Here is a 144179-nt window from a genome sequence, read left to right as displayed (position 1 = left end):
TTGAAACTTTATCTGACCATACCTGTTTTTTACTGCTTTTGAGTCTGGTGGGTGGGGGTTTAACATAACAGTAAGTTTGTTTTCCTGAATAGTCCTAGGACTTTAGTAGTACTACCGTCAATCAAATCTCTCGTCTCTCCTAATACTCCATTATACTACCTCCAACCAAACGCCTATCTTACCTGTAATTTCTGTTTGCAAGTAGGGCTAGGCCCAGGGCTGGCTCCACGGGAAACAGCAAATAAGGTTGGCAATCCTGGGCGGATAAAATTTCCTCATAGCGGTGGTACTAGTGGTGTGACACAGTGGCAGTTGCTTGCCTATGAAAAAAAGAAAATGAAATCTGGTTTGTGCTCCTGAGCAATACAAAGGTACAATACAGAATATAGCAGGTGACAGAAGTACACTAGAACAGTGCCACGTTGTAGCCTAACAAATGTTAAAGTATAACTAATTCGGTTGAAGTTCTTTGACATTAGCCATGGGTCTTTGTCAAGCAGAGTAAGAATATATCATCGGATTTCTTCACCAGCCTGTTGCTATCACCTTATCCTCCCCAGCAAGTGTGTGGATTTATTGCTGTAATTTAGTCACACATCAATCAAAACCACACAGCCCGGGGGAAGAGGGTTAGGGTTTGAAAAATGGATGGGTACGGGGGTTTTTGGGAAAGGTTTTGGGAGACAAGAAAAAGTAGCACAGCATGGACGAACAATTGTGAACATAAACAAATCTTTGGGTACAAACCTATCCATCAATCTTTGAAAGTGCATACACTACTGTAACTGCATGCATGTCAGTTAAAAGTAATTAGTACTTTCGACAACTGTGGAAGAAAGAATGCGACAGTACAGGGCGTGGGTGGAAATATTGATAACTATATTCAACATAAGGTCTCTGTAGCCAGATACCTGAGAGCCTTGCTGGTCACTATAAATCCATTCACAACAACACTCAATGGGGTTGGTCTGGAAGGTGTCAGGTTTACTCCCCGTGATCCAGTCGATGCAAATATGGTTCCACTTCCAAATGTCACCAACACCCAGAAGTGTAAACACAGGGTGTTCGAGGCATTAGGCGGGGGAGAAAAATAACAAACTAAAATAAAAAATGTGGGATGGGTAAAGGTAGGGTCAGCAGGGAAAGGATACCTGTAACAGAAGACAAGACAGGCATCAGTGAAGTGCTGTCCTAACATACAAGGGTACTCTCATATAGTCTCACTAAATAGTCTGCAAGTCTCCCGCCTACTCATGGGAAATGTAGTTTCATAGTACGGTAGGCGCTTAGGGGCTGCGTAACCTGACAGAAGGTATAGTAGATAGAAAAGGAGAAATTGCTTTTTTTCTAGGTGTCCCCTCACTCACCAGGGTTGCCCCTTGGTGACATGCTTCATCATTGGGGCCATCCCAGTCCTCTACGGCCTGGGGCGTGCTGCGACTTGCGAATTACGTAGGAGCACTTACAAATGACTATGTGTGGTGCAGATGTGATAGTGGAGTGGACTAAGTGATGTGTTAAGGGATCAATGTAGAAGCAGAGAGAGAGCCAAGAAATGCAGTCACAGTCAGAGAAAAAGGCAAGGGATACTGTATCTATGTGGTTGTAGTGGTCCTGTTGGAAGTGGTAAGTAAGTTGCCCGCAGAAAAAAAATCCTCCTATTAGCGGCACTCCTCCATTGCAGCCGACGCTTCGTCCATCGATGTTGGTCACCAGAAGACACCCTGTCCACTGCCTGCCTGATGCTGAATTGTGGCTCGCTACTGTGAAGCCTGACTCCATCCTTTTTTCCCCATTGCAGAGACTGAAACCCGGCCTGTAATTATTCAACGAAAAACAGGAAGTGATATAATATTACAACACCACTGATAAATAAATATAAGGCATGTAGGCTGTGGAGTGCAAAAAGTCACAATTTGTTTTTCCTAGTAGACAGTACAATGTTTTTGAAAGTGCGTACTCTGAGTCACCTTTTGAAGGATGTATGGGCAAATTAATGTATCGGATCTTGCCCCTCAAGCTAGGTGTACTGTAAACTGTGTTTTAGAACAAAATTAGATCTTCCTAGCAGTGCTCCCACCCAGACCCTTACTAAAGCCAGTCGCAAAAATGTAGAAGACCCCCAATCAAATCTCAAAAAACGAGGCCTAGCAGAAAACTGGTGACAAAACTTACTTTGAAAGTAAAAGTAGGCCGAAGTACCCTAATTACCCATTACCCACCGTGGATTGCATTCAAACCACTTGCAAGCAACCAAGCAAAAGTAGCCATAGCCAGCATCGCTCCAAGACTCGAAATCCCCCCCACTCAAACACATGCAATAGAAATACTGCTAACCCTAACGAACCCTAAGTTAAGAATAGTGGCAAAGGCTTTCTTTAACTATGCCAAATCCCCCCTTTCCCACCATGGATTTTCTTCAAATGACTTGCAACCAAAATTACACATTCTCACGAGTGCTCTAAGACCCCAGAACTCAGTTTGAAAAATCTAGAACACCCCGAAACACATGCAATCCTGCTGCTAGGGCTAACCCTAACGAACCCTAAGTTACAAAAAGTGCCAAAACTAAAGGCTTTTCCGCGCGGATTTTGTCCCAACCACTTCTACCCGGTATTAGACCTTCCCAGGAATGCCCCAAGACCCGGCAACCCACCCGCCAAGAAGCGTAACACCCCCAAACAGGCCAAAAGCAAAATCTCATACTTGCAATATTTCTGGGCCTTCGGTCCAAACGCGCTGCGTAGCTAGGCCATAAGTCGGGGTTGGCACAACGGATTTCCTGAAAAGCAAATGCAATCAAGATTAGAGTGTCCCAGCAGTGCTCCCAGACCACGAAACTCACCCGCAAACAGACGGAACCCCCCCTAAGAGCACCTCAAAGGCAAGCAAGTCATCAAAAACACAAAAAAAATTCCGCCTGGGATTTGGTCCAAAACACTTTTATCCGGTATTAGAGCTTCCCAGCAATGGCCCCAGAGCCGTCAACCCAGGAGAAAACGAGTAGAAGACCCCCAAACAGCCAAAGAGCAAAAGTACAAAAATGGGGACTTAGTCACTTTTTCACAAATTTCCCAAATCACTCCGCGCGCGCTCTGCAGCTAGGCCCTAAGTCCCCTCAGCCACCATGGATTTGCTTCAAACCTCTTGCAAAGTAAAGTATATATAGCCAGCAGTGCTCCCACACCACGAAACTCACCCGCAAACACCAGGAAGCCCCCCAAACAGGCCCCCGAAAACGCTACATAGAGCAAAATGTCAGAAATAGCCCAAAAAAAAATCGGCCTGGATTTAGTCCCAACCACTTCTACCCGGTATTAGACCTTCCCAGGAATGCCCCAAGACCCGGCAACCCACCCGCCAAGAAGCATAACACCCCCAAACAGGCCAAAAGCAAAATCTCATACTTGCAATATTTCTGGGCCTTCGGTCCAAACGCGCTGCGTAGCTAGGCCATAAGTCGGGGTTGGCACGACGGATTTCCTGAAAAGCAAATGCAATCAAGATTAGAGTGTCCCAGCAGTGCTCCCAGACCACGAAACTCACCCGCAAACACCAGGAAGCCCCCCAAACAGGCCCCCGAAAACGCTACATACAGCAAAATGTCTGAAATAGCCCAAAAAAAATCGGCCTGGATTTTGTCCCAACCACTTCTACCCGGTATTAGACCTTCCCAGGAATGCCCCAAGACCCGGCAACCCACCCGCCAAGAAGCATAACACCCCCAAACAGGCCAAAAGCAAAATCTCATACTTGCAATATTTCTGGGCCTTCGGTCCAAACGCGCTGCGTAGCTAGGCCATAAGTCGGGGTTGGCACGACGGATTTCCTGAAAAGCAAATGCAATCAAGATTAGAGTGTCCCAGCAGTGCTCCCAGACCACGAAACTCACCCGCAAACACCAGGAAGCCCCCCAAACAGGCCCCCGAAAACGCTACATAGAGCAAAATGTCAGAAATAGCCCAAAAAAAAATCGGCCTGGATTTAGTCCCAACCACTTCTACCCGGTATTAGACCTTCCCAGGAATGCCCCAAGACCCGGCAACCCACCCGCCAAGAAGCATAACACCCCCAAACAGGCCAAAAGCAAAATCTCATACTTGCAATATTTCTGGGCCTTCGGTCCAAACGCGCTGCGTAGCTAGGCCATAAGTCGGGGTTGGCACGACGGATTTCCTGAAAAGCAAATGCAATCAAGATTAGAGTGTCCCAGCAGTGCTCCCAGACCACGAAACTCACCCAGAAACACCAGGAAGCCCCCCAAACAGGCCCCCGAAAACGCTACATAGAGCAAAATGTCAGAAATAGCCCAAAAAAAAATCGGCCTGGATTTTGTCCCAACCACTTCTACCCGGTATTAGACCTTCCCAGGAATGCCCCAAGACCCGGCAACCCACCCGCCAAGAAGTATAACACCCCCAAACAGGCCAAAAGCAAACTCTCATACTTGCAATATTTCTGGGCCTTCGGTCCAAACGCGCTGCGTAGCTGGGCCATAAGTCGGGGTTGGCACGACGGATTTCCTGAAAAGCAAATGCAATCAAGATTAGAGTGTCCCAGCAGTGCTCCCAGACCACGAAACTCACCCGCAAACACCAGGAAGCCCCCCAAACAGGCCCCCGAAAACGCTACATAGAGCAAAATGTCAGAAATAGCCCAAAAAAAAATCGGCCTGGATTTAGTCCCAACCACTTCTACCCGGTATTAGACCTTCCCAGGAATGCCCCAAGACCCGGCAACCCACCCGCCAAGAAGCATAACACCCCCAAACAGGCCAAAAGCAAAATCTCATACTTGCAATATTTCTGGGCCTTCGGTCCAAACGCGCTGCGTAGCTAGGCCATAAGTCGGGGTTGGCACGACGGATTTCCTGAAAAGCAAATGCAATCAAGATTAGAGTGTCCCAGCAGTGCTCCCAGACCACGAAACTCACCCAGAAACACCAGGAAGCCCCCCAAACAGGCCCCCGAAAACGCTACATAGAGCAAAATGTCAGAAATAGCCCAAAAAAAAATCGGCCTGGATTTTGTCCCAACCACTTCTACCCGGTATTAGACCTTCCCAGGAATGCCCCAAGACCCGGCAACCCACCCGCCAAGAAGTATAACACCCCCAAACAGGCCAAAAGCAAACTCTCATACTTGCAATATTTCTGGGCCTTCGGTCCAAACGCGCTGCGTAGCTGGGCCATAAGTCGGGGTTGGCACGACGGATTTCCTGAAAAGCAAATGCAATCAAGATTAGAGTGTCCCAGCAGTGCTCCCAGACCACGAAACTCACCCGCAAACACCAGGAAGCCCCCCAAACAGGCCCCCGAAAACGCTACATAGAGCAAAATGTCAGAAATAGCCCAAAAAAAAATCGGCCTGGATTTAGTCCCAACCACTTCTACCCGGTATTAGACCTTCCCAGGAATGCCCCAAGACCCGGCAACCCACCCGCCAAGAAGTATAACACCCCCAAACAGGCCAAAAGCAAACTCTCATACTTGCAATATTTCTGGGCCTTCGGTCCAAACGCGCTGCGTAGCTGGGCCATAAGTCGGGGTTGGCACGACGGATTTCCTGAAAAGCAAATGCAATCAAGATTAGAGTGTCCCAGCAATGCTCTCAGACCATGAAACTCACCCACAAACAGACGGAACCCCCCCTAAGAGCACCTCAAAGGCAAGCAAGTCATCAAAAACACAAAAAAATTTCCGCCTCGGATTTGGCACAAACCACTTTTAGTGCTTCCCAGCAATGGCCCCAGACCCGTCAACTCACCTGCAAAGAGGTAGAACAACACCCCCACAAGTGCTGAGTCTTTCTTCATTGGGCGTAAACCAGCCCTCTGCTTTGATGGAAATAGGAGTCTGGAGGAGGAGGATAGAGGAGCATGTTCTTCTGAACTTGTGAACCTGAGGAATGCAGACTGCGGCACCTTCAAATAAATTAGCAAACAAGTGAAGACAGTTCTGCTGATGGGCTTGTCTTTGTGATTATCTGATTAAAGTTTGAATTATATTAACTGTGCACAACAAAGAAAGACAGACACACAGGAATAAAAGTGAATAAGGATGAAAAAGAAAGTTATTGATTCGTTGTCTCATTTTCAGGGCTCGAAGTCGGAATCACGGTCCAGGAATAAGAATAAGGCTTCGTCATCATACTCTGCGAATTCAGCCCGGGTGAGGTCACTGCCACCTGACAGAGTAGAAATTCCCTCATCTATGGTGCTGGCCACCTCCTCTTCATCCGGCACGCTCTCTCGTACTCTTATATCTGGTGGTATGAGGTGCTGATTCATCTTGATCATTGTTAACCTCTCCACATTTTTGGGCGAGAGGCGGCTCCGTTTGGGAGTTACAATCCCACCAGCCGCACTGAAAACCCGTTCAGAAGACACACTTGCGAGTGGGCAAGACAAGTAGTTTAAAGCCAGGTTGGTGAGCTGTGGCCACAATTCTTTTTTCCCATGCCAATACGCCAATGGGTCAGAATTAACATAGACCTCTGTGGAGTCATTCAGATAGTCCTTCACCATCGACTCAAGGTCCTCCTCCAAGGTTCCTCCACTTTGCGTAGCTCTTGCTGTGCCTCTGGCCTTTTGAGAACCAAACCCACGCAGAGCTAGCCAATCCTCTTCAGCCTCCAATGTTTCTGCTGCCTTTCGTGCAGATGATGCGGTTGCCGGTGTCTTTAACGGCTGAGAGGTCACTTGTGCCACAGCCACAGGTGCAGAAGTGGATTGTTTTGACTGGGGATGGCCTGCTGATGTACTGCCATTTCCTTCAATTTCCAGCCGTTCTGTTTCAAACTTCTTGGCTGACAAGGCTAGCCAACGTTTGTACTTTGTAACATCTTCATCAGCAAAAGGAAAGAATGCTCTGCCTGCCAGCGCCTTTTTGTAGCGTGGATCCAGAATAGTAGCACAAATGTAATGCTGTTCTGAGTGGATCTTTTGAAGACGTTCATCACCTTGTAGGAGCTCTAATAATGTCTCAGCCAGAAGCAAAGAGTCTTTCTTTTTGTCATCTTTTCGAAACACAGAACACACCTCCTTCAGTTGGTCCTCCAGCATGTACAACAATGGGATAGCTTTTCCCAAATTAGAGTCCTCCTTGCTGACTGCACGTGTGAAGACCTCAAAAGGACGAAGCATGCGTGTTAGGCTTTCAACTATGTTCCATTGCGGCCCACCCATCCTCAGCTCCTCTATACCCTCTTTCAAGAAAAATTGATCGAGTTGCGTATACTGCTCATACAGACGCTCAAGCATGTAGAAGGTTGAGTTCCAACGTGTTACCACCTCCTGGATGAGTGCTTTCACTGGCATTTGACTTTGATATAGCATGCTCCTCAGCTGCTTGCGGGCCTTAAAAGAATGCCTGAAATGCTTGCAAATTTTTCGGCAGTTCTCCAATACACTGTACGCTGCACTGCGTTTATTACCCAAGAATTTTTGGACAACCAGGTTTATACAGTGCGCCAAACACGGCACTCTGAAATAGTAACCGTCCCTCATGGCCTTAACTATATTGGAGCCATTGTCTGTGGAAACATAACCAACCTTGCGTTTTAGTGGGGACAGACAGTTAAGGACCTTTGTGTTAAAGACATCCAAAATGTTTTCTGCTGTGTGACGTTTCTCCAAACCAAACATGGCTAGTGTTGCATGTTTCCGAGCACCTTTAAAAACAATGTTAGTGTCAACACCTGAGTTTAGCTTTGCTTTAGCCCCTGAAAAAGAGACCCAGTGTGCAGTGATGCACATGTAATCAGCGCCTGCGCCACTGGTCCACATGTCTGTTGTCAGATGTATAGTGTGAACAGCACTCTTCTGCAAAGCTGCCCCAATCACCTTCAGAACATCTTCATGTAGTGCTGGAACCGCAACTCGGGCAAAATAGAACCGGCTAGGAACCTTCCATTTAGGGCAGAGCACTGTCACTAATTCTAGAAAACCAACCCCTTCTACAAAAGAAAAAGGGAGAAGGTCCAGAGCTAGCATTTTAGCCAGCTTAGTGTTATACAGACGGGTCATTGGGTGGTTGCGTTCATATTGCGCTTCTGTAAACAACATCTTTTTAATGTTGCCCTGGACCAATGATTTACGGGATGATGATGATCTCTTCGACCCAGTTACGCTCGCTGATGAACTTTTCCGCATTGATGTCTCACTCTCTCCCACACTCTTAGTGTGGCTCCCATGGGGTGTGCTGCTGACATGGGAACTGGGTGTAAGTGAAGTGTTTGAATCGTCTTCTACCTCCTCGTCATCAGCAGATGACAAATCAACGTTTTCATTACGTGCAATTCCGGCTTTCTTGACCGCCTCTAGGTGCGGAAACCATTCGACAGGGTGCCTTCTCTCAAGATGACCTCTCTGGCCTCCGGTACCATAGTTAGAACCAAGCTTACCACGACTAAATCGAAGCTTACAAAGGCTACAAATGGCTACGTTTTCCTTTTTTGGGCAAACACTAAAGAAGTCCCAAACTGGAGACTTGAAATGTCTTCGGGGGCCGGAGGAGGCGGCGATACTGGTGGTGGTGGTCCTGCTGCTAATGACAGATGAAGTGGAGGATGTGGATTGCCGAACTTCAGTACGTTTTGCACTTTCACCACCACGAATTGAGGTCGAGGACGAGGTGGGTACCTTCTTGCGAGGAAGAAATATGGAAGCGGTAGGTTTTGGTGTACTACTTAACTCCAAATCTAATGATTCCATTTCCATTGCCTCCTCGCCGACATCATCATCACGCTCAGCAGCTTCTCGGGATAGGGTCAAAATGTCTCTTTGCTGCATGCCCGGTGGGGCTGCAGTGACCTTTGTGATGACTGCCTCGTCGTCATCGTGAGAGGCTTCATCACCAGCAGTATCTGTCACTTCTTGTTGAGCCTCATCACACTCCATAGGTTTGAGTTTTTGGACGACCTTCCTTTTACGCTTAGGTACCGGTGGCAGATCATGGTGTGCCTCTGCCTCACTGTCAGACCGCAGTTGTCGTGGTTCCCAAGACAGATCACTTGCACCAGAACGAGGTGGGCTTGAAGAAGATGTAGACACCCCCCTTGATCTTTTCCTTGCTAGGGATGTGGAAGACAATGAATGATCATCAGGAGGAGTGGCTTCCAATGATACCTCAGCTTCATTGTCGATTTCCAAATGTGCCCCTACTTCGGGAGGAACAACTATTGTGGGCACTTGTGAACGTCCATGCACCTTTGCTTGCGCATCTCCTTTTGCTGCCTCTCCTTCCACATGTACTTGGGCGTGTACTTGCACATGGTGTTGTTGTTGCGGCTGTGGTTGTTCAACACTTGTCAGATGAGTTACAACAACCTGTGTTGATTCAGGGACATTGCTGCTACTTTCTTGCGATGAGCCAACATCACTGGTCGATGGTGATTGGAGAAGTACACTGACTGCCTCTGAAGCACTCAAGGGCTTTGACTTAAGTTGGCGTGGTGGTGGAGGCACTGAACCCAATGGAGCAGGGGTGCTGCTCTCAGGTTGGTCCCCAGCAGATCCTGCTGCTGCAGGCGTACTTTTTTTTTTGCTCCCAAAAAAAGTGGCGGGTGGCACACCAGCCTCCTTGGTAACTTGCTTCTTCTGCTCCTTACTAGCAACTTTCTTGCTAGAGGAGCTACGGAGAACTTTCTTTGGGGCCATCTTCTTCAGAGCAGGTCAGACAGCAGGCCGCAGTTGCACGAATTGTAGAGTTGTCTGAGGCCAGACGTGACGTCGCGTGACGTTATGCTGCACACACACACCGCTGCAGGACTTCTTCCTGGCACTGGTGGTTCTCTTGAGTCTTGTGCACCTAAAAAAAATGGAAGACAGAGGAACATCAGTTCAGTTATAGAGCACAAAAAAATCGAAAAACACTGCAAAATCAGCACAATCCCAATCCATCCATGCCCTCCATAATGTTTAAATTCAAGACAACCCACAGAAAGACTAGGCCCATGCAAGACTCACTACCCCTGGGCATAAATAAAGGTTGAAAAGTAGGCAAAATGGTTGGAGGCCTAACAACAAAGCCTGCATTCAAAATGGCCACTTGCCTGCCAAGCACATGGCCAGTGCCTGTAGCTGCACTCAAAATGGCCACCAGCCACATGGCATGTCCCTCCCCATGAACACCCCCAAAAATCGAAAAACACTGCAAAATCAGCACAATCCCATTCCATCCATGATGTTTAAATTCAAGACAGCCCACAGAAAGACTAGGCCCCATGCACCACTCACTACCCCTGGTCAAGGCCCCAACAACAGGTCAAAAATCGAAAAACACAAAATTTTACAAAAAAAAAAAATCGAAAAACACAGAAAAATCAGCACAATCCCAATTCATCTATGGCCTCCATGATGTTTAAATTCAAGACAACCCACAGAAATACTAGGCCCATGCAAGACTCACTACCCCTGGCATAAATAAAGGTTGAAAAGTAGGCAAAATGGTTGGAGGCCTAACAACAAAGCCTGCATTCAAAATGGCCACTTGCCTGCCAGCACATGGCCAGTGCCTGTAGCTGCACTCAAAATGGCCACCAGCCACATGGCATGTCCCTCCCCATGAACACCCCCAAAAATCGAAAAACACTGCAAAATCAGCACAATCCCATTCCATCCATGATGTTTAAATTCAAGACAGCCCACAGAAAGACTAGGCCCCATGCACCACTCACTACCCCTGGTCAAGGCCCCAACAACAGGTCAAAAATCGAAAAACACAAAATTTTACAAAAAAAAAAAATCGAAAAACACAGAAAAATCAGCACAATCCCAATTCATCTATGGCCTCCATGATGTTTAAATTCAAGACAACCCACAGAAATACTAGGCCCATGCAAGACTCACTACCCCTGGCATAAATAAAGGTTGAAAAGTAGGCAAAATGGTTGGAGGCCTAACAACAAAGCCTGCATTCAAAATGGCCACTTGCCTGCCAGCACATGGCAAGTGCCTGTAGCTGCACTCAAAATGGCCACCAGCCACATGGCATGTCCCTCCCCATGAACACCCCCAAAAATCGAAAAACACTGCAAAATCAGCACAATCCCATTCCATCCATGATGTTTAAATTCAAGACAGCCCACAGAAAGACTAGGCCCCATGCACCACTCACTACCCCTGGTCAAGGCCCCAACAACAGGTCAAAAATCGAAAAACACAAAATTTTACAAAAAAAAAAAATCGAAAAACACAGAAAAATCAGCACAATCCCAATTCATCTATGGCCTCCATGATGTTTAAATTCAAGACAACCCACAGAAATACTAGGCCCATGCAAGACTCACTACCCCTGGCATAAATAAAGGTTGAAAAGTAGGCAAAATGGTTGGAGGCCTAACAACAAAGCCTGCATTCAAAATGGCCACTTGCCTGCCAGCACATGGCAAGTGCCTGTAGCTGCACTCAAAATGGCCACCAGCCACATGGCATGTCCCTCCCCATGAACACCCCCAAAAATCGAAAAACACTGCAAAATCAGCACAATCCCATTCCATCCATGGCCTCCATGATGTTTAAATTCAAGACAACCCACAGAAATACTAGGCCCATGCAAGACTCACTACCCCTGGCATAAATAAAGGTTGAAAAGTAGGCAAAATGGTTGGAGGCCTAACAACAAAGCCTGCATTCAAAATGGCCACTTGCCTGCCAGCACATGGCCAGTGCCTGTAGCTGCACTCAAAATGGCCACCAGCCACATGGCATGTCCCTCCCCATGAACACCCCCAAAAATCGAAAAACACTGCAAAATCAGCACAATCCCATTCCATCCATGATGTTTAAATTCAAGACAGCCCACAGAAAGACTAGGCCCCATGCACCACTCACTACCCCTGGTCAAGGCCCCAACAACAGGTCAAAAATCGAAAAACACAAAATTTTACAAAAAAAAATAATCGAAAAACACAGAAAAATCAGCACAATCCCAATTCATCTATGGCCTCCATGATGTTTAAATTCAAGACAACCCACAGAAAGAATCAGTCCACCCACCACTGAGTACCCCTGGGAAAAGGCCCCAAAACAGCCCAAAAATCGAAAATCCCAAAATTTTAGTTGCAGCAACTGTAATGCCCCAAACAAACTTACTTGTAAAATTTCTAATCCAACAGTGATCCAAAGAAAGTCAAAAAGGCCTCAAATCCAAAGATCCAGCAGCATCCACAAAAGGTAATCCTTCCAGGTCCACATCCGAATGAAAAGTGACCAGGAGATGGACAAAGCACTGGGAGGAGCCTGCTGAACAGGAACAGGAAGTTGAAGACTATGGGGCACTTCCTTCCTCCCACCCCCCTGCCCCCTCCCCAAAATGGACTCCTCGCTAAAAAAGTGCAGGCAAATGTCAAACTAAGGAGTTATTCACATAAAAATCATCATTTCTAGAAGGTTTATGCTGCTTGCTGGTGGATTTCTTGTGCAGAATTGCAAATTTATATTTTCGCTCGCCGCATCTCAAATCTCGCAAATTGCGAAGTACCGCGAGACGTGATCTCGCCGTACTCGCGTTGACAAACTATCGCTGGCAAGCCGCGATGACGTAATCGCGCTCGCCAATTCCCGCGGGATCACACAGCAAGATCCAAAATGGCGCAGCACTCGCAAACTATCGAAAAAAACAACTCGGCAAACGATGATAAACGCCGCGCGCCGCAAAAATTGTATCACCAACGCCGCGCGCCGCCAAAAAAATCCGCTGCGTGCGAATTTGCGGATTTTGCGGGAAATCCGCAAATCTCGCGGATTGCGGATTTCCCGAAAATCCGCAAAATCCGCGAGCGGAACGGATTTTCCGCCCACGCTTAGCTACGACGTGTATAAGATGGCCACCTGTTACCAAGGAAGCATTGATGGATAGGATAATGTTGCAGCAACATCTGGATGGCCTGATGAATATCGAGATCGATTCCGATTATGACTAGTGCTTGCCTACATGAGGGCAAAAGGAGCGTCTGAGGTTCCGTGACAATTGTAAGTGGTGTTTTGGACTCGCCCGAATATGATCGAGTCTGGTATCTATGAACCGCAAATGACGAGTTTAGTGGGTGTATGCGTTTTCGCTGTGCTAACCTAAACCGTTCGTCTGTTTCGTGGGTTTCCTCATCTGAACCCACGGGTTCCATTTTAGATACGGCATCCATTTTGTCTCTTGCCCTCAAGTAGCCAGCGAACGGACACTGTTCGCTTCGTGACCCTGGGATTCCCAAACTCTTGCGGAAGACACGTGTTCCTTTGAGGACGTCTTTATGACGAGGGGGATGACACTGTAAGGCAGATGGCCCCGCTCGAGGCTCATCTTGCCGTGCTGGTCTATTGTTTCAGTTGTGCATTCATTAGGCACGTCTCCTTTGATCCCTGCAATCGTGTTTCTGATAGCACCCCTTACACTCTTTTCAATCTGTTCGCTATCCTTGTCTTCCTCTGCACCTGTTTCTGACTCTTCCTTGATTCGTTTACAGCCGAACGGAATGCACTAATGGTGGGAAGATGTACTTTTACAGTTGGGAACCGGTAATGCTACTGTAATTATGTTCCGGGCCCTGAATACATGAAAGCGACCCCCTATGAAATTTACTGTGGGAACCGGGTTGTAACCTTTTGTTTGCCATGTTGTCCTATGACGAAAAACTGTATAAAAGGAGCGATCCACAGATACAATTTGAAGCAGTCTCCTTGAACATACATGTTATGTACTTCTCGTGACTTCTGTGTTCCCTGCAGTAAATAAACTTCGAATCTTTGACGCCGAAGGAAGTGTCCCGTGTCTCTGTCATTTGTACGCCGGAACAGGTAACCCACGAAGGTTTCAGGTGTTGTCCCCTGGCACCGCTGGGTCTTAGAAAAACCCAGTCCTTCAAGGCGGTAGGCAGGCCGCGAAGGCGCGAGCCGCGTTGAGTTTCAAGGCTGGAGCTGGGGGCCCCACTGGCGCGGCAACAGGGGGGATCGGTAGGGGCAGTGGGGGTCCTCCCACTCTGAAATAGGCAGCAGCAATGCCACCCCTCGATTAATAGATAGCAGTGAGGAGGAGGACCCGGCAGGGGGGGAGAGGGGAAGGTGGCTTAGGGGACGGCCAAGGACGCTCAAGTTCTTAAGCTGTTGAGCGTTTTTGTGCTACAATGTTTGGAACATGATATTCTGTTTCAAGCCGGCCTGTGCCAGGAGTGGACAAGGACATTGTGGATGCTTAGTCTCGTTCACAGTGGCATAGGTTCCTTGGGCTGGCCGCGGAGGAGGACGGGGTCAGGACGCCGGTTCCAGCGAGGATGTGGTTGTAGGAGTCAGAAAGTCGTTCAGTTGGTAAGAGGGTCGTTGGCCCCATACACTTGGAGAGCATACAAACAAGCGGGAGGGAATTCCTCGACAGAGGCACGTCCTGGCGGGGCAGCACTTGGTGCTGGAGGAGCAGGCAGTCCAATTCATTTTGTCCATGATCGACAAGGATCTGTCCAGAGTGACCAGAGCGGGCAAATTGTTGGCTGTAGCATTCATGGGGAAGCTGTGGTGGGGTTATGCGCCTTCGGCGGGGGAGTTGGGTACTCGACTATTGGAAGGTTGGGGGAGGGAAAGAGTTAGCGGGGCGCAACAGAAGAGCCCCCTATCAGTCAGGATCCTGGCTGGATTGATTTGGTTTTTGCCCATGGTATGCCTTAATAAGGAAGAGTTGGTGGTGTTTTCCACGTTAATGTCATGGATGTACTTTGGGGCCTTTCGGGTCTCTGAGCTGTTGGGTGTGAGGAGGGCGAGAGGAGTGTGGTGGGGGAGGTTGACTTGCAGGAGGAGGAGGTAGTGGTACAGCTAAAGCGCTGTAAGACGGACCAGCGGGGTTTGGGGACATGGGTGGTCATGGGTCCGGTGGTGGACAAGGCAGTGTGCCCCACGGCATGGGGGGTAGATTAGCTCAGGGGTTGGAGTGGGACGAAGGTGGTATTTTAATGCAAAGGTGGTGGCAGGGTGTCGACGTCTCAGCTGCTTTGGGGTTTGAGGCTCACCCTCCGGGAATTGGGGACGGATCCTGGACAGTATGGGACCCATTCATTCCGCATCGGTGTGGCTACGGATGCAGCCAAGAAAGGATGGGGGAGGAAGGAACCTATGTGCTTGGGGAGGTGGAAATCAGATTACTTTAAAACATACATCTGATTGGGGGGTGCTGGGGTGCGGGATGCATGATGTTCATTTCCTTCCATATATATCTGTCTTCGCAGGTGCGGTGACGGGGCCTGCTGTGGCAGAATTGTCCATCTTCAACGTAGGACACTCATTTGTTAAAAGGGCTGAACATTATGAATATGGGAAAGGAAATAGTTTGAATCTGGGCTTGGATTTACAGTTGTTTCTGTGTCATTGGTGGGGAAAAGGGGGTATGAGATGGCATGAGTTGTTCCCTGTTTTGAATGGGGTGGTTAGAGGGGGGATTTGCCCAGATGTTTTGCTTATCCACTTGGGGGAGAATGACCTGGTGTAGTGTAAAGGTGTTGAAACAGATGAAGAAGGACCGCCTAGGGATCAAACAGCAGTGGTCAGGTTGTTACATGGTTTGGTCGGAGACAGTGGAGTGGAGTGGCTAGCCGTGATAGATAAAGCGAGGAGGAATATCAACCGGGACATGCGTTTATTTCGTGTTAGGGAAGGTATTGGGAGACTGGAGCTGCAATATGCGGAAGTTTACTTTTTTAGAGAGGATGGAGTGCATTTGTCCAGTGCAGAATGGAGTTGTATATTATTCAGATCAAAGAGGTTTTGGATAGGGCATTGGACTTAAGCAAATATCCGAGGCGTCAGGGTCCCTAGTTGGGGGGCGGGGGCAGAAAAGTCCGGGAGCCGGATTTTCTGGGTGGCGTTTTTAACTGGGTAATAGTTAATAGGTCTGTTTACAGTTACAGTTTATTGGTTGGGGTAGGTCACTCTGGGAGCATGCAGGAAGGGGAAGTAGCATAGCAAGGTTACATAGATAACCAGGTTAGAAAAGGTTATGAAGTAACAAGTTTTTGGGGTTTTGTAAATGGTTGCAAAGGGGAAACTTTAAGGGAGGGAGTGTAGGGTAAGATAGGCGGAAAATATTTAGTGAGGTTTAGTTTTGTACGGCACAGGCCAAGGAATTCTGTTTTGTAAGGTGTACCTGTCTTCAATAAAGCGGCCTTTTTCACACCAACAAGCTGAACTGTGGTCTGTGCTTCACCCCCCTGTTGGCCCAAAGGAGTTGTCTGGAAGAAAAGTTTCTTCACCCTTCATGATGATTCTTAATCGCACGCATCTACAGAATACTTCGGTCGGCTGATAGCATACTTACTAGGTGCACTTTTGATGAAGTCATTAAGTACGGCCCACCTGAAATGTCTTGGTGGGAACTGGGAAGGTGAGCTGCTTGGTGTCTTATTTTTTTTCCCAAATGCCGGTGTTTGTGTTGTTTTGGCAATGTGTCCATGGAGTGCACCGCATGTTCTCCCATCGCTCTTTTGCCCTGTCAGGAATCACCATGCTGATCATCAGAGGGTAACGGCCAGGGAAAAAAATTAAGGAAATAACGTAAAACCTATTTTAAATAGTTGGCTTCTCTGACTCCATTCTCAGCACAGTAGCCCATCAGTCTTTATTTTCCTCCCAACGGAACGGGCTAGGGCTCCGCAATAGGGGCAAAAAGTTTTTTCCCTCCATTACATAATGGGGGACGCATGAGGTGGGCACAGCAGGTACCCACTGATACTTGGCGGAAAAGAAACAGGTCTGGTCAAAAGTCAGAATTTCAATAGCTAATGGTAGAAAATAAATATGCTTATAGCCGCTGAGTCTAAGCAAAGCCTGAGCGCTCTTTTCAGAACGGCTTCCTGAAAGGTCCTACTGGGATACAAAAAAGGTCTGGGCACCAAAATAACCATAAGTAAATTAGGAGTCAATAGATCAATCTTGCCTTCTGGAACTATTGGCTTTTCCAATGGTGTTTATTGATGCTATGCAGGGCTAAAGAAGAAACCAAAAATAAAGGTGCTTGCATGGGCCGTGACATTTTGTAGGCGTGTGCACCACATACACATGCATCTGAAACATACATGGGGTGGGTGTTTTATTTACTGGTCCAAGTTGTATTGGTAAATTAAAAAACAAAAGGTAGTGCCAAAGTGTTTTTTTTTAAAGTTGGGTGTAAGGAAGCAACACGGAGGACACTGGTGGGAGGAGGTATCATGGAGGAATGGGTTGGAAGCAACATGGAGGTCAGTGGTAAAAGTACACAACACGGGCAAGAGAGAAGAACATGGGGCAGAGGGGAACGGAAACACACAGGCAAGAGAGTGCAATGTGGAACAGAGAATGACTGAATGAATAAATGACTTTTAAAGCGCCCACTTAGTCCATGGGCATCAAGTAAGCATGGGCAGATTTTGCGGATCCACGATCCGCGGATTTTGCGGGTTTGCGCATCCGCAAATTTGGGGCGGGGGCGGGGCTTCCATGCGAGTGCACATGCCTCTTGTGAGGCCTCTATCCAGCATCACAGCTTATTTTCCACGGTAGAGTTGTGAAGAAGGCACACCTGTCCAGCCTCGCCGACGCTCACGATTGTTTTTGGGCTAATGAATGAGTCACTGAATTTGAGCATCAACTAGTTCGAGCGACCATGTGTGTGTTACTATGCAATCGCCCCGACGGGCGCAGGGGTCCCTTGAGTGAGCTCTCCATCATAGTGGGTGAATGGCGGGCAGACGGTGCAAACCGCGAGTGTGTGGGCGGGGCCAAACGGGCAGGGCTACCATGCGCGGTCAACATGCTTCTTGTGTGTATAAAAGGTCAGAGAATGATCAGTTCAGCAGATGAAGAGAAAGAAACCCCTGGTCACAAGAACAGCACGGGTATTGTGCTCGTGAAAGTCAAGGATGCAAAAGCCTCTATCCAGCATCACAGCTGATTTTCCACGGTTGATTTGTGAAGAAGGCACACCTGCCTCGACGAAGCTACAGGAAGGGCATGTTGTAACTATTTTAGGATGGCGTCGGTAAGCTGCCAGCGCCATCCTAAAATACTTACTAAATTAGCTTCAACAGGAAGCTCTAATAGATAAAATCGATCACCTGCTCGATTTTATCTATTAGAGCTTCCTGTTGAAGCTAACTTAGTAACTATTTTAGGATGGCGCTGGCAGCTTGCCGGCGCCATTCTAAAATAGTTACAACAGGTTCAACTTTTGCCCCCGGAATAATCCGGCGCTCGCGGATTTGCGAATTCTCGGTAAATTCGCGGGAGTTTGCGGATCGCGAATTTACCGAAAATTCGCAAAATCCGCGAGCGGAACGGATTTTCCGCTCATACTTAGCATCAAGGCGCTAGCTGCAGAAACATATGCAGGCAGACAAGATCACACTCAATCTAGCCTCTCAGAGAACAACCAGGTCTTTAGAATCTTTTGAAAGATTGTGTGAGATCGTTGTCCCGAAAGATCATCAGGGAGAGAGTTCCACAAATTAGCAGCAGCAATTGAAAAAGCTCTCTCGCCCCTTCTCATCCTTCTGAACCTAGGAACCGTGAGGAGATTTTTGCTTGCTGACCTGAGATTCTTTGACGGAGCATAATGTTGGACTAGGGCCTTAATGCCCTTTGCGCCCAGGCCATGGTGTGCGTTGAGAGAGGCAGAGAGTTTGAAATAAAATTCTGCGATCCACAGGGAGCCAGTGTAACGAAAGAAAGGAAGACGAGACTGAGTGACGTTTGGGTAGGTCCATCACCAACCTTGCAGCGGCATTCTGCACCAGCTGCAAGCAACGCAGCTGTCCTTTGTTAATGCCTAGATAAAGGGCATTGCAATAGTCCAATCTGGACAATATTAGGGCAAGAGCCACTTTTTTGAGTGCAGCAAATGAGAGGAACTGTGAAATTTTCTTTATGGGCCTAATAAGCCCAAAGCAGTTAGCCACTGTCCTGGAGACCTGCAAATTCAAAGATAGGGAGTTGTCAACCACAACTCCCAAGTTTTTACCATGGGAAATGGGGGTTGGGCAGGAGTCCAAGGAATCGGGCCACCACTCCCCTGACAAGACATCTAGCTTGTCCTCAAAGATCAGGACCTCTTTCTTCATGCCATTCAGTTTTAGATAGTTTGTTACCATCCATGAAGAAACTGCTTGCATCCAGTTTTTAAAATTACGAGTGGAGTCACTGACATTATGAATGATGGACACCATTATTTGAGTGTCGTCCGCATTTGACAACGCCTCCAGCCCAAACGATTTCACCACCCTTGCAAGCGGGGCCACATAGATAATAATCAAGGTAGGGCTCAGAGAAGAGCCCTGGGGCACTCCGCAAACAAGGGAGGCAGGATCCAAGTAGAAGCTTCCCAATTTCACAGTTTGAGACCGCTCACTAAGAAAGAAGGCAAGAAGATCCAAGGCTGAGCCCCAAAACCTATATCCCCAAGAAGCTCCACAAGTCTCTGGGGAGACAGGGCATCAAACGCTGCGGTAAGATCAAGTAAAATCACTAGGGTGGTATGCCCTGCATACACCTGTGCCCGTATATTGTCAAATACCGCAGTGAGAGCAGTTTCCGTACTATGACACCTTCTGAACCTATGTTGAAAGCAATCCAGAATTTGGTGATCCCTCAAATAGGCACTTCGATGAGAGTTCAGATGAGATTCTAAGATCTTAGCTGGAACCGGCAGAAGGGAGATAAGACAAACATTTTTAAGATTCGTCTGGTCTAGTGAGGGCTTTTTTAAAAGTGGCCTGACCACTGCCGTCTTCCAGGCCAAAGGATATTGACCCTCCGAAATAGCTAGATTTAGGACTGTGGTGAGGTGCGGAATAAGCGCAGATTTTGCCATTTTAAGAACCTTCAAAGGACAGGGATCCATAGGCGATCCCGACTTAACTCCTTCTAGTAAGTGCTCTACAGTTTCTGGTGGCAAATTAGGAAAAGCAAGAAAACTGGGAGACGCCATATTACTGAAGCTGTCCATTGGATGAGTTTCAGGCCGGGCGTCAAGTGTCTCATTCTGATTTAAAAAAAATTTCAACTGAACATAAATGTCAGATATCATAGAGCAATAGAAGGTAGAGAGTCTATCGCAGAGCTCCTGTGACTGCTCCACCGGGTCAATAGCCATAGGTGAGACAAGACAGGAGAATTAACAATGTTAAAAAGATCCTTGGGCGTCTTGAGGGACTCTGAGATTTTTTACCTTCCTTTTCCCCCCATGATAGCTGTTTTATATGCTTTCAGACAATGTTTATGCAACTCTCTACCCGGGAGAGCGAGGTCCCTGCACCTGAGACTCTCCTTCCTTCTGCACTCCTTTTTCAACTTCTGCAATCTATCAGAGAACCATGGTGCGGAAGGCTTTTTTCTAGCCGAATAATAACATTTTATGGGAGCTATAGTGTCCATAACTGCTAATAACTTATTGGAAAGCTTGTCTGCAGCTAAATTAGCAGTTAAATGTTCAGGCAGCTGAAAATCTATAAGAACATTCGTGACAGCCTCATTGGTAATCAAATTAAAATTTCGTTTGTTAGCCACTTTCAAATTTTTAGATTGAGTGTTCTCAGATGCTAGTACCCTTACTTTAAAGGAAATCGTGAAGTGGTCTGACCAGGCTAACGGAAGGGGTTCTCCCACCCTGATCCGATGATCATTGTTAAAGATCCCGTCCAGGATGTGGCCTGCTACGTGTGAGGGAGATTTGACTAGTTGTGAGAACCCACTATTCATACATTCCAAAAGGGTCTAAGTGTTGTGGCTTGGGTTGTTCTCTAACTGAAAATTAAAATCCCCAAGAAGAGTGAAATGTGTTCTTTATAAGTAGGGCTCCAGCAGATTACCACGTCCTGGCTAAAAGAGGCCCTGGGGTCCGGTTGCCTATAATAGAGAACCCCAGAAAACCTTCATGTTAGGGTCATGTTTATGGAGAAATATAATGCCTGGTATTGGTCGGGCGGTGAGGTGAGTGGTTCAGAGCGGCAGGTGAAAATATCCCTGAACAGAATGCCTGGCCCTCCCCCCTCTGCAACCAGCCCTGTCCAATCTGGTGAGGCAGTATACCAAAGGGATAGACTCTATGAGATCATTACAGGAGAGGTCATTGGCCCAGGTTTCAGTTAGAAACGCCCAATCTGGTGTATGTTGTTAGACAAAATCTTTTAAAGCAACATTATTTTTAATCAGAGACCTGGTATTGATGAACAAACCCTGAAGAGACTTTTCAGTTCCCAAAGGGGTAACTCTAGATTTAGTAATGGAGAAACTCTTCACCCCACCCCCTATAATACAAAAAACACACGACATGCAGGAGGAGGACCCCTTTCTAGAGAGGGTTTCAGAGTTTAAGATACAATTGCAGTGCGACGTTTATCCATGCCCAATCATAAAAGTTTCTCCTCTGAGTACCTTATCTTGAGCTTGGAATCTTGCAGAGGAGTAGCAGCATCCCTGGCGCGAACTTGCCGTGGATGGGCGCAGACGGGCTTGCCTTTGGCGTGCCTTCGGAGAAGCTCGAAAGCGAAAAAGAATGCAGGAGTGAAGCACAGAAGTACAAGCGTAACACGGAGTGGGAAGGGCAATTAGTACATGGGTGAGATCAGTATGGAGGGCAGTGGAGGGGCGAATATAGGTACACAAGGGAGACTGTTGAAAAACTCATGCACCCTCATGGAATCCTTACTTAAAAAGAAAAATAGTGGTGTCTTAAAAGTAAGCAGTGGAAGGACACACACAAAAGGCAGAGGACAAACACAAGAAGAGAATGAAAACCCCGACATCCGGTCTTGAAAGCATGGTTGAATGTGTTTGTAGGTGGCTTTATTAAGAACATGCCATGTAATGTAGTGAACACTACATATTCTTAAAGCCATGATACAGCAATTCAAATTTACAAGGCAATCAAATATGAGGTTTGCCAATTTTAATCTGCCCAGGCAACACTCAACCTAGGGTTTACAGTAACATTCTACCAATAAGTTCCTTCTCAAAATTCACATATTAAGTTCCAAAGATAAGGCTAGCAGGTCGATAGATAGACAGCATGTAATGTGTCTTAGTCTTTGATAGGACTTAGCATTTCTGGACACTGGGAGGCATATTTTTAGATGAGAACAAGTTACTCAAGAGTAAACAAAATCAAACATAAGCCACGACTTTCCATGACAACAACAATCATGTAATGAATTGAAAATGGTTGTTAAAAATTACCAGCTCCTAGAGAAACCGAGAGCCATGTTTAAAGAAAGGCTGGTGGTGGTAGTTTGGGTAGGGAGGTTAGGTTGGTGGTGTTGGTGGGTGGTAGTAAGGCAGGTGAGTGTGGTGATGGTGATGGTGGTGGTAGTTTGGTGGTGGTGAGGATGGTGGGGTGGCGAATGCAATGAGGGTAATAATGGTGAGGGTGGTGGTGGTAGTTAGGTTAGGGTGGTGGTGAGGGAGCTGGTAGAAGTGGTGTTTATGTCAGGTTGGTCATTAGGGTAGGGTGGTGGCGGCAGGGCTTTAAGTGGGCCACGTCTCACCGTATCTGAGCGCCAGCAGTTTTTTAAAGGAGGCCTAGAAACAGGTCTCTGTTTTTTGCCCTCGCACAAGGGGTCCATTTTTTTCCAGACTGCAGTGACAGCACTCACGTCGATGTGCGAGTGCTCACACTGCTCACTTCTCACTAGTGGAGAAGTTATGACATGAAGTCATGCCAGGTGAGCATTGTAGGGGAAAGGAAATCCTTTAAAGAGAGTAATTTTCTCTCTGGATTTCCCTTCTCTTTTTGAAAATAAGGAGCAGCAACATTGTCCTGGTGTCACCAGGGCCTTAAGTGGAAGCTTTTTCAATATTATAAACAAGCCATAGTTGCTGCTTATTTATCTTATGCAACTAACAATCACTGACAAGGTCAATAGTCCTGACTTGTTGTAGGTAAGATGTTACTTGTTGTATCATATATCTGGATGCAATGACAGAAAAAGCAAAGTACAAGTTGGGCGGCACACTATGTTAAGCACAGATTTTTAGCGTACATGTTTTTAAGCCACACCCTTAATTACATTGACCACGGCCCTTTGAGAGACCCCCAGTTTTTTCATCCCACTTAAAGCCTTGGGTGGCGGTTAGGCTAGGGTAGTGGTGGTTAATGGTGGATAGATTAGGGTGGTGGTACGATAGGCTATTTGGGTGGTAATACGGGGTGGTGGTTTCAGTCTTGGTGGGTGTAGGGTTGTGGTGGCAGGTGTAGGGTTATGGTGGTAAGGTGGTGATAGGCTGATGTAAGTTAGTTAGTTATAAGATTTTTAAAGCGCATAGCTGCCCAGGGGCTTCCCAGCACTGAGAGTGAGATATGGTTTTTTAGTGGCGCTGATGAACGATCCATGTCCTCAGCTTTTTTCAGAAACTTGATTCCATTTCCAGGAATCTTAGTTCTCGAGGTACTGTGTTCCACAACTTGGGTGCCAGATGTGAGAAATATTTGCCTCCCCATCTAGTTCTTTTGATTCTACTTGTTCTTAATAGGCTTTCAGAGTAAGATCTTAGGTATCTGTTAAGGACATATGACACCACCAAGTCTCTGATTAGGGTGGTGGTAGGTAGAGTGGTGAAAATTAGGATGGTGGTCAGGGTGATGGTGGATAGTATGGTTGTGGTGGTGGTTGTGGTGAGAGTGGTTGTGTTTAGCAAGGTGGTCAGCGTGGTTGTGGATTGGTTTGCTTGGTGGTGATGTGGTGGTGGTTAGGGTGGTGGTGAAGTTTGTGATGGTTAGGGTCATGTGTTGTTGGTGGTTAGGGTGGCTATAGTTAGGGTGGTAGCTAGGGTGGGGGGTTGTGGTTACTAGGGTTGTAGTAGTTAGGGTAGTGGTAGATTATTAGTGGTAATGAGGGAGGTGAGGATGGTGAGGGGTGGTGGTGGCAAGAGGTGGTGATGGTGGTGGTCAGGGTGGTAATGCCGGTGGTGAGGACGGGTGAAGGAGGTGGTCAGGGTGGTGGTGCTTGGGGCAGGTTGGTGGTTAGGTTAGGGAGGTGATGGTTAGGGGTAGTTAGAGTGGTGGCAAGGTGGTGGTAGGCTTTTTAGGTGGTGATATAGTGTCTGCATTTAGGGTGGTAGTTAAAGTGTTTGTGGTGATTATTTTTTGTATTTAGGGTGGTGGTGTTTAGTATGGTTATGGTGATTGTGGTTACTTTGGGTGGTGGTGGTTAGGGCAGTGATGTTAGTAGTGGTTAGGGTGCTGGTGGTAGTAGGGTAGTGGTAGTGAAGGTGCTGGTGCTTAAGGTGGTGTGTTGGTGAAGCTATTATGGTGATGATTAGGGAGGTGGCTTCGTCGAGGGGGTTTGTAGGGTGAGTCAGGGTTCTCGTATATGATGATAGGTGGTTCTAGTCTGGGTGGTGGTGTTAGGGTGGTGGTGTTGGTGGTTAAGGTGGTGGTGATGGTCAGTGTGGTGTTTGGAGTGGTGGTAGGGTTTAGGGTGATGGTTTTGGTTTTGGTGGTAGGGTGGTTATGATTTGGGTTGGGTGGGAATGTTTAGTGTATGGTGGTGGTGTTTAGGGTAGGAAGGTGGTGTTTAGGGTAGGGTATGTCAAGGCTCCACTTACCTGAAAACTGGTATCTGCAGGAGTGAAATAAGTCCTCCGCTGCCCTCTGCAAACAACACTAAACACACAAATTGCACTGGTGTTGGTGACTGTCTCTAAGGGAAAAGATGGTAGGGGGTGAGAGAGGGAAGGATAGAAAAAGATTCTCTGGCTTCCAATGGTTGTGCTCTGGTCCAGGTTCTCTGATTCTTTCAGGATTGGTTATTCACAGGATTCACTATGGGAACACAGACATATGAATTGTTAATGCAAGTATGACACTGTTACCACATTAGTTTTGTAAGCATTTGTTAAACACAAAAGCAGCAACATTTATAACCCTTTCATCGTATTCACCACTGTATCAAATACCACTAGCTCTAGATTAGTTTAAAGTCCACAAATGTGTTGACTACTGAGTTAACATACACTTGGAGATGTTGGAGCAAAGAGAAACTAGTCTATTCTCTAAATCAGTGTTTCCCAAACTGGGGTAGAGACCCCAGGGGTCCGTGACACATTCCCAGGGGGTCCTCAGGCAGCAGTTTTAAAAGCACTCCAAAATTCCTTGTAGAATCAGCAGTTTTCGAGCAACAATAAAAGTGTCAAGATAACACCAGTGATTAGTGTACCTGCTGGTGAGAGATGAGCGTTGTGTCCAGTGGCAAGTTTCACTTATCTAATGTAGCTCAGAGGGTTAATATGCCTGCTGCAAAGAACGCATACCATGCATTTAAAAAAAACTGTATTTTATCTGTGTAGGTCAGTGCATTACTTCTTTTGTCACAGAGATTCTTTTGTTACTTTTCAGCTCATAAGAGGCAATCATCATCTAGCACAGTGACCTATACACTGTCATCAAAGAGCTGCTTACACACTGCATGGTACAAGTTAGTAACTCATGCTTTTTCCCAGTCCTTCATTATCCTGATGCTGCTAAAGGGGTTTATTTGGATGGAAACACATTTTTATTGTTAAAGTCAATGCTAACCACTGTGTTAGGTTCTGAATCCCGAGTTTGTGCTTTCCAGACCAAGCACTCTTTAAAAATATCTACCAGTATGAATTACATGTGAATCCTACACCTTGTATTCCCCTTTGCCTTATGTAACATTTTCTGTACACTGATTTCAAGTATGATTCATTGTCTCTATATGTGTGTGATGTAAATTGCTCTGATATCCTACAATGGTATGAGAGATGCTATAAAACAAAAGAAATACATGTGATTTATGTGCTATGGAGAAACGAGAGGCACTGTTGAAGGGTGATAATAAGGGAATCATTGATGAATCCCAACAAAGATTTTTGTATCCTGCTGCCTAGTAAGGTCATCCTTTACTATTCTTTAAAAGCTAATTCAATTCAATATATAATGATAAATGTGTTGTAGAATGCACCATTGTATCCTACATTTTTTGGGGGGAGAGCCTCCCAAAGCCCCCTTTGTAGTGATCAGCCTCACTCACTGCATTTGCCAGGGCTGCTTTGGGTTTCCACTCTGGCCCTAGCAGGAGCAGGAGCCTTGTAATGCGAAATAAAAGTAACCATTTAAAAGGTTAATCACAAAGATGCAGCACCAACCTTCCCGGTAAAATGTTCGTTTTTTTTGCAAACTCTTTCAATATAAAATACTAAAATGCTTAGAAATTCGAGTATTTGTTTTGTGTGCACATGTGTGTTTACTTTTTTGGGACATACTCTATTAATGTTTGAAACTTAAAATCGTATAAATTGCTGGGGGATGTATGACGGTAAATCGCGTGGTATTGCCACGCGTATCGTTACAACGCAGGTTTTACAACGCAAGTCGTTACAGCGACTTGCGTTGGGGGGCGCTGGATAGTGAATAGTTTAATTTACTATTCCAGTCCCCATGGATAGTAGGGAAGGTGTTGGATAGTAAATTAAAATATTCCCTATCCTAGAGCGCCCTCCAGCGAAAGTCGTTGTAACGACTTTCGTTGTAAAACCTGCGTTGTAATGGTACCGCGTTGTTAGAGTTTCGTTGTAAAGGATTTTCCCCTTGCTGGGGGGTCCCCGGCTTCCAGTGGTGAGTCAATGGGGTCCTCAGGAGTCAAAAGTTTGGGAACCACTGCTCTAAATGCACCAACGGATTAAGTACTCTGTTACAGTCTTAAGAATAATCACTTTTATTCCTACATCAGCAAAATTTCTTACAATGTCCTCCAAGTCTCTTTAAAAGGAAGTTATTCGTTTTTCTCGCCAGACCTGGACTTGGATGCACATCTGTGTTTTAATCTTGTCTTTTCCTTTGTCTTTTAAGCTCATGGAGAAAGCGATCCAGAGAAGATACTGTACAGGGAGTCGGGCCAGAAGAGATGCGAAAAGCACCATCAGTTAAGCTCACTGGAACAAAGACCTTTTCACTGGAAATGGATCTTAAAGCCAAGCATGGCTCCGTGGCTGAGCAAGGTATTTATAGTAACACACCAAATAAGGCTACCAAATCTCATAAGAGCTTTCGGCACACGATATTGGGACATTGAATGGGATACAGAGAAGGTGAAAGGGTCAGTGGTCCATCATAAACATGCCAGGTGTGGCGGGGATGACAGGAAGGCTTAGAGGGGAACCAGATAACGTGTTTAACATGGTGATACAGAATCATGAGTGGAGCTGGTAACGGTCAAGGGGTAATTTTACATGCCTAAGGTTCCCGATACCCATGTACCCTAAAGGATGTAGGTGGAGCGGGACGTAACAGGGTGGTGGTGTGTAGGGTAGTGGTGGTAGGGTGATGATTAGGGTAGTGGTTATGGTAAGGTGGGGTGTAACAGGGTGGTGGTATTTAGAATGGTGGTAGGGTGGTGGTGGTTGGAGGGTGGTGTTGGTCAGAGTGGTAGTTAAGGGTGTTGGTGGTAGGGTGGTGGTAGGATGTTCATAGACTGATTAGGGTGGTTGCGGTTAGTGTGGCAGTAGTTAGCGAGGTGGTGGTAGGGTAGTGGTGGTAGTAGAGAGAGGGAGGCAATGGTTAGGGTGTTGGTGTTGGTTAGGGTAGGGTGGTTGTGACAGTTAGGGTGGTGGTTATTTTGGAGTGGTAGTGTTACTTAGGGTAGGGTGTTAGTGGTTAGGTTGGTGGTGGTTTTAAGAATGGTGGTTAAGGTGGTGGTAGGGATAGAGTAGTGTTTTCTATTGCACCTCAGAACTGAAAAAGGAGGTATGAAGCGCTATGCAGAGCCAGACCAAGCAGTGAGTGAAGTGTCAGCTTCATGACTGCAAGATGGCTGCCCTGCCTCACACAGTGACTTTTGCATGGCTTCCATCTCTTTGAAACTGGAAGCAAACACGCCTTGTTTATTTAAAACTAAAGTATACAAAAATTCAAGCATTTCATCCACCACCTTTTTGTATGCTTCACTGTGTTGCCCTAAGTATGATGGGTATGCCCAGACGTGGGTCCTGTGCACACTGTGTCACTGGGACCAAGCATACCTGCATAGTGACCCCTAATTAAGGCAACACCAGTCCTGGGTCACTTGTGTTCCATTCCAGGAAGGACTTGGCCTAGCAGTTCATGCTAGACTGTTCCCTTTGGAGCAGGGTCAAGACTGATTTGCATATTGCTGGGTCCAAATTGAGGTGATATTGTGTGCAAAATAATGAAGGATAGGGATGTGGCCCCACCCTGCATACATTATACCTGGTGCAGGTATAATGTGGCGCAGGGGTTTATAAAGTGACGCATCTACCTAGATGTGTCACTTAGTAAATATGATGCAACATGGTGCATTATTTACGCCACTGGTGCGTCACAAAAAGTGACGCACTGGCAGCGTAAACATGATGCAAGGGCTCATAAATAAGCCACAGTAACTCTTGGCCCCATGCTAAAATCAAGCTACGGACAGTTATGTTAGGACACCTACAATTAGTTAACACAACCAGGTTGTATAACAAAAGAACCTTCTTAACACTTGTAACTGACTAAAATGTCAGACATTATAGACTAGGGAACTCTGGGTATCACCAAAACTCTTAATATACTTACTTCACTGACCCTAGATAGGCAGAAAAAGGGAAAGAAGAGGATAAAAAATGGTAAACTCTAAAACTCACTATGCCAGAAAGGCCAGGCCAAAAGCTACAGCACTAATGGTCAACAATATCAGACTGGCTCTGGGCAATGGGCAGTCAGCCATGCTTGGGGAGATGGCTGTCAGGGGTGTGGCCCTGGACTGGCTCAGAAATGATCTAACTGAATGAACAATCACTGTACAAATGGGCACCCTGGTCTCCTGAAGTTGGCCAGTAAAAACAAGAGAACCTCATGGCTCCATTCTAAGTCCCATGCTCTATAACCTGTATGTGACACCTCTGGTTAAAGTGATCAGGTCCTACAGTTGTGATGTGGTGTCATATGCTGATGAGACCCAGTTATTGATTACCCTGACCAAGGATCGTTTCAAAACCTGCATGATCCACATCGACACCTGTATGCGTATCAACCACCTACAGATTAATGGTAGTAAAACAGAGGTTATTCTCTTTAGTAAGGCTCACAAATTTTGGTTGAGTGACTGGTGGCCTCAAAACCTGGGCCCTTGTCCTTCTCCCAAACCTGTCGTGCAGAACCTTGGAGTGATGACTGACAATCAGTTGTCAATGATAAGTCATAGAAATCACATAATCAGCATCTGTTATGGCATTATGCGTAATCTACACAAAATCTTTCAATGGATCCCTATTGAATCAAGGAAACCACTTGTCCAGGGACTAATCATAAGTTGTATTGACTATGGAAATGCCCTGTTGGCCTCCATTAAGGAGGAGCTCTATTCTAAGCTTCAAGGCACGCAAATTACTGCTGCTAGACTCGTACTAAACTTCCCATCGAGATCCCCATCAGTGCCCGGTCTGAAGACTCTTCATTAGCTTCCTATTAGGAAGCAAATCCACTTCAAAGTCCTCTGTCTGGTTCATAAGAACATGTACGGAAATGGGCCAAGCTACTTTTCAAAAAAACTCAGCTTGTATCAGACAAGCAGGATGCTTAGGTCAAGTACCAAATGTCTCATTACCCCTCGCAGAATCTGCACCGTCAGGAACGGCGGTAGATCTTTCTCCTTCCTTGCACCTGCTTTCTGGAATAAGCTCCCATCACAGCTCCTCTCCACCACTGATCATAAGCTGTTCTGCAGGGAATTAAAAACCTGGCTATTTGATCATCTATAACAACCTTACATCTGACCACCAGTCCCTATAGAGCTTACGCCAGCGCCATGAGACCTCCAGGTGATATGTGTGCTTAATAAATCCCTCTGACTTGACAATGGCAACCAGCAAAAGTCAGGTGGACAGAACAAGATGAACAATGTACAGAAGAGGCTAATATAGAGCAAGCAGGAGGACAAAAGGAAAACACTAAACCAACAGCCTCAAATGACTGCAGCTAGGCAAACAAGACAAGCAGTTTACCCAATCAATCAAAGCCAAAATAATAACCCTTCTTCTTACAGAAGAGACAGAGTTCCTGGTCAATCCACCAATAGTTTACCCAACCTTGATGTTTGAAAATTAACCGCAATACATAGAATACATACACTGTGTCAAAAACAAACTCACAGGGTACTATCCCAAGAATCCCTATCGTTGTCCATTATCCTACCCCCAATGCAAGCATTGCCACCTACTTGATGTCTCTGGAGGTGTGCGGCTTGTTAAAGAGATGCAGTGTGAGAAAAGCATCTAAGCTGCCGAAGTCTAGAGCTTTATCAAGCATCCGTACCAAGAACTTCGTCCTTTCAGATCTAATCAAATTACTGACAATCCAATATTCATCAGTGAGGGAGTTCTCAATAGTATCAACTATGAGATTAGCAACCTTCCCCTACAAAACCAAACAGTGACCAATGGAATCCTCACCGACTACAGCCCAATTTCAAATCACCCAAATTCAACTCCCAGCAGGACAAGAAGAAAAATGTTCAAGACTAGGCAGAAAATCACAATTAATCCCACGACTGGCCCGTGAAAAGAAGCTGAAACATTCGAACCTTAGCAGTGCAGAACCCCAGACACTGTAATCTACTCAGCCTACCTTTGAGAGACAACTGAAGTACATACTATTCAGAAAACAGCTGAACAAAAATAACCTCTTCTTGAAAGTATTAACCTTAAACGGCAGGATTTGGTGCAGTGAATGTGTAGTGGTTTGGTGGACGACTGTTCCTGAGGGCAACACACAGCAATCTGAGGTGATGCACACTACACCTCTACCCTGCTAACTACCCTTAATGCACTCACAACTAACATTTATATTCAGAAGCCGGTTTAGTAGTAGGCAGTTTTTTAATTGATACCATAGTACCTGTTAAGCCGCCACATTCCATATTCAGCTCTATTTAGGTATGCAGGAGCCCTCTGCAGCAATGGCTTTACTTTACCTAACATAAATAAACAAATATAGTGCATGCCCACAGACCTTTTTAGTTCGACTGCTATCCTGCACTGCTACAGCTTCTCTCGCATTACTTACTACCTGCCTCCCTCTGCTCTTTCCTAATGACTCTTCCTCAGGCATTTTATTTATGTTAACGTGTGTTACAGATAACAGCTGTAAAATTCCTTTGTCCTGGACTTGTTTTAAATGCTTGTCTTTTCTGATTAATTCTTTTATATATTGTATTTTTGTACTTTTATGCTACAGAAATGTGTCAAATAAAGATTCTTTGACTTGACTCTTCCTCATTCCTTCTTATGTTCTTTCTCCACACTGGTCTTTCCCTCATCTCATTCTCTCGCTCTTCCCTTCTCTTCTGTTTTAGAACCTTTCTCCCGTTTTCACACCACATTCTGCATTCCTTCTCCCCTACTTTCTCTCTTCTTTCATTCTCTCCTTTCTCCACCTTCTCCCGTCAGGCTTTCATTTATTTTTCGTTTCAGTTTTAGGCCCATTGTCTGCTCTCTATCCTACCTCATCGTTTTACATTCATGTGACAGTTTTAGCAGAGAAGGTACTACTAGTCCATTTGAAATCTGAAAAAGCCGACACACAGTTTCACAATACCAGGTTAGATGTTAAAAAAATTAACAGGTTAGGGCAACACATCAAAAGACCATTTTTAATCCAAAAACAGCTGGGGAACGGGTTCAATTAAATGTCAATGGAAGGTCACACAGGAAGAGTTTGTAGTTTAGGGTGAGCAGACGTCCAGGATTTCCCCGGACAGTCCCGGTTTTCATAGGACTGTCCCGGTGTCCCGACGCTCTCCTTAGTTTCAAACATATGTCCTGGTTTTTCTTAATTTTAAACACATGTCCCAGTTTTTAAACAAAGGTCAATTCTTACTGAAAGGAGAATACAAAAATTAGCTAGCATTATCGCCAAGAATTTTCAATTCTATTAAGGACACGGAGGCAAGCATTCACTCACAGCAGCCAATGAAAACTTTGTATTATGTAAATAAACTACATTTTCCATGATGGACATGTAGCACATCACTTCCTGTAGGGCCCCATAACAGCCACCATCACCGAAAATCATCCTCTTTCTTTGCTTCGAACAATAACAGTCCAACAAACATAACTGAAGGCCAAACAATATACTCCAACATAGAAGAACCAGTCCAGCTGGGAAGTAACATCCTCTTAACCAGAATTACACTTAATCCATCTTCTTCTCAGAACCTGGAAGAAGGAGAGACATGAAAAACCTGTTACTTTTGCTTAGACAGAATATAAATACAGACGGGTGGGTGAATATTACAATACTGTAATATAACCGAGTGGGATAATCCTCGCCTCCGTGTCCTTAATAGAATTGAATATTCTTGGCGCGAATGCTAGCTAATTTTTTATTCTATTACGGGAACGGAGGCTTTGTATTATGCTAGTGTAATGCTGATCAAATACCACAGAGGAAATATCACCCACCGGTTTATAATAAAACTGTTTAAAGGTAGACTCAGAAGACCAATCAGCAGAATTCTTAATATCCTGAATAGTAGAACCTAACATAAATGTTTTAGAAGCCATTGCGCCCCAAACAATATTAATACCTGCCTCTTGCATAACAGATTTTATCAGTCTGACTTTAGTAGCCTCAGTAACAGGTTTGTAAGGTTTTTGCAATGCAATCAGTAATTGCACCACACCGTCAGGCCTGATAGACCTGGTACATTCTTCATAAGCCTTGAGACATTGAACTACACAGAGTTGTGTATTACCAGGAGAAACATGATAATCCACACTACGTGACATTGTTTTAGTTCTAGAAGTAATGTTAAAAGAAACTCCTTCAGGGGTAAATACTCTACCTGTAATGTCCAGGGTCTTAACATCAGAAGAGCGTGTCTACATGCATGCAGAAAGGCATAACAACATGGCTAATTTAGAAGAAAGTTGTTTTCTAGATAACATATTGTTATGCGGCCATTGATTGAACAGGGAAAGAACTAGAGAGACGTCCCATAAGGAAGAATAATTCGGCCTGGGAGGATTTGCTACCCTAATACCCTTCAATAGTTTGCATACTAGAGGGTGCATCCCTATGGGTTGCCCTCAATCTGGGTATGGCCAATCGAAATAGCCGAACGGAAATTGTTGATAGACCGGTAAGCCAGACCCTCCGAAGCCTTTTTGGACAGAAAATTTACAACATAGGGTAAGTCTGCCCCCACAGGATCCATATGCTGTTCCATGCACCAACAAACCCAACCCTTCCAGGCTGAAGAGTATTGCTTCTTGGTTGAGGGGGCCCAAGCCTGGTTGATAAAGGCTGAGCTTGTTCTGAAAATCCTGGCATTTCCCAACCTTGCCGGAAAGTCTCCAGGCCATTAGGGACAACTACCCCGATAGTACCATCGGGTGCATCTCTCCATGAGAGCCCTGGAGCATCTTTGAAGACCACAGAACCATTCTGGGAGAGCCGCAGCCGCCTCCAATAATATTGGGAACCAAGGCTACGACTTCCACAGGGGGGTCACTAGGATCACCTCTGCCCTCTGTGTGAACACCCAGGGAATTAGAATGAAGGGGGAAAGGCATAATTCAGATTCAGGGACCAATCCTGAAAGAAAGCATCCGTCGCCAGGGCCAACAGATCCGGCCTCTAGCTGAAAAATTTGGCCATCTGATGATTCAGTCTGGAAGCAAACAGGTCGATCTCGCAATGTCTCCATATTGCCTGTAACCACTGGATTATCTGGGGCTGGAGCTGCCAATTGCTGTAATCCTTGATATGCCAGGAGTTCCAGTCTGCCACTACGTTCACCTTGACCTGGAATGTACTCGGCTACGACCAAGATCTGGTGACTCAGGCAGTAATGCCAAAAGTCCTTCGATATCACCACTAGGATAGAGGACCTTGTGCTTACCAGCTTGTTGATGTACTGAACCGCCGAGACGTTGTCCATCCAGAAGAGGATGCAACATGAGACCCGTTTGGGTCACTGAGTCCGGATCGCGAACGATCCTGCTAGGATTTCCAGACAATTGATATGAAGGTCTAGTGCGTGTAGGGACCAACGCCGTCCTGTGGAAATATTTCCGCAACGAGCCCCCCAGCCCCAGCGGCTCGCGTCGGACTTTATAACGACTTCTGGTAAGGAGGATGCCAGAAGACCCACAATCCTGGCAATTACTCTCAGTGAGACCATCTTTTTGGATAACAGTGATCACAGCTCCTTTTTGATATCCCGAAGTTTGGAGCGTGGAAGACTCAACTGAGCTGTTTGAGAATTCATGACGAAGCCTAGGAAATCTATTGTCTGGGAAGGGCACAGAACCGACTTGGATTTGTTGATCATGAACCCCAGGTTTTGTAGGGTAGCAATGGTCATGCGTAAATGTTGAACTGCCAGAGTTGGAGACTGTGCCATGATAAGTATGTCGTCCAGGTACATTATCATGCGGACTCTCTGTTCCCTGAGATATGCTATTACTGGCTTCATCACCTTAATGACGCACCAAGGTGCTGAGGAGAGTCCGAAAGGAAGGACCAAATTTTCGAACCACCGGTTCCGCCATTGAAATTGCAGGAACCTGCGATGGGTAGAAAAAATGGGAATGGACAGACAGGCGTCCTTCATGTCCAGACGGACCATCCAGTCCCCTTGCTTCAGGAGATCCGCCAAAAGATGGGTGCCATCCATCTTGAAATGTTTGTACGTCATGTAGTGATTGACATCTTTTAAATTGAGTACCAACCTGTAACCTCCTCCTTTCTTCTGCACCAGAAAAATACTGCTGCAGAAACCACGAGGGTCCTCGTCGCAATATGCTATTGCATGTTTCTGCAGCAATTCTCTGAGTTCAGAATCTATAAAATCACACTCTAGTTGGGAAAAAGAAAACTGCCTGGGTTGCCTGTCCTGTTAAGGGGTTTGAAAGAAATCTTGATGAAACCCCTGAATGGTTTGCAATATCCAAGCATCCTGAGACAGTTGAACCCAATTGTGATAGTAAAACCGAGTACAACCCCCCAAGGTTAGTAGGAATGCATCTGGAGCTCTTACCTGAAGACTCAGGGGCTTGAAAACCTTCCCGATATGTTCCTCTGTTGAAACGCCTCTTGTTGAAGCACTGCCTGGTGGGGTAAAAAGTTCCCCAACAGGTGGAGTCCCACTCTCCCATGCCTCGGCTGAAGACTCCTCTCTGAGGACCTTGGGAGAAACGACGCCCAAACGAGCGTTCCCTGCCTCGTCCGGCACTGTTGAAAAACACCAGCCTGAAAGACTCTTTTAATACCCGATTGTGCCTTGTTTAGAGTCGTGAAGGTGCCTACATATTTGGCAGCGTCTTTGACAGAACGTTCCCCAAACAGGTTACCGTCCGCCAATGGCCCAAGTTCTGCTGCGGCTAACTCTGTGAGGTTGGAGTATATGCACATAAGGAATGATTTGCGCCGCTCCGTGGAGATGGTGCAATTTGCGTTAACCAAAAGGCATATTGCTCTCTGCGTCCACCCTGCCAGGACATGGGGATCCACTGCCGTGCCAGATTTTTGCACCTCCAAGGCCATTTCTAAGATCTTTGCTAGGGAGCCCACTACATCCAGGAGCTTCTCCTGGCACCCCCGCCAGGCGCGATCAATACCTCTTCTTGGGATCTTTAGCGAACTTTTTTAAAAAGGTTAAGAGACTGGAGTCTATATCCAGGGGTTATGCCACCTTATCAAAAATATCCGGTCTGGGACACTCGAGCAGAGCCAGTTCAGCACTTCCTTGTCAAAGCTTCTACGCAGATTGTCGTGTAAATAGGCCGCAACCTCGGGGACAGGTAACCAGTCCAACGATCTGGGATGGACAATATCGGCTGGGTTAAAATTGAAGGGAGTTGAAATGGTTTGAGGTGGTTCCACATTTTTTGACTTCTTGGACCTTTTCCTAGGAGGGGACTCGTCCGGGGTGTCAGTCCCCATGGTATCTGCGTCGGTATCAGTGTCCAGGATCGTGGACTTGCCAGGGACTGATGCAGGTAGTGAGGATAGGGCTGAAGAATGAGGTCAGGACTTAGATAGGGGCTCCACAGCTTAAGCGTCTTTGGGGGCTTCCGCAGGAGAAGTAAAACCATGACGTTTCGCAAATTTCTCTAGCTGTTTTGTTATGGGTTTCAAAGCAGTAGCTAAAGCTTGCTGCACAGTCCCAGGGACTGTTTTTTCAAGGGCCTTGTTGACTGACTCCTGGACGGAGGCGTCCAAGGTCTCAACAATGTTATCTTCTAGGGAAGGGGTTACCACTCCCTCATATAAATTATCATCCTCTTCGTATGTGAGCCAATCCTCCTTTATAGGACAGAATTTATATATATATTTGCTCATGAGGTGGGACACTGAGAGGAGTAAGGGGGGAGCCAACCCACAGCACAAATCAATTAATCAATCAATCATGGCATTTATAATGCGCACTACATACCTGTGAGGGTCTCAAGGCACAGGGGGGGATGCTGCTAATGTTCGAAGAGCCAGGTCTTGAGGATTCTCCTGAAGGATAGGAGGTATTTGGTCTGCAGCAGGTGGGTGGGGAGTGTGTTCCATGTCTTAGCGGTGAGGTGGGAGAATGATCTGCCCCCGCCGGTCACTCTTCGGATGCGGGTAACGGTGGCGAGGGCATGGTCTGCGGAGCGAAGCTGGCAGTTGGGGGTGTAGAGGCTGAGTCGGCTGTTGAGGTACGCAGGTCTGGTGTTGTGGTTTGCTCTTGTGTGCTTGGGTGAGGAGTTTGAAGGCTATCCTCTTGCTGATGGGGAGCCAGTGCAGGTCTCTCAGGTGGGGGTTTGATGTGGCTGCGATGGGGATTGTCAAGGATCAGGCGTGCGGAGGCGTTCTGGATGCGTTGGAGCCGTTTCAGGAGTTTGTCCGGGGATCCTGCCTAGAGTGCGTTGCCGTAGTCCAGTGTACTGCTGATGAGGGCCTGGGTGACTGATAGGTTTTATTTTCGATGCCCCGCCCATTGACATTTACATATGCAAAGTTAGCATCATGTGTCTAACTAATGAAGTATACACTTATGCTTTTACGTTATTTTTACTGCTTATGTGATTACTCTTTTATACGTGTGGTGATATTTGGTTTTCTTAGCTTAGCTTGTGTGCCTCCATTTTGAGTATTTCTCTGCGTCTGCGAGCCGCACTCGCTCATCCACCCCTCCCGTAGGAATAAGAAAATCACTAATGCAGCAGTTTTCGTTTCTCAGCTAACTGTGGCCGAAACGAACAAGTTCCTTATCAGTAGTGTTCTCATGCACCAGAGACGCTGAGGCCCGGCTCCGCGGCCTTGGGCAGAGATAGCCAATGTTGCCTTTGCAGGTGCAGATGCCTCTTGTATGATGCCATTGTTCCTCTCTCTGGGGTTCAGTAATTTTCCAGAAGGGGCGTGTTTTACTTCACTGTACCATGTTATAATGTATTGCTGTGATGATATGAGTTAGTCCTCTCGGCGCACTCTTAGGGGTGAGGTCGGACAGGGCCCTCTCATATGGGAGTTTGTGGCCTAATAAAATTACCTTGTTTATTCTTCTCCACTGTCCGGCTGACTTCTTACTGAGTAACTATAGGTGAGTGTGGTAAGTCACTCGGGTGGATTTGAGCCACGCTTATCAGTGACCGTCCTTCTAGTTTCGGTGGGGATCCACTTCAAGATCCTGCGAAGCATGCGGAGGGCGTTGAAGCAGGAGGAGGAGACAGCATTTACCTATTTTGTCATGGAGAGGGTGGAGTCGAGGATGACCCCGAGGTTGCGTGCGTGGTTGGTGGGTGCGGGGGGTGCTCCTAGAGCAGTCAGTCACCAGTAATCGTCCCAGGCCGAGGGGTGGATCCGAGGATGAAGACCTCCGTCTTGTCAGTTCAGCTTCAGTTGGCTGTTTCTCATCCAGTTGGTGACGACCTTCATTCCTTCGTGGAGGTTGCTTTTGGTGGTGTGGGGTGGTCTTGGGTGAGGGAGAGGATCAGCTGGGTGTCATTGGCTTAGGAGATGATGTTGAGGTCGTGCCGTCGTGCGACGTGGGCAAGTGGTGCCATGTAGACTTTGAACAGTATTGGGCTTGAGGGATGAGCTTTGGGGTACGCCGCATATGATCTCGGTGGCTTCGGAGCGGAAGGGGGGAGGCGGAAGCTCTGTGTTCTGCCAGAGAGGTCGGAGGTGGTCCAGTCCAGGGTCTTCTCTTGGATTCTGGCGTCATGGAGGCCTGTTCGTAGTGTGTGGTGGCAGACCTGACAGGTCCAGGTGGATGAGAGCCACAGTTTCGCCATTGTCAAGCAGGGTCCTGATGTCGTCGGTGACGGCGATGAGGGCAGTTTCGGTGCTGTGGTGCTGTGGAACCCGGACTGAGATGGGTCCAGGATGCTGTTCTCCTCGAGGAAGCTGATCAGTTGTTTGTTGACGGCCTTTTCGATGACCTTCGCCAGGAATGGGAGCAGGGAGATGGGTCGGAAGTTCTTGAGTTCCTTGGGGTCCGCCTTTGGTTTCTTGAGTAAGTCGTTGATCTCTCCATGCTTTCAGCTCTCTGGGAAGGTTGCTGTCTCGGAAGGAGATGTTGATGGTTTTCCGGAGATGGAGTGCTATGGTGCTGCTGGCTTTGTTGAAGATGTTGTGTGGGCAGGGGTCTTCCAGAGATCCGGAGTGGTTGGTGTTCATGATCTTGATGGTGTCATCGTCGTTGATGTTGGTCCAGGCGAGCAGGCGGTTGGTGCGGGTGTTGGTCATGGGAGTGGGGGTCTCAGCGGTTGCCGGGGTGGTGACGCTGTTGATGCTGTCGTGGATGTCTGAGATCTTGCGGTGGAAGCAGGTGGCTAGCGAGTCGCACAGGTCTTGTGACGATGGGATGTGGTTGGTGTTGGAGCTGGGGCTGGAGAGTTCCTTCACAATGTTGAAGAGCTCCTTGCTGTTGTGTGCGTTGTTGTCTAGGCGGTCTTTGAAGGAAGTCCTTTTGGCGGATCTGATGAGGTGGTGGTGTCTGCGGGTGGCGTTCTTGTGGAGTGTGTAGCTTTCCGGTGTTCGCAGATAATCATAAAAGGTATCTAGCTCCTCAGCATAAGCTGCAGCACTAATATTTCAGCCCCCAGGGCGTAGATGGAGCAAAAGAGCAATGCTAATAAAGGAGGTGTGCACCCTCCGGGCTGAGAACAGTTGTTTCAGCCAGCCAGTTGTAGGAGATGCTGATTGGTGGGGATCAAGGGTGAAATAGGTTAATTAGAGGTAAAAGCGGGCAGTAGCGATGTGCGTAGCCCAAATCCTACTAGGAAATAGCCCAATTGGGCTACGCACCTCGAAACTATGGGGAAAACCAAAAGGGAAAGCTATGTGCGCGTTTGGCTAATGAGGGGAGCCTCTGTGCACTAAACTAAACATAAAACACTGCCGAGGGCAGTCCGGTACCATTTACTCCCAGCGGGAGTATAAATCAAAGCCGCCCGAGTGGCCGCAATGCTGAAATGAGAGTCCCGCAGTGGCGGGAAATTCAAAGATGCTTTCATCCGTGAAAAGCACCAGCATGAAAGCGTATGACCCCGCAAAGCCAGTCGGAATATCAGGTTCGCCAAGAACCCCAGCGCGAGGCTCGTGCAGTTCAAATAATGATTTTTTGAGCAATCAATCAACAATCCACAAGACAAAATTGATTAGGCAAGCAAGCATACTGACGCACTAACACCGCGTTTAAAAAATACATAGCGGCGCATGATTCAATCGCCATAAAACTGCACATTTGCATATAAATATACCGTAAAGATGAGAGTGCTCTTAACTTCCTGCGTGAGCAGCAAAGAAAGAGGATGATTTCCGGTGATGGTAGCTCTTATGGGGCCCTACTGGATGTGATGTGTTACATGTGCATCATGAGAAATGTAGTTTATTTACATAATACAAAGTTTTCATTGCCTGCTGTGAGTGGTAATAAATAGAAAGAGAAGCATAATACGAATCATCCAGTCCTGTAATAGAATTGAAAGGTATGCTCTCCTTAAGTACATTGTTTCCTTCTTCTAGGCAGTCCAACTGCATGCCTAGTGCAGCATACAGAGAGACAGAGTGTGGAGGAGGGCAGGGGGGCTCAAGGTAGAGGTCATGCCATAGCTAATGTTATTTATGCATAGCTTTTAAATGTGTGGCATATATATACACACACACATTTACTATTTTTCTGTGTGCGCACGCACGTGTGTGTATGTTTTTTACAAGGCTACAAAAAATCGGCACAGGCCAGACGTAAAAGTAAGGCTAAAGGCTTTACTCCTACTCTTATGGCTGGTCTGTCCCGGTTTTTCCTTCTCAAAATCTGGTCATCCTACCGTAGTTCTATGATAGGAAGAGAGTTCCTGAAAGCACTGGCTTTTCCTGAGAAAGATTGATTTTGAGCTTGAGCAGTTCTGAATCTTGGTACTTATAAGTCGCAGAGTTCCTGCTCCTGAGGTGGTTTCTGGTTCTGGACGGGTTTCCTGCTCTTTGTCTGTTTGAACTTGAGAATAGATGATAAAAACTGGCAGGCTTTTATAGACGCCAAACTACATAGTGAAACGTGCATATCTTGAATCTGACACTTGCTTCATTGGGAAGCCAATGTAGGCTGCTCGGGAGGGAGGAGATGTGACAGAACGTCTTTTGAGTCTGGCTGTGGAAAGTAATAAAGCTGAGGCGTGAAGTACCCCGGCATGGGTACCATTGCTGATCTCTAGGAGACAGAAAACTAAACCGAGAGCTTTCTGTCTTTGGTTGTCAGGTTATAACAGATGCTTCATTTACTCCAGAGAGGGTACTGGTGACAAATTGGCTGTTTTTTGTATTTTATTTTTGTAGGAAACGATCGGAAGAGAAGGGTCCGGAGTAGTAAAGCCTACTGATTTTAATGTTGGTGAGCAGGGCAGAGAGACATATTTTACTTTGAGTTTGCTGATAAGGCCTGGTTCAAATTTGCTATTATAATTCAGTATACTCAGGAGGAATTCATCATTTGTGAGTTGTACATCTATAAGTTGTCACCCAATCTTGCAGTTTGGTAAAACCAATGCTTAAGGTAAGTAGCATATTATTTATGAAGGACACTTTTCAATGATATCAGATATCATAGTGAAGCACAAACCTTCAATCAACAAGCTCAGTGGTTCAAAATACACATTACATAGGCTGGCAGCTGTAATGGAACTGTGGGGTACAGCAGAAGGAATCACAGGTCTGCCTGAAATATGGTTTCCAATCTTCACCAGCTTATAAACAGTTGGTTAGAAAAGAAGATAGTCAGCTGAAGAACATTGAGCCTTTGCTAAGAACCCAGCAGGGATTTAGGGCCAGCACTCAAAAATAAAGATTCATTTTCTGAGATCAATTGCCATGAGAATAAATATAATGACAATGTATGAGACCCCCAGTACCCTGATGCAATGCCTAGCATCTAATATTTGTTTGTGAAGCCATCTAAATGCTACAGCCAGATTTGAAAACATGTTGGTAGTCTGCAGTGAGATGCTTGGTTTTCATGCAGGTGATTAGGTGTTTAGACCTATCTTTCTCAATGATTTTCCAAGTTGATGTAAGTTTGAGACAGGTCTATAATTAGGTTGGTGTTCAGAGTTGAATTTGGACTTCTTTTCATGGTGGGTTTAATTTAAACAGTTTTTAACAGACTAGATAAGATTCCCCGAGAAAGAGAAGCTTCAATCAGGGTTGACTGTGCTAACACAAACAGAGGCAGTCTGGCATTAATCACGCTTGCAGGAAGTTGATAAGTTTCATATGTTTGATTGTCATGGCAAGCTCTTCAACGCAAAGAAGAACAAAAGTTACCCAGGTGTTGTTGGTTTTGCCAATCAGTCAGTGCAGTGTTGTAAGGAAAATGTTTCCCTGTTGTGGTCAATTATATCAAAAGCTGCAAAGGCCCAAGTAAACTGAGAGAACAGCAGTCTTCCCTGCCCAAGATGTAATGCCCATCATGTAACGCACATCAGTGAGGACAAGTCATGCTACAGCCACATCTTAAACCAGATTGGTGGTCTACAGTGAGGGCTCGTTTTTCACGTAGGTAATGAGGTATTTAGACTTAAAAGTCCCAGAGGCTTTTCCAAACTTAGGTAAGTTTCAGACTGGTCTAAATTGAATGGGTTTTGGACATTAAGGTTAGATTTTTTTCATGATGGTTGTTTTTGTAAGAGACGGGAGAAGATTCTCTGAGTGTCAGAAGTATTAACCAGGGTGTATCATGCTAATAAAATCAAATTAAAAATATCATTAATGATGTTTGCAGAAATAGCTCCAAAGTAGGCCCAGGTAAAATTTCAACTAGGTTGGTGTAATTTGTGTAATTTAAGGAATTTAATCTTATGCTCATTATGCGTAATTACTGAAATTTCATTTGACAATTGCTCCACTTTGAGTAATGGATGTCTTTGTTTAAAATCATTTTGACTGAAGAAAAGGATTTAAATGTTTTGCGTTTGTCATATTATAGGTCTTTCAAGGCTTTGGTGAGGGGAGAAGCTTTACGGTGAATGTACTGAAAAAGGGATTTAGCAGGGTTGGGAGATGAGTTGATGTGCTATTCTAAAAATGGGGCATTGTGGAGTTGATGGCGTGTTTATGTCTTTTCCTCTAAAACTGTGCGTAGCATTAATAATTAAAATTGCTCCTTTTTTTCTTTATATTCTCCTTTTTTTGTCTTCTCTCTTCCATTTACTTCTGGTCCCTCTCCTGTTCTGTTATCACCTCTCTGCTCTCCTCATCCTCTCCAGCTCTTTCTCTTCTTTCCTCTTCCTCATCTTTTCACCTCCTTCTATAGTGTCTCCTCCTTTTCTCTGCTCTCTTCTTTCCGCTGAATGCTCTTTCTACACTCTAATCCGTCTGTTGCTCACCAGGCCCTACATGCTAATGTTTACTGGATTTATAGAGTGCACTGTTACCCTGAGTTGTCCTGGCGCTAGCTCCCTGTTCCCGGCTTGGTGGGTTCTTATGGCCTTGCTGTAATCTAATTACTAAAGAGCCAGGTTTTCATGGCCTTTCTAAAGGTCAGCAAGTTGGGGGCAGAACAAATCTCTAAAGGAAGTTCATTCCAGGCCGCAATGGTTCCTGTGAAGAAACTTCTTCCACCCCAATTCATTTTTTTAAACCTGGGTACTACCAAGGATTTGGAATTGCCAGATCTAAGTGTCCCATTGGGAATGTACCATCTACATTTATGAGTGAAGTGGGAAGGTCCCAGGTTATGTAGTGCCTTATAGGAGATGCATAGTGCCTTGAGTTGTATCCTGTTTTTCACTGGCATCCAGTGTAGCTTTTGAATAATCTTTCTCACTGATGAAAATGTTGGTATATGTGAAAGAACTCTAGCTGCAGTGTTTTACAGTACCTGCAGTTTTTTTTTTAGATATTGTTGCTCTAAGTTCATGTATAGACTACTGCAATAGTCTATACTGGCTATAACTAATGATATTACCAGTTTTTGGGAGTTTGGAGGGATAAAAGCTAAAATCCTTTTAATCTTTCTGAGAATAAAAAATTGTGGATGAAGTTAGCTCGTTAACCTGACTAGAAAAAAGAAAGCTTGTTATCTATGGGTACTCCCAAGCTTTTAGTTTCCTCAACTGGCTTGGGTAAGCAGCCCTAATCTTCCGGCCACCAACTGGAGGACAAAAAAGAGGGATGATTTCTGAAAAGTACCACCACCGTTTTATTACAGTTGAGTTTTAAACAATTACTGCTCATTCATGAGCTGGCTGCTGTCATACAATCATGAAATTTGTTCCTAATGGTTCTCAGTTGATTGGTAACCACTACAACAATCTGAATATTGTCAGCTTATGGCGTTAGTGCAAAGGCAAAGGATTTAATAATCAGTGCCAGGGCCGCTTTGTAGACATTAACATGGGTGGAATAATGGAGGACCCCTGAGGAACTCCACAAGGTAGATAAAAAGATTTTGACTTAAAAGGGTCCAAGGCTACCAATTGAAGCCTGTCTTCCAGAAAAGATCTCAAAAGGTCGAGAGAAGATCCATGCACTTCTATTGCCGCTAACCAATCCACCAAGATGGTATGGTGGACGGTATCGAAGGCCACCGACAAATCCAACAGAATAAGGGCTGCCTTGCCTCCATTGTCCAAAGCTTCTCTGAGTTCCTCCACAGACTTAATCTAAGCTGATTCTGTGCTATGGCCACCTCTGAAGCTGTGTTGCGTATCATTCAGCCAACTATGCTCAGTAATGTACTCTGAGAGTTGAATGTTCTTTGCCTTTTCTAAAAGTTTTGTGGGTAGTGCAAGACGGAAAATTGTCTGGAAATCATTTGTGTCATTGGGACTGATATTAGGTATTTTTAGAAACGGTACGATTGAGGAGACTTTCCACAACTTGCGAAAGCTGTCAGAGCTGAGAACTGAATTAAAGATTTTGGTCAGGTTATCGGTATCAATGTCCTGCGCTAATTTATGTGACCGGACAGGGGTCCAGAGGGTGATCCCGATTTAGCCTTAGCAATGAGGTCCAACCTTGCATAACATCAAGGTTAGCAAATTTGGAAAAACAAGACCATTCTTCGGTAGAAGGTTTTTGCTCTACAAGAGAGGCAGCCCCTTCCAGCCAAATAGATAGACTTCATTGAAAATATTTTCCAGTTTGCTCAGAAAGTCTTTGGAAATCTTCTAGCACAGTAACTGTGTGCACACAAAGTCTAATGTGCATGGAGAGGTAAGAGACAGGACTGTATTAAACAGTTCTTTAGATGAATTTTTAGCACTTTCAATTTTCTGAGTGAAATATTTCCATGACTATCAGGGCTTTGTAATTATTAAGACAAGATTTATGCTTTCCCTTTTCCCTGGAATCATAGGCCAATCTCCAGAGAAGTTCTTGTTTTTAACAGGTAAGTTGACAATTTTTCAATGGGCAGTAGTCAAAGCAGTATCCCTGATTGCGACTAAGTTTCATGACTCTTTCCCGATCAGCGTGGGGTAAATGGCCTGACAAGCAGTGCACAAATGGCTAATCTCGTTTTCATCAAAATCGATCACAGGGCAGTTATAAACTGTCTTACTCCAGTGGTAAGAGTCAGCAGTTGTCAACTAGAGTACGGTATCCATTGCTGATGGTCTGGAGGAAAATAAGCAGGGGGACTGGTGCTAAGCACCGTCTGAGCGCAGACGGGCGCAGACGGGTTTCCTTTTGGCGCGCCCGCTGCATGTACACGCTCTTGTTAGCCTTAAATACTCTCCCATGTAAGAGAGGGGCGTGTCCCAAGAACCCAAAATACCAGTGGCAGATGTGCAAATAACTGGGGTGCAGCAACCCCCTACGTGATCAGAAGATAAATACTGAAGCATGTTCAGTATGGCGCCCTTGTTACGGGAGCCAGGCACCTCCCGAATTGCACAACGTGTGCATACAAGGAAACAACAGACAGCAGCAGAATCAGTCAATTTTAAAGGCTACCAATACCAGACAATCCTTGGTGCTCCTCGAAGACTGCCAGGCCATATGTCAGCTATTCGGCACAAAGCGAGTTTAAAGATTATCTACACCTCTTCCTGGTATGCACCTCAATGCCTACAGCCAGTGTAAGATGGCATTAGAGACATTTCACATGGGGAAAGGGGAATAGTTTTGTGAGAGTGACATAGCTTGCCTCTTGCATAGAACAGTTCTGCATTACAGAGTTATTTGGGTGCTTAAACAGAGTTGCAGGGTGACATCAAGTAGTCTTCTCTCACTGTTAATATATATGGTATCAAGGGAAAGCATGAATAATTATACACAACCCTATGAAGCTCAACCTCCTCTCTATGGAGTTTGATTTCATAGGATTCTGGACTCCGTGGACCTCGGGCTGTGTTATCTAGAGGGAATGAAATGACGCCAGAAAGGAGTCACATTATATGCAGTTGGTGGACTTGCAGGAAGGGAACAGTAGCTACAAAGTAATGAGGTGTGAGGGGGCACTCGAAACAAACTAGCGAGACCCAAGGAAACCAGTGAGGAGAAAAAGAACAAACACTTACTATGCAATCGGTCTCTCATTTGCGAGAGTTTAAGCTATTGGCTTTGTATTGGGCAATGCCTTTTATTTATTTTTTAAAAATCAACACATAAATAAAAGGCATTGTCATTTACAATGTCAATAGCTCAAACTCTCGTAAATGCGAGATCTATTGCATTGTAAATGCTTGTTTTAACTTCTGTCCCAACCATGGGACCCAAGTAAACGGGTTGATAGATTTTTTTGACACTTGGAAGAATGCCTTGCCTTACTTTGAACTGCCAATGCAACTGCTCAGATGCCTTAGTTTAGGTATAATCACTGTAAAAAATAAAAAGACATACCAATGAAGGGCACTGGCATTACTTACTTCGCTGCGGCCAGTGCTTAAAATGGGAAAATAGAAGTGCAGGCACTAAGTACCAGAGCCCCTGCTTGGTTCTGAGAAGTGCCGGGGCTCTGCAATTGAAAGTGTTATGTCACTCTTGAGAAGTGGAGGCACTCTCCCTCTAAAAATAAAAAAGTGCTGCTGCTCAGTTCCTGCCCATGTAAAGCACTGACTGTAGCCTGGTGGCGGAAAGAGGGATGCAGTGTTCAATCTATGGCAATCAACAGATGAGTTTGCCTCTGCCAGGTACCCGTAGGTTTTGACTGTGGCAAGAGAAGGCTCAGTGGACATATATGGTGTGCGGGCGATTTATGGTTATGGTAAATATGGATGTCCCAACTATTATTTCACTGCTAATGTGGAGCAACTTGGAATACTGTGTTCACACTCACACCCACCCACTTCCTCGTTGAACTCAGTCCAGGAAATCTTGTCAGATATTGAAAGCTAGACCTGGCCTTATAAGCCGATGTTATCTTGTTGGAATTTCGGGATGAATGAATATTGTGTAAAAGAAGGGCATGTGGTGGAGGTTCCTTCATGTTTAATTGCTTCCTATCTGAGGAGGTATGAGCCAGCGCTATGTTTGAGTCTGGGATGTGCTCAGAGTTAGTTCAGGTGCCTGTTTATTCCTGTGGTCTCCTGAGACTCCGAATCTGTTTTTGTTTGTTTGTGGGAAAATGTTGTGCCGTAATGCTCTGGTGGTACTTTGTATAGAGCTGATGCCTGCTTGCCAAGACCAGTGTGCCCTGTGAGGAAAAGGGGAGCATTGGAGGTAGCGAGGTTCAGTGGGAGTCCTACTGGGAGGACTCCCAGAGGGAGGTGTGAGGAGACAGCTTTGCACCGATTGGGTCATTGCCTATGTGCAGGAGTGAATCGACAACCCCACATGCCAGGAGAGCACTGTTGTGGACTGAGCTCTGCATCGCGTGCCATGTGGGAAGGGTACAAGCCTGTACTGCCTTGATGCAGTGACCCCGTATATTAGAGGGGGCCACTGTTGAAGTAAGTTTGCCGACAAAGTGTCAAGACTTGAGTTAGCGTAAGTGGTGACCCACAATACCAGGAGGGGCCACTATGGTGAAGATGATTGCACAGAAGAGATTAATGCCCTTCCAGCAAGTACTGCGGCAACCCCTTATGCCAGCAGGGATGGACGGTACTGAGAGATGCTGAATTCAGGTCGTCACTCAGGAAAACTGAAGCTGCAACCTGAAGGGGAATGGAAGAACACTGCTGCGAGGTGAAGCAGTGTGCTCCCATCCCCTTTCATTTCAAAAAGGCTCCCTTGAGCCATTGAGCTGACAAGCTTTTGGAGATGCACCTGTGTGCCAGAGAGAGGTTCTAAGACCTGGGACAATTGTGGCAGCTTTCTCAGCAACCCCTGATAAAATTCTTTTTTATCTCTACTGATCAAAGATATAATCCAGAAACAGATGTGTCTAGAAATTCACAGCACTAACCTGCACCAACTTTGGTGAAACATTTCTGCAAAAATTCAAGTAAGCATTTAAAGTGAAAGGTGAAGCAGTGTGCTCCCACCCCCTTTCATTTAAAAAAACTTCCTTGAGTCATGAAGCAGAGTAGCTTTTGGAGATGCTCCTGTGCGCCAGAGAGAGGTACTGAGACTTGAGAGGCAACCCCTGACAAAATTCGTTTTTATCTCTACTGATGACGGAAAATATCCAGAAACACATGTCTAGAGATTCTTATCACTAACCTGCACCATCTTTGGTAAAACACTTCAGCAAAAATTCAAGTAAGCATCTAAAGTGAACTGCATTTACCATAATGATAAGTGTGAACCATGCCTGAAGGTGAAGCATTGTGCTTCCATCCCCTTTCATTTTAAAAAGGCTCTCTTGAGTCATTGAGCTAATGAGCTTTTGGAGATGCGCCTGTGCATCAGAGACAGGTGCTGAGACCTGAGACAATTGTGGCAGCTTTCTCAGCAACCCCTGATGAAATTAGTTTTTATCTCTACTGATGATGGATAATATCCAGAAACACATGTCTAGGGATTCACAACACTAACCTGCACCAACTTTGGTGAAACATTTCTGCAAAAATTAGAAGTAAGCATTTAATGTGAACTGCATTTACCATAAAGCTAAGGGGTGAACACTGCTGGGAGGTGAAGCAGTGTGATCCTGTCCTCTTTCATTTTGAAGCTGCAACCTGTAGGGCGAAATTAAGCACCGAGACCTGCTCCTTGGCTGACTCAGTGGACTCCGAAGGATTCAGAGAGATCTTCAATCCGTTACTGGTATCTGGGTGGAAGCAGGAAGCTCAACCCCCTCCCCCTTGTAAGTAAAAACTGAACTTAATGCACCAAAGAAACACTGGAACATCTCTGATTACTGTTGAAGCCGGCACCGCACTTGGGAGAAAGCCTGCACCTGCTGCCGCATGTACCATGAGCAGCCCAAATCCATTCAGCAGGATCAGAGCATTGCAAGGGCCCTTTGTCAGGGCACTGTTAAAACACTGAACATTTCCATGCTGCTGGAGCAGGTGAGACTTGATTTGGGCCTGGCAGGCTCTGTGGGACTCGCTGCTGAAGGTGCTGCAGCACCATAGATACTTTTGACTGTTTCCTAAGACTCAAAGAGAAGTCTTGAGTAAGACCTTCTAGTAAGCATTCCCTCAACACAGCCACCAGTGAATGCCGAAAAACCCTGACCACAAAGCAAGGAATTGGGTGGGACAGGCATTTGCCAGATGAACACTAGAGCCCAGACCTCAAATGGATGTTGTTGTTGCCTACGAATATTGTATACGTAGAGTTAGAAATAAAAAAGGTCTTTTTCATATAAAAACTGGACACTGGTTTAATGACATCACCGAGCGAACTTTGAGTTATGAGTCGTGTTCACTAACCTGTATCTCCACCCCCCCACCACCCCCAGTGGGAGTCTTTGACTTCTTGTCCAGAGCTTCTACTGAGAGCCAAATGTAGAAATGGTGTTAGCTCAGGATCCTTAGTAGGTCCGGGTCCAAAATTTCGGGAGTAAAATACCTTAACTTCCACGTATGAGCCCAGTAGCCCCTGTGTGTCCTATGGCCTTCTGAAAGGTGTTCTGACAGTCATTTACTCACTTGTACTACTGACAGCCATGGACAGAGTCCATCTTACATACACTGTATGATTGTCAGATTATAGGGATACCTCTTATCATGCCATGAATGTTCACAGTATGCCAAGTATTCTCATTGTTATGCAAGGGTGAGCAATAACATACTAGGGTTTATTACCATCATGCCATGAATGCTCACAATATGCTCAGTAAGGTTTGCTAATATTATGTCAGAACTAGGTCTGGGCAGTGAACTCCGCTCCGCTCGCAGAGTTTGCGGAGTTTTAATCACTCCACATTACGCAAAGCTTGTGGAGTTCTGAAAAATTCCGCTTTGCGACACGGAGCAGTGTTTTTTTTCTTGCTCGCGTTCATCAACGTTAAATTGATGAGCGCAAACGAGGAAAATCCATCTCCAGGCGGTATTTTTCCTTGTTCGCGATCATCAATATCAAGTTGCCGAGCGTGGAAAATCAACCTCCCAGCGAGATTTCTCAACACGGGCGGTCAGATTTCTCATTGCGAGTGGTTGCATTTGCTTGTGACCTCTCGGGTTGAGATAATCTACTCCAGCGGCAGAAAGAAAGCAGCGCCCGCTTGCACTGTGCATGTGCCATTCGCGATGATTGCACAGTGCGGACAAGCAACTGCAGATGTTTTTTTGAACTTCGCACAACTCCGCGAACTATGACCGGGGTTAGTCAGAACCAACTGGAAAATGCAGGAATGGGCAGTGTCATAACTTGGTTTCCCACAGTACTTTAAGAATTACCATCATTATGCATAGTATGCCCCCATCAATAAAGAAATGCCCCTAGTGTGTGGTGCACCAAACATATGGCTGCTGAGTGGGACACTGGAAGGTAGAGAGACATAAACAATTCCATAGTCAACATCTTCCTCGCTCACAGGACCCCTGACACATACACATACATTTGCAGAAAATCACTCTTCGACAGACACACAAACTCACACTTCAATCTCCTTCCCAGCATCACTACTATTTTTAATTAGCTGTCTCTTTTGATCCTGGCACTACTGCAAAATGTGGCGTGCCCTATTTAAACTAGTGCAGTGTGACTGACAGTTCTGGTCCTGAATATCAGCCAATCAACATGCACTAGCCGCAGAATCAAGGGTTGTATTTCTGGCTCCACCCATAACCTTTGAGTCCTTGTGCAAAATGTCATACCTGTCTCGGTGGAGTCATGGTGTTAAAAAAAACAAGAATGTTTGCATGTTGTGGAGAAAGAGTAAAGGAGCACTAGAATGTAAAAAGCAGACAAATGGGATGGGAAAGGAAGCATGACTCCTTTTCCTTTGCCCCCCACTTCCACTACTGCTCTGCTACATTTGCACTAGCGTCTGAAAAACTTTCCTTTTTTATAACTACCAGGCGTTATGATAAGCCAACTCTATAGGCTGATTACATTGGTGAAGCTTAGTTTTGCTCAGGCACTAAATTTCCTCGCCAGGTTCTTGTTTTTCTCCTTTTTTATACAACGAAATAGCATTGACATATTTTAGGAATCTAAGATACTTAAAAACTGTACTTTTCACCCAAGAATAACTTTTAATGTGTGAAATTTGTTAAAATGTCACACTTGGGTATATAAGTTGTTATTTGTATGCTGAAGAGAAGTGTGACTGTTGACAAATCAATGACACACTCAAACTTTGGAAGCAGTAGTGTTTTTTTTTTTGCTGTCTAAGAACCTCACTTTGGCATACAAATAACGAGCCTGCTGCTGAGCTCTGTTCCGCAAACTTCACTTTCAAGCCTGAGAAGAGTGCCTGTCTCCTCAATCGGCCCTGGCCTTGGTGATATATTCAGTGATATGAGATGTTTGTAAAAGGACCATTTCATGCCATGTACTTCGCATTTTATTCACATTCACAATCATCAAGCATTTGCAATGTAGTAGTACTCGCATTTACGCTAGACCTATTGCATTGGAAGCGGGAGTGTGGGTGGGCGCGAGAAGGCACAAACGGGAGTGCGTGGGAGGGGGCTGTGGGGCCTCAAGAAGTCACGGACTGCTGTAGGGGGGTGGGGGGGAGTGACGGGAAGAGAATAGTGTTCGGAGTAAAGGGGCCAGTAGACATGGAAGGATAGAAATGATGACATGACCGTCATGGGGAGGGACTAACAAGCCTAAAACCAATCGGAAGGCAGTATTTAGGACCTAAGCCAATGAAAAAGATGGGCGGAGAGTGGGAGGAGCTTCCACGAAGTTTACACGCTGTATTCAATACTGCATGCCTCGCAAAGCGAGCAGCACATGCGCTGCTAAGCTAGCCTAGACCTAAAAAAGGCGCAGGATGAAGGTTTGCGAACAAACTAGCAGAAAAGCAAGTGGTATGAAGAGAAGTGTTGCCAGGTGCAGATGAATTCCATTCTTGTTTCTAATTCCTCTGTGGCTATGTTGATCCGGTTGACCTTGACATCAAACCACACACCTCATTCTCCTCTCATGGTGCAGCCACCACAAGCTAGTACGCCACAGCGGCTGTCCCGTGCAGCCATGTTTTGCAAGTTATGTTGATTTTAGTTATTACACCCTGGTCCCTGAATTCCTGACACCATTTAGTTCATGTGTTCTAAACAGCAGCTCTTACATGCAAATTGGTAAGGACTTCCTCGCCCAGGCATCCAAATAGGAGCTGCCGCTTTTCCTGACTTCGATCTACACCTGTTATGTATAAGAAGGACCCTGGATCCAAAAACATACCCTCGATATGTATAGCTTTTCACATCAGCCCCTTACCTGCCACCCTATCTGGAGTCTAATCAGGAAGAAGTCAAAGATCTATAGAGGAGCTGCATTTTCTGATGGCAGGGATCGTGTTTACCATTGCTGAGAAAGTTGGCCCCACACTTCAGGTGTCCTTCTCTTTAATGCACCAAATCAGAAGGCAAGCAAATAATCCAATGATATTTAAATGTTCAATAGTGATTAATATCATTAAGACAAATGAAATGATTTATGATTAATTGATAAATGTCGGTGACTGTAAAGCTATCTTTGCCTCAACCTACGCTTCGCTGTCATAGGACAGCCCCACATACTGCTGATGTTAGTGGGTGTCACACCAACAGTATTCATTACTCACATCCCCTTAGTCCATCATGTGTTCATAAGTGCTCCAGGCCATGTCATTGCCTAAGCATTTGTCAGCCCAATAGCACATCCATATTTAGTCACTGTCAAACCATGCGCACAACAACACTACAAATAAGACACTGATCATTGCACAATAATGCAAAATACCATGGCCCAATTTATATAGCTGCCTAAGCACCTGTCTGTTCAATAAACCATCTACACAATCTCACTATCTGCACATCACATGTCTTGAAGAGGTTAACTTAAACATATCACACCCATATGGATATAGAATGGCATCAAAGCTAGGGCTGGGTGAAATTTAAATGATGCCGGTGTAATTCATGTGATTTCAGGAATTCTGCCACATTATGTAACTGTACCCCATTCAAGACACATTTTTTAACATTCATTTTTCATTCAAACCAGCTTAACCATATGCCTTTCTCTTTCCTCAGTCAGTGCTTGCCACTGGGTTCACAATTAACCCTTTGGGCACACTTGAAAGGGACTACAACAGGGGCCAGGATAATTCCTGTGGATCCACTGCCTCTGTGGTGCCGAAGGACTCTGCTTGTGCCCTAACAGACTTCTGTCTCTGGGTTTGCTGTTACTCTTAGATTTACCCTCATATACTCCCACATACTTATCTCCAACCCTCAGAGCCCACGTTTAGTGTGGGTGAGCACTTTTGCTGTCATGAAAATACTTTTACCTACGTTGTTAGGACATGACCAGGAGTCAGTCCCACCCACTAGCTATTGCTAGGCTTAATTGTGGCACCTCTTAACACTTTCTGTATCTATAGAAGATCAGAAGATGACTGGACCTGCTGTCTGTGACCTGAGAGGATCCCCAAAAGCATGGACATTCTCCTAGGACAAACATGTGAACTCCAAGGCTCAGGGAGACAACAAGCTGCCTAGTTGACTAGTGGCAGCTGGGCCTGAACTGGACCCTACTGTGGACCTCTGTCTGGCACACTGCAAGTCTCTAAGTGCATCCACTGAGGTCATGTGGGGGCTTTAGAGGTTGACCCCTGTGGTGGATTGAGACTTAGCAGACTAAGGGCCTGATTTATATTTTGTTAGCTGGTAAACTCTGTCACAAATGTGATGGATATCCTGTCCGCGTATTATAAGTGCCATAGTATATAATGCACTTGTAATACAGAGAACAGTATTACAAAGTATCCTGTCTGCCGAAATTCAAATCAGGTTCTAAATTGTAAGACAAAATCTTTGACCAGGACAAAGCTGGTTGGTGTATCCAACCTCCGCTCCTTCATGGTCAGTTTCAAATTCTCCTTTGGTCCCGGGCTACTGCAACCATTGACTATCAATGGCAGTTTGTGCATGTTGGCACTATTTGTATATACCACTTGAAACATATATATCTATGGTCCTTCATCTCAGGTTATTAAGTGACTTTGAAAGTTCACCATGACAAGGGTTGTGATTACCCCTTGAGGTGGGAAGGTACCACCCTAATCAATAATGCTGTTTCCTACTGGGCTGAGAAACAGAGAACCAGGTGCAGTTCTTGCAAAAATGCTCAAACAAGCCCCACTCCCTCTTTCATCTCTTCCTTTTCACCATTCCTTCCCTTGCTCTTTTTTTTTCTCTACTTGATTCCCTGCCTGCTGCTGAAATCTTGGCGAGCTGAGGAAAAAACAGGGACACTGAGAGCAGCCCTGGTCTTGCAAAATTGTGCTGCAAAAGGTCTAGCCACCCGGTAAATATACAATGGAATAAAAGTTTATCTTGACCCTGTCCTAAATGCACTGTGCTTCTTCTTGCCCAGTCTCGTGAGACCTGCCTGTCAGTAGTGTAGATACCATTTGTGCAGCAGGTGCAGTGCACATGGGCCCGGAGCCCTGAGCGGCCTATTGAATCTTGATAACTGTTGTATTTTACTACCCCAACAGCCGTCATGTGGGCCTTTTTTCTTGCTTTGACTAGGGCCATGACATACCAGCTACGCTATTGCTGCCAGTTCCTTCCATTCTATCAATATGTCATTTATTCCTTTACCACTATGAACACTTGTTTACAATCAGTGCACTTAACCACAGGCACTCCTCAAGACGCTTATCCTTGTGCTACCTCGTGCTGTTTATCAGAACTTGGTCAATAAGACTTGCAGCATTCCACACACACTAATTAATCAAGCCTTAGTCACGGCACGTTTGCATTTAGAATGCACTCACATCTCTCTTTAGCTTTGTTCCCTCGTTAAATGCATTCACTTTTCACTCTAAATATGGAGAGCTCACCTCATAAACTATTATCTACCCTTAAAGTTCTAGTCCTACCTTGTCCTATGAAAGTGGAATTGTGGCAATCTTGGTAGTAAGGAAATGTGCTTTCTTAGCCAATGGCAGCACTTTATGGTCTTAATCATAAAGGCAGAGATCTAGTTTGCCTACTCTCTTCTACGAAGCTGATCAGCTGTGACTGTCAAAAGCTGTCAGGGTACCTGTCACTTTTCTGTTGGAGCCTTAAAAAAAGAGATTCTGAGAAATTACTAAGCTTTAAAATATTATAATGTTCATCACGAGATCCAGTCCTGCTTCAGATTATCTCTTCAGGCAGATTGTGCTCAGACTATTGTTCCTATTCTGCAGTCAACCTTCTATATGCCATGGTTGATCCAGAGAATTTTGCCAATGGGGTCCATTCCTCCCCATTTATCTTTCGAGGGCAAGAAATACATTTTGGGACTGAAATGTGCTCTGCGTGGTAATGGACATGCAATGTACCCTCCCCGACTGCACAAAATGTACTGATATCTGGATCCTTAATGCTGATTTTTGTTGTCTACCGGATCAACATAGCCACAGAGAAAGAATGGCATTTATCTCTTCTTTCAACACTTCTCGGTGTGCCTCTTTCCTGCTTTTGTCTGCTAGTTTGTTCATTAACCTTCGTCCTGCATCATGTGCCATGATATAGACCTGTCTCATGGATCGGAATCTTGTTAAATTGAAAGAGGGGCCAAAAGAATTACTATCATAATGGTGAAAGACTACTGCATTTACCAGGAATTATGCAGCACGAGGACAGTGGTGTCAGCAAAATGGGTAGTGATCAATCGTAGTGACCAGGTCCTGTTTTAACCTATGTCAATTGAGTAAGGCCTGCAGGTTTGCTCATTTAAAATTCTGCTGCTGAGTGCTGAAATCATCCTTGGCCTACATCGGCATGGTGTGCAGTGCATGCGTGGTGTGTCTGTGCTGGGTGTATGTGTACCTGCAGAACTGTGCAGTGTGTGCATACTGAATGCATGTGCTGGGTGTATGTGTGCCTGTGAATAGTGCAATGCAGAGATAAAGCAGTACTGCGGAGTGAGAGTATGTTATATGTATCTGCTGTGTGTGTGTGTGTGTGCGTGTGTGTGTGTGTGTGCCTGTGACAAATAGTACAATACTTGGCAGACTCTGGATTACATTTTGGGAGACCCATGTTTGCATGGTAAAACATGAGGAGGAAGAGGAATCCACCAGACAGATTTGTGTTCCTGGGTGGGACACACTGGAGAAAGGCATGCTCTCCAGTACACTTCAAAGGGCGCTCTTTGATTCACAGAGAGGTCACAAGAAAGGAGCCTAGGCACATCCCAGGAAGGAGAGGAGGGACTGATAAGTGAATCATAAAGAGAAGGGCTGAGGCCCTGGGGTAAATGTGTGATATCCATATCACTGTGGACGACATCCAGGTGTGAGACTCCGGTCATTTCCATGGAATGTCTTGTGGCGTTATCAGATTTGGAATTGTTCCTGCTCTGACAGCCTGCTTTCTGGAAGAATAGAGGGAAGAGGAGTGGGCACTTCAGAAGGAAACAGACCCCCAGCAATAACTTCAAAGACTCAGACTCCAGATCACATTTGATATCTAGAAATGGGAAATAAGAAGGGGAGCTTGAGATCCCAAAATATTTCAACTGTCAGCAGCCAGTCAGGATTTACGAGGAGGAGAAGATCTGAAAGACCCCTTCCTCTAATCAGGAGTAGGGTTCAAGGCCTGTTAGTCTCCCTGATGGGTGAAGGGACATTACCCATGGAATCCAGTACCACCCGACCTGGTGCCCACAGCACTAGTGCCTGCCTGCTTGCAATGACTGGTGTGCCCTGTGAGGTAGAGACAAGTGCTGGAGGGAGCTAGACTCATTGGAGAATCCTGGATACTGGATCCCCTTAGCAAGATGTGAGGAGATGGCTGCTGCACTATTCCGGTGGTTGCCCATGTGCAGGGAAAGTCTGTGACCCTTGTATGTCAGAGGAGGGCCACCTTGAAGGGAGCTGTGATTGTTGCTGCACCAAACAGGTGACCCTGTATGCCAGGTTGGGCCACAGTGAAAAAATTACAGTGCTGAGTGGGCCATAGTCCATATGCAATGGAAATCCAGGACTCCGTGTGCCAAGGGGGCTGCCATAAAGAAAACTGATGTGCTGATACTTTTGGGCCTTTGTGCATTGGAGAGATTGTGATCCTGTATTCCAGAGGGGGCAGAAAGGACCAAATATGCCCTTGCTCTGAACTTACCCCTCTCATTTATTGATCTGGGATCTCCTTTGCAAGTTGAGGGTTAAGACGTCCTCCAGTACATTAATCATTGGAACTAATGCTGAAACTGAGATGTTTGTCAGTGCATCAAACTCTGGAAAAAAACGGTGATGCCGCTAAAATTGCTAGCAAAGTTGTAAACATATTAAAATGGAGTCCTCTGTGAAACACTATATCCTGGCTCCATTGGCTTCAATCTCAGGTCCTATTTCCAAAATGTGAGTCAGGGACTTATCTTCCTCTCCCCCAGCAACCAGTGAGGAGGCAGACTTGGACGTGGATTTTACCTCTGACTTTGACTTAATTGATGAGCTGCCCCTCTGGCACATCACATTGGGCACCAGTTCCCTGTACAGTTTATTAGCTCTATAAAACTCATCCTCCTTTTACCTGATTGGTGACCCCATATTTAATTTTGTCAAGCTTGATCACCTGAAATATTGTAACTGGTTCTCTACTGAGCACGTAGTGCAGTTTTCTAGAGAATGGTTCTGCAGACCTCTAGATTGCTGTGTGGCTCACATGTATACTCCATTTTAGATTCAACTTCTTAGGTTGACATCTCTTTCTTGTGGTGCCTTAGCCACACTTTCTTCTAATGTGTTAATGTGCTCTATGTGCATCTCTGATAGGCACTGACGCACTGTAGTCTGTGCAGTTAGAACCAAGGTCGTACATGAAGAACACCATGCCATGGTTTTTCTTTCTTTCTGTGTTTGTTCGAAGACTCTTCAGTTTAGCTAGATGAAACTAAACTAAGAACAGTAATTTATTATACAAACAGATTCTGTGCTAAAAGTCTTTGAGAGGAGCATTTCCATGCTGGCATTATCACGGAATGCTGCAAACTTTGACTGAGATGCAGCCCTGGTGACTCCAATGTCCATTCTCCTAAAGAAGATAACCTGTGCCCTGCGACCGGCTGCCTGACACCTAAGACCAAGATATGGGAGTTAGGCTATCCCAATTGATCTGGCAGACAGTACTCCTGCTATGCTCTCTTTATTATAGTATTAGCTACAGGAAGGAGTAAGCACACATTAGCAACAATGACCATTGTTGAATTAGCAACAATTAACATGGTTGAATCGTTCATATTGTGTATCATTCTATAAGGCCTATCATAGTAGCAAATCTCATCTTTCTAATAATCTCAGCTCATTCTTACTTTGCAAGAGTACGATAATTTCAATAAATGTTTGCAAAGGCATTGTGTCTTTCTTGTGTTTATTTTGGACATGCACGAGTGACTAAATAAAAGGGTTAGATCTGTTTTCCACAGATTCTATGAGAATCAGACTGCCAATAACACCTTTTACCCTGGTCGCTATCGGGGTTAGAAGTGGTACTGTGAACTAGCCAAAATCCACTAATACTTACTGATGGTATATGTGGGCTAATTTCCTATGCTATGAAGTTCTTGGTGAACTAATAACCAGTCCTGCTATATTTGTAGGAACAGTATAACAAAATAAACCTTTGAGGTTTATCATTAAAGCCCACGGCATGCATGCTCCATCTCCAATGCAGACAAAAACTTTCCTTTCTTCTTCGCTCTGGCAGAGACTCAAGAAAGGCCATTTACAGTATCCTAAAGTGATGCCAGGACCATGCCCATAATATTATTGACCCACTAGTCAGGTTTCTGGATAGGCCCTAGTATGGCGCTTCCTCTTCAGAGCTCACTGATCCCATTCCACTTTGAGGCTGGAAGGGCAGTTTCCTACTTGGTGATGCCAATGCAACTATCTCTGTGGAACGCAGGAAACTAATAAATATGTGCCTGGATACTAAGATTGATGATATGGGCACTGATAAACACTATGGGCCCAAATCACAAAGGTAAAGTTAGATGCAGGTCTAACTTTACGACTTTCGGTATTCACAGAGGGTATTTACTACTCGTAAATGCCCTTTGTGAATACCAAAAATCGAAAAGATAGACTTTTGTCTAACTTTACCTTTGTGAATTGGGCCCAATGAATCTTTGAGAAGCCTTTTTTCCTTAAGGACATTTCAAAGTTTGTCAATATGTTCTCCGACTAACAAGCTCAGTCAACTAGCAAAAAGGTTTTCTTTAAAAGGCGTGATTTTTGCCCGGCAGGGGACAGACAGTACCTCCCTCAGCATTGTTATCAGGCATCTCACCGGTTCTTCACTCACAATTATGTCTACCAAAGCTCCCTTTTTTTCTGAGGCAAATCTACCACTAAAAGAAGAGGATTCTACAACAGAGGTTGTGGGAGGGTCGCCTTCCAACCTTCGTAAGCAGAATCAGGTTTCACTTTAGGTAAATCCCTTTCACTCACTCCAATTCTCTCACACTTGCCCCTCTTTTCTCTTAGGAGGTAGCATTGTATCCTTCCTTCCCCATTGGGAAAATAGTACTAAAGACCCCTTGGTCCTTCAAAGTGCCCAAGTTTTCTTCATTTACTTTCTTGAACACTGCTTTCAATTACAGAGCCTTTCCTTGCAGCCCCTTTTTCCAGAAGTAACATTCCATTTATTTATTTATTTATTTATTTATTTATTATTGCAGTTGTTGCTTTCAAATGTGGAAGCTTGGAACAACAAAAATAATCTTCAGCCCCACTCTGGATCTAATCATTGAATGCTATGTGCACAACCTCGGGTGGGGAGACAACCATTAAGGCCTTTCTACTGGAGTCTTGTGAGGAATTCTCCTGGGAAGTGTTCGTTGGCACCTTTGCCATTAAAAGATTCCTTCCCCACAAATGTGCTTTCTTCAGATGAACATCATTTCTGTGGTCCATTATGTCAACAGAGGTAAGCCAGGTTCAATACTATGGCCTCTCTCTCCTTAGACTTTATGAACTTCAGTTTAGAATAAAAACTCTCAATCATAGAGAAGTCCCTTTTAGTCATATCCATTTCGAGAGTGGATTGGTTTTCCTGCCATGACACCAGCGACTGGGTGCTGGACCAGCGAATCTTTTCATAGATCCACAAACTCTGTTACATGTTAGCAATAGACTGCTGTACTTCCTGGTTCAACTGGCAACTTCAAAGGTTCATCAGCTGTCAGCCAGATCCAGACACCTGGGAAGTAGAATTATTTCTCCAAAATTGGACCCTACTTCTGGGCCACACCTTTCCCCCCTTTTGACTGATTTCCCACCCATCCTAATCTTCACAGACGTCATGCACAGATTGTCCTTGTAACTGCCTTCTGGCCCTCCCAAGCATGGTTCCTTCCATCCTGGATGGCACAGTATATCTTCTCGCCTTCCTCATTCCCTACCAATGTTCCAGACACTCCTATCTAATCCAGAAGAAAACCCTTATCGTCTTGTCCTCATCAACCACATTTTGTTGCTTGTCTGGGTGGCCTCAGGAGTGCCAGAACAGGGGTACACTTTCAGGTACAGTTTCCCACCTTCTGTAAAACTTATGGGCCTGAGGAACTAAGACAGTTTACCACTCAGGCTGGCAGCTTAGGCTCCTTGGTGCATGGCAGGGGACATTGATCCCCTATATGCCTCTTAACTTGACCCAGCCAGTTTCCTCGCTTCTCTTTTCAAAAAGGAGCTCTCCTATCAAACAACTGATGTTTCCTCTCAGCTTCTTCTACAGGTCACACCAATGCTAATCCCCCTAGATTATGCAGCTCATCTTATTAGAGGCATTATCTCCCATCTACCTCATACACGCGGTAGGGAATCAACACGGTCCCTCTATGCCTATCAGCCTCTCCGTTCCCAACCCAGACTTGTTTCTCAAACAACTCTCTGCCAAGTTAACCGCCCTTCTCTGTCTGATCTTTATCAAATGTGTTTTGGAAGTTAAGGCTTTGTTCATCCACCAGCACACCTTCACTCTTGACAGAGTTGTGTGTTTCATCTAAAAAAGAACCAAGTCTGATTTCTCCTTTATCTTCACCCCTATTTTCCGTTAACACCCTAAGCTCTATTGCTAACTGCCTTAAAGAGTGCAAAAGGCGCACCAGTTCACTCTGACCACCCTCCACTCAAAAACTGTTAGTTTTGTTCTGGAAACCCTATCATCCAGTCAGCACCCCCAACTTAGCCTGGTAGTTCGATTTGTTGCTATCTGACATGGGAATAGAAACCTCCAGATTCGGCATCCTTTCCACTTTTGAGGCCATTGCTGTATAGGCATCGGTTTTAGGCCCCAGGCGATATGACATTCTTAAAGCCGCTGATTGGTCCAATGCATTCGTCTTTCAGTCATTCTATTTGACACCATCTGAGTCCTCAATCCATGCCTTGCTCACTGGCTTTGTCCTATAATGACACCTCCTAAGGAGATGGAAATTATATACCCTTTCTCCCCTCCCCCTCCAGTTTTCAGGTGGTATATTTAAATATATTACATTTTTTTTGTTATTGTTTACATGTTATCACATTCATGTTGTTCTACCACATCTGTATTCCCTTTCTCATAGGGCATTCTATTTATTTCTTACAATTTCATTTTTGTTTCAGCTTAATACTTCACCTTTTATTAGCCCCCTGACGACAGCCTGTTGGCATACTTCTGGCACCTAGATTTTCAAGTTTTTTGCGTATCTTCATGATGCCACAGCTCAAGATTTGAGTTTTCTCCTCCATCGAGCTACTTGAGTTACAATCAAATGAGCAGGACACATAAGCCAATGTTTGCTATATAGACTGACATCTCAATGCATCTTTATTGATGAGGTATTGTTGCTTTGAGAAGCAATTAAAGTGACATTGTCATATCATTTTCTCCTCCTTGTCTTTAATAACATTCTACATTTACTTGTTGCAGGCTAAGACAATTCAAATTAATAATTAGGACTTTGATTTTGTCCCCATCGAGGCATAGAAAACTGCCTCTCATACAAGAGATGATATTTTTCATACAGGCTGAGAATTTGTTTTGATCATGGAGCATTTTTATTTAGTTTGTAGAAGATTTGAGAGCTATTTCGGTATAGCTCGAACTACATATAATAAGAACTGATTGTACGCCAGGGGGCGCATGTATGCATTAGGCAGTGCTCGAGAGAGGGATGATCCCTAATAGACTCCTCAATGTACTGGTTTCCATATACATTGCACAGAGCCAATTGTGAATTGGTGTTTCCTGTTGATCAGGAAGAATATTATCCAACCTAGGGCAGTCCTGACAGGCCTATACAGTCTTTCAATCTGTTGATCAAGGTGTGGTGGTACCCTGTCTAGGCTGTCCTTTTTTTCATTGTTTATTTTTTGGGTATTTCAGTGGTGCTTTCTCTGTGTTTTCCAAATCCTTCTTTTGAAACCAGTACTTATCAGTATTTATTCAGCTCCTACTCCCCAAAATAGACATACAGATGTAGTTTTTTACAGCCAGTATTATAAACCACATATTTAATTTAAAGAAGAAGCATTGCAGGTTATGTAGCATTTTCCCATTGGCAGTCTGTCCAATGCACATATGTTAGTCTCTTTTATGCACTGAATGTCTCTCATACTCAATCCCATTACCTCTCACATTCACTCCGTCAAGTTTCTGCCTGGTTTACAGGACCATTACCCGAAGGTGTCAAGGCGATAGGGGCCGTCGGGAAGATTAAGCAAGCTATTGCCCAGAGTCACATGGTGTTGGGCTGATTTGCCGCTAGCTCCGGTGATCGAACCGTGAACCCCCGGGTTCCGGAGTCAGTCACCCTGGCCGCTGTGTCACACCTACTCCTTAGTGAATATTATTACGTTGTAAGGGTGGCCAACCCTTCAAACAGCATAGTACCTTGTAAAACATCGCTGTTAAGTTATCAGATTGATTTGCTGCACTGCACTTTAAGGCACGTGAAACTTGATGTTCTAAGCATGCTTGCTCACCACTGATTTTCTGCACTCTTCAAGACTATAATAAGGTAGTGCTTCTGTTGAGCGGACATTGATAGTTTGAAAATGTTTCCATGGCAACATCTGACTTAAAATCAGTCCTAACCTTTGTCACATTGTATTCTGGGACTTGCAATTTTGCATTTAATGTTGTAAGCATGGGGTGTAAAACCTTGTAATAAAGTTGGGTAAAGAGCCAGGATTAGCTGAAGGTATCAATCATAACAATGGGGCATCTTGCAGCTATGAATTCTGTTGGTTTGTGAAAAGTCTTGTGCCATGTTTTCAATGCTATCCCATGTGTATGGTGACAGCACTCTTTTCACAGGTACCTGGCACTACACCTTGCATCAAAGCTTGCAGTGTTAGGCAGGGATGTATGTCGTTACAACGCATACTTTTACAACGCATACCTTTACAACGCATTTTTTACACCGCAACATCCATTACAACGCATTCCATTACAACGCATGCCATTACAACGAATTCTTTGAAACTACCTTTACAACGCATTCCACTACAACGCATACTACATTTATAACGCATACCATTACAACGCATACCATTACATTGCATGTATGGTAAGTATTGGATAGTGTAGGGGTAAAAATTACTATTCTAACTCCAGGGGGGTGCAACAGTAGGGTAAGTGATGGATAGTGTAGGGGTAAAAATTACTATTCTAACTCCAGGGGGTGCAACAGTAGGGTAAGTATTGGATAGTGTAGGGGCAATAATTACTATTCTAACTCCAGGGGGTGCAACAGTAGGGTAAGTGTTGGATAGTGTAGGTATGCGTTGTAATGGTATGCGTTGTAATGACTGTTTTGTAATGGCATGCGTTGTAGTGGTATGCGTTGTAGTGACATGCGTTGTAATGGTTGCGTTGTAATGGCATGCATTGTAAAGGATGTTGTGTTGTAAAAGTTTAGTTGTAAAGGTAGTGCGTTGTCAAAGTTGTGTTGTAAGTGTTGTTTCCCGTTAGGCAGTCAGCCTGCTATCAATACTGACTTGTTAGAAAAGGGGGCCTATGTACCTAAGGGTTTTAGTTTTACCCGTTCTGTGTTTGTGGGTAAATGTGATAGTACATCTTGGCCAAGATTCTATGAGCCAGCCATTTCACACATCAGTGAAATAATTTAACGCTGCCAAATGATCAAATATGATTTTACTGTTTTCTGATTTTCCACAATATGTAACATAATTAGATGAGACCCAAAACACACTTCTAAACCCTGCCCCTTTAATCCAAGTACACAAAACGAGAAGAAAATAAAGGAAGAAGAAGCAGTATTTTATAGACATTCCTAAACTATAAAACTCATGCACAATAATCGTCGACCAGTCTTTCTTGCTGCTACATTGTTTAACAAAGTTACATTGTGTTGGCCACTTCATGAACAAACAAAAAGGACTCATTCTCTGTCACTCTCTTTGAATGGCATTTTAGTTTGTAGGTATGCAGATGTTTTTCAGTGTTAATATGTTTACACTGATGAGAGTTCTTTCCTTTTCGATGAGGTTTTATCAGTTAATATAGGTTTAAACCTAAAGCAAGTTTGCCTAACAGTGCCATATGCAGAAAAGAGACTATTATTCAAACTGCTATGTCCATTGGATACGCATCCAGATCCCCAGAGAGCCGTAAAAGGACCCAACCCACCTATTTTCAATATCACCCGCCACCAAAGAATATACTTTTCTATTATACTTCAATAGCCAGTAACCACCAGGCCTCACCTCTAAACTATCTGAAATGCAAGCAAACACAATGTCGATAGACTATTTGACTCTCTCTGATCAATGGATACATTAGCAGTATAAAGGGTAATCAGCTTGGAAAATGCTAGAGGACAATACAAATGGTAGTAGGTGCTGTAGAAATGTTTGTAATATAACAGAGCATAACATAACATACCCAAACTATTATGCAGATACAGTAGAATGTTGTCTGATCATCTTATAACAGAAACACAGTCCATAGCTCAACCTTGATGTGGGGGATGACTTCAAAGTAGCATTCTGAAGTGCACAAGTATTCTTTTTAGCCCAGTCCTGCCTGCCAGCCTATCTGTGTGGGGGGGCAATCAGTCCTTTGTGTGGGGACAGGACACAGCCTATTCAAGTGAAGTGTTAACCCCTCCCTCCCATCCTGTCCAGGCAAGGCCATTAGAATGCAGATTTATGTAGATGGGTATTCAGACAAACGTATCCTTCCTGCGTTGTTGCTGTCTAGAGGGAATTCACAAAATGTAGCTGTCATCCACCCCAGACGTATATTGGTGACAGGCTGTCAGGCACACAGAGCAGTAAGTGCACAGAAATCTCCTCTTTCTAAAAGTGGCATTTCTAAAACAGTAATGCCAATTACTACTTCACCACCAGTAAGGATTATTTATTATTACCATTCCAAAATTATGAAACATTAAAAAGCTACTTCTATCTGATCAGGAATAACAGCTTAAAAGTGTATTAAAGAATTCCCAATGCTGGCCTATGAGAGGAGTAGGGCTCACAGTAGTGAAAAACAAAATAGACAGTTTTTCAGTACCATGGCAATTAAAACATAAAGGTACATGCCACCACTTTTATTTACATAGCACCCTGCCCTTAGGGTTATTTGTGGCCTACCTTAGGGGTGACTATTTAAGGGGAGTTTGAGGCTTGTCAAGTAGTTTTAAATGCCAAGTCGAAGTGATAGTAATCTGCACACACAGGGTCTGTAATGACAGGCCGGAGACAGGTCTGAAAGTCTACTTGTGGGGGTATAATTAGTCCAGCAGGCCTACTAGTAGCATTTGAAGTACAGGCCCTGGGTACATGGTATACCACTTTACAAGGGACTTACCAGTACATCAAATATGCCAATCAGTTATATACCAATGTCATCATAATAAGCAGGAAGCAAATACATGTTAGCACTGGTTAGCTGTGGTAAAGTGCTCAGCGTCCTAAGGCCAAAAAAAAGAATTAGAAAAACATGGGGTGCAAATGGCAACAAGTTTAGGGAAAGACCACCCTTAAGATGGCAGGTTTAACATTATTACTATGAGCATCCAGTGCTGTATAAGTTATGGTTCTTTCAAGCCCTGCTCTTGAGGATTCTGTCTCACACCTGAGTCTGTTTTCTGAATGTTGAATAATCAGTAATGTGAGTGGGGTAAAACTCAATTTTTTTCTAGCTGTCTGGTTGCATTGAACAGTGGTTAGTGTTGATCGGTCTGTGTAGTTAGAGGTATTTACCAATTTGAGCACATGCCATTTCAGTGGATGGGCAAGCGCATTGCCCTGCTTTATGTCTGTGTCTGAGGTAAGAGAGAGTATAGAATCTTGATAGGATCGATGGTTTAACTTCAGGCTAGCTACGGAATGTTGGGTAGGTGTTAGCTTATAGTCATATGTTTTCTGGAGCATGGATTGCTGTTGTGAACTAGTTGAGATCCAGATATATGATGTCTCTGAGCTGTATTCGAGAGTGTGATTCCTCACCAGTATCTTCTCTTGGGGGTTATAAATGTGTAATATTCTATGTGATACTGTGTAAATTTGGTCATACCCAACTACATGGAATATTGTAGCTGGGTTGGATGTGCACTCTATGTGTTATGTTGAGTGTTTTATTCTGTTTTCCAGCACAGGGTTCTGTTGCATGCACAGTGACATCAATCATTGGTTGCATCTGTAGCTCTCTTTACTCTTATATGCATACTTGTCAAGCATTAACTGTTGAGATTGTTGTATCCTTCTGTACTCACCTTCATTTTTGGAGCATTACCCTTCCTGAACTCATCTAATCCTCCAATCAAATTTTATTTTTCTCATAAATTTCAGTGAGATCAGATCACCCACCATAAAACCTTCCAACCCCTTTGAAAAAAATTAAAATCCACTACTTTCATTAAGATCACTCTACAAAACCACCTGATTTTTAACCCCCAGTAGAAATGGAAGAGGTTGCGCAGATTGCAGATACTCAACCATTTATAATTATTGTCCTGATGGGTGTAGAGGGTACTGCCTAAGGTATTGTGTTGAAAATGTGATTGTTGTTGCTTTCGATCAAAACTGTGTGGCAATACTCAAATATGTTGTGGATGTACTATGTTGGATACATGAGTTGTGTTCTGTGTAATGATTCCTTTTGGGTGTCGGAAGTAGGATGCCCATTTAGAGTTTGTGTGCTTCTGCCAAAAAATAGAGAATGCACCATTTCACCAAACTCCTCGGTGCCGCTTGTCAGAACCCATTTCAGGGGGCCATGGGGCACACAAAGGCTACTGGGCCCAACCGTGGTGGTTAAGGCCATTTCCTCCTGAAGTCCCAGGGCCCGACCTACTATGGATCCTGAGCAACTAGGCCAAGTACCCCTTCTGCACTTGACTCTCAGCCGTAGATGTAACCAAGCAGCCAAATCTCCCTCAGAGGGAATGTAGGTACTGGTTAGTGACCATAACTCAAAGGGAAATTTACACTTACCGTCTATGCCAGGTTCATTAAGTTTTCACTGTAGTTAATTGGACGTACTTCACTAGTATTTGTAGCGGACTAGGTTCAGTTGTTTAGAATCTATATGTGAATTGGATGGCATTATTTTGACTAGTGAAGTACGTCCCATTAACTACAGTGAAAACGTAAGGAACCCGGCATGGGCGGTAAGTGTAAAATAACCTGAATAATGTAATAATGTTAAACTCAGTGGATGTGAGAATAGTGATATTATTATCTGATGTACGTCTCAATACCCCTCTTTGTCATGCAGTTATGACCTATACTGGATACATTGGTATATAGATTTTGAAGTTTTGCTGGCAGAAGTCTAGTAGAGTTTCCCCTTTTCACATAACCCTTCGGGCTTCTTGGCTGATAACCAAGTTTGGGATCTCCACCTCCCCTTCTTACAGTCCATTTCCAGACACCAACATGTAATTTATAGTCTGAGGGCCCAATTCATCAAAGTAATCGGAGACAAAATCCTAACTTTACGACTTTCAGTATTCACAGAAGGCATTTAGAAATACTAAAGGTAGGATTTTGTCTCAGTTAAACTTAAGTTTTGATCTTAAGTTAAATTTAAGACAAATTTATATTTAACTGAGACAAAATCCTAGTCATAAAGTTAGGATTTTGTCTCAGATAAACTTAAGTTTGTCTTAAGTTTAACTTAAGACCAAAATTTAAGATTAACTGAGACAAAATCCTAACTTTAGTACTCCTAAATGCCTCTGTGAATACCGAAAGACGTAAAGTTAGGATTTTGTCTTAGATTACTTTTGTGAATCAGGCCCCTAGTCTTTGAAGTGTTACACTGGGGTTCTGCTTCTTTTAAAGTAGACCATTCTCCTTCTCTTCTTTTTTCATGAAAGCCTGTCTGCCAATGCTGATTCATCCCAATATACAATTCATGAAAGTGACCAGAGTTTACACTTGGATGTCAGCCACAGTGATATATGCATCAAAAGGTTAATCTCAATCCTAAACCTCAGTCTTTAAGATTCGGTTATCAGCCCCATCTCCCTTCCTGAGGTGTGTCAAGGCCCCTACCTTGTTATCTATCTCTGAATTGAAGAGCAGTCTTTTGAAGTGTAGAAGGAGTCTCTTCCTTTTTTCCTCCAGTGTGTGTCCCTCCCATCTCAAAGGAATGCAGCAATACACAAATCTTTCTGGGGGGATTCCTCTCCTTCTCATGTCTTCACCAGGTAGGTGTGGGGTTCAGAAAATGGATCCCAAGGTCCTCCATGTAATGTACAATTGCAGACACATTTACTCAGTGGACATTCACAGCATACTTACTGTTACGCACTAGTACCTCCATGCATTGTACCCTTACATGTTTGTACACATGTACTCAGCACACACACTCAGTTGGCACACATTGTTCAGCACTGAAGCTTTTCTATGTTCAATTAGGGTGTACTATTTACAAACATACACACTGCCAGCACACACACGTCGCACAACACTTCACTCTTGTATTGTACTTCACACAAGCACACATACATCCAGCGCATGCTCTCATTGCCCACACACTACAAAGCACTACATCTCTTATGTTATGCTGTGCTTAACAGCATATATACACCCAGAACGTGCACGGCCCAGACATATAAAGCACAGAAATACCATATCCCATTCTATACCCTTATCATGCACACATACATCCAGTAAAGACTCACTACTCCGCCGCTGTGCAGCACTCCACATCTACCGTAAGCAGGTCAAGGGTGAATTAAGCACTCAGAAGCAGAACTTTTAAAAATGTGAGTGAGCCTTTTGGTCTCTCTCCAGTGACACAGGATAAAAAGGTCCTGTTCAGTATTACTGATCAATACACAGTATGCTGCCACCTCCACACACATTTTGCATTACTCCTGGTGAAGGTGGTAGGCTTATGTCATGGTGCATACATGTGTTCCGTGTTCACCTATCACTAAAAAATTGCATTAGGGATCCACACAACAGTACAGTTGGGAACTCAGGCCAGGGGTACATTTCTCCTAGCTTGGTGGAGACTTTTCCATCCCTACACCGTTCCCCATTTAGAGGTGAAGCATGTTGTAATACAGCAGACACAGGTGTCTTTTGGGTGACTTCCTGTGTTTATAATTATTACAAGATGCGGAAATGCAGAACCAACCATGGGCCCACGGTTAATAAACTAGAAGGAAGGAAAGTGCCCATGCCCTGCTGTGCCACAGCTTGTTAAGCTTCCTTGGACAATGCTCTGAAATGTAAGGCGTGGTCAGGCAGTTTCCAGTGGTGTGGCTCTAGTGGAATCAAATGCAACATTGAGAGTTTTCAAGGAAGGCGCAATACCAATCATTCACTCGTGTGCAGTGTAATAAATTGCTCCAGGGCACAAATGGGAAGCGAAAGATGGAAAACAAACTCAATCACAGAGGGCCTACAGACAAATGAACGCCCACGAGATGGGAACCGGGGCTGATGGGAAGCTGCGGACAAACTGGGAGTCTATTATCACTGCCCAGGCCGTCCTGGCTTCTCTCGGCTCCCTTCTGGTAAATGTGCCTTCCTGGAATATTTCTGCTGTGATGTGATTGAATGCCAGAGAGAGTGGGAGGACGAGCAGCAGAGAGAATGGTTATCCCTCGTCACTGCCCAACATAGCCCCTCGCGGCTTTAACGAGCAGCGACCTTGTCTTTGTTCCAGACAATGGAAAGTGAGATGGCAGCTGCTGCTGGGGGGTCGGGGGTGCGGGGGAAGGTGGGGCTGCTGAATAAAAAGGCAGTAGGAGGTGGCGATCGGCGGTAGAGTCAGTCAGTATTAAAAAGAAGTAGTAAGAGTAAAGGGGTAAGATGCTGTGGGAAGTGGATCAGCACCCCCATCACCGTGTATAAAGAAGGTGGAGGCGCATATTTAAATTATTTGACAAACGACTAAAATGCCATGTGTAAAATCCGGAGGTCCATCCATTTTTGTAGGCAGCAGGGGCGTAGCTGTCATTACTGCAGGAGGTGCAGAGGTTTGGGGTCCACCTGAAGCTCAGGTGTGGAAACATGCAGCACCCAACCAGAGGGAAGCGGGCGATCTTTCTTGCTTACATTAGGTAGATGACTCCTTGGAACTCCACTGTTCCTTAAAATAATTACAGGCATGCTTTAAATAGGCGGAGTAAACCATTTGCAGGATAAAAATGAAGTCAATAGTTAGGAGCACTTGCCAGACGGTGTATATCTGTGGTTTCCTTCCTCAGGTAGGTTTTAGGAATGTCCCCAGCAATTCAGAATGTTCCATATGCCGAACTGTATTTTAAAAACAATTAGTGCAGTGCTAATTGTAGCGAAATATTGTGTACATATCTGTATTAGCAAATGACACCTGATGCTAATTAATTAATCTTCCCAAAAATTATTGCTGTAGTGTGTTCTAGAGTGGAAAGAAAGATAGTCGAGAGCAAGAGAAGCACAACCTTCAGACTGTCCAGGAATACTTCTTGAACTCTGCGGCTGAATGCAATGTGTTAAAGACGCTGCACTCTATCAATTTCATGCAATCCTGGTCCTAATGTTGGATGGGTCTTCGTTTTTTGGTAATTACATTATCTAACAAGCATTGGCAACACTAATAGGTCTGGCCTAAGAATGACAGTGCCTTTTGTGTCATTGATGTGTTTTGGCGTTCAATAAGTGATCATGCATACACTCTTTCACTCATCTTTTACTCACACATCTATCCATCCATTGACTTATTCTTGCATTTACTCTCTGGCGCAGCTGCAATAAAACACACACACTCAACAACATAAAGAAGATAAATGAAAAGAATATAAGTAGAAAAAGAAAACATGCTGCCATCTAAACATTGTGGGCATATTCTTGCAATAACTAAATTAAACATAGCACTAGGTTTCCATTCTTCAGACATATTGTAAATAGTCTATCATTGCATGGCTGCCACATTTAGAACATCTTGAAATGGTAAAACAGTGATACATTGTAGACAACAGCATTCAATAATCTTCTTCTGGTTTGGGATCCTGCAGACCATTGGCTGCATAGAGCTGATCCAAAGATCCTATATATATATGTATATTAATTACATATATATATGTATATATATATATATATATATATATATATATATATATATATATATATATTAAATAAAACATCTCTCTCTCCACACACACATATTTAAATGTAAATATATATATGTATACATATATATATATAGAGAGAGAGAGAAAGAGATGTATTATTTAATACACTTTATCATAACAAGATCCAAGAAGACAGCTAAGAAGATATTCTATTAAGAATCATTACGGCAAACATCTTCTCCCCTAGGGTTTGTCAGAGGCGGTACCAACACCAACGTCCTTCCCTACATAGTAATCTGTGACATTTCATGTAACATAATACCTTTCTGGAAGTTTTAATACTGAGTGATAACAGTCTACACTTTAATGCCTATTGACTTTAACATGCGGTTTTGAAAATCAATACATCAGGCCTACTATCTTTATTGTAACCTTTCGCTAGAAACAATCACCGCCTTGCCGCCAAACTCAACTCAGACCCACTGAGTTAGTCATAAGGCTTCCCAGAAGACAACCAGAAGGCAACCATCAGGTGTACTGTAATACAACGACAAACTTGTACAAAATGCAATTGTCAAAATAATATAAAATCCCTACTAATGGAACCTAATAAGGATTACCATAGTACAAATCTTCTATCCCCATGTTTTGTTCGAGAGTGTCACCAACACTGCCTTTGATTGCAATTTGTGAGATTTCATGTAACACAACACCTGTCTATGAACTTCGGCACAAGGTCCTAACAATTTACTCTTAAAAGCCCAGAGACTTTGCTGCATGCTTTTCACAATAAGTAAGAAAGCCCTATTTGCTTTGTAATAACTTTTCCTTATAAACAGATCACACCTGATGAATCTGACATAACATTTCCCAGTGATCCAATAAGACCTATAGCTTTTTCCAGTTGCTTGACACTATATACAACACAGGCTGGCTGAAGTGCACATAAGCTGACAACCACAAGGCATACATTTATACAATTATAAATATGTACAAAATTGCAGTTGTCAAAACAATATACAGAACTTCTTAACAAGGCCTAATAAGATTCATCACAGTGAAATACGACTCCTAGGATTTTTCAGAGTGGGTGACCAACACCAAAAACCTTGCCTCCTATGGCAACCTGGGAGATTACCTTAAAGAAATACGTCTCTATGGGTTGTAACATAATGTGATAACAATTCACTGTTATAGGCCTTTGGAATAACTTTTGAGAATAAACAGGCCTGGCCTTTTGCACACCAACTAAGCCTACAGCTGACATCATTGGTTTGTCACCATAACCAACTCATGACTGCTGCAACCATAAGGCATGCATTAATACAATTGCAAATGTTTACGAAATTACATTTGGGAAAACATAATATTTTTTCACAGTGTGAATTTTCTACCCATGATTTGTCTGTGGGGGTAACCAACACCAAATTGCTTGTGCATCAGAGTAATTGTGAAATGCCATGAAATTAAGTGCCTGCCTACAGGCTTAAGCACATTGTTGAAATATTCCATCCTGAGATGCCTAGTGTCCTTAATATGTGCTTTTCACAATAAGTAGGTACAAAAGGGGGTGGTGATGGACGGAGCATCTGAACCAATCAAACACTCACACCCAGTCAACAGATCTGGGTTTAATCCATCACCATTCTTTAGCCCACTCTGCCACCCAGTTCAGACATGGCCATATGCAAATCAGTCTGACCCTGTGCCTCATGGGAACAGTCCAGCCCGAACTGCCAAACCACGCCTTCCCTGGACCGGAAACAAGCTTCACTTTACCCTTTAAAATTAACTTTACACCCTACCCAACACTGGTCTATTCACGTACACATAAACTGGCAATCATAATGCATACAGTTATAGACTTACAAATATGTAGTCAAATACAGCTTGCAAAACAAAACACAACTCCTATAAACAGGGCTTAACAAGAATCATCACAGTGAGAAGCCCCAGTGTTTGTAAGAGGGGATGGTCTGCACCAAATACCTGTGAATGGCACATATATCACAATGTGATAACCACCAATTGTTAAGGGTTTACCGGCTTTGACAAATGTTTTTCACAACTAATAAGCTAGACCGACTATAATAAGCAGACCAGACCTTAGCATCAGACAAAACGTTTCTGAGTGCATCTGTCATGCCTATAGTTGGTCACCCCAACCAACTCAGGCCTGTAGCTTTCAATCCTGTACTCAGGGAAAGCAACGTACAGTTGGAGCCTAAGCTCCTGTTTCAGTACTACTTTGAAAGCTCTTTTTTGTTAATCAAATAAGGTCAGGCGACAGTTGGTGTCCCCTAATCCTCAAAAACACAAAACTGCTTACTGAATAACTGAGGGGAGGGTGCTGGGACTTCAATACGATACTCATAGTAGCCCTCCTCCCATCTGTGGTGTTGCCAAAGAAAAAGAAACACTTTACATTATTTAGTTATCTATGATACTCTTACAACATTACAATGTCATGCAATCTGGGCACCTGAAAGTTCAAACTCAGGCATCCTAGTGCTGCTGGCTTAGGCAGCTGGATTAATAAACAAAAGATTCACAGCAGTGTGGAGGGGAATCACTTTTGTATGTGGAAAGACACAACGTCTGTCCAATGAAAACATGTACCTATGACTACCAACATGTTGGCGGAGTTAAAACCAGTACTGTGGCCAGTGTGTCATTGGTCCAATTGCAAAGAAGGAAAATGGACCCCTTGGCTGCTATGAAAATGTTAACATACAGCAAAAATAAAGGTTCAGTAGGATCCTCACACCTCTGGAAAGAGGTGTCACTGCACCTGCTGCACCAAAGAACACTACACCCCGTTAAAAACCCTTTCTGTAGTTATACTGACATCTCTTTTTTAGGTTGATCACATTACATCTAGAGAAAGCCGCGACGTCAAGCTAGACCTCAAAACTAACAAAAATATTGAAAACAATAGGTTCTGATAACTTGCATGAAGTCAAATGTCTGGGCTATCGGTGAAGCCTCAAATAGGCATAGGAGGCTACCAGTGTAAGCTATGAGTTTTATGTTTGGCATAGAACAAATCACATCTGATCATCTATGGTAATAAAGCTTATAGGCATTTGTTTAATACTAACACCCATTTGGACAGCCCAGCACTTTAGATTAATAGTTCATACTTTTATGGAAATTTGACACAAGCCATTAGTCTCTTCTGCGGTCTGATGTAAGTGGGTGGCAAGCTGGATGGTAAGGATGTTGGTGGTTTTGCACACAAATGCTTTGCGTGCCAAGCTTTATTTTGCACTGTGACTGATGGACTGCTAAATGCGTAAAATGGCCATTCTGTAGGATGTTCAAAATACTGCCCATTGTTATTAATAAGGCAAGATTCTCCATATATGGGCATGAATACATTGACAGAGGCCTGCAAAGCACAGCAGATTTTTTACCTGTATTTGCACAAGTGAATGACTACCTGCTTATTTCAGCTCCCGTCCCTTGCAGGAACGAGACTGTTATCAAAATGGAATAGGTATTCTGTGAATGGAATTTGGGGGAAAAGTGAATCATCTGCCTCGCCATCACTCCCACTGCCTAAGCCTATTTCTGTTGGTCTCTCTCTCCTGCTTCCTTCTTCCCTCTGCTTGTATCTCTTTATCTCTATTGGGCCTTGTTCTGTACATTCCATCCAAATACCCACGGCAGTTCCGATTAGTGACAAAAAAATGTTTTGGTGAAGATTATTTCATTCATAAGGCTCCTGCATTTCTACCTATACCCCTTATCCCTCTAGGGTAGCTTTTAATAAAATGGAAAAAATAATACAGTTTATAAATGTGCAGAATTTACGTGTAGGCTTTAATGAAAATTAAAATGGATATAAATTCAAAAATTGTAGTAGACCACCATATTTACTCGTACTTGTCCTCAAATGGCTTATAAAACAGTGCTTGACAAGCTGGCATGAATAGAAAAGGCTTACTGTCCATTAAATGTTTGTTTCTTAACCTTTCCATGGACATGTTTTTTGTAATAAATAATAGTTGCATAAATGTTTTCAACTAACTCTGCAAAATGTTTCTACCTAAAGATCACTGTTAACTCATGATTGAAGATGTGTCATTTAGCGAGGTAATGAAGAACTTCACCAATCAATATGCAGCATTTCTAAAGGAAATGAATGGTGTGGAAGTCTGAGAGAATCAGCATTGCATTTGATAAGAAATATTTCACTCCACCTTGCTGTCTGTAGAATATTCTATTCCTGTGAGACGACGGGGAGTGAACGAATTCCCTTAAGAGCATCGAAAAGTGATTGAATGGCTGAAGAAAGAAGAAACCACAAACAGCAACGTTGATAAAAATGCCTTGACTAAAATAGTGATGTTCCTCGAGTAGGTTACCCTCATTCACTAGGAGATTTCTCTTGGACACCCTGCCCAATGCTCATGCTGTTCTGAGACTTCTCTTTATGGGAAGTTCTGCTTTGATTGATTCTTGATTTATTTAATTTATTTTATGCTGAAGCTTGACGCTTGCACTATCTCTCTCTCTCTCTTTCTTTCTCTCTCTCTCTCTCTCTCTCTCTCTCTCTCTCTCTTTCACTTGAACTCTTCATGGGTTTTGGCTGACACCTTTTTCTACCAATTCCTAGAGCAGAGATTCTTTTATTTATTGAACATGCCTAATGATTTCATTGCGATTTATTGATGCTTATTGATTGCTTATTGACTTCTAATAAGATTCTAATGACTAAAAAATTGATGCATTTGACTTGTGACCTTAATAAAGATGATTTACTAAAGATTTGAATTAAAACTCAAACCAAACTCTCAATCTTGACTGAAAATACATTTGCAATTGTGATTAGAATGTATGTGATGTGCAGCTCTTGACCTTCTCTAACACAGCAGCAAAGATCCATTTCCTCAGTGGTAGTGGGAATTAGTCAAAATGATGGTAAACCAAGATTTTATTTGAAACTAACCCCTGCACTCCAACAAATTAGATAGTAGAAGGGCTGTTTATGTTATGAGAAGAGGAGCCATAAATAAATAACCCAAGCTAGTTTAATGCCTGAGTCCCAAAGCCCAATGTCAAGAAATTATAGACTGACAAGGTGCGGGTTGGAAGGCATTTGCTGTATTGAAGGTGTGAATATTAACAGGGTTATGCTTCGTGAATTGTATTATTGATGCAATATATCTGTGAGGTATTGGAGGATGCGTGTTGAATGAATTGGTGCTGTTTATGTGCTTGTTGTGAAGAAATTGAAGAGGACTACAAAGTTGTCTAAAATCCCTGGATTGATAGATAAACATAAGTTGATTTACGGCTTTCTTGTCTGCTAAAGATTTGTGGTATAGGTAGTGAGGTACCATCGACTGCACAATTGAGACAGGGATTATTTCAAATTGTTATGAATTTACTAATATTGATTGATTTAGGAGTAGGCGAAGAACTCTGCTCTACTAGTAGAGTTTTGCCCACTCCGTGCTTCATGTGGACTTCTTCCAAACTCTGTAAAGTGATGCAATGTGGAGTTTTTTCACTCAGGTGCTTAGCCAACATTAAGTGAAAAAAATTGTGCTAGACCTTCTTCTGGTGAGATTTTACAATGCGGGCAGGCGCAGCAAGTCGTGACCACTCACATTCAGAAATCTGCCGCTCATGTTGAGGAAGCTGCCACTCGAGTAGAATATCTACTCGAGCAACAGAAAGAAGCAGCACCCTCTGGTGCAACGAATAGTGCTGTTTATGGTTATTTTACAGTGTGGGACAAACTCCTGGTGCTAAAAGTCAATGCAAGCAATGTGACTTACCACACTCTGCCACTCTATGGATCGTGGTGAAGCTTTTTTTGTCACTTCACGGAGTTCCACGGAGCAGAACTCCATGAACTGTGCCCCAGCCTAATTTAATTCATGTGTGTGAACAATCAGAAGGCGTCAAAACCTCAATATTCCAATTGTAAAATTGCTGACTTTTGTTTTCTCTAGAGCAGAAGACAAAGATTAATTATTACATTCACTTAGACTTGTAGGAATGTGAGTATGAGAAAATTGTAAAGGAGGTTTGACCGCTGCAAGGAGTGAGAACATACTTCCTATTGAGCCGTGGTGAGATTGGTTTACTTGGTGTACTGTTGCGTTGCTATTGGTTGATGATGATACAGATTGCCACACTGTCATAAATCAATCCTTATGCAAGTGCTGCATTGAGACTGGTTAACTAGAATTGAAGTATTAAAGCTGTAACAGGATTGGAGAAAGAGTTTTGACGTATACGGAATTGAAAATCGAAAATATGGAATTGAATTAAATCACTGAACACATTGTTGAATTATTGCAAAAATGAAATGGTTGAAAAGTTTTAAGAGTTTTCAGAGAAGTGATGTAACAATTCCAGTAAGGGAAGGTAAATAAGCACCACCTAAGTGTACTCCAGCACATTATATGGAAATGTATGTGCGGTTGCATACATATTTGTTGCTTTGTTAATGGTGCAAGATCACTGAAAAAGAAGGTTGTTTGAGTTGTACAAGATATGATGCATTTGAATTGAGAATCAATAAAATATTTAGGGAAAAGCTATATGAGATGAAGCCACCACCTAGGCCCATACAGTACAAAGTACTAAATGTTTGGGAGAAAACAGCACATATTAAGGAAAGAGAGGAATACCAGACTAGAACTAATAAAGCAGTGCATACATAATTATGCAGATGCTCGATGGATAGTCAAGGGACTGGACTGTACCCAGCCATTACTACAAAAAACCTGAGAAAACGAATACAGCGCAGGGAAATGAAGATGAAAAAGATGAAAGAAATCATATTGCCATAGTGACTCAGAGGATGCCATTTTGGATGCATTGTGATCCGCACATCCACCACCTCTTGTGGCCCCTGTAATAAACACTGAGGTTGCTTTGACATCTAGTGCAACAGTGGTTACAGCCCTGTTGGCCCGAATGTGATTCAGATCGAACAATCATTACAGATGACACAGCCTATTGTACAACCTGTTATATCTAATGTTGTGCCTGCCCGAGTTGGGAATGATCCTGCAGTGACGTCTCCAGGTGTTACCGCTTGTTAGAACCGGCTGTCTCTAGTTGGCAGAGGTATACACTTCTGACAAATAGGGACACACCTTTTCTAGTCAGGGCAAGGGGATCACACCCTTCGATAACCCCTGCTCACCCCCTTGGTAGCTTGGCAGAGCAGACAGGCTTATCTCAGAGGCTGTGTGTTAAGCATTTATGACCACATACAGTAATAAAGTGAATACACTACAAATGGACACGAGACAGTAGTATTATAAAAATAAGTATTTTTATATAAGGCTTAGCACAAGACCAAATAACGACAAAAATGTACACAATCTTAATAAATACTCTGAGAAGGGAAAAATAGTTCAAGGTAGTTTCTTCTTTGGGACAAAGTCTTTCGTATCAACAGCAAATCTTCTTCTTGGAAACACAGTTCTTAGCAACAGGGTAACCCACACGGGGGCTACACGACGTTGAAGCAAAGTTAATCCAAAGGTTCGGCGTCGACTGCGAGGAGCGCTACGTCGAGCCCGGAGTCACACGGACTCCCAACAACACAGTACCTTTGGAAAATGAAGCACACGATGATCAGCGGCGTCGAGTAATCCGGCGTTGCGTCTTCGGTGTCGATCAGGCCTCAGCAGGCGTCGTCGTCGATGATGCGGTTGCACAGAGTGAGCAGCGCTCACGGCGTCGAGAGGGCACGAGGGCGATGCGATCAGCAGCGGTGCAGACACGAGGTCCCTTGGAGCTGGAGCCGAACTCACTACTCACTGGCGTTGCTGCTGGCGTCGATCGGGCCCGGCGGCCGGCGTCGAGGAAGCGGGACACTTGAGCCGTCACTCACGGTGTCGAGCTGGATTCGGCGACGTCCGTCGGCGTCGAGGTTGCTGGCTCTTTCAGAGGTGCCGGATTCACAGGTTCCAGCAAATAGCACTTTAAGCAGATGAAGTCCTTTAGCCCTGTGACTTCAGCAGGAGACTGGCACTCTTCCAGTCCTTGGAGATTTTCTAGCAAGCATGAGAGTACACACACAGTTCCTCTCTCCTGGTTCCTTGGCAAAAATAAAGAAGCACTGCAGGATTCCCCCCAGCAAACAGCACACTGGCAGAAGGGGTAGGCAAGTCCTCAGATCAGCAGGCCTCTTGTCCTTGGTTACAGGGTTCCTTGTCAGAAGTGATCTGATTACATGGTTCAGGGGTCCTTCTCTTATACACCTTTTCGGCTTTGATCCCTTTGTCCATGCAGGGGAATTTCCCAACATCCTGGGTCTGTTGTGGGTGGAGCCAGGCAGAAGCACCTGGCCTATTCACTGCGCAGGGCTGGGTCCTCAGACGCCCAGCAGGAGGTGGAGCCAGCATTGACACTGGCAGGAGCAGAGCTATCGGCCTCCTGGCAAGAGGTGGGGCTAGGATCGTCCATGGCAGGCACAGAGCCATCAGCCGCTTGGCAGGAGGTGGAGCCATCATTGTATCAGGCAGGGCAGGCTATCAGCAACTACTCTCCCTCTACTCTCAATGCAAATGTCCCACTCATCCCACACTGAGTCATCCAGACCTGTGGAGCCACCCAACTCCTGTCACACACTCGCAAGACCAGCAGAAACCAGATATGGTTGGACAAGAAAATAGACACTTTCTAAAAGTGCTATTTTCAAACCCAGAGTCCAAAAACCATCCACACCAACGGATGCGTAATTAAACCCCGAGTTCAGGGATACCAAACTCGACATTGCACCATGCTCCCCGAGCCAGCTAGGATCTTAGCATTAATAATCCCGGCGGCCCATTCTAACTAATGGAGAGCAGGCTACCTCGCAATAGTGAAGAACGAAGATGGCTGTAATTCACTATTAGGACATGCCAACTTGGTCAGGCGTGTCCTACCTTATACTTACAATGCACCCTGCCCGTGGGCCTACCATAGGGATGACGAACATGAAGTCAAGGGAAGGTTGGAGGGGCTGACAAGTAGGTATACTTGCGCAGCCGGCGTGAAAGTACCAGACTGCACGTGGGTCTCGCAATGACCGACCCGTAGACATTCTTTTACGAGGCCGCTCCTGTGGGTGGCACAACACGTGCTGCAAGCCCACGAGCGGCATTTGTATTTACAAGCCCCGGCACTCCTGGTGCACTAGACTAGGGACTGACAGTAAACCAAATAAGCCAAACATGGATACAATAGATACATCAATTTAACATAGGGAGCACTTGCGCTGTGGCACTGATCAGCAGTGGCACAGCGCCCAAAGCATATACCAGCAAAACATCGTAAAACAGTGGAGGCAAACAGAAATAATGGAGGAGAGACTCAAGCCAATGATGCCAGGTCTAACACCGCTTCTTTTGTAACTATACCAACATCTTTTGCTAAGGTTATAACAGATCAGCCATTAGAGATTCACACAACAGCTGCCCTGATTAACATTGTTACAAATGCATTAGTTCAAAGAACTGTTGGAGCAGCACCCCGACATTGCAGAATTTGCAAGTTGTGCAATCTTAACACAGACTGTTTAGTTATTGAGGGAAGAGAGAAGGATTGTCTTTACTACACCAATAACACAGGGTGAGGCTAACCTATTTGAAGATGGGATTTATCCCCCATAGTTTTAAGAAACTGCAAAGAATAAAAAAAGTAGGAAATGCAGAAAATCAGGTTCCCGCTGCACAATGGACCGAGAAGGAAAGACTGCTAATTGTTCAGAGGTTAAGAATAGAGTGAGAAGAAATAATCAGAGGATGTTTAGATCTTGAGTATGTGAATTAATGCCAAGAAAAAAAAGATTTTATAACTGAGCAAAGAAATTGCTAAGCGCAGAGTAGCTACTCAAGTTAAATTAACTGAATTAGACTGAAAATAGAAAGTCGATCTTTCAAAAAGTGCTCTACTGCAGAAAAGTTTCAGGGTAAAATTTGATAATAAAGGTTTTGAGACACTGCATTTTTCAGGAATAAGATTGTACATTACTGAATTAGTAAAATGTATTTATAAATGGAGTGATTTTGAGAGATTAAAGAGCACATGGGCAATGAAGCATGAGAAGAAAAAAGAAACAACAGAGGCAGTTGAAGCAAATAATAAGCCACAGTCAGGTTCCCTAGATGAAGTAGAAGCCTTGGCTTTTCCATTTAGAGAAATACCTGGTGGAGGATATGTTCAAGTACCTTTGAGCAGAGGTGATTTTACATCATTTACAAATAATTTTCCAAATTTGAGAGAGAAGCATGTACAGTGATATACACAGGTCGACATATTTGTAAAACTTTTAAAAATGGGGCGGACTGATTTGAATACATTCTTTGACATTGTAGTGTCAAGTGATTTGTGGGCCGATTGTAAAATTGCTGTGGAATGGCCACATGCAGCACCAACAAGAAATGCCCACACTAATGCACCATCTCCTATGGTTATGAATAAATACAATTGGGTGATTAAACTACTGAAAGGCAAAGCTCCTCTATAAAATATTGATTGGGTAAAAAGAAAAAAAGCTCACAAGAGCCAAAAGAATCATTGAATGACTAATATGAGCGATTGCTTCAAGTGTTTCAACAAAACAGGGAAAGAGAACATCTTGACAAAAGTAATATTTGATTTTTTTGAGTTGCAGTTTGCTTTTGGATTAAGATCAGTATGCACATCCAACAGAGTGTGATTTGCTAGCAGACAAAACCGTTAGATGAGGCTCTGAGGTTGCAAAATATTGAAGTCACAAACAATAGATGAATAAGAAAATTCTCAAGCAGAAGTGCATGCTTGCCTAGACGAGATTGGCTCAGAAAGGTTTTACAGAATCAGTCATTGGCAGGAAACCAGAGTGGGATGCATGGTGTTGGTTTGCAGACTCAAGGTGTTCAGGGAAGAGTTGGTATTTCACAGAGTAGAGTCAGAAGTGTTCCGATTGATCCAAATTCTGGTATGCATGTTATTATGCTGAAGTCTTGGGGGAGCTTGAGGTACCGACGGAGAGTGCGGGGCCTCATAGAACCTGAGCAAGGTCCAGGTGAGGTGAGGTTAATTCCCCTACCATGAAGGAAATCGTACTTCCTAATTGACATGGAGGGTTAATGTCTTCGGTTGTTACAGGTTGTATCGTACTCAACCGTTTTACTTACTTTTTCCACTCTGGTGGTGGTGGTGTTTCTTTTGTGTTTCCTTATCACTAAGTGCAACTATTGAAAGAACAGAGGCCCTGACGAATGCCAAGGGATGAAATGCCCGTTAGGCAGAAACATGTTGGCCCGTTATAAGACAGATATTTGTTGACTATCTCTCTTGCACTGTTCTAGGTTTTTAATTAGGAAGTGTTGTTCGGCCGCAGAATAAAGTTGTTAGTAGGAGGACACACCATCCTATTTTAAAGTCACTATTTTTGTTGCACTATTATTCATTCAACCATCAAAGATCAGTCATCATTGACTGTTCATTTGTGTTGGTGGACCAAATCCTTTACCAGCAACAAATGGTGTGGCGCTTGATGTCCCAATGATCAGGAGACTAGCCTAACTCACACCTGGGTTTGGCCAGATGATAGGACTGATCACCAAGTCAATTTGATGGTAACCCATTGCTAAATGTTCTGGATTTGTTGACCATTTGTGAATGATCTGTACTGTGTTGGTTTTTCCTATACACATAGTGTTCACCTTCTGTTGAAATACGCTGTCTCCATGTGATTCAAACACTCCGAGATTCTGGTAATTCGGATTGACAGCGCAGCTACATAATTAGGCTGTTAGACCCCCTGTGTTTTTGTGTTATACATATATAAGGAGCTGGGGATAATAATCAGGCAGGGTCTTTAAACCTTATATCCCTTGGACCCTCTCGTAATGGTTTGTTGTTGATTAATATCCACCATTGAAATAACTTCATATTTCACCATATTAATTCACCACTAATCCTTTCTAGGCTCCCTGAATAGCGTGCGTCAACAAGCGCTATATAAATACACACCTTTGTCCTCCTCTATCCTTCTGCTATCATTCCAAATCCAAATAACTGACTAACCTATCCACCACTTAAAATGTACTTGCACGTTTCACTATACTAATTCAACACTAATCCTCTATGGGTGCCAGAGTAGCGTGGTACTCGCCGAAAAAGCGCTTTGACGCTTCATCAGGGGTAGTAAGCGCTATATAAATGCAATTACAATACAATACAATGGGATTTTACGGAAAAAGATATCAGACTTATAAAAGGTGTAGAACCACAGTGAAAGCGAATGCTGCATATTCGAAAACACCAACATACAATTTGATCCCAGAAACAGTTGCACTAATAACACCGGTAATTGAAGATATGTTGAGAAAAGGGATTCTAAAAGAGATTGTTGGAAGCCCTTGTAACTCTTTGATCATGGTAAATACCAAATTGTGCAAGACCTTCGAAAGATTAACAGCATTGTTTTCCCATGTTCTCCTGTGGTACTGAATCGAGCCACCATACTTTTCCAAATTCCATGCACTGTTTAATGGTTTACTCTTTTAGACTTGTGTCAGGCCTTCTTTTCTGTTCCATTGCATGAGAACAGCCAATTGTAGTTCTCTTTTGTGTTCCGAGACACTATTTTGGCAAGATGCAGAGTTCCACAAGGGTATACAGAGAGTCGGACTGACTAAAGGGAGAACAACGGTCTAAAGAGTGTGACAGAAATTACCTATATTGGAGCACTTACAGTTCACCAGTTATACATAACTTGTCCAATCCCAGGCTAGAGTAAGGTTTCCATCAGCCCACCCATTTGGCGGAACTTTGTCATCTGGAGAACCAGGAGAGAAGGGTCACATATAGCCAAGGTAGTACAAAGGCTAAATGTACAAAAGTACTGGACCTCCTACTCTCTGGATGGCTCAGCCTCTATGTTTATCCAAGGTATATAAGGACCGGTGAAGTGCAGTGCAAGTGATAAGTGCGAGTGTGGTAAAAATGACTAGAAGGACAAAAAATATGTTTATTGGGGATTGTCCTAATGCCATCTAATAAAAACCGCCTGATAGTTTGGGAATTTTTTTTACTATCATTTGGCTAGGAGTGAGGTCAACATGTTTCAGCCGAGAGGGTCAATGACCCGGCTTTCTTCAGGACCGATATACAGAGAGTCGGACAATATTTAATCAGATCTTGACAAAGAATCCTGAATCTTTGCAGATGCCTTACAGATGAATTCTTGTGCAGTATATCGATATCCTGCTTGTGGCACGAGATACACGAGAAGCTTGTAAACAGGATACAATTGCATTGCTAAATCACTTGGCTGAGAATGGACATAGAGTGTCTCCTGGTAAACTGCAATACTATCGAAAAGAAGTCCAGTAATTGGGACATATCATTGAGAAAAGAAAGAGAAAGGTGTCAAAGGAAAGAGTAAAGACTATCCTCCAGATTAACCCATCCAGAACACAGAGAGAAGTCTGAAAGTTTTGGGAAATCGATGGGTACTGTAGACAGAGGATACCAAATGTTTTTCCCTTGTAGCTAATCCTTTTGTGAGGCTGACACACGAAGATGTGCCTGATTTGCTTCCATGGGACAGCAATTACTTAAAAGCTTTTCCTAGCGCTGAGAGAAAGTCTCTGCCCTGGGAATGCCTGATTTTAGTCAAATGTTCATATTGTTTTGCAGTGAGACAGAGGGCTGCAATCTTACTCAGATGCATGGAGATCCATGAAGGCCTGTGGCTTTTATTTTTTACTGCCCTTGACGCTGGACTTGCTGGCTGCCCTAAATCGGTAGCTGTGGTCGGTGTCAGTGTTGAGAATTTGAGAGGTGTGAGAACATAGTGATGGGACATCCCTTAACTGTTGTAGTTCCACACTCTGTAGAAATAGACCATATTTGCAGAGTGTCAATGTGGCTTTGGTGTGGCCCATGATTTCGGACTATTATGGTCACAAAGAGGTTTCATGATCTCTTCTGGTACACCCATTTGAAATGGGGAACATGTGAGGAAACTGTTTGAGGCATTGCAAATGGCAAAAGAAGCAGCAATGAATAACTGTGCGGCTCACAGAAGTGGCAATGGATATGTCATATTTGGAAACAGATATGCGAACTAAGTTGCACAGTATTGTGCACTTGTGGTCTGCACATTTAACAGGCCTACTCAAATAAATCTGAAGAGGACACTGTTTTTTTCAATGTTATAGTCAGTAGTTAATACATGGCAAGAGCTAAAGAGATTGCAGGGGAATGTTTCAGAAGCACAACAGCAGGTTTGAATCAGAGCAGAATTTGAGAAAAATGCAAATGAAATATGTATGTCTGCAGATGGCAGACCAGTGTTACTAGACACTTTATTGTTTCCTATGAGTTGACATTTCTAAGGCCCAAAACATCTAAAAAGAGTTGCAACCATGAGATTATTCCAATGGAATTGGTTTAACCCTAGATTTAGGATGCTTGCAGAAGAACTGTCAATGTGTGACATGTCAACAGATGAACATAGGGAAAAGATCACCAGTAACAGATGCTTTATGCAGCATTCGATATCAAGCAGGGATTACACTGTAGTTATAGACCAGAAGACTCTGGAATTGTTAAACAGATGAATGGAGCCATAAAGTTCTGATTGGCAAAAGTTTGTGTGTCCACATTACTGAATTTGCCAGATGCTTTGCCTTTGGTATTGATGAGTCTCCGAAGTATTCCTGATCGGAAGACAGGGTTATCTCCTCATGGGATATTGATTGGGCACAAAATGAGACTGCCTGTTGTTCCTGTGAATACACTTTTGAACATCACAGATGAAATGATACTTGATTACTGCAAGGGATTGGCTAATGTCCTGTGTTCTGTCTCTCAGCAGGGTGAAGCTGCTACCTTAAATCTGCATCAAGAACAGTGCCACGATCCCAGTCCTGGTGACTGGGTGTTGATCAAGAAATATGTGTGGAGGTCTTGCTTGGCACCATGATGGAAAGGCCCCTTCCAGGTGATTCTCATAACAAACACTGATTTTAAGTGTGCCGGGGTACCAAACTGGGTATATGCATCACACTCAGGTCCAAATCAAGTATTGCTTAAGCCAGAACCAATAGCACTGGTGACAGAATCACAGCAAGCTGGGCGATTGCAAGGAGCAATACCGCAAGAGACACAACAGCAAGAAGACGAATGGGGTGAAGAACTAAAAACAGTCACATCAATCCAGGTTCCTGTGATTTCACAAAGTTGCATTAAAGTTTCTGAAGAAGAAGAAACTAGATCTCAACCTGAGAGAACAGTTGAGACAATACCAGAACAATCAGATGAACTGGGTGAAGGGACACGTACTGGATTAAGAAGAGTCACCCCCAATGCTGAATGGCCACAAACTTATGGTCAAAGGAAATTGAGATTAAGTGTGTCAATTGATCACATACCACCCACTATTGAAGATCAAAAAAGAGTGAGAGTGCCTTTTCATAGGTATTCTGTACCTGAATGGATATACTACACAAATCAAGTGCTGAATGTATTATTATTTTATTTATTTTATTTTATTTTAATTATTTATATAGCGCAGCTGATACCTTGCAGGCTTCCTGGCGCTGGAAAATACTTTACTGAAGAAGAAACCGAAGTATGTAAAGGCGGGGAGGTCTAAGGGAAAAGCCAGGTCTTGATGCACTTCCTAAATGGAAGAAGTTGAGGGATCTGGCGTATGTCAATGGGCAGGCTGTTCCATAATTTGGCAGCTGCGACCCTAAAGGATCTACCCCCAGTTCTGGCTTTGTTGTATCTGGGCACCCCTACCAGATAAGCCGAGGATGATCGCAGATCTCTGGTAGGAGTATACCACCGAAACAGGGCTTGCAGGGGCCTGGGCCCGAGTCCATGCAGAGCCTTGAATACAATGCAAAGGGACTTGAAAGCCACCCGCTGCTTTAGGGGTAGCCAGTGCAGTTCGGCCAGTGCCGCTGTGGCCGAAGACCTTCTCGACCAGCCAAGAGCCAGCTTGGCCGCGGCTGATTGAATTCGTTGCAGCCGGTCCAATAACGTGACAGGGGACTCAAGGAGCAGGGCGTTGCAGTAGTCAAGGCGACTCAGAATCGTACACCTGACTACCAACGCCCGAGCTTGTGCAGGGAGAAGTGGCATAATTTTTCGCAGGGAGCGTAGCAGAGCCGTGCAGATCCCCACTGTTTTTGCCACCTGGGTTTCCATACTCAGCTTGTTATTGAGCATGACCCCCAGGTTGCGGACCGAGGAGACAGGTTTAGGTTTCTCCCTTGTCTCAGGAGGCCAGAAGTCATTCGGGAACTGGCGAGATAGAGTGGTGCCAGCACAAAACAGAACCTCTGTTTTGGAGGCGTTGAATTGAAGGGAGTTCCTATGGAGCCATCCAGCCGTTTCTCTAAGACACTCATGGAAGGAGGTCAGAGAGATGGAGTCTTCTCCTTCCCAGGAGAGAATGAGCTGGGTGTCGTCTGCGTAATTAATTGTTTTTAACCCGAATGACTTAATTAATGTGATCAGTGGTTTAAGGTACACATTAAAAAGGATGGGACTAATGGAAGATCCCTGGGGAACTCCCTGTGGCACAGGTGAGAAGGCGGATTGGAATGGGGGGAGGGAGACAGCCAGTCTCCTGTCCTGCAGGTAAGAGTGAAACCAAAGCAAAGCTGTGCCTTCCACACCAGCTTCCCTGAGTCTCAGCAGCAGCGTCCTGTGGTTGACCGTATCGAATGCGGCAGACAGGTCCAGCAGTATTAGTGCTACTGGCTGGCCCCTGTCTGCACGCATGCGAAGATCCTCCATGGCTGTTAAAACCGCAGTTTCGGTGCCGTGGGCAGGGCGGAAACCGAACTGGAGATCGTCTAGAAGGTTGTTCTGCTCAAGATGAATGGAAAGGCAGGAACTGACCCATCGTTCCACTACTTTCACAGGGAAAGGCAGTAGGGAGATGGGTCGATAGTTAGAGAGACAATCTGGGCTCAGGGAGGGTTTCTTCAAGAGCGGAGTGACAAGCGCCTGTTTCCACGGAGTTGGGACGTAGCCACATTGCAGAGACTGGTTGCATATTTGGCGCAGGATGCCAAAAAGTTCTGTTCCAGAGCTTTTCCAAATTTTTGGAGGCAGAGGGTCGAGCGGGGAACCCGAGGTGATTCCGAGCGCCAGGTTTTCAAACTCGGGCTCAGAGATCTTGGAGAATTCTCGCAGTCTAGCCGTCAAGCTGGAGGATCGAGGCGACAAGTCATGAGGGCTAGTGCTGGCTCCCTGAGTGTTGGCATCTCCCAGTGAGGGGGGGTCTTCAAGTTTTGAATAATGATATTGATTTTATTAATGAAAAAAGTTGCCAGATTATCACAAAGGGCTTGGGTGGGAGGCTGCGTCGACGTGGCACAGTCTGGGTGAGTTAGATTTCTAAGTATCTGAAAAATACTTTTTGAACTGTTGGTGGCGTTGGTAATAGTAGAACAGTAGTATTTAGCCTTTTCTTGGACAATGGCAGTTCTGTACGCCCGAAGGTTGTCTTTCCAGAGAGTTTTATTGGAGTCGAGATAGCCTTGCCTCCACTTTCTCTCTGATTGTCTGCAGGCCAGCTTAAGGGCTCTCAATGAGTCGTTAAACCAAGGGGCGGCTGCTCTTCTCCTTGGTTTGCATTTTTTCAGAGGGACGAGACGCTCTGAGGTATTGGTGATCTTGGTGCAGAAGGACATGTAGTTGTCCTCCACCGACCGGGCGGTGGAGAAGCTGTCTTCCACCTCGAATACGGGGCCGGCCAGTCTCCGTTTATCTAAGGCTTTCCAATCTCTGTATACTGAGTGACGGTTTGTTGGCTCTGCCGCTGGCTATGTGAAATTTGATAAGCGCATGGTCGGTCCAGCACATAGGCAGGATGTCGCTCAGGAAAACTAACTGGGGGGAGGAAAAAATTAGATCGAGCTGATTTCCAGCCGAGTGTGTGGGTTTACTGACCAGTTGAGAGAGTCCCATGCCTTCGCAGGAGAGTAGGAGATTGTTTAGAGCAGAGTCCAGACTGCCATTGGGCCAAAGGTTAAAATCACCCAGAACAATCAACTTGTTGTGGGAAGTGAATGTATCAGTGGAAGATTTGATTGACCTGAGATCCAAACTGACTGAGCCACCATGACGTCACACTAAAAACAAATTGGGGCCAAGCTACTTGAAAAGATTTTTGAAAAGAAACAAAATGATTGAGATAGAATGCAAAAAGACTGAAATATATATATTATTTTTTTTAAGAAGATTCCATATGGCCAAGGCTACTGTAGAAGAATAGGAATAGCACACTCAGAAGAAGACAGAGTGGGGTTAGGGATGACTATACAAAGAGTATTGTAAATAAAGCTGAAAGAACTAACTGCAAATGAAAAACTCAAGAAGTTGCTTTACGAAGATCTGAACTGAACTGTTGAATTATTGCTGCTATATTTTTCCCAAACAATCAGACTACAGACAAACATGTTTTCTAAACAGGGCCAGTTGCAAGAATATTATGAGTATTACATTTTTAATAGCAGTGCTAGTGATCATAACAATATTGATAGAAATGTATCTCACACCAAAGAAAGAGAAAATTATGTCTACACTTGCTCCAATGACATCAACACACACACAACAGTTTATAAAAAATTGAAGGCATCATCTGTGAATTACATGAAAGAAGATTACACAACACCTGTTTATTCTAGCTTAGTTTAAGAATATACACAGGCACTAGACGTAAAGGATTGCAACATCTGTGCAGATTTACCTTCATCAGTTGCAGAAGAAGTAGTGACCTATGATCGCACAACTTTGTCATACACAATCACATTTAGTATTTTGCTTAGCTTAGTGTATAGGTGAGAACACTTTGAATTGTTTTACTCAATTATGACATAATTCTTTCCAGAGTTCCATGGAAGACAAGCATGAATTTACACCCACAGGCAAAAGATATGGAATTTGTTTCCATGCCTATAGACACTGTTAAGGCCTATAAACATAATTCAGCCTGTTTAATGAGCCCCTTAGTGAAAGTATTCATAATGACATTTCACATAGTAAAACTCACTAAAATCAAAACAGTTGAAGTTCCTTAAATTCTTTATCAAACTCCCCTAGTCTGCTCCCCCTTCCTATCATCTTTTATTCCCCCCACAAAAGCAGAGGCTATCTTGCTGCCTGAAGACCCCTTCTTTATTGGACTAGAGTTTGGTCCAGCCAAGAATTAGACTTGTACAGATTGATTGTCCTTGAAATTAGGAGCCTTGATGCAGCAACAAGATTAAGTAGTCAGTCATTTTAAGGACTGGCTTGTAAAGCTGGGTTGGCACTCCTTTTATGTCTCTTCAGGACGTATCACCTGCAATTTCAAGACAGTTTACTAGAATTTCATACTGGACAAGTGGTACCACACAATTAATCCGGGCTCCTTATCACTTCTGTATCTGTTCTGTAACCCTGTCCCTAATTTTGAAGGTTACCTTGACGAGATTACTCCCCCAACAGTAGAAAGCCTATATTTCAAATACTGTTTTGGCATTATGTGTTTGGGGGCCTTTGCCTGTAACTGGTTGCAGAATTGCTCCATGATGTTAGCTTGCAAACTAAGGGGCCTCGATCATGAGGACATTGGCCACTTTATGTTCTTTTGTCCACTTTATCTGCACCCTAGTAGCAAATGGATCCACGCCCTTTGCCTCACCTCGGGTATTGTCAGATTACGGTAGGATCCTTACAACTGATCTCTCAAGGCGTATTGTTTTTGCCATCAGAGGAAATCTCCTTGAGGCATGTCCTATATGATCCATGCACTTTCTAACAGATCCTAAGTGTCCATTTTAATTTCTTGGGTCATATTTGTTCAGTGCATCTTTTCTGAGACATGTATAATGCCAGGTATCCCGCTGAGCTCAAATACTATACCCTTGAACGTCATTGATCTTAAAAGGTCAGGATTCCGCAGATAGGTTGATTCTCTCCTATTTATTTCTGCACATTTCCTAAGCTCCGGCTCATTGTTATGTGACTTGTTGAGACCCTGACCTTGCTGCTTACAGTGGCTTTAATGGGTGGCTGGCACTTTTTAAGTGCACTGCAATTGCTTAGAGTTAACAACATAATTGTAGGAGCACATAGTGGCCTGGCATCAAGAGTTTTGTCCTCCTCTCTTACCTTTGTACTTGAGTTTATAACCCATCCAGCCACTGTGTATGAGTGCGTATCCCCCATTGATGTTGACATTAGCCGTGTACTGCTCTGAAATGCTTTGTGTAACTTGGGTGACAATTGCAAAACTATTTTAATTTCTGTGTCCTTTTTAGACTATGTCCTATGAACCATGCAACCACTGTTTTATGTTGATATGTCACTATGCACCATATTCTAATGCCCTCCCCCTTTTTTGTCTGCTATAGCATTTTACTACTTAACTCCATGGCTGCTATGCGTTTTCCCCCTCTGTGCTGCAAATTGTTCTTTTTCATTGTTTTATGACGAGCTGGGCTCGTCATCAGTGTTTGAGGAGGCTACACCATGACGAGCCCAGCTCGTCATGAGTGTGGAAGGGGTTAAATCTGTGGTTTTTAATTACTGTAATATATATTGACTCATATCTACCACCAAATTTGTGTTCTGTATTTATCTTGTACTTTTATGGCCTATGGCTGAAATAGAGTTTTACTACTACTAACTACTGGCAGATATTTCCGGAGCAATCATACCACCAGTGGGAGTTATACTGAATAAAGAGAAGCTTTGAAAACTTTCAATGGTTGTTGACAAGTTGGCAACCTGTACTTCTGGAGCTTTATTAGTTCTTATTACAGAATTAGTGGCTAATAGATCAATGGTTTTACAAAATCACCTAGCATCCGACATTCTACTCACAGAAAAGGCAGAGTCTACAAGATACTTAAAGTTCAGTATTGATGCTCATATATTTCAGATGAGAGTTAGAAAATTCTAGAATTTGCAAAGAACTTTTCTGATCTGAAAAATTAATTAGAACCGTAAGAAACTGCTGGGATTTTAGAATATTTTGGCAAAGGAATTTCTGTTATCGGCAACTGCTGTGCTGTCACTGGAGAAAGAATTCTGAAGGCAATATGTTTACCAGTATTAATAGCAAGGGTTTTGTTTATTAACCTTATTTGTTTTTCACAAGAGTTGTAAGTATTATTTTGATTGAAGAAAGAACAGATAGAGTAAGAAACAGATAAAGAAAATATTATAATTAAATAATCGCATCAATCGAGAATATAAGAAGTTAAAGAAATCAGATAATTTGAAAAGAAAGTGCGAAAACACAACTGAGGATGAGAGTGAACTCTAAAGATTCATTTGTAAAGAAAATGTGATGGTTAGATAACCGTGAGGGTGGGAATTAGGGTAGTATGTAGTAATATCGAGAAAATAATACAGCTTAAAAGAAATGTGCAGATTTGCGTGTAGGCATTCATGAAAAGTAAGAGGCATAATGGTTCTAGGCAACCATATTTACACATATACTCCATTTTCTCATTTCAATGACATCCTGGGAAGCAAAGGAGAAGAAATGAAAAAGGTCTTTACACTTTGTTATATACAATTAAATCTTTTTGGGGTTGTATACTTTAGTTTTCTGCTGATGCTCATCCTGCTTCACATACAATTCTTTAAGCTCCCTGATAGCTTTTCGTTCTATTCAGGCTCCTGGACTTATTTTTAGTTACAAGGGCACTTATTATTACCTTCTTTCTAAGCCTTTGTTTATAGTATATGGGACAGCAGTATTTTTATATTTCTCATGGAAATAACCTCTCTAGACCTTAACAATACCCTCTGCACAGACAGAGACTTGAGAAACTTGCAAGCCTCAGGGCCTAATAACTGTATTCTTCAAGTGGCTCACTCCACATGTTAGTGGTCTTACTCAATCGAATGGCCTTTCTAATGTTCTACTACTCAGGGGCCACCTGCAGAAATGTTAGCTCTAAATCACCAGAAGCTATGCAAATAAGTATAATAATGTATTTATGAAAATACATTTATAAAGGATTGTATGACAAATATGGAAAGTGGATGGACCCTGAGTGGTCGAACATTTGAAGGTTGAACGACTACTCAATTGAGCATGGCCACTAACATGCGGTTCCTTCATAAGAAATATGATGAATATTGAAAGCAGGCTTGTCAAAGGATGTATAAGTTGAGATATCATTTGAATCCCGGGCTGGTATGTTATGGACACTATTCCTGGATGTTTCATGCATGCATTGGGATTTCTATTCTGTACATATGAGGTGGAAGAGGGGAACAATACTTGGGCAGAGGGTTAGAAGGAACACATGTAGAAGGGGAGATGTGATTTTGTAGTTGAAGTTCTTGATCTGGATGGGCACACATGGAAGAGTTGTTGCTTGAGAAGGAGGCTTTCTGGTGCTTTGTGAGGAACAGGTTTGATGGAGCTTAAAAGATATGTTATCAATGGAAATTCCAGATTCTAGGAATGTATTAACTAAATGGTTGATGCCTTCTCTTTCCCTCCCTTATTTTATGGTTTGAACCTCCTGTGTTTACTGCTGTGAATACGTACCCCACTGTAGACCTCAATCTTGACCATGCCTCTAGAAAGCTGAGAATTTTGTAATATTAACATGTGTAATATTAACAGGTGCCAATAACAAACCCTACTTTGCATTCTTGAGTTGGGTTGTGCAAAATTCTTGCAATTTCCTTTTGCATGATTATGTGAAAATTCAAAAAAATTGAACACAATAATGTGAAATGCAAATATGGCATGTAGGAATACATTTTAGTGCAAAATATGTCCTCCCTTACATTTTAGACACAAGGGGACACATAGTGCAAAACACCCAAGTACTGTTCATGACAGCCACTTATATTGTGTTCTGTCAGATTGTTTTGGTGCTGCCGTGATACAATTTTTACCTGACTGTGCTTGGAAGTGTAATGTGAAATGGGGGAAATTATGTCAGATTACACTTGCGTAACAAAAATGTTGGCTTAGTCTAACCTTCAGCACTGCAACTCTTGTGCTTCTGGGTTTGAACACTTAGGTGTGAGAAATTTGATGCAACCATTTTACTCTTGGGCGCATCTGAGCATGCTCCAGATTAGCCATTGTGCATGGCCACCAGCAAGGATGTAGATGGCATCCTCGAATGAGAGGAAAGTGTGATTGTGAAAGAAAAAGCAGCATGTGTATATAGAGGATTTGTTTATAGATGAAAACATTATATTGCTTTGGAAGGTAACTTCGTGCTAAACATCCTCTGTGACAGCCAAAAGAGAGATTGTGCAAGTAGAGTCAGACTGGGGGGGAACATCCACTACAACACAGTCATTACAACGAGCTACATTTACAACGCAACGGTTACAATGCAACTGCCTTTACATCACATGCCATTACAATGCATGCCATCACAATGCATGTCACTACAATGCATGCCATTACAACGCATACCATTACAACGTATGCCATTGCAACACATTATAAGTTAAGTAATGGAGATTTTTTTAGTATTAGGGTGGGTTTGGGTTTTGGGGTACATGGGAATAGTGATGTTTAACCCTACACTATCCAACACTTTCCCTACTGTTGCACTCACTGCAATGGAAATAGTAATTTTTACCCCTGCACTAACCAACACTTACCCTACTATTGCCCTAAAAGTATTATGTGTTGTTATGGTATGTGTTGTAATGTTATGCGTTGTAATGAAATGCGTTGTAATGGTAGTTTTAAAAAATGCATTGTAATGGTATGCGTTATAAAATCATGCAATGTAATGGTAGTTGCGAAGCAAATACCGCATTGTAAAAGTATGCGTTGTATTTGCATGTGTTGTAACGCCTTATATTCGACTGAGGGAATAATATATAAGGCAATAAAAGCATTTAGAGGTGCATGGGAGCATTAGCCACACTTCGCACATAACTACCAGGAACAGATGGACATTAGAAAATGATGTAGAGAATAGCAAACAGCGATTTGCTAAATAGCAATAATATTGTGGTCAGGGACTGAGAACATAATTCATGCTGTTTATCCGTAGAGGTCGTGCAAGTGAATTAGCAGAGATTACTCTAGCAGTAAATGAAATGAGCCCCAATTAGCACTGAGATAGAATGAGCCTTTAGCTCATGGTATGAAATTCCCATTAGACAAGTGAGAGAAGCACATTGGACAGCCGCTACAAAGGAGGTGGGGAGAATGGGGCTCACTGGCGCCTTTTCTGTAACACAGATCTACCCAGTAGGACGAAGCCTGCTACTGACAACATTATCCATATGTTGCCCTCCAGTGACATGCAACCAAGGGCTTAGATCGATTCTGTAGTGATACATAATCACCCAATTTTTATAGAGACAAATGATCAGTGGTATGTGCCACTGGGGACGCCTCTGTCTGTACTGTAGATAATATATTTATTGTTGTGGCATATTTGATTATGAGAGATACTACTTAGCTTACTAAACACTTGAAATCAAAAAATCATTCAGAGTAGAACATAAGGCGATGCAGAAGATGAATCTGGTCTGCCTACTCACACTGACATCTGGAACATCTGGAGCCATTATGATAACCCTATTTATATGGCCTACATGGCCGTTGATACATCCAGAAAATTGTCTTATAATTCTGTGCTTAATGGTTGGTGGACAGGAAAGATTGAAAGCCTCACTCCAAAAATTGGTTACTCCAATTCTGTTACACCACTATTGGTAGCATATTGATCCAATCAGTATATTGCATATTACATCACCAGGTTGATGTTCATTAGACAGAAGCTATATCGTTCTATCCTCATAGCGCTGTTATTACAGGCAGACTCACCTGTTGAACCTTCCCCTTCAAGGACCAGATAGCAAGGCAGGGAATACCAATAAAGCATAGCAAAATAACTTTATTGTATATTGTTAGACCTGACACCATTTGCATGGTTCTCCCTTTCACTTTTTACTGTTGCTGCTTATGTTTTTGCTGGTTTTAGATGCTTTTGGGCACTGTGCCACTGCTTTTCAGTGCTGTAGGAGAGTAGGCACCCATAAGATGTATTGGGATTGTGAGAAGTTGGCCTGATATGCAGTGCTCACTATTCTAGTGATCACTATGTATCAGTCCAAACAACCCTTATTGATGATTGGTTGTAAGTTAGTCAACCTGTTAGACCAGCTATCCTAGTAGCGTGGACAAGAGCAGTCTTTAGGCTAAACTCTAGAGGGCGTGTTAAGCCATCTGTTATACCATCACATATACGCCTTGAACACCAAGTGAAAGGACACCACACAAGTTGTTATGAAAATAAAAGGATATTTATTTAGAACACAACAACCCTGGACTCTTTATGAGGACAGGGTGCTAAGCACAATACAAAGCTCTTATAGAATTTCTGTAAGTCTCACAATTTACACAAATGCCCGAGGGGCACGGAAAACCATATACTACAAAAGTGGAATGCAAAATACTAGCAGGTAAGTAACTAGTCTCAAAGGCTTTAGGATCACTAGGACTGGACTACTGAACCTTCAGATTACGACCAGGAGGCCTAGGGAGATCGGGTGCAGAGTGTGCACTCTCACGCGGGATGCGGGACAAAGTCTATGGATGCAAGATTTCGTAAAGTTAGTGTTATCGGACGAATCCGACTAGGTAGAGCTGAAACGAAAAAGGATCTGGACACTTAGATAGTTAAGCTATGCTGGAGCACCGAAATGCTCAGGTTACCTAGCCCAGGGGCTGCGGCTGCATAGGGCTGAAAAGATGTCGGGAATCCTCGTTGCAGTCTATGGAGCCTGAAAGAAGAAGTTGCTGGCAGGCGACCAGTGATGAAGTTCGATGTGATCCAAGCCTGGATCGATGATGGAGGATACCTGTAAGCAGAGGGGACCAAGTTCTGAATCACTAGCCAGTGATTAGATGGGCACCAGGATGGCACCGGACGAAGTCACCAGGTGAGTGGGCGACGCTGGGCTCTGCAGTCTCTCGGACCAGGAGGCGTTGTCGGCGACCAGGATGGAGGTGCGAACTGTCCCACGAAGGTATCTGCTGTCGACGTCGCTGGACCCAGGATTGGGGCAACAAGTCTTGGCAAATGCAAGCCCACGCGGTGGACTCAAAATGGCGTCTGGAGTGGACCAGGAGGGTCCGAGGAAGGTCCCCTTCAGGAGGCGACTAGGGCCAGTCTAGAGGAGCTAGACCAGCGGTGAAACAAACGTAGGACGTCGTCTGGAGGGTCACTAGCCAATGGGCAAGTGACTGGACAACGTGGTAAGCGACACAGAAGCAAAAGGGCCCCACGCAGATCTGGAGGATGCTGGGGGGCTGATCTTCGGTGCTCGTGCTGCTTGGGGTTGGGGCTTCTCTTACCTCAGTGCACCCACTCGAGGGTCCCTCGGTGGTCGTGCTAGGTCAGTGTCGTGCTGGTTCTGATGGTCGCCGGGTCCTCTGGTCTCGTCGCACCTACGGTTCTCAGCTGTGTTGTAGAGGCAGGTTGAGGTCAGAGAGGGCAGGGAGTCCGGGTCTCATCATGCTGGGTCAGTCTGGTTCCGGAGGAAGGACGTTTCAGCAAACCGCAAAAGACTTAGTTGGTGCCTGCTGCTGCAGGGTGACTACTCCTTAGTCACAAGGGAGAAATCTTGAGAAGAAGTCTTGAGTTCCTTTCGTAGAAAGTAGTTTCAGGATTCAAAGATGATCTAATTTGGAAGGGTCCCCGCTCCCACCTTTATACTAAAGAAAGGGGCTGGTACGGGACTAGGTCCTGCCCATGGGTGGGACCAGGAAGGGGGGTGGTTACAACCCTCTCCCATGCCGGACTTTCCCCAGCTCAGGGGCTGGTGTGCCCCTGGAACTGGTTCTAGCCGGCAGATGCATAGTGAGCACCGGGGTGCCACTTGCAGTCACCTTCCTATTCAGCCCTGCCTACCCAGGATACACAAAACCCTGTCTGGGATGGTGCTAGCACCGCCCCTGACAGGAAACCCTTTGTCCAAGCTCTCCTCGCTGGAAGGACTCCCAGCAGCAGGAGGTCAGACTTGTGTCTGTGGTGGCAGCATCCATTTTGTGATGCTGAGGCTCGAGTTAACTTTAACCAGGGTTCACAGTTACCTACATGTCGTGTCCCACTAGAAGGGTGGAATGCTAACCCCGTTGCCAGAATTGGCGAGGGGTTAGTATTCCAATTCGTATGACACCTTACTCGACATGTTTTGATAAAGCTATACCAGAGTTGGCATATAACCGCGAGGATTATAATGCACTTAAGAGTATATGGTATGCGTTATCATGGAACAGCTATTAGGACTTGGTTCCGCAAGCTGCAAACGGGCTCAGCTCATGCCAGAGCACCATCTCACCTGATTCCAAGCACTCTGCCTTCAGGATTGTTAAGGCCTGCCATAGGAGTGACTGATAGGAATACAGGTGTCCATTTTAGGGTTAGATAGAGGTATACTATATCTAAAGCAAAGGGTGATTACACCACCTTGCCCCAGCTTTCGTGCAGCCAGTTGTGTCAGATTTAGATGGCCAGCCAGGGGTGGCATAATACATGCTGCAGCCCCTGGTAGGCCCTGGGTACACCTATGCCCTGAGTTACAGGGTCTGATAAGGTGGCCCAGTACCAATTGGTAAATGCACCTAAGGTACATGGAATCCATTTTACAGAGAGCAGTAGGCCTGGGGCCCTGAATAGCAGGGTCCCAGGTCAACTAAGTCGGAAAACCAGCAAAACACCAGGCAAAAAGTTGGGGGCAACCATAGTCAGGTATCCACCTTCCTACAGGGATGATGGATGATGGACTCCTGAATTCAGAGAGTAGAGACCCCAAGCCTTGTGCAGCCAGGAGGTTGGTTATACCTTTGATATTCAGTGGCTTCCTATTGACACTAGCCCATTATATCCCTTTAGCAGGAAACCTGGGCCAAAACAAGACTTGGGACAGAATTGTCCCTCACTTTCATTGGCCCCACATGTCAGAAGACACCAAGGAGTTTTGTAGCTCCTTTGTCACCTGTCAAGCCAGTGGTAAGGCAGGTGGTGCAACAAAGACCCCCCTGATACCACTACCTCTGGTGGGGGTTCTATTTGAGAGGGTAGGGATTGACATTGTTGGTCCCATGGATCCTCAAACAGCATCTGGGTACAGGTTTATCCTAGTGGTGGTGGACCATGACACTAGGTACCCAGAAGCAATTCCCCTTAGGACCACTACAGCAGCTGTGGTGGCAAGAGCCCTCTTGGGAGTGTTCTCAAGAGTGAGTTCCCCTAAGGAGGTCGTCTCTGACAAAGGTGCAAACTTTATGTATAGCTACTTGACTGCAATGTGGAAAAGTGTGGAGTGAACTACACATTAACCACACCCTATCACTCACAATGCAATGGTTTAGTTCAAAGATTCAACCAAACCTTAAAGGGTATGATCAAGGGTCTCCCAGAAAAGCTTAGGTGGAGATGGGACATCCTACTACCTTGCCTTTTATTTGCATACAGGGAGGTTCCTCAGAAGGGGCTTAGCTACAGCCCTTTTGAACTTCTGTTTGGGCATCCTGTAAGAGGACCATTGTGTCTTGTGAAGGAGGGATGGGAGTTACCTCTCAAACCCCCTAAACAGGACATAGTAGACTATGTACTTGGTCTCCGCTCCAGGATGGCTGAGTATATGAAAAAGGCAACTAAAAACCTTGAGGCTAGCCAGGAATTACAGAAAGCCTGGCATGACCAAAAGGCTGTATTCACTGGTTACCAGCCAGGACAGAAAGTGTGGGTGTTAGGGCCTGTGGCCCCAGCAGCCCTCCAAGACAAGAGGAGTGGTCCCAATACAATTGTTGAACAGAAGGGAGAGGTTACCTATTTGGTAGAACTTGGAACGCCCAGGAACACCCATAGGGTGCTTCATGTCAACAGACTGAAACCATATGTTGACAGGGCAGACATGGGCTTGCTCATGGCTATTGATGAGGGACAGGGGGTGATCCTTTCCCTGACCTGCTCTCACAGAACCCTAATGATGGGTCAGTAGATGGTGTAGCTTTGGCAGGCAGCCTCACTAGCCAGCAGAAAACTGATTGTAGACAGGTGCTCAACCAGTGCAGACATATGTTCTCTCTGACTCCAAGTCAGACTACCTGGTGCACTCATGAAGTGGACACTGTGGACAGTCTGCCTGTTACAAATAAGATTAACAGGCAACCTGATCATGTCAGGGACTGTATCAGGACTAAAGTACAGAGAATTTTGGATTTTGGTAGTCATTGACCCCTCAGATAGCCCTTTGGCTAGTCCAGTGGTCTTGGTATGAAAACCTCACACTCAGGGTGGTAAGAGAGAGATGAGGTTTTGTGTTGACTACAGGGGTCTCAATGCAGTCATTGGGACTGATGCCCACCCAATCGCAAGAGCAGATGAGCTTATAGATATGTTGGCCTCAGCTAAATTTCTGAGCACATTTGATCTTACAGCTGGCTATTGGCAGGCCAGACAAGCTGATAATGCAAAGCCAAAGACAGCATTTTCAACCCCTAGTGGGCACTATCAATTTGTGGGAATGCCCTTTGGTCTGAAGAATGCACTTGCCACTTTTCAAAGGTTGGTGAACAAAGTCCTATAGTGCAGCATATCTAGATTATATTTCTGTCTTTAGCTCCACCAGGGACGATCACCTGGTCCACCTGAGAAATGTTTTGGAGGCCCTGCAGAAAGCAGGCCTAACTATCAAGGTTACTAAGTGCCAGATAGGGCAGAGTCAGGTTGTGTACCTGGGCCACCATGGCAGAGTCAGGATGTGTACCTGGGCCACCTTGTAGGTGGAGGCCAGGTTTAACCATTGCAGAGCAAAATCCAGATCATCATGGAATGGGTTGCTCCAACTACGCAGACTCAGGTCAGAGCTTTCTTGGGAATGACTGGGTACTACAGGAGATTTGTCAAGGGGTATGGTTCCATTGTGACACCCCTAAATGAATTAATTTCTAAAAGAATGCCTAAGAACGTTCAGTGGACAGTTAGCTGTCAAAAGGCATTTGATGACCTGAAGCAGGCCATGTGCACTGCACCAATTCTGAAAAGTCCTAACCACTCTAAAGAATTCATTGACCAAACAGATGCATCTGAGTTGGGGGTAGGGGCTGTGCTATCACAATTGAATGATGAATGTCAGGACCTGCCAGTAGCTTTTATTAGCAGTAGGCTGACCCCTATAGAGAAACGTTGGTTAGCTATTGAGAGGGAGGCCTTTGCTGTCGTTTGGACTCTGAAGAAGCTGAGGCCCTACTTGTTTGGCCCTCACTTCACTGTTCAGACTGACCATAAGACCCTCTTATGGCTAAAACAGAAGAAGGGTGAAAACCCCAACCTTTTGAGGTGGTCCATTTCCCTACAGGGGATGGACTATACAGTGGAACATAGACCTGGGAGTAAACATGCCAACGCAGATGGACTCTCCAGATATTTCCACTTAGAACATGAAGACTCAACTGGTCAAGGTTAGTTTCATTTCCCTGCATTGGGGGTGGGGGTTGTGTAGGAGAGTAGGATCTGCTTACTATGGTTACCCCCACTTTTTGCTGGTGTTTCACTGTTTCTCGACTTTAGTCTGGCTGGGGCCCTGCTATTTAGGGCCCCAGCCTAGCTGCTTCCTCTTTAAAATGATTGCATGTACTTTAGGTCCACTCCAGATTGGTTACTGGGTTACCTTTGTGAGTCTCTAGTATGTGGTACCTTAGGTACCAAGGGCATAGGTACCCCAGAGGCCTACCAGGGGTTGAAGCATGTATTATGCCACCCCTGGGAAGCCTTCCAAAATAGCACCAAAAGTCTGCTACTGCAGCCTGGGTAAGTTGGTGCATGAACCCCTTACTAAGATATAGGTTACCTATATCTACCTTTAATCACTGACACATATAAACCTATAACTCACTCCTATGGCAGGCCTTATCAATCTTGAAGGCAAAGTGCTTGGTTTTGTGTGAGAGGGTTCCCCTGCATGAGCTGAGCTCCTCTGCTGCTTTCGGAGCTTATTCTCTGAAGCTGTTCTGTGATGCAGCTAGACCATATACTCTTAAGTGCATTATAACCTCGCTGTAAATGCTAACTTTGGAATGGCTGCATGGAAACTTGTTGGGTTTGGTGTCAAATACTTTGGAATCCTACCCCCTGCCATTCCTGGCAGCGGGGTTAGAATTCCAGCCTTCCAAAGAACCCTAGCATCACAAAATGGATGCTGCAGTCACAGACATGGGTCTGACCTCCTGCTGCTGGACGAAACTCCGGCATGGGAGAATAGGTTTCCTGTCACAGGGAGGTGTAACCACCTCCCAGACAGGCTTTAGTGTATTGGGGCTGGGTGGGTGCATTCAGAGAATGCTTTTCAGACAGTGCTGGGGGCACACTTGTTGTCCCTGTGCATACCCCAGTTCAAATCGGTTGCAGGGGCACTCAGCCCCTGCTCTGGCGTGAAACTGGACAAAGGGAAAGGGATGTAACGATCTGTCTCCCCAGACCCTCCCATAGGTGGGTCCCCAGAGTATGTCCAACCCCCTTTCTTAGTATAAGTGTGGGACCCCAGTCCTTAGGACTTCAGATTACACCTGGACAAAACTTTGATACATATATCCTGGAACTTCAACATTCTACACAACTAGAAGATGTAAGGATCTCCCTTGGGGTCAAGGAGTGTCTCCCCTGTTCAGGTACAGGCACCAAAGAAGCATCTTGCTGGTCTGCATTTCCGAGGCTCCCGCCATGCCCCGACGTATTTGCAACTTAAGACACAGACTTCCAGACTTCTCAGAGGCTGACACAAGATCCAGGCAAAGCTGAGACCCTCAGCCCTCCCGAGTGATGTGGGGCCGGGTCTCCTGGACACCATGCACATTTGCTTGTGTATCAACTTCCAGAGCTTTCTTGAAGTTGTGCATTGGGCTACTTGTATTCAAAGCCCCGAGCACCAAAGATTGTGGGCCTACACTCCATGAGTGTTCTGTGAGCCCGCTTCTAGCATTTCTGGTGGGTCCCCACAAAGGTAACTCTTCTTTTCCTTGGGCTTCCCTGATTGCTCCCGATGTGCCCTGACTTCCCACCAAGTGGTGAGTCCCTCAGACCTTGCTGGTCTGCACCGAAGCCAATCTCTCCTTTCTGCCTGGGTTGCTGTTGCCAAGGCTTGTTGGGTCCAATACAGAAACCGACACTGCAGCACTCGACATCCTTTGTGGGACAGCTCACATGCAGCTCCTGGTCATCATCGACGCCTCCTGGTCCTCGTAGCTGAAGAGTCAAGCTTTACCTTCTTCACCTGAAATCACCCGACATTGGTGGGCATCCGCTCATCGCCTTTCTGGTCACTGGCAAGTGACCCAGACTCTGTACTCTCTGCTTTCAGGTTCTTCACATCTCCGATTCACCCTTGGATCCACCCGGACACTTTCCACTTGGTCGCCAGCAGCACTTTGCAGCAGCGCACCATTGAAATCGAAGACGAAACCCGACACGAAAAGACACCTATGAACCCGGCTTCCTTGGGTGAGGTATCTCGAGTACTCCGGTGCTCCCATGGGTGTTGACTCTAGAACCTCCTACTTCTAAAGGGGTTTGCTCCAAGTCCTCTTTTAAGTGTCCGCAATCTTTAAAATTCCAACCGCGACTTTGCCCATAGAAGTTAATGGTGATTCGCGGATGTGTTTAGACACTGCACGCGTCCCCCGTGGGTCCCCTGTGTCATTACCTTGGGTGGTTCCTGGTGGCCCCAGCGGTTCTAAAGGCTCTAGGCCTTGTCTCTATGTTAGTCGTGGTTCTTATACCACTTTCTTAATATATGGTTTGGTGCGCCCCTAGGGCTAAACGTATATTGTGCTAATTTACTGTGTTCTAATTAAGTTTACTAAATGTACTTTTACCTCTAGCCTCATAAAGAGACTAGAGGGATGTGTTTAGAATAAATACATATATTTTCTATATATACCTGGTGTGGTTCTCCTTTCATTTGGTCATTCACAAGATTATAGACTGGTAAAACAAGCTGCTTTACATTCCTTCAAGACTTAGCCTGAAGGCTGCTATCCACAGCTACCACTAGGATAGCTTTCCATATAGGTTGTCTTTAAATCTACAATCAATAAGGGTCGTTTGGACTAGTGCAAGGTGCCTACTAGAATAGTGGCCAGCATATGCCAGGCCAACTTCTCACAAGTGCCACAGTGCAAGGGCTCCCTATGGTAAATTGATTTATGGATTAGTGGCTCCATGATTGGCTTGATTGGTTTACTTGTCAGACCCTAGTACAGAGCACTGCATGTGCCCAGGGCTTGTAAATCTAATGCTGCTGGTGGGCTTGCAGCACTGATTGTGCCACCCACTGGAGCAGCTTGCAAAGTGTGTCTCAGGTCTGCCATTGCAGAGCCTGTGTGCAGTCTGCTACTGCCATGTTGACTGGGCATGTGAACCCACTTGCCAGGCCCTAAACCTTCCCTTTTATGCATATTAGTCACTCCTATGGTAGGCCCAAGGGCAGGGTGCATTGTAGGTAAAAGGTAGGACATGCCCTGATGTGTGTGGCATGTCCTGATAGGGAATGACAACCATTTTTGTTTTTCACTATTGCAAGGCTATCTGTTCACCATAGGCCAGAATGGGCAATTAGACTATAACATTTTATAAAACTAAATGACTCAGGGAACCAGGTAGAAAATCGAGTTTAGTATACCTGAACTCAGAAAGATAAAATACACCTTTTAGTGAAGTTGGTTTTAACATTCCGTGTTTGAAAATACAACTTTTAGAAAGTAGGTATTTTCTTGCCTAACTATCCAAGCCTGCCTCTGCTAGGTTGTGTATTCCTTGTCTGGAGTTTGAGTGACAGGGCTGGGGGGTTCCTGGAGAAAGAGTGAGTCAGCACATGACTGAATAGAGATATCTGCATGCAGATGGGAGGGAGGAGTTGCACCTGGGTCCTGAATAGGGCTGTGCCTTCTCTCCATAATGCTGGCTCCACCTACCGTGGTGCGTCTGATGTCCCTGGGCTGCACTGTCAAAGGAAGAGAAGGATGCCTGTAAACAAAGTGCTCCAGGACTGACCAGAACTGGTTTGGACTTGGCAAAGGCCTCTCTGCCTTCAGAGAACAAAGGGAAAATGGGTATAAATATTGGGAGCCCGACCCAAAAACTTTAGATCACTTCTGGGAATCAAGATGAACCTTTGCTGAAGAGAAGAACCAGGAAGCTGAAGGAGGAGACTACCCCTGTGCTGTGTATTTGGGGGTTGGCCTGCAGTGGTTGCTTCAATGCCAAAGAAAGGAGAAAAGGATTGAGTGTGCTTTTTATCAACTTGAAGAATCTTCAAGGGCTTGAACTAGAGCTTGCCTCCTGCCTGAAGTGTCAGGGATACAAGACTTCACCAACCAGCTTCCCCCTGAATTCCCTTGCTGGGAATTGAAGTGCCTGCTGTTGTGCTGGGCCTTCTGAGAGATTGCGTGTCGATGGGAGCGTGACGCAATGACAACAAGCGTGTCGCCGCTGCAGCAGCTGTCGTCGCATCACCGAAGAAGTGAGCCACCACTGCCGCTGTCATCCTCGCATCGCTGAAGAGCAGCGCTTCACCTGATAAGCTGTCGCATCACCGGAGAAGCGTGGCGCAGGGCCTGTCGCTGCTCCAAAGATCATCGAGTTGCAGCACGGCCGCCGGGCATGCACACATCACACCAATGTTGTCGCTTTGCAAACAAGACACCATTTTGTCGCATCGCACCGGAGCAGAGTATTGCATCAAGGTGCCATCTTGTCGCATCGTACCGGAGAGCAGTAAGAAATCAACGCATCACCTCCCCACACAGTAAGGAAGCGAGCATCAACTCCCCTGTGCAGCAGTAAGGAACTGACGCGTGTGTTGGACGCTGTATTGACATATTGTTTTAAGCTGTACCTTTGCTGATTTTAAAAGCATTTATGTTGAAATTGTAACTTTGCCTATTTTGCACATCCACTCTTAAGTCCGCGGCTGATTTTAAAAGCGCGCCGGAGTGATCACTTTTAAACGGTCATTCTTACCTTTTGTATACTCGCACTCCCTGCACTTGACTGCCCTCGTGGTCCCGGTCCGTCCCGGCTTGTGCCGTTTGTTGCGGAGGACCAGTCCGAGGTGCGCACTTCCTGGAGGCTGACACCACTTCCGCCCTGCGCTAGTCCTTGCAGGTGAGCGGTCTAGTGGTCCCTCGCCCTTAGTACCTAATGGGGGAATGGAGGAAGCGCAGCGGACGAGCGCAGCGGACGAGCGCAGCGGGAGCGCCGACTTCGGGCCGAAGTCGCGCACAAGTCAAGTCCGTCTGCGCCCGTCCGCGCCAGTACGTGCCCAGGGCCCAGTCTCGATACTTCCAACGGTGTCACGTATTCCCGTACTGCTTTATTGCGGTTGCGGGGTCCCCCATGTACTTCGCACCTTATGTTTAACTGCCACTATGCCCCCATCTTATGTCCTTCCTGCAATCTTTCACTGGAATCCTTTCCCTCGCAGATAGACTCTATGTCTTCTACCTTCTGGAATCCTGCCTCTCGGTGTAGTTCCCTCCCTTTTATTTTGCCCAATCCCGGTCCCCTGTTGAAATTTATTAGTATTAACTGTCGCTCTCTCGTAAAACACAAGAGAGACATCTTCGATCTTCTACAGACAGTTAGCCCAGCTGCCATGTTTTTAACGGAAACATGGTTAAATGACAGCTCTGGCCCTGACATCGCCATGGCTCTCCCCAATGATTACACCTACGTTGGGCGAAACCGGCCTCTTAAAGAGGGCGGGGGAATTGCCATCATTTTCAGGAGAGAATTCTCCTGTAAATGGGAAGACCTTGAATTCCCTAATTGCGAAGCTGGTCTTTTTAAGCTATCACTTACCCCACACTTCACTCTTACCGGCACGCTGATCTATCGCCCCCCTGGCGCAGCGAGCAACTGGGCTTCCTCCCTCCCGGATCTTGTTGCCCCACTCCTCGCACAATCCAATAATTTTATGGTTATTGGAGATCTCAACATCCATTTTAACTCTGCTTTGTGTGCCATTTCCACACGTTTGTTACAGGATCTGGCAGCTTTAGATCTCCATCTCCACAATTCTGACCCCACTCACAAGGCTGGCAACCTTTTGGACCCTATTATTTCTAACCTTTCGACCATCTCATATCAATCTTCATTGCAGGTCCCCTGGTCGGACCATTTTATTGTAAATTTTTCTATTGAAATGGCTTCCCCTAACTCGTCCATGCCCACTTACTCCCATAAAGACAGCAGGAATTGGAAACGTCTTGATACAGATAAACTTAATCTGTATCTTACTAATTCCATGCCTCTACGGTCCACTCACCTGTCTACCAAGGAGCTACCTTCTGTTAAACGTTGGTTGACTAATGCTTTGGATTTCTGTCTTCCAAAGCAAAAGAGCAAACTACATATTCTTCATCCACCTGCTCCCTGGTTCACTGACGCTCTCCGCCTAGAAAAATCTAAATGCAAAAAATTGGAACGCATATGGCGCTCCAATTATGATGCTGCTCTGAAAGCGGAATATAAGGCCGCTCTTAAAATCTACCACGCGTCATGTGATAGCGCCAGAGCTTCCTTTACGAACACCACGCTCCTTGCGGCACAGAATAGACCTAAGGCCCTGTTTAAAATCGTGAAGGAGCTGTCAGGTGCATCTACTGTACCCAAGGCCCCTATTCTTGATACCCCCCAGTGTGAAGCTTTGGCCAATTTCTTTGTCGAAAAGATCGAGAAGATCTATGACTCCTTTAATTCTTCTCCCGCTGTGCCCACTCATGTTGTTTTACCTGCATGTTCTCCCCCACTTGTCACCTCTGTTTGTCGCACTTCCTTGCCTCCCCAACTCCTTGCTTGGGATCCCATCTCCCCTCTGCTTCTAGAAAAGTATTTACAGGACATAAAATCTGGGTCTCCTCTTGACCCCATGCCCCCTCAAATTCTGAGCTCTCTGGACCCTACTCTACTCCTTATTATCTTGGAGCTCTTGAATGCCTCCCTTTCTGAAGCTATCGTACCCAACGAATGGAAGCATGCTATGGTGGTCCCACTATTAAAGAAAGCCAACTTAGACCCTAACAACCCATCTAATTTTCGCCCTATTTCGCTACTCTCATGCTTCTCTAAAATTCTGGAGAAACATGTTAACTCTCTGCTTAATTCTCACGTGGAAACCTCTAACTTTCTTCATGGTTCTCAATCCGGGTTCAGGGCTGGCTTCTCGACTGAAACCACTCTCCTTGGTGTGTCAGAATCCATCAGGCGAAAAGTGGACAACGGGGAGACCGTGGCACTCATTTTGCTTGATTTGAGTGCCGCATTCGACACCGTCTCCCATTCCATTCTGTTGTCCTCCCTGAGAGAGGTGGGTGTCGATGGTGCTGCCCTGGCCTGGATCGCTAACTTTCTATCCAATCTCACGTTTCAAGTCTTTTCCTCTACTTCTGTTTCCTCCTCTTTTCCCTCCAATCACGGTGTTCCACAAGGTTCTATTCTCAGTCCTCTTTTTTTTAATTTATATGTGAGACCTCTTGCTTTTTTGGCGGAACAGGCAGGTCTCTCTATCTATTCCTACGCCGATGACACTCAAGTCATCTACTCTCTCTCCACCAACAAGCACCTCCCTTTCTCCTCTCTTCAAGCTGGACTAAAACAGATCTCGGCATGGATGTTGGAGCACAAATTAAAATTAAACGGGGAGAAAACAGAACTGCTTCTGTTTGGCTCAGACATCTCGCTCTGGGGCCCACAACATTGGCCGCCGGAGATGGGCCCTCTTCCCACTCCTACTCCTTCTGCCCGGAACCTGGGGGTCCTCCTGGACAACCAACTGTCTTTCAGGCAGCACGTCGTGAAAGTCTCTGCCACCTGTACCACCATCATCAGGTGGCTTAGGAAAATCTCGTGGATGCTGCCTGCTGACACCTTGAAATCTGTAGTCCAGGCTCTTGTCATCTCACGCCTGGACTATGGTAACATCTTACTTTTGGGCGCCTGTAAGGAGGTCACTAAGAAGTACCAGGTAGTACAAAATATGGCTGTTCGCCTTATTTGTAAACTACCCGCCAGATCCTCAGCCTCTTCCCACATGCGTAATCTACATTGGCTGCGGATCAAGAGCAGGGTTAAATTTAAGGCATTATGTTTCATGCATAAAATCATGACCGGAAAAGCTCCTCCTTACTTATCTATTCTGGTGCAGCAATATCTTCCTCCGCGCACACTTAGGTCTTCCACCCAGAATAAGTTCAGGATTCCACGCATCAAGAGAGCAAAAATGGGAGGTCGCTCATTTTTTCTGCTGGCTCCCTCTCTTTGGAACTCTTTACCCCTCCCTCTGCGTTCTGAAATGTGCTTCCTTACTTTCCGTAAGGGAATCAAGACCTGGCTTTTTAATATGTAAGTTCGCTGATTTGACTCCCTCCTCATTTGGCATACTGTTTTTTACTCCCAGCGCCGGGAAACCCACGGGTAGCTGAGCGCTTAAGAAATGTAATAATAAATAAATAAATAAATAAATCCACTCTCCTGCGTGTAAGGAACTGGTGCATCACCTTCCCTGTGACCCTTTTGTTTTCTTTGCGTTACGCATCCAAGCTACATTGGGAGTAAAGTGTTGCATTTACAACTTGAGAGTACTGAGATATCTTATAACATTTTTAAGTCTATTTTTGAGTACAATATTATGGATTTTTGTTGTTTGGTCTTGTGTTACGTCTATATAAAAATACTTCTTTTTATAAATACAACCTGTGTGGTGTCCATCTGTAGTGTTGTCACTGTATTACTGTATGTGTTCACAAATGCTTTACACACTGCCTCTGAGATAAGCCTGCCTGCTCGTGCCAAGCTACCAAGGGGGTGAGGAGGGGTTATTTTAGGAGTGTAGCCCCTTACCCTGACTAGACACAAGGGTCCCTATTTGGTCAACGGTACCTACCTCTGCCAACTAGAGACCCCCAAATCTAACATATATATATTTTTGCATTTAATCCTATATCCATAAAACCATTGGTTAAGTTTTATTAGTCGCCTCCCTTACACAGCCTCTCAGGTACAGGACTTCTAAAATATCCAAATTATTCATAAAAAATGTTGAAGGATGATATATATGTGTGTGTGCGTGTGTGCGTGCGTGTGTGTGTGTGTGTGTGTTGGCCTATTGCTCTTCTACTGCTGAAGTACAGTAATATTTAGTTAAGAATATTTAAGCATTTATTCAATGGACTCTGCAATTACTGTACCTTTCAATTTCAGTCTTTCGTAGAATGTTTGCAAGAATCTTGTCAGGTTCCCAATAAAAGCGCTCGATTTTGTCACAAAATATGCTCGAGTGGCCTCTTTTACCGTTCGAAGGGAGAGCTTCCTGAACAATGGTAGTAAGCATTTTAATGGAAAATTTGTTCAAGCCAGGGTAAATGAAAATGATGTGTTTTATAGTCTGTTTAAATAGTTCCAAAATCTGCAGTGAGGAGACCGGGACTTCAAGTTCAATGACCCTTCAAATTCTTTCAGCAAGCGAAATCTTAATTTCTTTGCTTTGATTTGTCCTCTAAATTGTAGTCAATGCTTTGCTGATTATGTTGGAAATACAATTCTACAAGAAGCCTAGTGGGTTTATTCTCTAATACTTTCAGTGGATCTCTTTTTCGGTAGGATTCCTGTACTCCTTTCCTAATGGCATGTTTATGAGAAAACTTTGGCATAACCAAGAGATCTGGTACAGGTGGTGGATTGTGGTCTTTGGTTACAGCAGTAATTTGAGCCTGGGAGAGATGAAATGTTTCCTAGGCCATGTACCAACTCAGATAGATAAAGCCTCTCAAACTGTCTATACTTGTGGAAGTGCAGTCTCAAAACAAATTGTTTTTTGAGACACATAATCTGCCTGGATTCATGGGAGATTTAATTCAAGTCAGATCATTGCATGACGTGTCGAACCTCAGAAATTGAATAGAAAGAAAGAGGCCGTGACATCAGTCTAATTTGCTGGGGACTAGAGAACTCATCATGAGTGATAAGGTGGGGAACTTCCTTGAGGCTGTTGAGCTGTTGATAACAGGCATTGATGACTGTCCAGGCTGAGGTGAAGGATAAGTCTGATTGCACTGTCAAAGTGACCCAAAGATTACGGGTGCAGGAGGAAAGAAGAATAGGAATGTGATGGCCCAGGGGTATGTTTGGTATTGGAAAGTGTGTGGTTCGAATTTTGAGCCTTTTTACATAGGAGCTCTTTAGCAGCCTGGATTGGTGTCAGGATGCATGGTCTACAGATATGGAATAGTTAGTGCCTTTCCAGCTTTGATCTGAACAGTATGGATGTAATGTACTCTACTGAGGTCTGAGGGGTCGATTTTCTGTTTGGGTTTTGTCAAATCTATATTGGGTCATAGAGAACACCAGCCTCATTACGACTGCAAGGGATTTTTAAGTCTGATGAAGTATTAAAAGTTTGTAGTCAATTATACCATCAGTAGTTTACTTAGCACATACAGCGTCACTTCCACATGGTGAGTTTCACACTCATTGTCTTGAACATGACTATTCTCATTATCTCTGTAACCCCTCCCCCCACACTGCACCTCCCCAACAAGCATGGCAACCCTTTTGGGCTTCTCATCCACTACATAACTTTTTTCCTTTGTGCCACCTATCCCAACCTCTGATTTTCCACATTTGGCTGTTTCCAATCCAAGAGAAAGCCTTAAGGAAGAAATAGGCCCCTCTCTTTATCACTTTCAGCCTGCAACGAGGTTGCGCTATTTTCTGGGCCTGTTAGATGCTTCTTGAAAGCCCCTACTTCCATCAGTGAGCAGAAATCGCTATGTTTGTAGCCACGGCTTTGGTGAAGTGTCTTATATTTTTGAAGTTATGACCATTTGCTTGTTATATGATATATTGGTGAAGTTATTGTCAGTGCCTATGCTTTTATTTTGATCCTGCTCCCTTCCCCTCTCACTCTGTGTCTTCGCCCATTGGCAGAGAACACTTGAGTGAGGCTTAGAACTTTGAGGTGGCATCATAGTAAAATCTTAACCTTCAAAGGCATTCTGTGACACCAATCTCTGTAGATGCGCCTCTTAAATAAAGCTCCCACTTCTTTGGACTTACCACCTCAGCAGACTGCTACTTAACAAAATGTTGTACTTTTTCAGGTGTTTTAGAAAACCCCAGAGTGGGTACAACGTCCTTAAGATATGTTGTTGGGGTACTTTTGTGTTCTGCTTACTTAAGTAAGTGAGAAAGGCTCTAACCAGGGCAAGGGCCGCATCTCAGTTATTGTTCCCATATTTGCACTATTTGGTAATTCATGAATAGCTTTTGGGGTTTATGCACATAGTTTGGTTATAAATCATTAGTCTTTAATATATGGGATCAGCAAGGTGTTTATTTCACTTTCATTCTTCCTGTTTGTGTGCCATTTTCCTCATTGCCACCCACGTGGGCATCCCCAGAATACAGCCACCCTGTGCAGGACCACTACTTCAATAGACTTCAGTTGGCTCAGGGAGGGATTGATTTGAAAGAAATGTCCCTGTTCACTTCCTTGCCAAAGGGTGATGCTAACCATTATCTATGCAGTCATGACACAGGGCAGCTCTCAGCCCTGGAAGAAGATACCCCAAAATCAAGGCTGCACAATGCTTTCCATCTGACCGCGCTTCCCCTTTACGAAATAGTTTCTTTGTATACTGCTACGTTTCTCAGTCATCCAAATCAGATTAAATTTCGTTTTCAATTGAAACGATGCTCATTCATTGAATATTTCTTAAAGGAGAACCAGCGCTAGGCAAAATGGTGTTCCATTTACATATTACATTTGTCAGAGCCACAGCGATTGACCCCGATTGGCAATCATCGAATGACAGAAACTTTAAATTGTTTATCGGGAGTGGAGAGGGATATGGTATTTTAATATTCCTGCTTTTGTGGTAAACATCACTTTGTATTCTGTTACTTGTAGTCTTACCTCAAGGCAGTGTTGGAATCCCAATTGAAATGAGTAAAAAAACAAAAGTAGCGAACAACTTGAGAGTCATGTTGCCCTTGTATATTTTGGATCACAGTGATCGGCGTCTTTGTGTTTTTTACAGGTTCAACTCTGATCTGCTGCACAGGGCGATAGGTGCTTCCAGGCAACACAGGGCAAGACAAAAGGCAGAGAACTGGAGGGGGCGCGCCCAGAGGTGGAGGGATGAGGGCACGGACAGGACAGACTTAGAAAGAACAGCTGAGCACTGCTGTCCTTCAAAGGCTCGCGCAGAATCCAGAAATACCACCCCCGTCCGGAACAATGCCTTCTCTGTTACAGCTGCTGCTGTTCTTAGCAGAGCTTGGAAAGGTCGGGGGCCGCCCGGGCCAGACAATGCCAGCGACAGTTGTGGCGCTTTATAAATATTTCCAGCTTGCTTGGTCGTCGCAGAGCTGACACTGTTCCAAAACTCAGGTCCAGTAACTACCAGAGCTAACCAGAAGGAGGGTGAGTCTTATGTGAGAAGAAAAGGGACATTTCTTGGTGCTGTTCAAATCTTTCTACCCGAGGAATGTCGGAATCTCACGTGTCAGTGAAAACAAAAGCAAGAGAGAAATCTCATGTGTCAGTGAATACCGCACAAGGGGCACTTATGTTGGCATCAGTGAACATCGCGCCAGAGGGAGCTACCATGGCAGTGAATATCACGCAGGAGGGAGATCTTAAAATGTCAGTGAATCCAACATCAAAGCGGAAAATCATCGAATGGTATCAGACAACATTAATAGGGACATCTCACGTCATCAGTGATCCCATCAGTAACAGAGAGGGAAACCATACGTCGAAAGAAAGAAATGTAATTAGCTTTGTCACAACACGTAGAAAGAGGAACACACTGAAGTATTAGAGTAACGGTATTCACACAAATAGTATTCTTTATTCATTACTCACATTTCCTTCTAGGAAAGTATTAATAAAAACCGGCATATTTATGTAAAACAACCTTAATCACAAATAGCCAACACGTGTTTCGTAGCTTTTTTTTTTTCGAAATGTCGCTTCTACAAGGTTAACATTAATTTCCAGTTGTAGAGAATGTCGGGACTTTATGCGTTCAGTAGCTTATCATGCCGAGAGGAAATTGATTTTAGCTACAAAAACTTTACAACATATTCATTCTCGTCACCTCCTATATTCCCTACAAAATTATGAATTATTGTCTCAAATTGGAAATTAATATTTATGTATTTATATGTATATTCCGACATATATATTTATATATGTCGGAAGCGTTCATGCAGTGAAACTGAACGGGAGGGACACAGCGGGGAATTAAGGAGAGAATTTATTTCACCGAAAATACATGACATGACGCGTTTAGAACAATGTCTTCTTTGGATGCCGGCTTCAACAGGACACTCCCACTAGTTCAATCATATAGTCCCAGTCGTTCCGCCATTGGTGGCCATCCAGATGGGCTGAACCATAGTTCCAAACGGACTTGTAGTTGCGTAGGCGGACTGCAAATTCCAGCATGCACCGCACACCCGGTAAATCACTAGGTTCAGCAGCTTGTGTCCCATTGGGGTACTGGAAGTGTTAGTGGAGCACTGTTCTGAACTGTGGTCGAACCTTGCTGGTGAAAATTCAGTTTTTCTCCCGGGTTCCCAGACGTCTGCACCACAAGACACCACGATAGGAGCAGCCTGAAAAACAAGGAAACAGTGCTCCCAGATTCCTCTGTAAAGTCACAGACTGCAATACTCAGCGGCACATCAGGTAGGCATGGGTGAGGTGGGTTCTGAGTCATGTCAATATCTTGGTCAAAGAAAAAGTTGCCGAAGCTGCCCAGCTGACTCAGACCTCTTGTGTAGGCGGGTCTCCTCCATCGTGCCCGGGGCAAGCGCAAAAATTATGCTGGAAGCGTTCATGCAGTAAAACAGAGCGGGAGGGACACAGCGGGGAATTCAGAAGAGAATTTATTTTGACTGAAAAGCCATGGCATGACGTGTTTCCAACAATATCTTCCTCAGATGCCGGCTTCAACAGAACACCCCCACTAGTTCATTCATATAGTCCTAGTCGTTCCGCCGTTGGTGGCCATCCAGATGGGCTGAAACGTAGTTCTAACCGGACTTGTGGTTGTGTAGGCAGACTGCAAATCCCAGCATGCACCGCACACCAGGTAAGCCACTAGGTTCAACTGCTTGTGTCCCATTGGGGTACTGGAAGTGTTAGTGGAGGGCTGTTCTGAACTGTGGTCGAACCTTGCTGGTGAAAATTCAATTTCTCTCCCGGGTCCCCAGACGCCTGCAACCACAAGACACCACGATAGTAGCAGCCTGAAAAACAAGGAAACCGTGCTCCCAAATTCCTCCGTGAAGTCACAGACTGCAATACGCAGCGGCACATCAGCTAAGCGTGGGTGTGGTGGGTTCTGCGTAATGCCAATACCTTGGTCAAAGAAAAAGTTGCCGAAGCTGCCCAGCTGACTCAGAACTCTTGTGTAGGCGGGTCTCCTCAATCGCGCCCGGGACCAGCGCGAAAATTATGCTGGAAGCGTTCATGCAGTGAAACAGAACGGGAGGGACACAGTGGGGAATTCAGGAGATAATTTATTTTGACTGAAAAGTGATGGCATGATACGTTTCAAACAATGTCTTCCTCAGATGCCGGCTTGAACAGGACACTCCCACTAGTTCATTCATAAATTTATATAATCCCAGTCCTTCCGCCATTGGTGGCCATCCATTTGGGCTGAACCGTAGTTCCAAAGTGACTTGAAGTTGTGTGGGTGGATTGCAAATCCCAGCATGCACCTCACACCAGGTAAGTCACTAGTTTCAGCTGCTTGTGTCCCCATTAGCTGCAGCTAGTACAGTGGTCTTAGAAGTCGTCAGTACAACGAGGTTCAAAAGAGACTGCCACTTAACTCCGTGGCGCACAGGTTTATGTACGATACAATACAATGCAAAATGCAATCACACAAGAGCATGAGCTATAGGTAAACGTTATAGACAATGTTTTAAGACTAAGGCAACTCAAATTACCCGTTCTATTTGTCACTCGACCCCTTAAGTAAATTACAAATGAATCCACACAATTCGATTTACAAGTAGAGAAAACACAGCTGCGTGTTGTAGAAGGACAGTCATGAAACAGGTGAATGCATGAGACATGTAGCGAAGGACAGCAGATAAGATAACTTAAAGGAAACAATGGTGTGAACCATCATGTAGTCTGGACGGGGATTAATCAGCTCAGACAGGTATTAGTGTACTCAGCCAGACCCTGACACTCATTAGTAAACATAAGCAAAGAAGCCACCTCACACGCAAAGGCAGAAACAACAAAAACATTGCGTTCGCCAAGCTACCTGAGTGAGGGCAACATAAAATGGCGGCGATCACAAAATGGAGGCTGAGCACGAACAAATTCGTAATTTTCAGAACCTCAGAACCAATGCAAGCCATACCTCGCTGGACTTGCCTGGTTGTCTCGTTTTCAGAAATGTGTAGGTTTGGTAGTTTTGCCATGATGGCCGCTGAGCTCGAGGCCAAAAACCCAGGTGACTCCCCTTGCAAAACCAGGTTGTTTTGTGATAGGTCATTTTGATGTCTCCTGAACACATTTTGAGCCCTTGTCTGTTGCGGGTGCTTGACCCACCCATGCCAGTGAGGTACCATTTTTATCAGGAGAACTAGGGGAACGCTGGGTGGTATGAACTTTGTGGATCTATGTAGATTCCAGAACATTGCCACACAGAAATTTGAGAGAAAAAGGGATTTTTTCATCAAAATCTGAGATTTGCAGGGGATTCTGGATAGGAAAACGTTGGGGGACACACACAAGCTATACCTCACTGGCCTTCCCTGGGTGTCTAGTTTTCAGAAATGTCCTGGTTTGGTAGGTATGCCTAGATGGTCACCAAGCTTGGGACCAAAAACTCACGTGACCTCCTTGCAAAACCAGGACATTTTCGGATACATAGGCGCATCTGCGTTTTTGACCCCGGGGTCGGCATCTGTCAGGGGGTCCCTTGCTCGGCCCAGACTGAGATGCCTGATTCTACGTCTTACCTGCAGGCGGATTACTACGGGCCCTTTAAGAACAGCCCGTGCTATCTGGATGACCGCCTCGCCTCTGGACCACCTGACTTTGTGGGCCTATCCGGTCCGACCTCGCACCATTTGAGGGTGGATCCGGAAGACGCCGTGTCTCGGTTGGCAGACTCGTCGTGGGAAGCAGACGTCTAACGCCAGGAGAAGAACGCGAGCCGGAGCAGGGAAACCGAGACCAAGACGACCGAGGCAGAAGTCGGGACCAAGGCGGCGGAGTTCTTCACGGGAGCCGACACAGCGGGCGGAGAAGGCGTCAGGACGGAACCGGACGAGAAGCAGAGACCGTCAAGGGAAACGCCAGGAGGCCAACGATACCGCGTATCGCCCAGCCACGCAAAGGAGGACGCGTGGCTTACCCAGGTGCATGCTCGTTTGGGTTCGCTATTCCGGGTTAAGAAGGGCGGGACCGGTTAGGGAGACGGGAGGGGAGGTCTGGCACCGCAGCTCTCGAGCACCATTCACGGGTATCTACAATTGCTGGTGGTGGTTCTGACTATCCCCCTCACTCCCCATTCCCCTGTCCATTTAAAACCGTGACCACTACCTAAAAGCCACATTGTTTTCTTTTGTGTTTCCCTACATGTCCTGGTAATCCCGGACCTCCGCCCCAAGAACTGAAGCTGAGGACACCAAGGAAGGACCCTGGACCCTCATTGTATTTTTGTTATCCCGAACATTGTTTTCATGTTGTAACTCAATAAAAGAGCTAAAACGTCCCCTCCAGTGTTGGCTCCTTCCATTCTTGTGACCCAAAGGTGACAGCATCCATCAAGGGAAACCTACCAAACCCACATATTTCTGAAAACTAAAGACCCAGGGGAGTTCAGGGAGGTGTGGCTTGTTTGGATCCCCCAAGGTTTCCCTACACAGAATCCCCCGCAAACCTCATATTATGATGGAAAAATCACAATTTTCTCAAATTTCTGTGTGGGAAAGTTCTAGAATCTAAGGGGATCCAAAAGTTTCCTAACACCCAGCGTTCCCCCAGGTCTCCTAATGAAATATATACATCACTAGAGTGGGTGGGTTAAGTACCCGCAACAGGCAAGGGCCCAAAACGTATTCAGGAGATATCAAAATTACCTATCACAAAACAACCTGGTTTTGCAAGGGGGGTCCCCTGGGTTTTTGGCCCGGGCTCGGCGGCCATCTTGGGAAACTACCAAACCAACATATTTCTGAAAACTAGACATCCGTGGGAGTCCAGCGAGGTATGGCTTGCGTGGATACCCCAACATTTATCTACCCTGAATCCCCTGCAAACCTCACATTTTGATTAAAAAATCAAATTTTTTCTCATATTTCTGTGTGGGAAAGTTGTAGGATCACCGGGCTGATACAAATTTCCTACCACCCAGCGTTCCCCCAAGTGTTCTGATAAAAATGGTACCTCACTCGAGTGGGTGGATCAAGTACCCGCGACAGGCAATGGCCCAAAACGCATTGAGGAGAAATCAAAACGACCTATCACAAAGCAACCTGGTTTTGCAAGGGGAGTCACCTGGGTTTGACCCCGAGCTCAGCGGCCATCTTGGGAAGTACTAAACCCACACATTTCAGAAAACTAGACACCTGGTGGAGTTCAACCAGGTTGTTTTGTGATAGGTATTTTGATGTTGCCTCAATAGCTTTTGGGCAGTTGCCTGTCGTGGGTACTTGACCCACCCACGCGAGTGAGGTACCATTTTCATCAGAAGACCTGGGGGAATGCTGGGCATTAGGAAATTTGTGGATCCACACAGATTCCAGAACTTTTCCCACATAGAAATTTTAGAAAAAAGAGATTTTTTCAGCTAAATTTCAGGTTTGCAAGGGTAGGGAAATGTTGAGGGACCCGCAAAAGCCGTACCTTGCTGGACTTCCCCGGGTGTCTAGTTTTCAGAAATGGATGGGTTTTGTCATGGTTGCGATTACCGAAGGGGGACATTTTAGAATGATCGTACAATATTGAAAGAACTACATATCCCAGAAAGCTTAGCCAGAGGGAGGAGTCAGCCTCTATAAAAGTACCTGATTACTGGCGGGCTGCGTACGTGATTTTGACCAGTATTTGGAGTTAGAACTGTTGTGTATCCCGCGTTGGTGTCGTTCTGCCAAGGCGGAGTTCTCATTCGAGGAAGGAGAGCGTGCGGCGGCTGCCGTACGCCTCTGCAGGAGTTTTGGAGTGCCGGAAGTTTTGGTTCCGGCGTGCTGGCGAGAAGTGCAGCGGCTGTGTCATCTAGCCGCTCTTCGCATTCGCCGGTGTTTTCTCGGCTGAGAGAACGAAGGAGTGGGAAGCGGCGGCTTCTCTTTGGAGCGTTCAACGGCTGTTGAGCGCTGTTCTAGCTCCGGCTGGTGTTAGCGGAGTTCGTGCAGCGGAAGGAATTCATCATCACCTGCTGTTACCGGATTCCGTGAGTTTGAATAAGAGATGAACTGTGGAGCTTACAAGCGTAGTTGAAAACGCATTCTTGTACTTTGGACTTTGGGCTAAAACGTTTGGATTTCTGATATTGGAACTTTGTGATACCAAGACTGTGTTTTGACTGGAGCTCATTTTTGGAACTACTCAGAGGACCTTTGGAGTGTTTTTGGGTGCACTATTAATTCTTATTTTTTGATTGAAGACATAACACTTTTGGGGATTTTTGTTGGAATCACCAGGAAGGCTGGAAGGTGTGTGTGATAGTGGTGAACGAGGGAGAAGTGTTTGGGCTGATTGAATACCTTTTTAAATGCTGACATTCTTTCTTGCATTTCAGACTAGTTGTCATCGTGGATTCAGGTTATTCACTACCTACCAAGAGGGAGAAGAAGAGATTGTAGCTAGTGCCCGTGGTAGGTGGTGTCCTAGCGAGAATGCTTGAGTGTAGTTAGCATTGATATGACATTAATGCTTGTGTTTCTTTGTTGTTTCTCATTACAGCCTCCCGTCCTGTTCCAGCCCCTTCCTGGTTTTCTTATTTTCCCTCACCTGATTACTTTATGCTCAGTGTGATTTGAATTCTGAGCATAGGGCAGTCTGGAGGTGGACCCCATATAGCATCACCTGATCCTGAGAATACGTGGCCGTGACAGAATCACGTACCCAAGTATTGTTGTTCTCCCGGTCAGGGGGTGCTGTTGGGATGGCCACTCTAGATGATGTGTTGCGTGCGTTGGGTGTTGTCCAACATGAACTTGAGGCTTCTAGGGCTGAAACTGCAGCTTTGAAAGAACAATTTGATAGGCAGACACGTAACCCGTTTGATGCCACAACGGGTGGTACACCTATACAGGTAACGGTGTCTCCCCTATCCCATTAGCCAGCCTGGAGAGGTATGCGGGGGATCCTGCTACTATCCAGACCTTTTTGACCCAGGTGGCTTTACATTTTTCATGTAGGCCAGCCTCTTTTCCAACTCACATTTCCCGAGTGGCCTTTGCAATATCTTACCTTACAGGGGATGCTGCCAATTGGGCGGTGCCAATGGTGAGATCTGACGATGATCTGTTATCCAACTGGGAAGAGTTCCGTGCGGAATTTGAGAGGATCTTTGATAGACGGGCCACCACGTTGAGCGCAGATAAAGAGTTGTTGGGGTTACGCCATGGGAAAAAAGAGCTAGTAACCTATATGACGGCCTTTAATCGTTTGGTAGTCGAAACATCTTGGCCCGAGGCCAAACGGATGGCGTTATACTATCAGGGATTAAATGAAGACATCAAAGATGTGTTAGCACAGATAGACCCCCAGCCTAAAACCTGCATTGGCCTGATCAATCTCACGTTGAGATTAGACCATCGTATGTCTGATAGGGGTGGTGAACGTAGGAAGGGGGATCGAACCGGATATGGCTCCCAGTTTGGGGGTAGGTCTAGCGTAAAAGAGGCAGGACCAGAACCCATGGAGTTGGGAGCCATTCGGCCACCATTGACGAAGGCTGAGAGAGAGAGCAGGAGAGCGATGGGCCTTTGTATGTATTATGGCAAAAAGGGGCATTACGTTAGGGATTGTACCATGCGGCCAAAAAAGACCAACTACTTCCCTCCAATGAAGCAGCTAGAAATAACCAAGACGGCAGATAGTGATGTCAGATATCCCAAACTTGATTCATTGTCCTTGGACGGAAAACCGTCGCCAGAGTGGAAAATACCGTCATTAGAAGTACCCAGGTGTAAAAGGTCCGAGTCTCACATTCTGTTGTCCATGTTCTTAAACACCATCTATGAGAGTCACCCGGTGGTGTCCATGATTGATTCGGGAGCAACGGGCAACTTCATAGATCAAGGGTTGGTGGATAGACTGGGGTTGGTGAAGGTGCCAATTGACAAGCCAGAAATGGTGTTGGCGGTGGATGGCACGCAGTTGAAGTCTGGCCCGGTTACCGCCTATACTGAGAAGGTGGAACTAGTTATGCCAGGGGAATTGAGAGAACACTGTGAAAGGATTGTGTTGAATATAATCGAGGCTCCTCAATATGAGGTGATCCTTGGAATGTCCTGGTTGTGGCAACACAATCCATCCATCGACTGGAGAGCTAGGACTGTAGAATTCGAGTCAGAGGAATGTGAGGGGGGTTGTATGAAGTCTTCTGCCTCTCACGTCTCTTCCTTAGCCCAGGGATTTTCCATCGCTACGGCGGTAGAAAAAGAGGTGGAATTGACTTCTACATACCATCAGTTCAGGGATGTCTTTAGTGAGGCTAAGGCGGAAACATTGCCGCCGCACAGGGATTATGATTGTCAGATCGATTTGGTGGAAGGGGCGGTGGTACCTTCGTGTCGGGTGTATGCGCTGTCTGTGTCGGAAACAGAGCATCTGAGTAAATACATCGAGCACTTTAGCGCCCTTGGCCTCATTCGTCCTTCTCGCTCCCCTGCTGCCCCGCCACTGTTTTTTATCGCTAAGGCCAACAAAGAGTTGAGAGCATGTATTGATTATCGACAGCTGAATCAGGTGACGGTGCGAAACAGGTATCCGCTCATCGCCGTCCTTTTAGACCAAGTCCGAGAGGCGAGGATTTATACGCGCCTGGATTTAAGAGGGGCTTATCATCTGGTCAGGATTAGGGCTGGTGATGAGTGGAAGACGGCCTTTAAAACCTGTTTCGGTCTGTATGAATATCTGGTAATGCTGTTCGGGCTATGCAATGCTCCGGCGGCATTCCAGTTCTTCATTAATGACATCATGAAGGAGTACCTGGACAGGTTTGTGATCATCTATATCGATGACTTATTGATTTACTCTGTGACCTCTGACCAACATGCCAGTCATGAGCTACTGATTCTTCAAAAGCTACAGGAGCATCACCTGTTCTGTAAGTTGAGTAAATGCGAGTTTGGGGTGGATGAGGTGGAATTTCTGGGGGTGATTCTTAACCCTCGGGGGTTCAGAATGGCTGAGAGGAAGGTGAGGGCTGTTTTGGAGTGGCCGGTTCCATTGAACGTACGTGACATCCAGTGCTTCCTGGGGTTCTCCAATTATTACAGGAGATTTATATCACATTTCTCGCAGTTGGTTGCACCTATCACCCGCCTGCTACAGAAAGGAGTAACCTTTAGATGGACTCAAGAAGCCGGGGAGGCCTTTGAACATCTGAAAAAGGCATTTAGTTCAGCCCCAGTACTTATGCATCCCCAGATGGATGTGCCGTTCATAGTTGAAGCCGATGCCTCTGATGTGGCCATTGGGGCCGTTCTATCCCAGAGAGAGCACACGACCGGATTGTTGCACCCAGTGGCGTTTCTCTCGAAAAAACTTAATCCAGCTGAAGGTAATTATACCATTGCCGAGAAAGAACTGTTGGCAGTGAAGAAGGCTTTTCAGGAGTGGAGGTATTATCTGTGGGGAGGTAACCATCCAGTGACAGTGTATTCCGATCACCGTAACCTGGTGTACTTGAAAACAGCCCGGCATTTGTCCCAACGGCAAATGCGCTGGATGCTGTTTTTTGCCGAGTTTGAGTTCACGATCACCTTTCGTCCAGGGGTGGAGAATAGAAAGGCAGATTCTCTATCACGATGTTTGAATACGGATAGTGATAAGAAAACAGCGCTCAAACCCATTCTATCGCCAGAAGTGGTGTTATGTACAATTCAGGTGGAACATTTCCTGGAGGTGGTTGCCAAGCAGCGTACTCCGCAACAATGGGAGGAGTGGGCGGCGGTGGCAGGTCATCGGTACCTCAAACATGGTTTACCAATGGTGCAGAACAGGCTGTTTCTTCCGAACCATGAACTCCGTTTGATGGCATTCAACTGGTGCCATAACGCCCTCATGGCCAGTCATCAGGGTCATCAAAAGACTGTACACGAGGTGCAGAGACATTTCTGGTGGGAAGGACTGGTTCGGGATGTGAGACAGTGGGTGAACCAGTGTGAGACCTGTGCGAGAGCCAAGAACGTTCCATCGAAACCGGCAGGGCTACTCATGCCGTTGCCAACGCCATCGAGGCCATGGCAGGTCATTAGCTTGGACTTTGTGGTGGGCTTGCCTATGGATAAAGGAAACGACGCCGTATTAGTGGTGGTGGATAGTTTCACCAAGATGGGACATTTTATTCCCTGTAGGAATCTACCCTCAGCGTCGCAAACAGCCCAGCTGCTACTAACACAGGTGGTTCGGCTTCATGGGATTCCACAAGTCATTATCTCAGACAGGGGTCCGCAGTTTGTGGCCAGGTTCTGGCGCACCTGGTGTACGGCCTTAAAAATCTCGGCGGCTCTATCGACCAGTTTCCATCCCCAATCCGATTTTCAGACTGAGAGGCTGAACCAAACGTTAAAGAAATATCTACGCTGCTATGCAGATGAGGCGGCCGATTCCAGGGTTTCTTTATTGTGGTTAGCGGAACTGTCCTATAACAATGCCTGGCATTGTTCTACCGGTGAAACACCTTTCCGGGCTAATTCTGGGTTCAATGCTAACATCCTACTTGTAAACATACCCTGCGATGTGGCCAATCATCCTACTGTGGCGGGCCAAGTAAAAGCACTTTTGCGAATCCATCGGAAGGTGCAGGCATCTTTGGATAAGACCAAGGCTTCATATAAGAAATGGGAAGACAAGCATCGGAAGGAAGGGCCAGTGTATAAAGTGGGGGATTGAGTATGGCTCTCAACGAAGAACATCCATTTCAGATTCCGGAGTGTGTTTCATCTCCGCTACATCGGGCCATATACGGTGGTAAGACGGGTGAATCCGGTTGCTTACAAACGAAAGCTTCCCGCTTCATTACGGATTCATCCTGTCTTCCATTGTAGCTTGCTGAAACCAGCCTTGGCTGCACGCAGGAAGGCCGTTCCTCCAGTAATGCGTGATGGGAATCTGGAGTATGAGGTGCGCAAGATATTGGATTCCCGTTTCAGGCAGAGAAGGTTGTGGTTTCTAGTGTCCTGGAAGGGGTATGCTGCAGAGGATGATTCATGGGAACCTAGCTCAGGGGTTCATGCTCCGGTGGCGATCCGCCGCTTCTTTGCAAGTCATCCGAGGAAGCCAGGGGCCAACCGGCGCTGGTAAAGAGGCATTTACTGTCATGGTTGCGATTCCCGAAGGGGGACATTTTAGAATGATCGTACAATATTGAAAGAACTACATATCCCAGAAAGCTTAGCCAGAGGGAGGTGCAGCCTCTATAAAAGTACCTGATTACTGGCGGGCTGCGTACGTGATTTTGACCAGTATTTGGAGTTAGAACTGTTGTGTATCCCGCGTTGGTGGCGTTCTGCCAAGGCGGAGTTCTCATTCGAGGAAGGAGAGCGTGCGGCGGCTGCCGTACGCCTCGGCAGGAATTTTGGAGTGCCGGAAGTTTTGGTTCCGGCGTGCTGGCGAGAAGTGCAGCGGCTGTGTCATCTAGCCGCTCTTCGCATTCGCCGGTGTTTTCTCGGCTGAGAGAACGAAGGAGTGGGAAGCGGCGGCTTCTCTTTGGAGCGTTCAACGGCTGTTGAGCGCTGTTCTAGCACCGGCTGGTGTTAGCGGAGTTCTTGCAGCGGAAGGAATTCATCATCACCTGCTGTTACCGGATTCCGTGAGTTTGAATAAGAGATGAACTGTGGAGCTTACAAGCGTAGTTGAAAACGCATTCTTGTTCTTTGGACTTTGGGCTAAAACGTTTGGATTTCTGATATTGGAACTTTGTGATACCAAGACTGTGTTTTGACTGGAGCTCATTTTTGGAACTACTCAGAGGAACTTTGGAGTGTTTTTGGGTGCACTATTAATTCTTATTTTTTGATTGAAGACATTACACTTTTGGGGATTTTTGTTGGAATCACCAGGAAGGCTGGAAGGTGTGTGTGATAGTGGTGAACGAGGGAGAAGTGTTTGGGCTGATTGAATACCTTTTTAAATGCTGACATTCTTTCTTGCATTTCAGACTAGTTGTCATCGTGGATTCAGGTTATTCACTACCTACCAAGAGGGAGAAGAAGAAATTGTAGCTAGTGCCCATGGTAGGTGGTGTCCTAGCGAGAAGGCTTGAGTGTAGTTAGCATTGATATGACATTAATGCTTGTGTTTCTTTGTTGTTTCTCATTACAGCCTCCCGTCCTGTTCCAGCCCCTTCCTGGTTTTCTTATTTTCCCTCACCTGATTACTTTATGCTCAGTGTGATTTGAATTCTGAGCATAGGGCAGTCTGGAGGTGGACCCCATATAGCATCACCTGATCCTGAGAATACGTGGCCGTGACAGGTTTGGTAGGTTTCCCTGGATGGGCGCTGACCTCGGGGCCAAAAACTCATGGAACCCCCCCTTGCAAAGCTAGGTTGTTTTGTGATAGTTAATTTTGATGTTGCCTCAATAGGTTTTGGGCCCTTGCCTGTCGCAGGTACTTGACCCACCCACACAAGTGAGTTACCATTTTTCTCGTAAGTCTGTGGGGAATGCAAGGTGGGTGGAATTTTGTGGCTTTACACAGATTGCAGAACTTTCCACAACAGAAATGTGAGGACATTTTTTTTTGTTTCTTACAAATTTTAATGTTTGCAAGGGATTCTGGGTAACAGAACCTGATGAGAGCCAGTCAAGTCACCCCTTTCTGGATTCCCCTGACTTGTCTAGTTTTCGAAAATGTATAGGTTTGCTAGGTTTCCTTATGTGCCGGCAGCGCTAGAGTTCAAAATCTACTGCTATGCACTTTGCAAAAAAGGGTCAGTTTTCACTGTGAAAATGTTGTTTATCCACTTTGCGTTTTGGACCATTTCCTGTCATGGGCACTAGGCTTACCCTCACAAGTGAGGTACAATTTTTCTCAGACGACTTTGGGGAATGCGGAGTGTGTGGAATTTTGTGGATCTACGCAGATTCCAGAACTTTCCACCACAGAAATGTGAGGAAAATGTGTTTTTGGACACATTTTTAGGTTTGCAAAGGATTCTGGGTTACAGAACCTAGTGAGAGCCAGTCAAGTCACACCTTCCTGGATTCCCCTGGATGTCTAGTTGTCAGAAATGTATAGGTTTGCTAGGTTTCCCTAGGTACCGGCAGAGCTATGGTTCACAATCTACAGCTGGGCACTTTGCAAAAAAGGGACTGTTTTCACTGTAGAAATGTGGTTTGTCCACGTTGCGTTTTGGCCTTTCGTATTGGGGGCACTAGGCCTACCCACACAATTGAGGCACAATTTTTCTCGGAAGACTTTGGGGAATGCGAGGTGGGGGAAATTTTGTGGATCAATGCAGATTCCAGAACTTTCCACCACAGAAATGTGAGGAAAAGATGGTTTATTTTTTCAAATTTTTAGGTTTGCAAGGGATTCTGGGTAATAGAACCCGGTGAGAGCCAGCCAATTCACCCCATCCTGGATTCCCCTGGGTGTCTCATTTTCAAAAATGTATAGGTTTGCTCAGTTTCCCTAGGTGCCGGTAGAACTAGGGTTCAAATCTACAACTTGGCACTTGGTCCGTTTTCACTGTAAAAATAATGTGTCCATGTTGCGTTTTGTGCCATTTCCTGTTGCAGGCACTCTGCCTAACCACACATGGGAGGTACCATTTTTATCGGGAGACTTAGGGTAATACAGGATTGTAGAGTAACTGTTTGACTTTCGATGCATTTCTACCTTCCAAATGAAAGACAATGTGTAAAAAATAAGTCAATTGGAAAAATGACCTATCATTCTCCTGCTAGTATGGGTACTCACAATTTCGGAAATGTGCAAATATCTACTGTGTATAAACTCTACATTTTTTCCAATTTCAGAAGTACATAGCTGTCTTTCATACCAATGTTTCCATGTATATATTTTCTCAAATTAATTTCTATATACCCGGTACATAATAAAAAAACATTGCAAGACACTGCTCACTTATTGGCTCTGAGTTCGTCGGGTTCTTGATGAACCTACAACTCCTATATATCCCACAACCAAAAAGGTCCATCAGATGTAACGGTATATTGCTTTGAAACAGCTGTCATAAGTAAAAGAAGTTACAGGTGAAAACCAGCCACGGTCGGTAGTGGGTGTACCTGCCTGGCGGTGACGTGGGGAGTGAGAGGGGCAGGGTGGGCGGTAGTAATCTATGGATTATGGAGCTTTACAGGTAAGTAAACATATAAATAAATAAAGCAAATTTTGTTGCGTGCACTGCATTTCCAAATGCGATACAGTGCACGCAATGAAATTCGTTTTATTTATTTAAATGTTTACTTACCTGTAAAGCTCCGTAATCCACAGAGTACAACCCCCCACCCTGCCCCTCCCACTCCCCACGTCACCGCCCGGCAGGTACACCCACTACCGCCCGCAGCTGGTGAAAACAATGACACAAATGGCTGTTTTTTTCAACTAAATTTCAATGCTTCCTATATTCAACTGTTAGTTTATATAAAGAACTTTGATGGATTTACACAAATTACCCCTTGCTGAATTTTCGTCTACTTTTCCAAAATGTATAGCTTTATAGGATCCATTATAGCTTTCCTACCCTTTTTTACCATTAACTGGAAGGAGAATGAAAGCACAAAAAATAGAAAAAATAGGCTATGTCCCAGAAAAATGTCAAAACTGGGTAAAATATTTTGGTTTTCTGACAAAAGTCTTCTTGTCCCTGTAAACTGGGAAAATTGTGATTTCAGCACCACAACCCCTTTGTTGATACCATTTGCAGGGAAAAAAACTGTTGCTTTCATCTGTAGCCCTTTTTTTCAATTGTTACAACAAAAAAAACGTAGTTGTCCTTTGGCTAATTTCTGGGTCCCCTCCAGGGGAATCCACAAACCCTGGGTACTTTTAGAATCCACATGATCTAGGAAGAAAAGGACACAAATTTGACTTGGATACCTTATGTGGTCAAAAGGTTACAGGGGCCTAAGCGCAAACTACCCTGAATAGCCAAACAAAGGCTTAGCACGGGGAGGTCTAGCAGCGAAAGGGTTAATAACCTGAGTTTTATTGAATTGGGTAAAATTGACATCATGCTCCTTGTATCATTAATACAAGGAACAAGAGATCACTCCCTCTGTTGTGCATGCTAGGCAAATATTCAATATCATTGGATCTAGAACATGTACCCTCGATGTGACTTTACATTCAACAAAACATCAGGATACTGAAGCTACTGGAGGGTCAGAAGAAGGTCCTGGCCAAGACAAAGTCAGTTTTGTAAAACTAAATTTACTCTATCACCTAACTTTTCCAGGGCTTTTGATCAGGCCCGGACATCACAAGTAACAGCGGTGCGGCGGGGCGCGGACGGTGTGGGTGGGAGTTAAATGGACAGACGAAGGTATAGGGAAAGTAAAATAAAAAAAACTTACCTTGCGCTTGCTGCATCACTGATTGGACAATGTGGTGAGCACAAGGTAAGTGGATTTATTTTTATTTTATTTGACATTCCCTATCCCGTTGTCAGTCAATTCCACCCCACCACCCGCCTCACCATCCCACTGCTCTTAGCTCTGCCAGCCATGTTATGTTATGTTAATTGGTGTTTATATAGCGCCAAATCACCGTCAGGTCTCTTGGCGCTTGGGGTGGGGAGAGCGTGGCTGCAAGATGACAGTTGTGGCAGGTGAGAAATAAGTGTTAGGCTGTGCTTAGGGCTTCCCCAAACACAATAGTTTTAAGCTGTTTTCTGAACTGGGAAAGGTTAGGTTCCTTTCGAAGCTGCTCAGGTAGCTGGTTCCAGAGCTGGGGGATAAAGACGGAAAAGGCTCTGCTCCCTTTTGAAGTGAGTTTGTGACGTGGGCAAGACAGGAGACAGGCCTTAGAGGATCGCAGTGAGCATACCAGGATATAGACCTCTAGACGTTCTTTTATGTAGGTAGGGGCTCGACCGTAGACCGCTTTGTGGGCGATGCAGAGGCCCTTGAATTTAGCTCTTTGCCTTATAGGGAGCCAATGCAGTTTGTGTAATATCGGCGTGACATGAGACCTTCTAGGGAGTCTAAGGATCAGCCTGGCTGCATCCTTAAGGACCACCTGCAGTCTGTTTGCCATTTTCTGACGAAGGCCAATGTATAGGGCATTACCGCAATCCAATCTCGAGACGATAGTGGCCGAGACGATCGTCTGGAGTGTGGAGGTGGAGAGAAGAGGAACCAGTCTCCGTAATTGCCTAATCAGGCCAGTGCACGTACCGACCATAGAGGAGATTTGGTTGGTCTTAGAGAGCTCGGCATCAAGTTTCATGCTGAGGCTTTACAACTGTCATGGGTCGGGGTGGGACCTAGTTCATGGGGCCAGAAATGGTCCCCCCAAGGGGAGTCTGTTGTGGGGATGACCAGGATCTCTGTCTTGTCAGGGTTGATTTTTAGTAAGTTAGCTGTCATCCAGCTTACGGTGAATCTGAGGATGTTTTGTGCCTGGGCCTGAGCGAGGGGGGTGTTGTCAATGCTGAGGAGCAGTTGGGTGTCATCGGGATAGTTGTACATTTTACAGCCTATGTTGGCTAAGGCTGCGATCAGCGGTTACAGGTAAACATTGAACAGGAGAGGGGATAGGGCTGAGCCCTGGGGGACTCTGCAGCTGAACATGCCTATATCAGATACCAGCTCTCTCATTTGGATCCTTTGGGATCTGCCAGATAGGAATGATTCAAGCCACAGGAGTGTTTGGCTCCTGATACCCAAGGAGGCGAGTCTATCCAGTAGCTGAGCATGGCTGACAGTATCGAATGCCATTGATAGGTCTAATAAAATCAGGGCACAAGGTCTTTTACTGTCAACCATGGTTCTAAGCACATCAAGCACTGCTAGCAGGACCAGCTTAGTGCTATGATGTGCTCGAAACCCCGCTTGGCGTTCCTGGAGGAGATGGTGGTCCTCCAGAAAGGGTGAAAGTGTTTTCAGGACATATTGTTCTAGGAACTTGGCTAGGAATGGTAGCTAAGAGATAGGCCTATAGTTCTTTGGGTTGGCCACGTCAGCACCTGGATTCTTCAGGAGGGGTGTGACTCTTGCTTCCTTTAGGTACGAAGACAGGTACCCAGTCTCTAGTGAGTTGTTTAGCATAGTAATAATTTAATTTTCTAGGCTAGGAAGGGCCATTTGAAAAATTCTAGGGGGGCAGAGGTCTGCGGGGGAACCTGATTTAGTCCGGTTCAGAAGTAGCATCAGAGATGCAATATCCAATTTGGGGAAGCAGGTGAGTACCTTGTCAGGAGGTGGAGTATGCAAAAAGGGTGGCAAGCTAAGATTGATAGGGGTATTTTCTTTGTCTGATTGAATGTCCCTCACTTTCTGCAATAAGAAAATTTGAAACGTATTGCAGTCCTTTGAGTTGGCAGCGGGTTTCTGTTCAGGATTTTGGCTGAGTTCCTTCAGAATTCTGAAGGTCTCTTTCTGTCTGTTTGTAGTTGTACTGATTCTGATCTCATAGTATTCAGCGTTGGTGGTCATAATGCCTTTTTTTGTAGGAATTGAGTAGTGACTTATAAATCGCTCGATCAGCTGGGTCGTTAGTTTTGTGTCAACGTCTTTCCTCGTGGTGAAGCTTTCTCTTAGTTTCTCTAAGTGAGTGGTTAAACCAGGGAGCACCCTTACCCTTTACTTTGACCAATTGCCTTCACTCGGGTGCTATGTGGTCAATCGCTATGCGTAGGTTTTTTGTGAGTGCTTCACATTCCTGATCTAGGTTTCCCATTTCAAAGGTGGGGGGATGGGGGGTGGAGGAAAGGAGGGACTCAACTAGGGTAGCGTGCATGATTTTTTCCAATTTTGCACTGTTTTTCAAATTTGAGGGGGTTTGGTTAAGTGGTTGGCTATTGGGACCCAGCATCTATTTACGGAGTGGTCAGACCACACACATGGAGAGATGTCTGTCAAATTAGCTTGTGGTTGGGAGGACCAGACAAGGTCCAGGGTGTGGCCTTTAGTGTGTGTGGGGCCATCAACAAGTTGTTGGAGGTCAAATGTATTCATAAGGGTTTCAAGATGGAGGGCCACCGGATCTTTAGGAGTTTTGTCCCAGTGGTAATTGAAATCTCTAACCACTAGGGGCCTTATTTATGAAGGCCTTGCGCCACCGGTGCGTCACTTTTTCCCATGTTAAAAGTGACGCACCGGTGGCGCAAGACCTTCATAAATAAGGCCCTAGGAGTCTTTGGTACTGTGTACAGAAGTCTGACATTATTTCTGAGAAGAGGTCATTAAAGCACGGGGTTGACTTTGGGGGGGCGATATACAGTCAAAAGGGCGATACAGGGGTTTGTGAAGGCGATTTTTACTCCGAGTAGATCTGCTAGATCGATGTTTTCAGCTAGTATTTTGCTAACTGTTAACTGTTTTTTGAAAAAGATAGCCACTCCCCTCCCCCCACTCTGGTGTTTTCACTCCGGTTGTGCCATAACACACCATAGCTGCCTGGTAGAGAGGCAATGATATCTGGGACAGAAGTCCCTCCCAACCAGGTCTCAGTGAGTGCCAAGATGTCAGTATCCCCATCCTGGAGGAGTGAAAAGACTTCTAGGTGATATTTTTGCAGGGAACGTATGTTCAGGAGTGTTACTTTCAGTTTAGTCTGGATTTTGGCGGCTGGTTTTGAGCTAGGAAAAATTCATTGAGAAAGATTAAACATTTAAAAAAGGTACTCAGGTTTGAAATTCCCTGTGGCAACACAGTTCTGCATCATGCCATGTGAAAGAATTTTTCTCTGAAACCAATTAGGTTGTTGTAAGTGAATGCATGTGAAAGAAAGCGAGCTTTGAAAGGGATTGCCTGACTTGTTCATAAATTACAGCCTTTGAAATGTTACACATCAGATGCTTTTTGCTCAAACTCAATTGGTTTGTCTCCCTTCTCTTAGTCCACCCTCTCCTTCTCCCTTTTGCCAACGGATCCCAACTCAGAGGGAGCCAGCATTACGTTTAACAACTGTAATCCCCCATAGTACTGCACAGCGAAATCAATTGGTGAGGCATGTGCACTGGGTGCAGTGGCACTGGTGCCCAGAGCATGGGGGGGGGGGGTGCAGTAAACCCAGTGGCGGTTGCCTCTGAATGGGTGTGGTGCGGCAGGAGGGGTGGTGTGCGAAAAATAAAAGAAAACATGTACTTACCTTCTACAAAGCTGCAGCCACCGCATGACAGCCCTGAAGAACCCATGCTTCCGGACTTTCCCAGCCAATCACCATGCCGCCTGAGCAGTGTTGTGATTGGTCTGAGCGGCATGTTTGGCCGCTCAGGCAGTGCCTGGGGAGGCTGGGAATGTTCTCCATGGGGCTGTGCAACACAGCCCAATGGAGAGCATGCCAAGTGCGCATGATGGTCAAGCTGTCATCAGCACGTAGGGATGGAGTGCAAACCACTCCTGCTCCCTTTGAGGAGAGCCAGCCCGCTCCGCCCCACCCGACCTGGCTGAGGCAAAGAAAAATTAAATTATAATAACTTCTTGTTATTATCATTTTATTTTTCATTTGCACTGTTAAAGGAGCAGTGGGGCAACTCTCCTCCGCCTTAGCAGAGGAGCCACCACTGATAAGCGTTGCTGTTTTTTACAACCCCAACAGCAGTCATAGGGGCCGTTCTCTTTACTTGCAGCAGGGCCTATGGCATCTGTCGTGTTCTGGTTGGGCCTACTAGCTACACAGAAGGAGACCATACAGTGTAACAGTAGTGGTCAGTGCAATGCCTGCCACGCCCAGGGCCCTGGGCCCTGGGCTTTTTATTATCTATGGAACGTGCCCTCCGTCTCCACGTCGGGCGGAGCCATTCAACTTACGCTTGGGGGGGGAGATAACAATTACAGTAACACTGCTTGTGGGCTAAAGTGGTTGCGCCCACCTAGCACAACACTACATTCCTCCTTTACCCTAAAGGAAAACAAACAAAATCAACATGACATCATATCTCAACTTTTCTGCTTCAGTCTCTGAGGTTTTCAAAACACAAAAAGGAACAGTCTTACTTATGCGATGGTTGCGGTGCAGCTCGGACTCTCTCAGCATCCGCAACAGGCCATGAAGTCCCGGTACTTCTGGGATAGCTTTGGGCAGGGGCACAGATTGTACCTGCTCTGGCTGCGCTCGCCCGACTGGGTGGGAGTCAGTTCTTCAGAGTCCTTGGCTGCAACAGTTCCAGGGTGGCTTTGGGCCACCTGCGGCTCTTGTTCATTCCTGACTGGTGTGGTTGGGTCTGCTTGCAGGGCTTCTTCTTCACTGGGAGCGTCCTCTCCTTCTGTTTCTCGTGGGCCTTGGGTCGGCCTCGGGTATTGCTCAGCTGAGTCCGGGAACCCGTCGTCTTCTCCATTCGAGATTCTTTTGAAAAATGACACATTTCTGGTGACTGTCTCTCTCCCTTTCATTGCAGTGATCATGGTGCCGTTGACGTTGGTGACAGTCCACGAGTGTAACTCTAACGGTAGGCGGAACTTCCCTCCCGGGTGGCGATCTCTCACCAGCACCCGGTCGCCAACTTGAATGGGGCTGTCCGCAGCTCTCCTCCGCCTTGACGCGTCCCTGTTAGACTTTGTTCGCTGTTCCATGGACCGGTTGTTCGGAGTTGGAGCTGAGGCCCACATGGGATGGTGTGGGAGAGTGTCTACCACTGCTCTGTTGAAGCATAGGCGGCTTGGAGGGATCCCGGTGGTGCAGTGGGGTGTCAGTCTGTATTCTCTCAAAAACTGGAAGAGGGCTAGTTCTAGGTTTTGGCCTTCTGCCATGGCAATTTGGATAGTGGTATTTAGAGTTCTCATCAGTCTCTCAACTTCGCCATTGGCTTGAGGCCATCTTGGGGTTATCTTCTGGTGTTTGATGCGGTGCGATTGTAGATATTCTGCCAGTTCACCGCCGTTGAAGGGGGGTCCGTTATCAGTGCGTAGTACCCCTATGAGGCCATGGGTCGCAATGATTTTCTCTAGCTTTGGGATCACTTTGGAGGCTGCGGTGGAGGGCAGGATTTCAATTTCGGGGTACCTTGAGAAGTCGTCTACCACAACAAACATGTACTTCCCGCCCGGGAGGCTGCCAAAGTCTGCTCTGGCTCGTGCCCACGGGGCGGTCGGTCCTTCTTCTGTGATTACAGGTGCTGGGGGGTTGGACAGGCTGGTCGCTATGCACACTGGACATCGTTGGATGACTTCTTCGACTTTCTTGTCGAGCCCTGGGAACCAGAGTTTGGTTCCGATGCGATTCTTCGATTACACAATGCCCTGGTGAGCGCCATGGGCTAGGAGGACCGCTTGCTGGGTGAGGCTGTCCGGCAGTACTAGGCGGGGGCCTCTCAGGAGGCATCCTTCTGGCGAGATGGATAGCTCACTCTGGACTTGGTAGAGTGCTTTTAGTGTGGGCTGGGCTTCTAGGGTGCGGAACGACGCCGGGCTCTGTAGTGGTTTCCAGTTTCCTGACTGGATGGCGTGGATGGCGATTTGCAGGCAGTCATCGTCCTTGGTGGCTCGTGTCACGTCTTCAAGGGAGATTGGCAACGGCCTCGAACGCTCTACAATCATTCTGACATACTCTTCAGTGGCGTCGGCTTCCGCGGCTTCTGCTTCAGTGACCGGGCGGGCATGTCGCGACAGGTAGTCGGTGGGGTTTCTGGAACCTGGCCGATACTCCACTGCGAATTGGTATTCCTGGAGCTGGAGCACCCATATCTCGATGTGTGGAGGAGGCCGTGAGGAGGACCTTTGAACAGTGGAAGAAGTGGTTTGTGGTCTGTGATCACTACGAATGGGTGTCCGTACAAGTAGATATGGAAGTGACGGCACCCCCATAGGATGGTGATGGCCTCTCTTTCGATTTGTGAATATCTTTGTTCTGTCGCAGTGAGAGTCCTGCTTGCGTACGCGACGGGTGCCCACTCTCCGCATGGTTGTTGTTGGGTCAGGACAGCGCCGAGGCCGGTCGGACTGGCATCCACCACGAGTTGGGACTCATATCGAGGGTTGAAGTAGGCCAGGGTGGTGTCTGCTGAGAGTGCCGCTTTGGTCTTCTGGAAGGCCTCTTGCTGTTCCTATCCCCACTCCCAGGTGGCTGTGGACTTTGTGAGGTCACGAAGAGGGCCGGTGAGGTCGGACAAGTCTTTAATGAAACGCCCACAGTATGTCACCATCCCAAGGAAACTGCGGACAGCGGTCACTGATGTCGGGGCGGGAGCATCATGGATGTCTTTGACTTTGTCCTGGTCCGGCCCAACGCCCTGGTCGGAGAATCTGTACCCGTAGAAGCTGATGTCCTTTCGGAGGAACTCGCACTTCTCCCTGTGAAGGGTCAGACCCCTCTCTTGCAGCCTGGCAAAGACGGATTGGAGGCGTCAGATGTGTTCGTCCAGCGTCGCCGCGTGGACCAAGATGTCGTCGCTCACGTTCAGTACGCCTTCTAAGCCTTGCAGGACGTTTTGAATGATGTTCTAAAATACTTCGGCTGCACTGGATATCCCGAAGTTGAGTCTGGTGCATCTCCACAGGCCTGCATGGGTGGAGAAGGTCGTTATCGGGCGGAAGTCCGGATGCAGAGGGATCTGGTGGTATCCAGACCTCAGGTCCTTCTTCGAAAACCACTTTGAACCTGACAGCTCACCGATGATGTCGTCTATGGTTGGTGTTAGATGGCGTTCTCTTTCAATCGCGAGGTTAGGAATGCGCATGTCCACGCAGATCCGCACGGTGTCAGGTTGCTTCGGTTTCTTGGCCACCACGATGGGCGACACCCATGGAGTGGGCCCGCTGACTCTTTCTATGATTCCGGCTCTCTCGAGCACACGTAGTTCCGCTTCCACTTTGGGCCGCAGATGGAACGCTATGCGCCGGTGTCTGAGGGCCACTGGAGCGTTTGAGTGATCTATGTGAAGGCGAACAGCGGGTCCTCTCAAACAGCCGATCCCGTCGAACAGTGAGGTGTGTTGCAACACGAGATGGTCGAGGCTGTGGGCTTGGACTGTGAGGGCGAAGTGGATCAGCCCTAGGTCTTGGGCGGTCCGGCAGCCGAGCAAGAACCCGGACCCTTCTTGCGACACGTAGATCTTGGTGTGTAAGTGATGGGAGTCGTGTGATACTGTTGTCCGGAATACTCCGCACAGGCGGAGGGGTCGACTGGTGCCGTAGGCGTACACCTGTACTCTTGTGGGATGGAGCACCGGTGGTGTGTCTAATGTCCGGTATACGCTGGCTGCCGTTAGGTTGATCGTTGCCCCGGTGTCGATGAGGGCTGCCACTGCTTGATCTTGTACATTCACTGTGCACATAGGTTCTGTGGATGGTGTTGCGGCTAACGTGTTGAGCATTCGCACTACGTGGACGGACGCTGCGTCCGCTTCGTCATCGTCCATGTCGCTGTTGGTGGCGGTATCTGGCAGCGGTTCTATTTGTCTCACTCTTCGGGGCGGGCCGTTGGACTTTTTCCTCTGTGAAGATAAGCACACACTTGCGAAGTGGTTGGCCTTTCTACAGGCGCTGCAGATTTTTCCATGTGCAGGGCATGCTCCGTTGTGGGGGGTTGCTCCTCCGCACCACATGCAGGGGCGGTCGTGAGGTGACTGAGCTGGGCTTGGCCGAGGTCTTGGGGGTGGTTTTGTTCGCGTTTCTGCGGTGTTCGTCTTGATGGCGCACACGGGTTCAACTTTCACTGCGACCGTGGGTTTTGGCTCCATATGCGCTGCTCGAGCTTTCGAAAGTTCTTTAGATCGCCCGATCGCTAGGATGTCGCGCATGTTGTCTGTTTCTAGGACTCTTTCTCGTAGTTTCGAGGAGGCGCAGCCTTGTATAAATTGAGCGCGGATCTCGTCGTCCACATCCGGAAGGGTGCATGTGCTGGCTAGCTTTTTGAGTCTCGCATCGACGGACTCTTCTGGAAGCTGGCGGGCTTGGCGGAGTAAGAACCTTTCGTAATCCGCACTGGCGAAAGGCTCGAAGTATGTGGTTATGGCGTTGCGCAGCGTGGTGTAGTTCCGGGGCGGGCCCCTTTCCACCACGTCCTTCGAGATGTCGTGTATGGCTTCCCCTCCCAGGTGCAGAAGCATGGCTCGCCGCCGCTCAACTGCAATGTCCGCAGCAATAAAGTAGTTCTCCAGGCGTTCCACCCATTTCCTCCATCGAGCAGCCTGAGAAGGTGGCGTGCCTGTGACCGCAAAGGATTCCAGCGGTGGCACAGCGGCCATAGCCATGAGGGGGGTGGGAGCTCAGGCAGCAGAAGGGGTGTCCTGTCACCAGTGGGCCTAGAGGCCAGGAATACGCCAGATGCGCTTGCAGGCAAAGTTAGGCAGCAGCCGAGGATCCAGCAACGTTGCACGTGAGATGCGTGAGAAACGGCAGGCCTTCCTCACGCGAGATGCATGGGAAACGGTGGGGTCGCCGCGGTGCACGCGCAATGCGTGGTAAACAGCACGCCGGCGTAGCGCTGCAGGCCTGCCGGGCTGGCGTGACGCCGGAGGCTGGGAGCAGGCGGGTGCAGGAGCGCGGCAGGGTGCTGGGAGGAGGGCACGCACCTGAGGCCACGAGGCCGCTTCTGCTGGATGTAGGCGGCGGGTCGCTTGCGGGCAAAGTCCGAGTGACGGATCGACCCTGCCAGAGAGCCAGGAGCCAGCGGTGAGTCCGGAGGTAGAGGGGTCAGGCAGTTGAGACTTGGGCCGCCGCCTGACGAGTCTGATGTAGCTGGGCGGCCGGGTACGCTCCGCCGGCGGGTCGGAGGCCAGGGGGGGGCCAGCAGAGCAGGGCACGCTGCGGGGGCCGCAGGAGCAGGCCACTGGAGCAGGGGGTGTAGCGTGGCACGCGATGGGGTGGCGAGACCACCTCGTCGCCAGTGTCGTGTTCTGGTTGGGCCTACTAGCTACACACAGTGTAACAGTAGTGGTCAGTGCAATGCCTGCCACGCCCAGGGCCCTGGGCTTTTTATTATCTATGGAACGTGCCCTCCGTCTCCACGTCGGGCGGAGCCATTCAACTTACGCTTGGGGGGGAGATAACAATTACAGTAACACTGCTTGTGGGCTAAAGTGGTTGCGCCCACCTAGCACAACACTACAGCATCCTTGCTTCGTTACCACGTCACTTTGATTCTTTCAACATTTGCAGACGTCATTACTGCTCGATTGAACTCTGTACTTTAGTTTGATGCAAGAACTTTATTCTTGCGCCAAATAAACATTTGTGGGGTCTTTTTTCCCTTTAGACAAGAATACTTATTGATCGAATCTATGGTGGAAGAATAGCTACTAAAGCAAATGAAGATAAAGAACAGCATCTTTGTTAGTAGTAGACTCAGAGGCTCCCGAGTTAAAACGAAGCCACTGGTGCCATCTTCAGTTCATATAAGGTATTGTTACTGTCTCATAAAGTGCATGCAAAAGAAAGAGTTGTACGTCATACACTGGAGTTTCCTTTATTTAAAAAATGTTGTCGACATTGCAGTAGTCTGCCGTGCAATGGCAGAACGGCTAGAAAGTAGGGGTGATATATTTTTTTTAAAGTTTTTGCAAGCTATTGTGAAATTCCGGGTAATTTCATCAGTTCCCAATGATGTTTCATCCGCATGATGCAATTAACAAAATGCGAAATGTAGGACAAAATAATTCCTCATTCCACAAGAAGAGAAATGAAAGAAACAAAGAATTCTTGCGCCATTCCCTAAGGTTAGGGGTTAGGCAATCCTAAATCTTTAATGACAATTACATTAAGCTAATTAGACTGTCTGGCCTCTGTCAATGTATTCAAGTACATTCTCTACCAAAAGGAGCGTGTGCGTTGTGCCTGCCTGCTAGAATCACAGAAGGGCTCTGCAGGCAGGCGCTGCACACGAGCTTAACTTTGGGAACTTTTGTTTTCAAGAGCTGAAAAAAACAAAGGCTAAAGTGATGCTATAGTTCCCTTTGATAAGAAGATATTAGCTTATCTGAAAATAAGCAGAAAGCAGACATTCTGTGATAAAAGCAAGGGTCAAAATGATGTTATATTACGTGTTGAAATGAGATCAGAATAAACAAGCATTTGCAATGCAATAGGTCTCGCATTTACGTGAGTCTGAGCTATTGATATAGCAAATAACAATGCCTTTTATTTTTGTTTTCGTTTTTAAAACATAAATAAAAGGCAGTCATTCACAATGCTGATCGCTTAAACTTGTGTAAACGTGAGACCTATTGCATTGCAAATGCTTGTTTAGCTGGCTTCAAAATACTCTGTGGCTAATGTTGCTCTAAGTCTAAGCCATGGAGGTTGAAAAGTAACAGGGTGCAAATTTTCCCTTCATTCCTCCAAGTCAGATGTTTCTTTCAGGAGTGTAGTTTCACTTCCTCTGATCAGAGAGATACAAACATGGAAATAACTTGCACATGATGAGAGTTGATGGGTGACTTAAGTTTCCTTTCATCTTTACTATATAAAGCTTTTTAGGGATTGCCATTATTGTTGTGCTTGTACCACTATAGGAAGAGGTTGGCATTGAGCAACCTGAAAGGGAGGCCAGCGTTGGAAGCCCATGTTGAGAACCTTGGCTTGGCAGATGACTGTTAGGGTGAACTCCTAAATTTGTATCATGGACAAGATTGGTTATACAGCAAGGCAATTCTAGGTCACTCCCTAGAACAAGGTTCTCCAGTGTCGGTCCTGCCAGATTTTTAGCATATCCACGTTTGAATACATATAGTTACCTTTACATTTTAGCATGGACCCAGCCCTCCAGGACTGACATTGGAGACCCCTCCCCTAGAGCATCATCCGAGAAAAAAGCCAGATTGCCTTTGGAAGTCAAACACGTCCGCATAATAAGTGGGAGACAAAAGTTTGGTTTGACTCAAGCAACTAAAATCCATCCACTGAACCTATGAAGTTTCTCGAGGTGATCTGATTCTTCTGCTGGGTTGCCTGTTAAATTATAGACCTACGCGTAGGCAGTTTTCATCATAAAATATATATTTTTCATAAGAGCCATGCGGGTGAGCAATTTGCACAGATTAGACAGCTCTTAAATTGATATACAGTATTATTTCTGTTTGAGAAACTGCTCCTCAGTAAAAGCATTTCTTTATAAAACCTGCTTCTGTACTGAAAGAGGACATCTGTTGAAAGATTTGAGGGTTTCCTAACTCAACTTGCATATTGATGTTCCTTAAATAAAGAATTGTACTTATCAGTTTACCCTGCGGAATGTCTAATGGCCTCTACCTTTTCTATTGTGCCAGTAACGTAAATGTCATGTACGGTGTAACATTTTATGAAATGAAAATGTCTGGGAGGGCGTTTCTTATAAGCAAGGATTTTAAAAAGGCTATAACCACTTTTAATTAAAATGTCATTATTTTCTCACGAGATGATCACCTTTATGTGTTTCTTTTGAATTTGGCTTGGTTGGTTTCAATGTCCTTGCGGACTCCAGGTGGCTCACTTCCTGAAGGCGACGTCGTAATAACCTTTAAACTATTGTGCCTTTCTAATGTCCTTCTGGTCAGGGCAGCTGCTCTGCAGGCTTTGGGCAGTACAGCTCCGTCTTATACCAGGACTGGTCAATGCAGCAGATTAGTTGCGTCGGGTGAGCAACTAGTTTCAGTGGCCAGATCCAATTCGGCTGCACTTGACTACTACATGCACTTAACACACACTCCATGTCCCAGATAAAACATACAGTCAGAAGGAAGGGAAGGCTCTGGTTATGGATGGAAAGAATGGCTTTCAAATGGCTAAGGTTAGTAAACTTTTTTCGGGCTAGAGTGATCTGCCATTAAATGCCAATGTTCTGATGGCCTGATGCTCTGCCAGCAGCCTCCCTGACAGGGCAACACTTTCAGTGCACTGTGGCTACACAGGGGGAACATCCCAAAGCATGGAGCATCCTCAGAGGACTTGCAGATTGCCAACTACAAAGAGCAAATAAACTATAGGAGTATCAGGAAAAGGTGCAGCAGTGTACCCTGAGTTCGCGGCATGTGCGTCTTTGTCCACCCCGGTCCCTCCCCCACAGAACGTCATTGAGACATGTGCCAAGGCCCACTTCCGCCTCCTGGTGATTTGTTGACTCTGTAAGTCGAGCACCTGCTGATCGGGGGTGTGGGGGGGGGAGTGTAGCCTGCAGGTTACAGTATAAAAGCAAAGCCTGCAGCGAACAGTCATCCTTTCAGGGCGGATAAGGTCCCTGATTATGAGTTGCAAGGTACAGGGGGCGCAGTAATATTGCATGCGAATGGACAACCCCGTCGTCCCATTACCATGTGGGATCAGTTTTTCCGGTCAGAAAATTATGCTTGTTCCTGTGGGTCGGATGGGAAGTGAGGATGGAAGGGAAATCTTTTTTTTACTCGTGTTAGGAAAAAATGCACAGAACGAGGCTGGACTGTTACTGCCAAAGCTTCATGCAATTATGTTTGTGTCCAGAGTTTCTGACTGGAAAAATCAGGCTTTATTCTCTTACACATGGTACAGCGTGGCTTGGAAAAACCCAACAACTCATAATCAGCCGCTGCGCAATTAACGCATACAAACATGCACATTTTGTTGCATCTAGTCTGGGCCGAAGTGCGTGCTATAGGTTTTGCTTATAATAAACAACTCAAAAATATCTGTAACAGTGACTTTGTTGCAGGACTTGCAGTTTCAGGCATGGGCCTCGAGCTGTTACCGATGGCTACAGCACACCAGCAATAAAAACAATTCTCTCTACAATAGCATAGTGTATCTAGGAATAACCTTTCCTGTGATAATCTTCCCCTTCTCAGAAAAATCTTACTTTCCCTTCGAAAGACAGACTGCTATGAAAAATGCACTGATGCACCATTTTTAAATGTTAGTACAACCAATGGTGCGCGCGCACCACAAAGGAGCCGACGCCGGAATCTAAACCAGTGGTGCACGCGCACCACAGAGGAACGGGGGCGAGGGTGCCTGTTGTCTGTGCCGCACGCTGATGCACGTCCTAGACACGGACGGGAATGGGCAGAGCAAAGGCGGGACATGCGCCAGCCTTTGCCCAATCGCGTGCCGTTTTTTTTTTTAAGCACACTACAGCCAGTGCCAGCCTGCGAAAGCTTTCTGAAGCCCATTCAAGAGGTCTTGCACTGCACGACAGTGCTGTGCGCACTGCAACGCTAGGCGCGAGACCTAAAAATGGACATTTAACAGTTATACTTTAGTGAACTAACTATAATTTAAGCCCCCATCATGCACTGCTTATGACGTCTCATATTACATCGCTCTTAAAATGTTGAACAGAATTATTGATGACATCACTGATGACATCTCAAATGACATCACTGCTGACATCAGGAAGTCATTGTGACAGTGTTCTATAGGGTTTGTGGACTTAAACCAATTCAGCAACCTATCTCTGTGCTCACTTTTCTATTGCTGATCAAGTGATAACAAACATAACCTTTGAACGCATGCCAGACCCATAGCATATTGTGTAGTCACCCAGATTTGGTGGATGTTATCCTCTTTTTGATGGTATTCTTCCACTTAACAAATAAAATGCTTTCATGGAGCTTACTGGTGTAACCCCATTTTAACCTCTACAAAGAGAGTTCATACTCTATTCACCTAAATGAATCATCCTCTTAAAGTCTCCACATGCCCCATGCCTCACCTCTTTAAAGTGCACTAAAACACACTGCATTGACTATCCACAATGCAGCTTCCTTTCCTCTTACCTGTTGACTTTATGGTTGCCTTTGATAATGTGCAGCACTCCGCTGCCTTTTGACTAGGTCCCTGTTTGTGACTGGGATTGTTGGATTCCTGCATTGAATCGAAGGGGGCGAAGTAAGGAGTGGTTTGGGTATATTAAAATATTTTGGCCTGTTTCTAGCACCATGTCAGTACTACTCTATGACACTCGTGTAGTTGCTATTGCCACATACACTGTACAAATTTGGGGTAATGATGATGAATTCTATACATGTGTGGCTAACATGCCTTGATGCATGACATATTTCTCATTTGAAAAGCACATATTCCCCTGACTTGGCTCTTACACTCTCTGACCGTTTGTACACCATTCAAATATGGCCGACACATCAGAACCCCATGTGTCCACTCCTTATGGTTATCATGCTCGTTTAAAGACACCCTAGTGATGATGTTAACACATGTGACCAAGGCTGCTGGGCAGCCAAAACGCGTTGCGGGAATAAACAGTTTCCTACAATATTTGGTTCCATTGTGCTGTATCCTGAGAGCGTGCATATTTGACTTATCCATATATTGACACATGTGATCAAGGTCAAGTGAGGTGACTGAAATGTGTCATGACATGGAGAAGTGAGATGAAATAAACTTTACACAGCATTCAAAGCGGAGTTCGTGCCCGAGTGTCTTTT

The sequence above is a fragment of the Lissotriton vulgaris genome, chromosome 5 (genome assembly GCF_964263255.1).
Source record: "Lissotriton vulgaris chromosome 5, aLisVul1.2, whole genome shotgun sequence".
Lineage (NCBI taxonomy): Eukaryota > Metazoa > Chordata > Amphibia > Caudata > Salamandridae > Lissotriton > Lissotriton vulgaris.
The sequence above is the reverse complement of the archived record's forward strand: the minus strand, read 5'-3'. Positions refer to the sequence as shown.